We start from the raw sequence: 144179 nt of genomic DNA, 5'->3' as shown, positions 1-144179 counted from the left end.
GAAAAAAAAAGATTGGATTACAATAATTATAAAATAAAATAATTTAAATAAAATAAAATACCATTTATTTAAATAATGGAAATTTATTAAAATAAAGAACATTTATTAAATTAAAATAAAATAAATAAATGTAAATTAAATTAAATAAAAATTAAATTAATGCATTTGTGAGCATTCAGAGCTCCAGGATGAATTTCACTTTTCTCCACCAGTAGCACCTGTTTGACTGGAAAACTGGAAATATTTTCTCTCACATTGCAGAATGTATCACAGTGAAGGAGGAAGTGCTCTGTCTCTGTTTTAGATTTGATAACAAAGAGGTTTCCTGTTTTCCAGCTCATACTGCCTTCAATGTCCTAGTTTACTTTAGCTTCTACTTTCACTTTCCACTGACCCAAATATCTGTCTGCACTAGCTTTTACAATTTAGTTCATTCGATTTATTTATTTATTTTAGTTTGTTAGGCCAATCTGTACCTGGGTGCTCAGATGTTAGTGGGGTTGTGAGTTTTAAAGCCTGCTATTAATCAATATATAACATATAAATATATATATATTACATTTTACTAAATTATTGCCTGAGTGTATCTGATTGATCGATCTTTCCATAAAAATTATCTGCCAAAACAATAACAATCAACCAGTAAACACTACAATTTAGAAAAATAAATTTACCTAAGGTTTTTTTTTGAGAAACAGCAGATATTTGCAAATATTCAAGATAATGTATTTTTTGTGCATTTGTTTCATAAATGATTATAATCTATTTATGTTGAACATATTATACTGTAGATGTCGATGTACTTTAAATATTAACTTCCGCTTTCCTTCTTTATATTGTTTACAAAATCCCTTTTCACAGGATTCACTAATGCCAAAATAGTGTGCATGACATGTTTATTAAAAACAAGACACACACCTGACCAGAGGATTGGTATGTTCCACATTTAGTCCCCATTTGTTGTTATCAGAATCAGAATCAGAATCAGAATCAGAATCAGGTTTATTGGCCAAGTGTGTTGAAACACACAAGGAATTTGGTTCCAGCTGTTAGTGACTCTCAAAAGTACAGACACAAATAAAACTATACATTCAGCTTGGACTATACGAGACAAAACAGACAAGACAAGACAATGTGAGACAATATAGACAGTATGACTATTAAATAGTGCTATAGATTATATGACAGATCATATATTATCATATATTATTAAAAGCTCCACTCTTCTGGTAAGATGTTCCACTAGATTTGATGGAGATTTGTGATCATTCAGTGTGTGTGTGCAAAGTCAAGTTCTGATGTAGGTGAGGTGAGAAGGCCTGGGGTGCATTTGTGGTAACAGTTTTGGGGAAAGAACCACAAATGGTTGGGAAAGCCAGGTGTCCCAATACTTTTGACCACACCGTGTATATTCTCTATAAGAAAAAACTAATGAGAGCATCAGATAAATAGATCTCCACGAAGACTCGACTCCAAAGCGAAACGTTTCCTTGTGCCTCGATTCTTCTTCTTCTTCATCACGTCTTCCTTTCAGCCATGAACCTTGAAAATGCTTGGAGATATATTTCCTTTCTGCACATTGCTCGTCCCACCATCCTGAAATACAAGTTTATGTGTCACTGAGGTCTGATTGTTTTTATCTCCATCAGATCTTCCGATCTCACATTACGTTTGTTCTAGGTTACGGCTTTTTATTTGTGTAAGAGGAGCAGCATTTCCTCAAAACATTAAGAAAGAAGCCCACAAACACAAGTCATGTAGTGTCTGGTGATTCAACCCGGACCATAGAGATGTGAAAGGGCTGATGAAATAGTGACCGACCAGATAGTTTAAAAAAAAAAAAGCTATTCGACACATGATTACACATGAGGGAAGTTCTAGTCCTCCACACACAATTCACTGTCAGTGAAGTGTAATAGACAGCAGGGGTGTAACGGTGAAAAGTTTTGGCACAGGGCTTTAGCTTCGGCGCATATGTATACCCGACGCAATCTTTTTTTACGTGCGGGAAAAATCCAGCGATATGAATTCTTTTTCCTTGTGGCATCTTCTTCTTCTTTCGGCTGCTCCCATTAGGGGGCGCCACAGCGGATCATCCGTCTCCATACCCCCCCTGTCCTCTACATCTGCCTCTTTCACACTAACTTCTCTCACCACATCCATAAACCTCCTCTTTGGTCTTCCTCTTTTTCTCCTTCCTGGTGGCTCCATCCTCAGCATTCTCCTACCGATATACCCTATGTCCCTCCTCTGCACATGTCCAAACCATCTCAATCTCGCCTCCCTCAACTTGTCACCAAAACGTCCTTCATGTGCTGTCCCTCTAATAAACTCATTTCTAATCCTGTCCATCGTCGTCTCTCCCAACGAAAACCTCAACATCTTCAGCTCTGCTACCTCCAGCTCCACCTCCTGTCTTTTACTCAATGCCACTGTCTCTAAACCAGACAACATCTCAGGTCTCACCACAGTCCTATAAACTTCCCTTTCACTCTCACAGATACTCTTCTATCACAAATCACTCCTGCTATCACTCTTCTCCACCCACTCCACCCTGCCTGCACTCTTTTCTTCACTTCTCTAACACACTCTCCATTGTGGCTGATGAACACAAATATCCGTAAGCAGACTCCAAAATCTAGTGGAAAGTGGAAGAGAGCAAATTGCCACTAAATGTGGAATGCGATGCCCAAAAAGCACATACCATACTTATTAACAGGGGTCGGCAAACTTTTGGTAATAAAGTGTATGTAGTTCTGTAAAGCTCAATGAGTTCAATGAGTTCAATTGAAACATGTGAAAGGAAAATGGAAAAATCTGTCCTTTTTTTTTTTTTCAAACAAAACCCAAAGCAGTGCATCTTCTTTAAGACGTCGTTGTCAGCCCTGCTGTTTAGAGGTTACTTGGGATTTTCTTCAGGTGTTTCTGAAGCTCATAATTACCGTTATGAAGGTTTACTGATGTTGCCAGGCAACATTGCCATGGAGATCCCACTTGGATCTGGTTGCGCAATAAGTTGATCATTATTTACTCCTAGGTGGCTAATGCCAGGGTTAACACGGAGCGTTCGGCAAGCAGAGCCGTTTCTTTGGAGCAAATGGAGTGGAGCATTAGAGCACCTGTTAGTGCATGTATACCTCCATACTCTCTCTCTCTCTCTCTCTCTCTCTCTCTTTCTCTCTCTCTGTAATTAGGGCTTAAGCACTACAGCTTTAGTTTGAGCAGATGTGCAGGTGGAATAAGACCTTATTTTAACAAAAATAAAAGAGAGTAGATTTCCACACATCTATGTACATTTATATTGACAGTAAAACTAAATTACTTTCTAGAGGTTCAGAGGTTTTAATCAAATCAAATTATACAGTAGGAATTCTAAAGAATGGTGGACGTAGATTAATTTATGGATCTGAAGGCTGAGGTTCAAATCCTGGTAGCTCCATGGATAGGATGTTTGACTTCTCATCAGAAGGTCATTGGTTCAAAACCCCAGCACAACCAAGCCACCACTGCTTGAGCAGGTTCCTCAACCCTCACTTCCTCCCAGAAGAGTGGAGGTTACTATAACAGCAAAAAGGGACTGAATGTGGAATGGGATGTTAAAAAAAAGCACATCAATCTAATGGCTAATCTTTTGTCCATTATATTGTATAGCAGAATATGTGCATTATTGTAAATCTACAGCCTTACAGCGCACCTTAATGGCGCTCTTGTTTGAAATATTTTTCCCCTTTGTACACTTTTCAATATTTTCCGTGGAAAGCTGCAGTATTAGTGACTCACGGCTGCAGATCTGAACATCTGAACATCTGAAGGTCAGAATAGACAACAGTTGCTTTCTGCTTTGCAGTAAACAAGTACAATTGTGGGTGAGAGGGTGTGTGGTGTGTGTGTGTGTGTGTGTGTGTGTGTGTGTTTGTGTTTGACCTGATAGCATGTTATAGTATATACAGGCTGAAACCAATTCCCCAAATGATTTAGCTTTTTCAACGTAATATTCATAATCCTTCTTTGCTGAAAAAAAAAAGCATTTTTCTACAAAAGCTAATAAAATCTTGACCTAAAGGTCATCAATTCTTGTTCTGTAGACACCCAGACCACAGCCCGCAATAAAACCTGACTCCTTTCAGCTCTTCTCTGTTTTATTGACTGACTGAAATGAAACCTGTTCAGGACATGTAAACCAGCTCATGTTCCATCTTTGACCTTCACGTTCATGATTGTGTTTTCAGCCCAGAGGCTTTTTTCTGATGTCGCATGTGTCAGGCGTTTACCAGACTGCCTTAAGCTTCCTGGCTCATGAATGAACATTGCACAGTAAACCTGCAACACTCAATGAACTCCTGCAGTGCAAAATGTTCCTGCCTTAAAAGACGGGTAAACTCTAACAAGAAAATCTAATACTAATAGTATTGTGTTCACATTAGAACCTTTGCTTCGGTAAATAAATAAATAAATAAATAAATATTTAAAAGAAACTCCGATGAACTTTTATTATTTCGCACTTCCAGGAGATTTTCCTCCAAAAATCTCCCAGATTCCTCCCAGATTTAATGGCCCAATCACCCCGTATTTGCTAAGCAGGGGTTTCTAACACCCTCATCATAGGATCTTTGCAATCTCTCCTATCTTAAATGCAATACGTGCGCTGCTCTACTTAACAGTAGGAACATCTTTGTTAGCACGTTACCCTATATTCATGTATGCTCTCACAGTGAAGGTAATATTTTCATCCATTCAGGAGGGAAGTGCGGCTCTACAAGTCTATGAAGCACTGAGGATCGTCTGAGACTCACAGGCACTTTATGGTTCTTATCCCTGGCTGGTACGTACCTTCCTCACTAATACAGTGTAATGAAGTGAATTGAGGGATTTAAATGCGAGTGTGTGATTTTGCTCTGCCCTGATGAGTAAAGTGAGCTGTGGGTTTTCATCCAGGTGTCTCTGAGGTTCAGAGGAGCACATTTCCATCCTCGCCGAGCGCTGGCTTCTGACTGCTGCTCACTGCCTCCACAGAGTGAGAAAAAAAGAGCTTTAACCCTATATTGATCATTATATATACATGCAACATGACTACAAAGGTTTGTATCTCACACTGTTTATGGATGAAAAACAGAAACACTTCGCTCTCTAGTCATTTTATAGAAAAAAAAGAAAACGTTAAAGGAAAAAATAGCAAAATATATAAAACAAATGATCACTTCCAATAATTGTTCTATAAGTATGCACAGTTGTGCACTGATGTAGCAGTGTATGGACATATTAGGGATGGTAAGATTGGCATAAAAGTTAACAATGTAATGCCTCGTTTAAAAAAACATTTGTTTATAAATAATTATTAGTAGATGCACGATACATTTATTATTTCGAACGTGACTAATATTTGATGTGTACATCGATTTCTTGTGGTCTCGAGCACGCTCTCTCAGCACCACTGCTGCTACGTGAATATGACGTATCACATCACTACGGAGACCGAGGCGTGGCCTATGAGTCACATAGAATACAGATTAACATGGCAGAGGTAGAGCTGTATTTTTCTGGAGGCAGAACAGGAAAAGAACGTCTGGTTTTGTTTTTATTGATCTTTTTTCTTTTATGCGATACAAACGCGTGTTCGTGAAAAGGGGCCATGAGTTGAAAATCAGAAGACACTTAAGTGAATTAATGATTTGCTGTTTTGGTGAATTTAATATCTGCACCATATTAAATTGCAGAGCATATATATATATATTTTTTTATTGCACCGTATTGCATTGTATCGAATCAAAAATCGTACTGGGGGATTCGTATCACATTGGATTGGTAGATGCTTCATTAGCATCAGTTATGGACAATATATAATATATATAATAGTATTAATAAAAAGATAATACTATTTACTTTCTATTTTATAATTTTTTATTTTATTAAATATTACTTAATTTTTATTTTTAATACTTTTCTGTACATTTCTGCAAAAATAAAAAGTTATATATTATTAATATATTGAAACTGTATATTTGACCACCCACTGTGGCTAGCTTGTTTCCAAATATAGTAGCCAGTCAGCATCATCACCAGCCAAATGATTAATTAGAATCTTTTTAAATAAAAAAAAAAATAAAAAAATTATACATATTTATAAAGTAACCATCTTCCAATATCACACTGACACCACAAAGCTCCAGACAGCATGATGATTAAAAAGGTGGTTTGATTTGTTTTTATTTGACATGCTGGTGTCCATGCAGAGAGTTCCTGCATGGTGTGAAGGCCATAGTGGGAGAGTTTGACCAGAGAGTGGTGGATCGTGGGGGGCAGAGGTTTGGCGTGAAGAATGTGATGTTTCATGAGCAACCCTCCCCATTTATCTGGGCTTGGGATTGGCACTAAGAGTGCACTGGCTTGTGCAACCCTAATGGCTGGGTTTGGTTTCACAGCGGTTAGAGCGCCGCATCCTAACCACTAGACCACCAGGAAACCCTGACCGGTCAAGATTGAAAATTAAATATTGTTGAAAATAATATGTTTTAATTAATGGATAAAAAAAGGCAGTGTCAACTTTGCCACAAACAAAGATTTGTCGCATGATAATGGTCAAATATTTCAGGAATGCTTCAGTGTTGCGAAAAACCCAAAGAAACTTTCCTTCTCAGGTGACTTTGCTCAGCCTGTTTGTTTTCCTCTTCCTGGTGAGATCTTTCCAAACGAGGAACAGTTGCATTGTTGCTGGATGGAAACAAACAAAAGAGAGTAAGAATATAGAACCTTTTATCTTTTGACTTCAGTGGTAACTTTTTGACTATTTAACAATTTTGTCTATTTTCAGGAGGTCGGATGGCTTCGGTTTTTCATGAAGTGCAGTTGGACCTAGTGGATCTATCTGTCTGTGAACATATCCTACAGACCCTCAGACTAGGACTGCAAAACTTCACAGTGCTGTGTGCTGGTCCAGGGAGAGGAGGGAAAGATGCCTGCCGGGTACTAATTCAACCTTCGATCAAAGGTGTTAAAAAAATTCACTTATCCAAAATGTAGTCTATGTACTGTATATTTTTGTAAACTGTTTTCCAGCGAAGACCAGGAGACTTGGATATCTTTCAGCAGTAGTCTTTATTGCAGACGGCCCTACATGTCAGAGCGTACTGCTTCGGAGCTACGGTCATCAAGTCCAACTGTAGAAACTTAGCATTTTGGTTTTATACACATTCTGGAGGCAGTCCGTCCGAAGGAGAACAAAGCACTCAGGTGATAAAAAAAAATTTAACATGAAAACTCTTTCTCAGACCACTTCATTATCAGAGGAATACAGAAAGGTTCACACAACTTTGGCATTCCCTCAGAACAGTGGTTAAATCGTGAGCAAATGGTCACCAACACGGCAGGAGACGGAGATAAGGCGATACCTTGCCCCCTTGTTTCATACAAAGGAGCATTTGGAGCTGGCAAACCTCCATCCAGCACTTTGTTTTTACATCATCATGTAATTTAAGCTGTTACTTCATTTGTCTCCTAAAGATGTATAACATATATATATATATATATATATATATATAAGCATGTATAGTTCCCAATACAGAAGAATAAAATTAAACAACTATTCAAAAATGTACAATCCTGCAATATCAACCAAGATATTTCAAACTTTACTGCTTTTATTGAAAAAACATTTTCCATAAAAGCTACAAAGAACAACAAGTAGCTAATAGGGGCTTCCTCAAACCTGGCTTGGTGTGTTTGGGGACAAAGTAGGACTTGATTTTTTTTAGGATTTTATGTAGCCATAAAAAGTTTGCCAGTATAGTTCACTATATACTGTATATAGTATAGTATAGTTCAGCATCTTTGTCAGCGTCACATTGGATCCGAAGCCAGTTCTAGAAACACTGGGAAGTGGAAGGTCAGTTGTTAAGACGTTGGACTTTAGAACGGAAGATCATGAGTTCTAATCCCAGCACCACCCAGCAGTGACAGCTTGGTGGTGCTGGGATTAGAACTCTTGAGTAAGGCCCTTAACCCTCAACTGCTCAGGTGTACTTACTCATGAGTTCTAATCCCAGCACCACCAAGCTGTCACTGCTGGGCCCTTGAGTAAGGCCCTTAACCCTCAACTGCTCAGTTGTACTTTAAGTGACTCTAAGGGCATAATGCCATAAATGTAAATGAGTGAGTGGGGTATACTGCAGGGGTCCCCAAACTAGGGCCCTCAGGCTGAATACGAAAATTTTGGAAAATCTAATTTTAAATATATGTTTTACCTATATCAGGTGTGTATTGAATAATCATGGTTTGCTTTTAAACTAAAAATTCCCCTAGTTATTAACGTAGCCTACTTTCTTGTTAGATTCACCCACCAACCAACAGAATGGTGCATTCAACATAACGTTCCATCATGATCAAGCAGGTGCTCCTGCATGGGAGCCAGAGGAAAATGTAAAGAGAGAACAAAATGCTTAGGAAAGAGCTTCAGATTGCAGGATATTTAACTGAAAGTGATCGAATGATTGTTTTTTTTTGTTCACGGCAAAGAAAACAATCTGCGCAGACACTTTAAAACCTGCAACAGAGACGAGTATGCTAGCTTGCAAGGGCAATAATACTGGTTGTCACTCCTGCCCAGAGTTACAGATCCCAACCCACTCCTTATTAAAGAAAGAAAAAACTACCTGGCCCTCACAGAAAAAAGTTTGGGGACCCCTGGTGTACTATAACTGTCATGGATAGATCAGGTGTTGTAGTCAGGAGCATGGAAGCACAGGGAACAAGAGCGGTAAGGTAATCTACGGTAGTAAACTTTAGATCGGACCGTGAGTAAAGGGGAATAGGGACCTTATAAAGGGGACGGGAAAATGGAGGACAGGTGTAGGTGATTAGTAGGAGGAGGACAGCTGTAGGTGATTTGTAGGAGGGAGAGGCTGAGTGAGAGCATGAACATTGGAGGGAGGCATGACTGGTGGCTCCCTGACAATAACTATGCAAAAATAAGTATAACCATACAGATAAAAAAAACAGCTGAGATGGGTGGGCATCTGAACCTGGGTAACTTACTTTAAGACTGTCTTGAGACCCCCAAGGAGGCACTGGAAATTATATCTGCAATAACCTTCTAGTAGTATGCCATCCTGTCCTCACCAGAAGAAGTGGATAAAAATACATGACTTATGAACTAATGAAATTAATCTTTGGCACAGGGAGACTCGTGTGGTCCTTTGCTGTGTCCACGGGCTAATGGACAGATGGTGGTGGTCGGAATCACGTCTTGGGGCAAAATTTGTGGATGCAGCTGGATAAACAACAAGATAAAACCTCGGATTCCAAACATTCTTTAAGTGGCTGCTCCGGAAAGGTTTGCTTCATCTCCGCAATTAAATAGACACAGTTTGGCAACAGGGTTCAATGTATGTATACTTCTCTAGGTAGTTTCCCCATTTATAAGATGAGATCAGATAAGATAGGATGAGATAGAACTTTAATAATGCTGAAGGAAAGTCTTTTGACAGATTGCATGTATGATATTGCATGTGGCACTATATTAACATATATTGTAATGATTGTAAAATTGTGATAATTCATATGGCGCACTGACGCTGTCAGTGTTTACTGTCACAGCTCTGCTCTCTACTGAAAGAGGAGAAGTTCTAGAGTTTGATGGCCACTGAAAGAAAATACCTCCTGTGGAAAGAAAGCTAACGTGGTTTTGCTTCACTCAGAGAAAGTCATCTCGACAATGAGTGAGTCCAGAACGTTCACTGTATAAGAAGGTGTATAAAAAGACAATAAATTATTTTTGTTTTGTGGGCAGGGCATGCTCCTGGTCTATCACTATACCAGAGGGAAAAATAATTTTGATGGAATACCTGAGGTTTGACCTGGAGAACCACCCTGAATGCCAAAGTGACCATCTCCCAGTGTTTGCTGGTGAAGGCCTACCTATAGGTGAGGAAGATGTGGAAAAGAAAAGGGTTTCGTAAGGGTTTTTTGATTGGTTGACGGTGCCAGTGGAAACAGAAATCCAGGACCACTGTGAGTCAGAGTACAACCTGGATGAGATGGCAGGCCATCAAGCAGGTTTTTGGAAGGATTTAGGAAGCCAAATTAAACATGGGCAGAACAAAAGAAACTCCACGTTGACTGTAATGTGAGCAGTGTGGTCCAGCGTGCATTCCTATGTCATGCCAGTTAGTGCTTTACAAATAAGTAAAGTGTTAGTACAAATAAAACCTAACGATGAATCAACATACTGAAAGGTTTTGAAAGGTGGAGGAAACCGGAGCACGCAGAAAAAGTCATTTAGACTAAATAATTGTCTGACTCTCCACAGACAATTGGAGTATCTGAGCTGAGGATTATACAAAGAACCCTGGACTTATTTTACCAATTGAAAATCAGGAGGATGGTTTTATTTGACATGGTTACGTATTATAATTTTAGCCGCGTGCTCTGAATACATGTAACCAAATGTATTTTTACTCTATTTGTAGTCAGGTCAGATTTGTGGCAGCAATCCCCTTGCACCAATGCTTATACACTCCAACACCATCGAACTTCAGTTCATGTCTGATTTCAGTGTCTCAGGCTCAGGTTTCTCCATTCACGTCAGAGCTGTCAAAGATGAGTACACTTTGGGTGAGTTGGAAATCAGGTATCAAAACCAGTCAAGCCATGTCTGGTGGTGAGAGGAAACATGGCAGTGATGATTCGAGGTGATACCAGAATAAGTTGTGGGGGCTCATACTTGCATGCCTATTTGTGGTATTGCATTCAAATATTATGGATGTAAGTTGCCTTGGATGGGCTTTTGTTTCCCTTCGGTGGCATATACAACATTCTACAACAGTGGCATTGTTCTGCCTTAAACTGGGAAGGCATTTGACCAAGACAGCTTTTTTTCCCTATTGTATTTGTATATCACATTTAACAGTAAATATGGTCACAAATCATCTTTACAGGAATCCAGATATTGGTTTTGAACCCTAATGAACAATAGTAGAGTGGTGAAGGAAAACCCCAGAGAATACCCAAGTGCAAAATCTTAAGAGGATACAGGCTCAAAATGAAACCTGTCCTCTTCTGGGTGACACAAATAGTGATAGATAGTCATTAGGACTTTCAGTAAGACTGCGTTATACAGTATATACAAACCAAAATAAATGAGGGGTCCAGGGACAAGAGGTGCCCTCTGACAACATTGCTGGTTCCACTGTGGCCTCATTAAATGTGTAATTCAAAGTAGTAACAAAAAATCAACAAAACAGAAATTCAAAGTAATGTGTAGTCTAAAACTTTGGGGTGGGAAAAAGGGACTTCATTAGACTTTAAAAACCTAAATGCAAATTCTAATGGCAGTAATAATCTGTCGCCAAGAGACATTAGAGAATAACATTTGTCTAATTTCCTAACCAGCAAGTACCAAACCCTGGTCCTGGAGAACACCATGTCCTCTGTTTGATCAGACCACACAGGGCTAGCCTTCGCTCCCCACCTACATCACTGAGCCTCGGCCGCCCATGACCCTGTCGCAGGTTAAACACGGTTCCTTCCTTAGACCACTTTTCATAGATACTGCCCACTGCAGACCAGGAACATCCCACAAGAGCTGCAGTTTTGGAGATCACAATTTTGTCAAACTCCTTACATTTGCCCATTTTTCCTGCTTCTAACACATCAAATTTGAGGACAAAATGCAATTGACAGCAATTGACTTGCTGCCTAATACCCATTAACAGGTGCTATGATGAAGAGATAATGAGTGTTATTCACTTCACCGCTCATAATGTTAAAATGTTATGCCTTGTCAGTGTATATGCAACAAACTAGGTTATTTAACTTCATGAAGATCTGTTACAACCAATCTAATATATAAATGTACACAAGTTCCATTAGCCATTAGCCTCCATTAGCCGACAGTTCGTTTCTCCAAACATTCAGCTGAAATACTTTGCCACGCTTCTTGTAAAACTTGCCAGAGATGTTCTTCACAAGTTGGAGATTTCTTTCTTGCCATTCCATGATAGATATCACTCCAGGTGACTGTTTGCTCTCTAAATAACACTCACATGGATGCTTGGATGTACACGTCGGCTCATTGCCTTGTTGCATGGAAGTCGTTTCCAATGAGCCGCAGTCCAGACGGAATTGCATGGTGTGATGGTGAATAAGTCTCCATCCTTTCCTGCTCCAAAACAACCCAAACCATTAAGTTTTACTTTCATGTGTGACTGTGGGTGTGAGGCAGTTGGCTAACTTTTTTCTCTCCTGTTCTCAATCTTACACAAGATAAAAAATGTCAACATTTGGATTCCACAGAACTTTCTTCCACTCATTCACTATCCAATTCTTGTGTGTTTTAGCCTTATACCTGTTTTATTTTTTCATAGAAACCAAAGGAACATGCATGTGTCTGTAATAATATGATAGAAGACTAGATGTTTCCAAACCTTAGACATTTATTATATACAATGTCTAATTTTCTCATCTTAGTACCCACATATTTATGTCATTAGCCCTAGTCTTGAGTGCTAATTATTTATAATACTCTGTCTCGTTTGGTTCAATGTGTGCAGCTCACTACACGGGTGTGCGCTTGTCCCTAGAGACGGTTTTGTCCCTTGAGACCGCCATCGATGCACTTTTACTAAGGTGACACAGCACAGGTGGGTCCTGGGAGACCTTGTGCTGGTAGGGTCATGACCATAACGACAGCTGTGCTTGAGGACGCCACACAAACACACACACACACACACACACACACACACACACACACACACACACACATACTGTATCCCCTGAGAGTCAGGAATAGTGGATCAAAACAGCACTGGCATACTTTCTCTCTTCAGCACATGACCTCTGGTGGAAAGAAACATAACACCACACCATGTTTGTATAGCATGCAAACTGGCATTGTCTCCTGGGAGAGGTGTGTGTGTGTGTGTGTGTGTGTGTGTGTGTGTTTTGTGCTTGTTCATGCTTGGATCCACCAATACCTCCTCTTTTGTGTTTGTTCAGGACCAGTCTGTCCCCGGCGGTCCTACAGAGCCCTGACTACCCACGATCCTATAGCGACGATACCCACTGCCGCTGGGTAATCTATGTCCCCGAGGGTTATGTTGTCAAGGTAACACGGCCTGAGGATTATGTTGAGGGCAGTAGACTGGCACGGTCAACTCGTCTGTAGACATGAATGCATTCATTGGCTGTGTGAATATGCAGTGAGAGTGGAGACCTCGCGATCAGCTTTCCAGGCCAGAGAGAATGTGATACTTGTTTCCATTAGTGTAGGGCTGAGGGGTTTACCTTTTTAGGTAGATGCATACTGATTCACACTTGGGGGTGTGCTATAATAGGGAAATTATTAGCAATACGTATGCTAGGTAAGATACTAGTTGAATATTTTTCTGTTATGATTCATGCTGTATTGGTTTATTCCTCTTATACTACAGTAATCTGATGGCATTTTTATAAATGAAAGTTTAGCTGTTGAATGTTTTGTGGTAGGTTATCATTCAAAAATGAACAACAGTACAGTCTAAGACCAAAACGGTAAACGCAGCACTAAAGGAAATTGGAAAGACAAAAGCAAAACTCTGGTCAAAAAGTCAGAAATACAGAGGATTTATCAAAAAAAAATACACAAACCTTTACAACCTTGAAAGTGCATGTCCATGCACTTTATGTCGTGATGAAACAGGAAATAGAAATCGCAAACAAAGATGTTCAAAATTCAACTGAGGGTGCCCCCTAGCAGTCTGGTGTATCATTATGCTAGTTCCCAGAGAAACTACAAACTTTTTTGTGACATAATACTTATTTATAGCTTTATCTCTGATTGTTATAAAGCAACAAACCCTGGAGACTCTTGAAATAAATACTTAATAAACAGCTATTTACATGAAACTTGACCATATCTGCAATTGCCAGCAACAGGAAGTGACAGCTCATTGATTGAGTCATTGGCCTTTCAATGGGTAGGGTTGCAAGTATAAATTCCAGTACCATTGCTGGGCCCTTGAGCAAGATGTTTACCTCATCACCTGTAAAAATGAGACAAATGTAAGTCTGGACAAAATGTGCAGGGAAAGGGGAAATTTTGCAACCAGGCGTTGGCAACTAATTATTGGCGAGAGGTTCTAAATGAGGTCCCAAAACAATTACTGACGCCCCAGATTCACCAATTCCTAGTTCCTCAAATTTCTGTTTCCCATCCTGTACAATAAATTACACATTTACCGAACTGTCACCTTCTGACCAACCAGATTTGAGAACTGAACAGTGCTGTGTTACAAATGAGCCCATTCTTGTGAGAACACCATTACTGAATTAATAATTGTTTGTCATAGTTTTGTCATTACAGACATTGGATCTGTATCCACTCCTGTTTTGTGGGTCCATTAATAATTCACGGCTCTATTTGCAGTGTAATTGGTGTATAATGTACAGTGTAATGTTTCATAACTAAGACAGTGCTATCTGTCCAATAGATACGCATTGTCACAATGGTGGACTCTTTTCTTTCAGCTCGACTTCATTGACTTTGTTTTAGAGGAGTCTGAAAGGTGTCAGTATGACTCACTGTATGTATTCTGAGACTTTAAAGCCAGAGAACAAATCAGTAAGCTGACCAAAGCTGCTCTTCCTGAAATGTAAAGCTCCACAGCACACTTCAGAGATACTGTACGTATGCTAATTATCAACATGCTAGCTAATGTTAGATATACATTCAAATTTAAAGCTTAGATTTTTAATCAGATCATGAAATGACCCATAAACTCATTGTAGATTTAGTGATTAAATGACTTCCTTTGTTCAAATCCTCTAGAAATTTCCGCCATGGTATGAATTTAGCGTTATAGTTAAATCGCTCATCTTTGTTGTTCTTGTGTTTATGTGGGAAAGTGGTCTTGGGCGGTCACAGCATTCCTCCCCCCGGGTGATGGTTTTGCAGTTCATGACGGACGCCAGCGTGTCTGCCCGGGGCTTCAGTGCTAATCTCTCAGTCATCAGCAAAAATGGTGAGTGCATCAACAAACACAAACATGCAGAGCTGGGGCTCATCTTAGAGCCAACAAAACAACTCCCACTCCCACGCACATACTTTGTATACATTAGAAATACCATTGTAATGCTAGCTATATACAATAACAGGTTAATTCGTAGCAGATTGACACATAGACAAAAAACTAAAATCATCATAGGTTTAAAACACGTCAATATTTAAGCGCATCTTATTTTCTGTCAAATGTTGTACAGTATAACAGAAACGCAGATTACAATAAAAAGAATTACGAATATGAACACGCAATACAAGAGTTTTTCTACATGTAGTTCCCATTCCCTCTTATAATAAGCTCCACTCTTCTGGGACGATGTTCCACAAGATTTTGTGAAGATTTGTGCTCATCCAGCCATAAGGGTTTTAGTAAAGTCGGGTACTGATGTAGATGAGGTGAGGAAGCCTGGGGTGCAGTCAGTGTGAAAGTTGTTTAATTTGGAGTGGATCTTCCACTCCAACCCATGTATAGCACATCTTTACAGAGCTGGCTTTGTGCACAGGAGGCATCGTCATGCTGGAACAGGTTTAGATCTAGTAGTTCAAGTGAATGGAAAATTTTATGCTACCGTTTCCAAAGACGTCATATGTAAGTGTGTGCCTCCAACTTTGTGGTAACATTTTGAGGAAGAACCACATGATTGGTCAGTTGTCTCAATACTTTTGTCAATATAATAATGGCAAACGTTGACTCTAGAGTAGTCTTCATGATCGAACTATAAATCGGATTTCAATTAAATGAACATGAAATCGTTTCTTATGTGTATAAAATAGCACTTGATCCAGCACATCATATTAGTTTTGATATTTTGACACGCCATTTGAAAATCAACACCTAAACAAAAACCAGGGACACTAGGCAAAAAAAAAAAACAACAATAACCAAAACGTGCACGAAAGACCATGACAACGAGAAGAAAAACGGGCAACAAACAAGCTTTTGATAATGAGGTGGTGACAAACTAGAACTTATATAGAGGTGCTCATTAAGGACAAACAGGAAACAGGTGCTTGTGTTTGTGCCATGTAACAGTCATGTGATGTGCAGGTGATGATGGGTAATGTAGTATCTTGCCAAATGTATTGCTTAGATCAATCAAAGTCATAGAATCATGAAGTTGGAATGATAGGTTGGGTCTCATGGATTAATTCACTAAGGTGTTTCTTTATCCAGTGAATTGTTCCTTTATTTGCATTGCTTAGAGCTCACTTTAATTGTGTGGTTCATAGCCTCATAATATTCGCTCGAGACGAGCAACGCCTTTGATAAACATGATGCCTCCAATGATGTCTTCAACTTGCAAACAACTTAAGCACACCATTTAACCATTAATATTCTTCACATTCAAGATTCAACCCATGCAAGACACTAAAAGCCTGATAGAGCACTTGTGAAGGGAATTATTTAAAGGAGACACACTGACAGTCTTGAGGTCTTTTTTCTGGTTAAATATTGTACTTTCAAAGATGCAACCTCAAGGGTTCTCCCACACATCTGTTTTAAATAACCTGAAAGATTATCCTGTGTGGCAGTGTCCTCTTTACGCTCATTAATCTAAAATTCTTGTGCAGTGAGTTCTGTCATTCGATCTAATCTGCCCTTCCTGTCCACAGAACTCCATGATGACGACCAGGATGAGGAAAAACATCACGACAGCAATCTCCTCCTTCTATAATCCAATAGAGTTTTGTCCTCTTTATACATTTTGCATTAGATCAAATGTATGCCCAGTTGCCAGGTCTGTGTTTTTGTGGATTCTGTATTTATAGTACTGAACTATATGTGGTTCTCCTCCAAACTGTTACCACAAAGTAATGTCTCTGAAGGTGACTCAAGGAGACTCAAACCTGTTCCAGCATCATAATGCCCCTGTACACAAAGCCAGCTCCATGAACATGTGCTTGTGATGGGTTGGAGTGGAAGACCTTCTGCTATATTGAAATCTATTGAACACCATTGGGATGAATGTGAACCTTCTCACCTCATCTACATCAGTACCTGACTTTACTTACACCCTTGTAGCTGAATGAGTACATCTGAAATCTTCATAAAATCAAATGAACCATCAACTCAACTAAACAAGCCCTTTTGTATTTTGTCTTTTTAGAAATGTAGAGTAAAAGGAGGAGTTTTACTGGTACTGGCATCAGATTTATGCAGGAGATTAATATTTTGACTGGAGTACAAATATTGTTTCTTCGCTTCTCCTCATTAGTCAAGATTTACAATATTATTTCTAGCCATAAAAATCTTATTAATCTCATTTTAAGTGCAAGAAAAGATTGTGTATTATTATGATCAGTCTAAGATTATTTATCTTTTTACTTAGTTACCCTGCAAATTAAGCTTAATTACCATCAGAGACATCGTTTGAGGACTTGTATCTTTTAAGTACTTTATCTAAGCTGTAATAACTGGTTTTAAAGTTGCCCAGTAAAAGAAAAAGCTCAATAATCACACTTATTTATTAGTATTATTTATTTCCAATGCTTGCTTTATGTCAACACCAACACATTTATATGCAACCTGATAACAACCTATTAGACATACAGCAGTCTGAGGAATCTGTGCTGTGACTGCTACTGTGTGTGTGTGTGTGTGTGTGTGTGTGTGTGTGTGTGTGTGTGTGTGTGTTCCTCTCAGCGCCATGTGGAATTTGTCACGGCTTTGCTGCTCCTGAGCAGGACGACTTTAAGGCAGCAAAGACTCACAACATCTCTGTTTCTCTGTGTATATAAACGAGTCTGACACAATCATCACACACACACACACACACACACACACACACACACACACACACACACACACATGCACACGCTCAGTCATTTCATCTTCCCACTTCTAATTTGAACTCTTGTACATTTATTTAAAAGCTTCTTTCACTCCCCCTTTCATTTATTCACTCTTTCCTCTACTTGCTGCGTCACATTTTTTAATGTCATTCTATCATACACTTTTATCCATTGCTTTCTTTACTCATTTTCTCACCTTTTGCTCTCTCTCTCTCTCTCTCTCTCTTTCTTCTCTCTTTCTTTCTCTCAACCTCATATCAGACCCTTGACATCTCTCTCTCTCCACCTGTCCAAGGTTTTCATTTACTTTCTTGTCCCTATTTCTCCTCTTTGTCCTTTTCTTTCTTTTTTATGCCATCTCTTCACTTTTTTCCTCAATACTTTTCTTCTCTCTTTCCTTCCCCATATTGTTTTTGTCAGATTCTCAACCTTCCTCTGTTTAATCATCTCTCTCTCTCTCTCTCTCTCTCTCTCTCTCTCTCTCTCTCTCACACACATCCATCTTCTCTAATACTCTTTCTATTTTCAATATTTATTTCTCTCCTGCATTTTTTTCTTGTCCGACCCTTAACCTTCCTCTCATTGATTATTTTCTGTTCTCTCTCTTTCCTTTCCTTCACACCACATTGTCTCTCTTCTCTCTCTCTCTCTACCTGTCTATCTTTGAATTTCCTTTCTCCCCTTTATCTTTTTCTCCTCTTGTTCTGTTTTTCCATCTCTTCTCTTATTATATCTTCCCTCTCTCTCTCTCACTCTCTTTTTTATTATTTCTTCTTATCCTGTCAACAAAACACTAGTATACCTTCTGGTTAATAATCTCCTTCTCTTACACTCACCTTCCATACCAAACCTGTCTTTCTGCCTCTTGTTGGTCAAAGTGTCCTGCTTCCTGGAAGCTTCTGTGCTGTGGAAATGAAGGAGGACATGCTAATGCTCTGTTTACCCAACAGCCTCTGGGAGAAAACGTAATAGTGGAGAGTTATGCATGAAAGCCTGTTTGTGCAGTACCTGTGTGTGTGTGTGTGTGTGTGTGTGTGTGTGTGTGTGTGTGTGTGTGTGTGTGTTTGTGTGGGTGTGAGATGACTCGATGTGACATTTACAGTTACAACATGACAAACATCTTAGCTGACAGGAAACGGCTTAAACTTCCAGTTCACACACCCTTTCACACATTCAAGGGTTGTTGATCTTGTGCTTTATATGCACAAGATGTACATTGAAAAGATAAAGAGACGTGTGTGTGTGTGTGTGTGTGTGTGTGTGTGTGTGTGTGTGTGTGTGTGTGTGTAAAGGGTAGAAGTGTAGATCCTGGAAAACCATTCCAAGTTAAAAGTCACAAATTAGAAGAAAGTAGAAGAAAGTCGCTCACATCAGGATGCATAATAAAAGGGTAAGGAGGCAAAATAGAGGAAGAGGAAGAGGAAGAAGAGACCAGAGCCACATTTCAGATGAAATTAGAGCCACTATTGTGGACCATGTTGTCAATCATGGCCTCACAATGGCTGAGGGTACAGCCGAATATTGAAAGATCAACTGTGTCTTCAATAATTCAAACATTTTGTAGAGAGAACAGGAATGTAATTCACCAGTGTGGACTGTGCTGTTATAGTGTGTGTGTACATTCCGTAATACATTTAAGTATAAATGTATTGCATTAGTGCATTTTTTCCACACAGGACTGCAGAATTACCTCATAGGGGTGGCAGAGGACCCTTTTTTTTAAACCCCAACAAGAGGAGACTATTTGCACCATGGTCCGAGCAAACAATGGCATTAGGCTGAGGGAAAAACAAAAGACTGTTGTAGAAGACAATAATGTCTTTGAAAACCTTCAGTCTGTAAGCATCTCAACTATCGACAGGGTGTTGAAAAGACACCACATGAGCATGAAACAGCTGTACCGCATACCATTTGAAAGGAATGGTGACAAAGTGAAGGCACTACGATACCAGTATGTACAAGTAAAACATCTATAAGCATACAGTAACTAATTTACATAAACATCTTATAGTGATTTATATGTACTACAGCATGTGTGACCTGTGTACATTTGCTATAGCTTTAGGAAAAAAAACATGCAATATGTGTACATTTGATATGAAATGAAATGATAATGCATTATTAATTGGTTGTCTCCTGGGTTGTAGCTTATAATAGAATTGGCTGTGGCTGTGGATGAGGCTGGCTTCAGTCTGAACAAAAGCAGAAGATGTGGTTGAAATGTCATCAGCCACAGAGCTACTGTTGATTTACCAGGCCAGCGGGGAGGAAATATCACTATGTGTGCTGCTATGTCAGAGCAGGGTGTGCTATCTCATATTCCCTTTTAGGCCCATACAACACACAGCATCTCCTCACCTTCTTAGAGACCCTCTATAGGGCTCTCATCCCTGATGATGATAAGGGTCCATGTCGAGATGATTTACCAAAGAATGTGATACTTTGGAATAATGTGAGTTCCCATCACACCATCAGGAAATGGTTTCTGACCCATTACAGAATGCTGATGCAATTTCTCCCACCCTCTTCCCCATTCCTCAACCCAACTGAGGAGTTCTATTCAGCATGGAGGTGGAAGGTCTATGATTGCCAGCCACATACTCAGATGACTCTGCTGGCTGCCATGAATGCAGCATGTGAGGACATCACAGTGGAAGCCTGCAGAGGCTGGATAAGACATTCCAGAAGATGTTTTTCACACTGTATTGCAAGGGATGATATCTGTTGTGTTGTGGATGAGAATCTGTGGCCTGACAGACTGTGATGTCAGGGGGTTTCCGGGTCATCCGTCTCCATACCCGCCGTCCTATACATCTGCCTCTTTCAATCCAACTACCTGCATGTCTTCCCTCACCACATCCATAAACCTCCTCCTTGGTCTTCCTCTTTTCCTCCATCCTGGTGGCTCCATCCTCAGCAATCTCCTTCTGATATACCCCTCTCCACATGTCCAAACCATCTCAATCTCACTTCCCTCACCTTGTCTCCAAAAAGTCCTACAAAAGTCCCACTCTCTAATAAACTTATTTCTAATCCTGTCCATCGTCGTCACTTCCAACGAAAACCTCAACATCTTCAGCTCTGCTACCTCCAGCTCCACCTCCTGTCTTTTACTCAATGCCACTGTCTCTAAACCAGACAACATCTCAGGTCTTACCACAGTCTTAGAAACTTTCCCTTTCACTTTCACAGAGACTCTTCTATCACAATATCCCACAAACAGTAATGTGTAAATTTGTGCTGTTAAAATAGAAATTTTCTTAGAAGAAATTCAGCCTTGTGCATTTTCAGTAATTGTAAACCAAAACATAGTTTACATCAGAAATACTGGAATAAATATAAAAAAATGACTTAACATTTTAAAGATCTTGTTTGTAAACAATGACAAAATGACTTTCTGCTATTCTAAAAGCAATCACATGCTCATTGACACAAATACTTACTTTTAAGAGAAGAACTAAGGATTTTGAGCAAAATACAGGCTTTTGCAGGAAATCCAATGTATTGTGCTGCTTGTACAAATTGTTTTGAGAAATGCATTGAGTTTGCGAATCTTACGGATGATTCGAGAAATGCTCCAAAGCAACAGAGAAAAACAGTGATATTGTTCACATGTAGAGGGTTGAACGTTTCCTAGGAACGTGGAAGACTTTTTCTTGAGGTGGTATAAAGAGTACCATCATCCCATCTCCTGCTATGCATTGGGATAATCTCGCCTGAGTGTTACACACCGGAGTGAAGGTATTTATCCCAGATAAATCAAACGATTCATCATCATCATCAATCTTTGCTCAAGCACACAATACACAACAAAATAAAACAAAAGGTTTGTGTTTTATTTGCACAGTAAAGAAAGATAAAAGGTACAGTCAGATAAATTACTGGCACAGAATATCATTTGTGTTAAATTTGAGTAAATGTACTTCATTACTGTACTTAAGAAATTCTCTGTCTACTGTCTAGTCAATGATATTAAAGATAAAAGCAACTTTTTCTCTCCACTACATTTATGAGTTAATATATGCAGTATTAATCTATTTTACAGTTTTTCTCAGTTGCTTTGGAGAATTTCTTGAAATATTGGATCATTGTAATGGATATTCATATTCTTAGATAGTCACAATACCTCAGGTCTTGACTGGAAAGAGACTACATGTGTGTTGTAGCGCCACTATGTGGTGAGGATGGTGCTATTTGGGATGCATCACGTGATCTGTAAATTTTTATGCTTCACAGGATCTTCTAGTGAACACGACTGATTTGGGAGGACAAATGCAGCCCTAGTGTCTTCTAGTGTCCACATCTGTTTATGGTTTATGTTTATAGTGTCCACATCTGTTTATTTTTACATACTGTAGTTTTTCATCCTTTTTTTTTTATATTTACACACCTTCATTTCTTTTCCCCCCTTTTACTCTATTTTATCTATAGTCTTCTCTCTCTCTTTTACTCATCATTGCTCTCTCTCTCTCTCTCTCTTTCTCTCTCTCTCTCTCTCTCGCTCTCTCTTTCTCTCTCTCTCTCTCTATCTCTCTCTCTCTCGCGCTCTCTTCTCCGTTATTTTCTCCATTTTTCTTTGTTTTATTTCTCCTCTTACTCCTTACAAAGTTATACACAAAGAAAGCAAAACAGTAAAATAGGGTTTAAACTGTAAACTGGGCTTCTCCCATGTTCTTGCAATGCTTTTTAATTTTTTGTTCTTTAAAGTTAAATCAGATAAAGTCTTTCTTATATGTACAGAATCCTCAAATAATATGTTTCCACCTATAATTTGTTTTGTTAATTTATAATTTTTACCCAAATTTTATGCGTTTTTTTTTCTTGTGGCTTCTCTTGTCCACATTGGTCATGTGACCTGCCAATGCATTAACTGATAAAGCCAACCTACATCTATGTCATGATCAGACTGGTAAGTAGTCACATGACCAATGTGAACCCACATTAGGTGAAACAGACCTACAGTATATACGAGGTGGCATCAAAAAGTTTCGAAGCTAATGTTTCTAACTGGTGCCATTCTGACCACGTGTTACCACGTCTGCGATTTCATTATGGACAGCAAGATTGAACAAAGAGCAAACGTGAAATTTTCTTTGAAAAAGGGCAAAAATGCCATAGAGATGTTTGACATGACATACGTTTGACATACATTGATGCTGCAACGAGTCGTCCGAGGTGTTTCGAGTGGCATCAATAGCGGAAGAATATCACTGGAAGACCCTGAGAAATCAGGAAGCCCTTTCGACAAGCTCAACCTCCGAAAATGTTGACAACTTGTGCATGATGATCATCAGAGAACAATCCACATGATCTCACTTCCTCACTTACACTACATGCCAGATTTTGCTACTGCAGACTTCGTCCTTCTCCCGAAGATGAAGTCTCCATTTTGACACCATTAAGTAGATCTGGTGTAAATCGCAGTAGGTGCTTGACACGCTTCGAAAAGAAGAGTTTCAGGACACATTTCAGCAGTGGCAGGAACACTGGGAGTGCAGTATTGCTGTTTTAAAGGTGTACATGTAGATAAATAAAGTACTTTATTGTAAACAGAGCCCGTCTCGAAAAACTTTGATCCCACCACGTACTATAACCCTGCTGAGTGTCTCACATGCTTTCAACAATACTAAACAAGTAGGAGACCTGAATTAAAGAGCACCAGAGGGACATTTTTAACAAGTCTGATTGCTGTTAAGTAAAAATACGACGCCAGGGAAATGCACAGAGAGTCAGTATTACCTTTGATACAAAATCTGACATTTTTGTCAAATAATGACATGAAAATTGGGGGAAAAAAATCATAGAGACTAAAAATAATACAAATTGATTGGGTATTAAATCTTTAATTTTTATTTATTTATTTCTTTTGTTTTTTATTTTGTTATTTATTTACAATTAGCCCTAAAAAAGCACATACCCAATATTTCACCATAGGTTAATTTTAATTTACCCCTGCTTCACTGATGCATATTCTATTGTATTGAACTGTAATGCATATGGTATACTGTATATGATTCACCTGTTTTGTAGAGATTGATACAGTATTAAGCCACATCTGGTACAGCCACACACCTGCTTCATAGCTCAGAGAAACTGCTGCCAGGGTTTCATGCTTAATTTAGTTTTTTCCACCATTCCAGACTTGTGTGTCATGATAAATTACACACAATGCAACAAAGCTGTCTTGCAGATGGCACCGGGACACAGCAGGCACATCAGATACAACCCCTGGAAGGAGTTCATTTCCGTTCTGAACTGCCAGATGCACAGTGGGAAGAATCTGATAGCGAGAAAGAATTGTTTTAATGATTTTAAAAAGGAAAGATTTAGAGCAATAGAGAAACGGAACGTACATTTATGTAATTATTTGATATTTTTGTGTACTTTTATATATTATGCTTAATTTATATATTATATTTTCATATATATATATATTTTCATATATATATATATATATATATATATATATATATATATATATATATATATATATATATATATATTAATTTTAATGGCACTCATTTTATTAAATCATTATTAATGCAGCGTGCACGTTTGACCATTTGTATTACAAAAATAAAATAATAAAAGAGGCGAAATTGAAACCTTCAATGGAACACACGTTTAATCACGACGTCCTTTCTTTACTAAGCTCATAAAAAAAAAAAAACCCTGCCAAAAAAGTATTTTTATATTATGTTTTACTGATGCGCCAAAATCAAATCAGCACCAAAATCCGCCATGACGCACACATCCGGCAATTAAAACCGTCCGTGTGGAAACACAGCAAAAGTTATGTTTGGTGTCCTGTTGATTTACGCAAATTAAAACACTATAATTAAAACATTTAGAAGAATATTTTGTCTTCATGCTCTATATTGAGTTGGGTTTCACTAATAATAAACATACATTTAATTAAAGCATTAATATTTGCCCATGCGCATGTTGAATAGAGTATTAAAAACGGAAAAGTATTGTTGGAGCAGGGATTGTTGGAGACTTATTTTAGGTGAATGGAAAACTAAACCAACATGGCTACCATTCCATATTTCCAAACAGATGACTAGAGTGTTTCCCATCATGGAACGGCCTGCCTAGTCAACGCACCTAAATCCCATCGAACTGCTCTGGGATGAACTGAATCACAAGGTCAGAAAGAAATCTCCAACTAGTGAAGAACATCTTTGGTGAAGTTTCATGGCAAAATATTTCAGCTAAATGTTTGGAGAAATGAACTGTCCAGAGAGTGTGCAAAGATGATATTCATCCTAAGGGATGATTTTTCATTTTAAATAAATTGAAACATTTATATATTTTTTTGGTCAAAGTCCTTCATATCCTCATATGATACAAGACTGCTGCATCGAAACAAAAGGAACATGCAAATATCTCAAAAACTATAAAAGACAAGGGGTTTACGACCTTTTAACAGACCCTGCATTAAGATTGATTTCTCAGTACACTGTATTTTAGAATTATGGATGTTTTAATTTAAATAAGGTGAGAATTAGATTCATCGTTGATGCATGTAATTTGCATCCTACTTGTAATCTCTCAGTGTATTAGGAAGACATAGTTCAAGACTCTTCTCGGTTTTAGCACTGAGGTGGTGGAATAAACTTTCACTTGAACAGAGTCTCTAGCAGCCTTAAAACAAAGTCTAAAGACTTACTTCTTCTAGCAGTACTTTTCCTATAGAAAACAATACCTAATATAACTATTTTTCTCCCAACAGACTTTTAGACTGATATTTTTATTAGTCTCAATCCTAATATTATTGTTATTAGCTCTGGATAAGCCAGTAAAGCAATATGTTGTAGTAGATACATACAGTAGATGCAGATGTGTAAATAGTAATCAAATTTAAATGGCTGCTGTGGGAAAAAAAGGTAATTAGAGTATTGAGAGAAGTTTGAACTTAGAGTTCAGCATTAGTATGGCAAAGTGAATAAATTTTATAAATAACCCTGAAGTGATCTGGATTTTTCAAACTAAATATATAAACCTGACATGGTGATGTAGAAGCTAATGCTCCTCACAGCTCCAGGGCAATCCTGAGCTCAGGTTACTCTGTGCAGAGGCTCCCAGAATCAGTGTGGGCTTCATATCGGTTTTCTGGTTTCCTTCAATCTTCTAAAAAAAACTTGTCTGGATTTGAAGACTGAACATGTATGTATGCGAATGTCTGCAATGAAGCTCTTGGCGAAAAAGAATGATGTATAAACGAATCTAAAATTTTTTTGAACTCTTTTACAGATCCAAACATGAACAATTATCTGCTTTCCCATTGCTTTGACTCTAGAGAATAAGACCGTGGGGTGATCCCACACCATTCCCGTTTACACACTCAGACAATCAGCTGGCATTGGCTGGGGCAGGGAAGTGCCATGATTTTCTGTGTTGTGATTGGATAGAACTTGTTAGCCCCATCCATCTTACCTTTATTCCCCTTTTCAACAGGGCTTCAGTGCAAAGGTCAGAGTGATAGAGAGATAGAGCTGAAATAGAACTTCACTCACACAGTTTACAGATCGGACAGGACAACATGGAGCAACCGCTGGTAAGGCTACACTTTCATTACAACGGTTTCTCACATTCCTTTTCGCTATTCACTGATTTTCACGGCTTCACTCGAAAGTTATCACCCCTCTATTAGTCACTAACAGACTGCTGCAGATGAACAGTGTGATTCAGAAATAAGTGCCCTAGGATTTGTATGTATCTATGATTGTAAAAAAAATCATAATTTCCTACGGTATAGCTGCTGTATTATATCTATATTTCTGTTAATCCAGTAATGATTAATTAAGTAATAAATCAATATATTTAATTAAATAATTAAATGAGTAATTGCATATGCACTTAGTTACACTTGGGTGCTGGTTTTAAATGTGTGATTTCTTTCATTATTGATATGAAATATGAAATGAAATTAATATTATATTGAATTATAAAAGAATACAGCTAACATCAGAATTATGAGAAAAATGTCAGAAAATAAGCCAAAATTTTATTTAAATTTGATAAGTTTTTTTTTTTTTTTTTAATAAAAATTCATTTATATATATATATATATATATATATATATATATATATATATATATATATATATATATATATATATAAAAGGTTCATTTGTTCTGAAATTGTAACCCATTTCTTTACATTTAGAACTAATTTCAGAAAACCAGTGTGTAAGATTTATTCATATATAATTATTGCATTTTCACACCACTTGATTAATTAATTATTTGTTTGTTTGCTTATTATTATGTGTATTTTCTTTATTTTTGTTACATTTTCTTTTATATTCAATTAAATCTTAACACTTTCATTGTACAATGTTAAATGACGACCACCTAAAATCAACATCATCCTGTTTATGTTATAATTCACGGTCATTTTATCGAAGAATGATGTAATCTTGCTTAAAAAAATATTCAGCATAATATAAAAAAAAACCCAGACAAACAATGAAAATGTTCTCAGGCCTGAACAACATGCTTCAAATGAATAAATCCCACAAATTGTATTGATTTTAGATTCTGAACAAAAATATAAAATATATTGAAAAAAAATCTATATATTTTTTATTTTTTACCAATAAAGAGTGCATTATAATGTGTATTATATAATGATATAACTGAGTGTGTACTTGCACCTGTGCATTATAGATTTTTCCCGTGCTGATTGGATTCGTAGCCGTGTTAGTCACCATCTTCTTCATGGTCCTAAAACCAAGGAACTCTGAAAGTAGGAAAAAACTCAGCAAGCACCCAAAAACTCTGCAGGACCCCAGCATTAAATATCCGCTGCCCCTCATAGAGAAGGAGGTGAGTCAGGAATCCAAAAAAAACACTGACTCAAATTACCTAAACTGATCTCACTGCTCTGATTTTACAAAAGCTTGTTATAAATATCTACAGGAAATTACTCTACTATATAATTTTTGATTAGAACTGTAGCATTCAGTAAGCAGGATGAATAAAAAAACAGGAAAAAAAAGCAAAATGTTCAAAGTAGAGACATATTATGATGCAAAGGCAGGAAAAAGAATAAAAAAAATAAAAAGACACCTCGATTTCAAGTCACACACTGATGGTAAAGTAGTGCCTCGATATCCAAGCAACATACAATAGTAAAACATTAGCTAAAGCTAACAACTAATTAGCAACAGCGTTATTCCTGATCTCTCATGGAAGCTAGCATGTTAATAACTCTAGGATACAAGCTAGTTAAATGCTAAATATAAGTAGAATGGTTTCTGTTGCCTCTAATGCCTCATTCTCACTCTTATAATTGATAAACTAAGCTTTGAGATGCTTACAGAGCTTGGAAGTACGCTTTCCAGATGGAACTGCATGGTGTTGATGTATGGAATGGTAGCAATGTTGCTTTAGTTTTTCCTTCACCTGGAAAAAGTCTCTAACATTTCTTTCCCCTAAAATAACCCCAAACCATTAAGCTTTCACCCCCATGTTTCACTGTGTGGGGGTGAGGCCTGCTAACACCTTCTCCACTGTTCCTCTGTCTTACATGAGTTGAATATATATATATATATATATATATATATATATATATATATATATATATATATATATATATATATGCGCACTAATTTCTTCACCAATTATGTGAAACAATTGAACAATTACATTACCAATTCAATATTTGTCAAATGAAACATTCAGTTTTAACTAAAGTGCCCTTAATGGTGACAGGACATTACGCATGACACGAAAAGATTCCGCTTCGGGCTTCCCTCATCTCTTCATGTGCTCGGGCTTCCAGTCGGTATGAACCTTCACCTTGATCTCATGCTTATCTCGCACACGTATCTCACACACCGTATCTCACCTGTCGTCTACATTGATATCAATGCTTCTGTTTTCTCCTGCACTCTGAAAAAGGTCAGCACGTGTACCTGTCTGCTAAAGTCAATGGAAATCTGGTTATCCGAGCTTACACTCCCATCTCCAGTGATGAGGACCAAGGGCACGTTGATCTCATCATAAAGGTGGGAAATAAACCACAAGCCGCCTCGGATGTTAATAATATACTGTATATTTTTGGAATAAAAAAATGGGGTTATCCGTAGGGTTAGCATTTAATTTTAGGAAATTCCATTAAGGGATTAAATATGAAACAAATATAAATATAAAAACGTTTTGAACCTTTTTGATGTGTCTCCTTAATGATGTCTTTCATTACATTACAGTGAGCAGTGAAATAAATAAATAAAAACATATATTTTCTATTTCTCTGAGGTTGCATTTTGCTTCAGAAGAGAAACTTTTTTCTCTTCTGAAGCAACTCTTCTAACCCTAACCCTAACCCTAACCCTAACCCTAACCCTAGATTTATTTTGCTTAAAAGGAACTATATTAGTATCAAAAGAAGCAAATCAGGAAATCAATGTGAATATGCTTTAGGAATTGTAATGCTATGAGTTATACTAACATATAAAAAGTCCAGAAAAATTCAAAGGATATTTATTCTAAAAAAAAAAAAGTTTTTTTTTTTTTTTAAACATTTCTTTCGAATAATAAATTTAATTTTTTTATTTCAAAAAATTGACTTTATTTTATCATTTATTTATCTTCAATTGGAATCTGAATGTCTTTGATATTCATTTCCTGTTTCTTATCTACGCTCTTCAACCTAGGTATATCACAAAAACACACACCCAAACTACCCTGATGGAGGCAAAATGTCTCAGTACCTAAACAACATGAAGATCGGAGACACCATCGACTTCCGAGGGCCAAACGGCCTTCTGGTGTACAACGGCAGCGGTACGAAAGCTCAGAATCTAGATCTAGAATGATGTTAAGAAAAAGTCAATGGATTAAAAAATACCAAACACATAAGTTCTAACCAACAGAGGGCAGCATCAGGCAATGTGTCTGAAATAAGTTGCATTGAGAACATGAGAATATTTTGTGAGAATTTCCATTGATATACATATTCTTTTCTATTTAAGGTTTTTTTGCTATAAGACCTGATAAAAAGTCTGATGCCAAACTGCGGAAGTTTAAACACGTGGGAATGATCGCTGGTGGCACAGGTCAATACACGTGCACATCTCACGAAGCATAAAGGTTATTTTTGATTGTTATTCATGCTGCTGGTCATGTCTATTCAGGCATCACTCCAATGCTGCAGCTTATTCGCAGTATCACAGCAGATCCCACAGACAATACCAGGTGCTCCCTTATTTTTGCCAACCAGGTCAGTCATACTTATGACATCACTCATATCCACATACATTCATACATACTATATGACCAAGCTGTAAGGCTGTAGATTTATATTATATTAATGCACACATTGTACTATACACTATTGGGACAAAAGTTGGACACCTGGTCCAACTTTAAGTATGGTATTTGCTTTTAGTCCCCCATTCACACATTATCCCCCACTCTTCTGGGAAGATGTTCCACTAGATTTTGTGGAGATCATTCAGCCTCAAGGGTTTTAGTAAAGTCAGGTACTGATGGAGGGGAATTTTGGAGGCTCAGGGTGCAGTCAGCGTTTACATTCATCCCAAAGATCTATAGCAGGAGATCTTTCACTCCAACCCATGTAAACTATATATTTATGGTGCTGGCTTTGTGCACAGGGGCAATATCATGCTGGAACAGGTTTGGGTCTATTAGGCATGGAAAAGGAAAAATTGAATGCTGCTGCATCAAAAAAAAAACGCCCTATACAACCGTCTCCAATATTCTGTAGCCAAGGCTAGAAAAGTCAGGTGTCCAAAACTTTTGTCTATTTAGTGTGTGTATATTTTATATGCAATGCTTATATATGTATCTTCACTAAATCTGTGCACAGACTGAGAACGACATTTTGTTAAGGAAGGAACTGGAAGAAGTGGTGAAGAATCACCCTGAGAAAGTGCACGTATGGTACACACTAGACCGACCTCAGCAAGGTAAAAAAGCACAAACAACACAAGCAGATGCTGCAGCAGGCTATGGTTTATCAGGTCCATCTATGATGTTGGTGACCGATTACAAATAATATCCCTTCTGCTCATGTGGATAATGTATCCTTTTACCCTGTCCATTAGAGGAACACCACAGGATCACTATTAACCAGATATAAACTGTATGGACAGATGTTGTGGATGCCTCACCTTAATATCCAAATCTAGGACGTCCTTAGAATGGGAAAAAATCTGGAGGTTCTGAAAGCATAGCTGCGTGTATAGTCAGGAATCAAAACATGAATGGCATGTTTTTTATTTGTTTGTATTGAGGTAAGAAATGCATGACGCAATGACGTATGTTGGTGTTGATGTATGTCTGTTGATGCCTCAGGTTGGAAGTACAGCACAGGATTTGTAGATACGTCAATGATCAAAGCGCATCTTCCTCCTCCAGCCAGCGACGTGCTGATCGTGATGTGCGGACCGCCCCCGATGATCCAGAACGCATGCCTGCCGAGCCTCACCAAACTCGGCTACAATTCGCAAATCACCTTCACATACTGACACTGATTATAAAATAAACCTTCAACACATCGTCATTGTTTTGGACGTATTCATGAGCATCTTATACTGTACATATTGAAATAAATAATACATGAATAAATTGTATTTTGTGCCTGGATTTAAAGGATTCTTTGTAATTAATTGTAAAATGTCATGAATTTTATTAGAACGTCAACAACTCTTTTGGTAGTATAACTAAATTGAATTATTCATGAATTGATTCTAATTTCTATAGTAACAATTGGTACCATGTGTAATGGACGGGACAAATCCAAGACACGCCACATCGAAATAGCTGGGATTTTCTGGATTTTTCTTAAGTTTTTCTGAAATGATTTAATTTTTTACTGCAATTATGAATTTTTTTCTCAACTGCAACAGGTAAGAAAATTACTTTATATACTGTAACTGCTATAACACAAGTATTAACGCAAAAAAAGGCAAGTTGTTGTGGTAAAAGTTTGTGGTCACCTGACTATAAAGTTTGTGGTCCCCATAATCCTCAATCTGTTCCACTCAAGATCTTCCACTCTACGCCATGTTCCACTCAAAGCGTATCTTCACGGAGCTGGCTTTGTGCTCAGAGGCGTTGTCACGTGGGAACGGGTTTGAGTCTCCGAATTCAAGTGAAGGGGAAAATCTACATCCTATACAATGGAACAACTATGTGGTAACACTTTGGGGAAGAACAACATATGGCTGGAAAAGTCGATTGCACATCGTGTATCATGTCATGGTGGAATAATTCTGTATTTAATCCATAAACACCACTCTCATGTATTTAGACTGAGACACAGTGTTTTATTAGGTTACTGCATTTCACACAGAAAAAGAAATACACACCAATTGTATCCCATCTTTTCTATACTTCCTGAGAACACATTTTGTCAGGAACGTGATTGAAAGGACCCAGAATGCAGGATGCAAACGGAGTATAGTTAAACAGTCTTTAATAAATAGAGAAAAGAAAAAGGCATCTGAAATATAATGAGCACAGGCAAAAGGGAAAGGCAAGACAAAACAACTAAACAGTCCCTGGTCTGAAACACAGGCAAACTGAGACAAAACAAAATACACAAACAATCTGGAGTTTAATACCAGAAAACAGGGCAGAGACAAAACAGTTTTAAAGAACAGACCAAACATTAGACACCACCAAAAGACAGTCCAAAGGCTGAACCTTTACCAGGGTACCCAGGCAGAACAGGAATAAGAGACAGGGCAAGTGTTCAGGTAATAACTCAGGTAGAAAGGCGAGAATAATCTCTGGGACATGTGGAGCCGATCAGATGATCTGGCATCCAGTTAATGTCTTTGGTGCCCCTAAAAACACCTGGCAGCGGGGGAAACGAGAACATGGCCGCCGACCTGGAAGTGTGCCCTGCAAATCTGTCTACTGAACAAAGTCTGATGAAGAACTGGTGCTGGTGTGGGTTTGCTACAATTATACATACTGTAAAGCATCATCAGATACAAAACTTTCATGAAAATATCTCAAAATACGTAAAATAAGGACTGTGGATATTTCAGGAAAGTTCATTTTCTCAACCAATGTCCATTAGTTTAGCCAGGTGTAATCAACAAAAGCTGATGTGATAAATGTCATACATTAAGGTGAACTTCACAAGCATGGTGAGAGGATCATAATCCAACAAAACCCCTTGATAAACTCCTGTTCAGTTCTGCACTTCCCAAGAACCTGTCGCAGGTTGTTACTCAGCAGGCCTCGAATATTCAGAGGATCATTTCTATGTCCAAAGAAACGACAAAAAAACAAAGCAAATTCCAATTCCAGCGCAGATCTCCACCAGCCTCTCAGCTCTGGTCCCTTCTAATGACTCCACATCCATGTTATAATGTTCATCACAGATCCAGCTGGTGTTGGATCTGTGATGATCGCAAATGTTGAGCTATTTTATGAGTTGCTCAGTAGCTCCTGGTTCCACAATGTCACCTGAGACTGTAGAAAAGGACATGACTTATAATCACAGACTCCAGTGCTCATGTTCATTCTCGCTATCTGTTGTTTTGTATTGTTTTAAGATTTATAATCACACTCTTGATGTCACCCAAATGAGGATGGGTTCCCCTTTTGAGTCTGGTTCCTCTCCAGGTTTCTTCCTCATATCATCTAAAAGAAGTTTTTCCTTGCCACAGTCACCCCAGGCTGCTCATCAAGGATAAACACACAATCACTTTAATGTTTTGGTCTTACATTCTTTAAAGCAGCTTTGAGACAATGTCCATTGTGAAAAGCTCTATAGAAATAAACTTGAACTTGAACTTGGTTTGGTTTGGTCCTTGGTTTGGGTTGTCTCGGTCGATCCTGCGTCAGAGCGTTGTTTCTCTAATGCACTATGAAATTTGATGTAATTGTGTGTCAGGACCTTTTCAAATACGCTTTAAAAAATTATGTACATAATTTTTAAATGCTGTCAATAAGCCAAGTTATGCTTGTTTGGTGTTTGCTATCAGTGGTGTAAAGTATTTGAGTGAATGTACTTCATTACTGTACTTAAGAATTTTCTTTTGCTACGTTCTCATTTTACTGAGTATCAAACACAAGCAATTTTTAAGTAGTTTTTAATCCACTATATTTTAATTGACCAATTTATATGCTGTGGCTAATTCCAGCAGAAGGGGCGATATCGCCTTTGCCATTTTTGTGACTTAAAAGTTTGACATTTTTTTCCAACCCCAGCTACATCCATTGAAAAAAAAATCCAAAATCTTGGCTCATTGACAGCATGTTAACTCATAGTCCCAGTCACTTTAGCTAGAACACACACACACACACACACACACACACACACACACACACACACACACTGCAAGTTGTTTTGCATGTGTACTGGATATTGAGAAACAATCTAGTACTCACCAGTATTAGTCTTTCTTTAGTGTTTGAGGAAAAAGCAACTCTGTCCAATTCTGTCTTCTTTTCTCTGTAGTCCTATCAAAAGACTAGTTTCAGGCAAAATAATAAAAAAACCTCAAAGAAGCAAAGTTGTCCAATGAGTTTACTTTGGGCTGATCCTTTTAACATCCACATTAGGATTAATAATAAAAAACAAGGAATAAAAATAAAGGATTTTGTAACAAACAGGACAAACAACGGACTTTGCCCAACTTTACAAACCACTGTAAATTTTGGGGGTGCTTTTCAACATAAAAAAATGAATAGCGGATAGTTTGGGCAGAAGTTATAGATTTTTTTTTGCACATTTATCAGTTTATGAAACACGAAGTCTGTGTTGAACCAAATTTTCAGCAAGAGCTGTTGGATATTCAGCCGATATTATATACAGAAATGATTTCATAAATCTGTCAAAACCAAAACCAGTATCAGAGCGGCTACTGGGAAACTAGTCAACATCTTCTAAACAATCAAACTGATGAATTCAACAGTTACACAAAGCCAAACAATAAGCCAAAAGTGTCAGGATTTCAAGAGTTCCTCTGAGGCTTCTACCCCCCCCCCTCCCGCCCCCCTCCTGTTCTCTTACCTGCTGTTCTCCCTTTTATCCAGTAGATGTCGTCACTAGACGATATTTAGCTGCGTATCTAAATCTGAGTCTAATCACTAGTATGTGTTTCCCCTTGTTCAGTTTCTTTGCTTTATTGTTGAAGTTATGTTTACATTTATGGTATTTTGGCACTTGAGATGCCCTTATAAAGAGAGACTTTCAACAGTTTAGCAGTTTAGGGGTTAAGGGCCTTGCTCAAGGGCCCAGCAGTGGCAGCTTGGTGGTGCTTAGATTTGAACTTGTGATCAACCAGTGCATAGTCCAATGCCTTAACCATTGATGAACAAATAACAAAACAAGTGCTAATTTACTGTGGATTCCAGGGTTAGAGTAGCTGTATAATTTATATACAAATCTAAAAAAAGGATTCAGGGAACACTGGGATATTTTCTGTTTGAGTGCATGAAGCTGATTTTTAATGGTATAATTTGTTTGATGGAACAGTTTTTTTTAGTAAAGATTACTTTTAGCTACATGTATGTGCTAAAAGTGCAGTTCATAAAATGTTACAGAAAAGTATTGGATGTATTTTCGGAGTGTACTGAAGTATAGAAAACTAAATGAGGGATTTTTTTATCACATGGGATGCATCTAATCCAAAAATACATCATGCTTATGAAAATATACATATAAATATGCCTCAAAACTGTAGAACTTTGTGCTTAGCGTTGATTCTGAGGTGTACATTGTGCGATATATTATCATTGATCGTACAATTGATTACAAACGATTGTAAGGATGGCAATGTGACTGAAGCTCAGCACAGTGAGTGTGTGTTGAGTGTTAAGAAAGCTGCAATTAGCATACAGAGTGTTCAAGTGATACCGGATACAAAGTCTGTTCTCATAAGTGCTGTTTCTGGAAGTTTCCGCCCAGAGCGTGGATATGTTAGGCTGAGAAACGCGGTGAAGGCCGGGTCAGGGATCAGGGAGGTTGTGGGTTATCAGTGCTGAGGCTGGGGATCTGATGTAGGTCGGGGAGGTAGCGGTGTTAGCCGAGCAGCGAGCGGTCACACCATGGCCGTGTGGCTGCGTCTCATTCCTCTCAGAAGGACGTCCCGGCTGAGTAAGTGCTGGAAGCAAGAGGTAAAGTAACGGCTGGGGTTAGAGCACAAATACCCTTCCTTAAACAAGCCACACTTAGATCTTTAGTGTCTGTAATTCCTATTACTATATTATAGCTACACAACACTGAAGATGTGTAGGCTAATGCTTAGTAGACATTCAAATTCTGTCCAGATTGCATGTATGGAGGGCAGTGGTGCAGGGAAGGGATTGTAAGGGATTGTTTTTTTACATATTTGCATCAGTAAAACCCGGATTTCTTTATACATATTTTTTTGAGACCAATATTTAGCATGTAGATTGTTTTCTCTTCGCTAAAACCGTTTCTCGAGCGCGTTCTTTCTCTCAGCACCGCCGCCGCTACGTGATTACGACGTATCGCGACACTACTGAGAGCGAGGCGTGTCCTGAGAGTCACATAGAATACAGATTAACATGGCAGAGGTAGAGCTGTAACCTTCTGCAGACAGAACAGGGAAAAAACATCTGGTTTTATTTTATCTTGCTTCTTTTTGCACTACAAAGGCCTGTTTGTAAAAGGGCCAATCGAAAGGGCCAATAGAAAAACTTGGCGTTACACATTCAAAACACAAAGCCTTGAAATGAAAGACTCTTCTGTTGACAAGGTTTTGATGAGTGTGTGTATGAAGTGAAGGTTCTCTCACTGTGGGTGTAGAAAAAACCTCCTCCTTATAAAGGTGTGATGTGCAGTTAAATGGAGCACTGAACTGCATCCATTATTCACTCAGTTCTCATTAATCATCCTCTTCATAGTAAAGTTTGTTTAGAAGCTGGAACTTTTCTACGTTTACTGAAATAAAAATGTAAAAGGAGTCATTTTTAACAAGGAAGTTAGAACTTCTACTCAAGTACAAGAATGGTGTACTTCATCCACCATTGGTGGAGACCTGGGAAAATCATTACCACTATATTGTTCTTTAAACTTCAGATTTTCCTGACCTGAAATATGTTTCTACTAAGTTTTAGGTGTCCGTGAGCTCATGTATGTGGAAAATTGTGGAATTATGAAACTCTTTTTAATTTACCTTTAACTTTTAAAAAAAACATAACCTGAGGTAAAAGACAACTACGGTGTTTAAACACGAGTCTCATCGCCTTCTATTCACTCGACCGATTGATATTTGGTCCTAATTTCTCATTATGTCTTTCCACCATGTATGTGTTGATGAAGATGATGTGATCTGCAGTGACTCTTCCAGTAACTGATTACAAAGTAAATTGATCACTTTTACATCCATTCATTATGTTGATTTACAGTGTGGAGATGGTTTCTTTTAAACATTCTTTCATTGCAACATGAAGCTTCTTCCGAATCCTTATTTGTCACATACACTGATCAGACATAACTTTATGACCACCTGCCTAATATTGTATCAGTCCCTCTTTTGCTGACTAAACAGTCAATCAATCAATCAAACTTCTTCAGCAGGTTGAGCTACAGGATCTCGTCTGTTGGATCGGACCACACAGACCAGCCTTCGCTCCCCACATGCATCAATGAGCCTGAGCCGCCCACGACCCTGTCGCCGGTTCACCACTGTTCCTTCCTTGAAGCACTTTTGATAGCTACTGACCACTGCAGACCAGAACTTTGAGGACAAAATGTTTACTTGCTGCCTAATAAATATATCCACCCACTAACAGGTGCCATGATGAAGAGCTCATCAGTGTAATTCACTTCACGCAGGTTCAGCTACTGATCTGTACCCCTGCAAGAGGAGCATTAAGGGTCTAGCTTGGTGTTGCTTGGGCTTAAACCCCTCACCTTCTGATCACTAAACCAGAGACTTTACTATTGAGCAACCACTGCATGAGAGTTGACTCAAACACTTCCAGACATTTTGGTAAAATGTATTAAGCTTTTTTGTTTCCCCCAAAGTGTTTTGCTGGAAGAAATGCATTTTGGGCTGTGATTTAACTGGCAAAAAAAAAAAACAACAACCCTAAAAACAATCAGATATTAATCAGACTTTTATTTGGCCTTCAAACTGAGGAAAAAATCCTAACCGTGTTTAAAGCTTTGATAAATCAATTAAAGACAAAGGATTAGAACTTTTACGTAGTCATTTTGGATCACGCTGTATTTTATCATCAGAACAGCATGATTACATCAATGGCTTTATATCAGCTCTTGTGATTAAAATTTTTAGAGCACATTTTCTCTTCTAGCCTCCATGTTTCGAGAAGATCAACTGAGCAAACATGCAAAATTCCAAACACAAACCAGGACTCTATTATGGTGTTAATGATCCAGAGGCATAATTACTGCAGAGAACAGACGGATGAGAGAACACTCACTGTGAGGTGGTTAATGCTTTCCGATAACGCTTCAATCTGCATCGCTGCTCCTTTCGTTATCTGCATCTGAAACGTTGAGCCGTTCATCAAAACAACAACCAAGAAAACATTTAAAACCCACTTGAATTATGCAATTAATGAACATTTAAGCACAACCAATGGATGAAAGATAACTGAGGCTAAAAGGGACCATAAAAATTTGCACTTAACTTCTGTGTCTGAAAAATATATAGTATATTTACTGTATATATTCTCTTTAATTTTACATTACTACCAATTAATTACAGCTGCTGAGTCGCAGTGAGTGCAAACTAAGTTCAAGAGTCTGTGCTCCAGTGACACTGACCAGCCATATTTTTTGCTAAGTTTTGCTAAAAGTAATTTGTCTACATGAGAGGTGCCAAAACTTCTTCCTATAAAAAGGTCGCCTCGGCTATTACGCTATTACGCTGGATGCCCTTCCTAATGCAACCCTCCCCATTTATCCAGGCTTGGGACCGGCACTAAGAGTGCACTGGCTTGTGCAACCCTAATGGCTGGGGTTGGTTCCCTGACCGGGGATCGAACCCGGGCCGCAGCAGTAAGAGCGCCGCAGCCGAACCACTAGACCACCAGGAAACCCCAAAACTTCTTCCTATGAATTGCCAAAAATCAAACTTGATTGAGGGTCCAAAGTGCCTGGAAGTAAATGTTTTTGCTGCCGTTCTCTAATTACGTTAAATAAAAAAAAGTCTAAATCACTTACATTGTCTACATTTAATTTTAATTGACATTTTTTCGCAGCTTAGAAAATGAAGCTTTGCATCATATACAGCAGTGGTCCCCAACCTTTTTTGGACCACGGACCGGTTTCCACTGTGTTGATTTTTGTTCATTTTACTAGTTTGGGGTTTGAATTTAGCGGTAATGTATTATATGTTAGTGGCCGGAGCCCCTTTAAGAAGGTAGCGGATGGAGGTAAGACATGTGACCGAGGCATCATGACATGCATCAAGAGTGAGTCATAGACAGATGTGGCGGAGAAAATCCGGTCACTTTCCAACATAAAACATCGTTCAGAATCAGATTATAAATAAAACAGAAATAATGATATCTCCACAAAATCAAGTTGGATTGGGAGGTTCAAAAAGCACATATATGGTCAGGGGTCCAACAAACTTTTGTTGGCCAGAAAATGCAATGCATAGATTCCATTATTTGTTTTATTTGGAAGAAAGAGTATTTTATTGCAGGGTTGCCAGGTCTACTATTAAAAGGTGGTTAGTTAGGGGGTCAAACATGCAGGTCAGTGGGTCTCTAATGCACTTCATGAAGTCAGTAGTTGAATATAAAAAATAAATATATAAATACAAACAAACGGATAAACACATAGTGTCAACCCCCAAACACTATAAATTCAATTGGCCATTATTATATTTTTATTATATATAAATATATATATCAAAGAAAACACAGTATTACAGTGATGGATGAGTTTTATTAATCATTGGATTTCATAGATTTTCATACTTTTTTGTGTATTTATAAATATATACAAAGTGCTTTGTAATATAACGCACCATTTCCACTGTTTATAAAAATATCACCTTGAATTTTTTACGTACGAAAACGCACTCAAAGGCTATAAAAAGGATCGTCGGAAAAAACGAATTCCTTTAGAAATTCCTTACTTTAAAAAATTAAATACATGTACAAATATTGCACAAGGGTGTAAATCCTGTCTCCCCCTAAAAAAAACAAACAAAAAAAAAAAAACCAGCACGAAATAATAAAAATCTGGTATAAAAATGGAAGATGATGACGTGCGTCATGGAAAAAAAATCATACAATTAACAAAGTTCACAGTCAGTCTGAAGGCATCACTTGGTAACGTCATGGTGATCAGAGAGGGATGGTGAGGGATGATGGAGGGATTAGATAATGGCGCTGAAAGCGAGAGGGGTGTGCGGTTGGGTAGGGTTTGGCACAGGTAATCAGGGGAACCCTGAGTGGATGGAGGGGAGGTGGATGGTGAACTCAGGGGAGATGGGGTGGTTAGTTTAGCTTGAGCCCAGCACAGGCCCCACCTGTTCCCTCCTCTCAGTGTCCTGTACACTGGAGACGGGTCGCTGGGAATCGCTGAGCAGCGTCAGAGCCTTCGGGCACTCCAGAGGGCAGATGTAATCACTGGGGTCATCAGGGCGCTTCTTTCGGAGCTGGCTGAAGTTGGAGAAACCGATTTTCTTGGGCTGGAGGGAATGGAGGTGAGAGCAGCAGTGGTTATTAAGCTGACAAAACACACAGGTGTTCATGCAACCAAAAACATTTTTAATAAATATTTGTGTAAATTAATTAGAATGAATATAAATAGATGATATTTGTACTGCTGAGTCGTCCACATAGCAACAAGTTGAAAAGAAAAAGGAAGGCATGGAATGAAAAGCAAAGGAAAGGGTAGGTAAGGAAAAGAAAGAAAAGAAATGGAAAGGAAAGGATATAAAAGGAAAATAAAGAGGAAGGAAAGAGAAGAAAAATAATGGAAAGGAATATAAAGGGTATTAAAGGGTAGGAAAGAAAAGTTAATTAAATAATAGTGTAGGAAACTGAATGGTTGGAAACGAGGTGGTAAGAAAGGAAAGGAATGCAAAGCAAGTCTGTGTTTATATTTAAGTGAGAGGAGCGAGGAGAGAGGAAAGGAAATGGTAGGAGAGGAAAAGAAGGAAAGGGGGATACCGTAGGATAGGAATGGAATAGGAAAAGAAAGGAAAGGACAGGATAGTAGAGAATGGGATAAACTGTATAGGAATGGGATAGAAATGGGATAGGAAGGAGATAGGATTTGGATAGGAATGGTATAGGAATAGGATAGGAATGAGATACGAATAGGATAGGAATGGGATAGGAATGGGATTGGAATGGAATAGGAATGGGATAGGAATGGGATAGGAATGGGATAGGAATGAGATACGAATAGGATAGGAATGGGATAGGAATGGGATAGGAATGGGATTGGAATGGAATAGGAATGGGATAGGAATGGGATAGGATGTTCATTGCAAATTACTGGTAGTTAAAATGGTCACTAACCCTAACCCTGCTCTGGAAGAGTAGATGAAAGAAAGGTAAGAGAGAAAAAATTAAAAGGAAAGAGGAAAGGAAGAGAAAAAAGAATAGGAAAGGAAGATGACAGAGAAAAGGAAGACAAGAAAGAGAAGGAAGAGGAAAAAAGAGAAGAAAGGAAGAGGGAAGGTATTCTATGTGTATGTGTGAGTAAGAAAAGCAAAGGAAAGGAAAGAATGTTCACGGCAGATTACAGGTTACCCTGCTACTGAAGATCTACCTAAATTCAGCTCGAGCCCTGCACACCCAATTCACCCTGAAGTGTACAAATGATCTCCAGATGATGTTTTTGATCAGGGCACGAAGTAAACTAGAGTAAACTCAAGCCAGATACGGTACCCGGATTTTAGCTGTAGTGGAGAGCGGTGTGTAGTTCTGAGACTCCATGTATTCCTGTTTCTCCAGCTGAGCCTGACCTCCCACTAGAGAGTTGAAGTTGGTGTTGAGGTGTCTCCTCAGCAGGGTCTTCTGCGGTGGGATGTTCAGCAGCATCGCCAATGTGTCCGAGTTAAAGCGTGGCTCCAGGATCTGGATGTTCAGAAAAAAAAATCAGGCTGTGACAGATTAGCATTCCGTCAGGAGGCGGCACAAAGCCATAACTTCTGGTTACTGGATTAAAGCCATAGCATGTATGTGTGTGTGTGTATAAATGTTACTCACAATGAGACCCCCGTGTACACCGCTGCCCCTCAGGTTGGGAGCGTATTCAGCAAGATCTACTGAGCGAAGCCACTCCATCACACGGTGATTGGACCACTGAATCACCTCGGAGGGTGACGTCAGCATCTGTAGAAGTGGGAAAGTGGACACTTCAATACAGTTGGTTAAATTCCATTATGGCGTTTTACAGATTTTCTCAGTGGCTTCTTCTTCTTTTCTTTCTTTCTCTCGTCTTCCTTTCATATTTCCTCTTCCTTTCCTCTCCCTTCCTTCTCCCTATTTTCTTTTTGCTTTCGTATATCTTTTCTCTTTCTTTCCTCTCTCATCATCTTTCCTTTCCTCTTCTCTCTTCTTTTCTCTCTTCTTCCTTTTATCTTTCCTTATCCTTTCCCTTCTTTTATTTTATTTTGCTCTCCTCTCCCATCTTCTTTTTCTCTCCTCTTTGCTCTTCTTTTCCTCACTTGTCTTCCTTTCCTCTCCATTTCCCCTTACTTTCCTTTCCTCTTTCATCTTCCTTTTCTTTTCCCTTCATTCCTCTCTCTTCTTCCTTTTTACCCTCGTCCTCTTATTCTCTTTCTTTCTCTACTATGTTCTCTTTCACATATCCCTTCACTTCCCTTCCCTCCCCTTCCCTTCATCTTCTACCCTTTCACATATAAACAGAGGCAAATAAAAAAAACCCTGTTTTTCCTCACCTCATCCCCCGGCCTCCTCTTTAAGCAGAAAGGGTTGAACTTGTTCACATACAGCACATGGATGGCACTTTTAATGCTCAGGTGATGCAACTGGCTGCTCACTTTAAGGATCAGTAGGTCGTTCTGAAGAAAGTCAAACCGCATCAATATGACGCTGTTTGCAAAAACAAATAAATCTCATGAATAGTGCGAGTAAAAATTGAGGTGTTTACCACAGTGAGGTACTGCAGCATTCTCCCGTCCACACGACCTTCATGGAACTGGTCTTTATACTGCGGTAAACCGATATCATCCAGCCATCCTGCGGGATACAACAACAAAATCAAGGCAAATTTACTGTGGGGTTCAGGAATCTGAGTCGTCCAGCAACAACATTTTTAATTCACCAGAATTTCATTTGAATTTAATTCTGTGATTAGTATTATTACATCTATCCACGTGTTGCTGTGTGAAAATATCGAAATGTTCGGATGCTGCAGACACATTGCATTCATTTGAAATAAAAACAATAGAAAAAGTACCGTATTTTCCGGACTATAAGCCGCAATTATTTTCCCATGCTTTGAAACCCCGCGGCTTAAACAATGAAGCGGCTAATTTATGGGTTTTTCCCGGTTTCACAAGCTTTAAGCTAATTTTAAAATTTTTGGGTTCAGGTGAACCAATGAAACTCTTTATATTAAATCAGATGCGCTCCCACTGAATCAGGCTGCACCACATCATAAATATGGATGATGTTCCTCTGACGTTTGACCTGCCGCTCACTCGGACTGTCTACAGGAAATGTGAATCATTCGTCACGCTGAAAACAACCGGGCATGAAAACACACTTCACCTGTGTTCTGAGCTGCACGGCATCTGGAGAAAAGATTCACCGGTGGTGATTTTTAAACGCACGACGATGCCAAAAGATAAACTCCCGAGAGAAATTGTGAGAAAGGAAGGAGGAAGACAGTGAACAATGACTTTCTTGGTAGGTTACTGTTTAGATACAAGCCGTGTAACAGACACTGTCTTTTATTAAAGCCTGTGTAAAGTTCATTAGTTTCAGTGTAGACACCTGCTTATAGACAGGTGCGGCTTATTTATGTTCAAAATAAAAATCTTTGTCAAATTCAGTGGGTGCATCTTATATTTGTGTGCATTTAATAGTCCGGAAATTACAGTAATATTTTGAGAGAAATTGTTAATCTGGATCATGTTATTCAGTGGAATCACACTACTTACGAGCTATGAATTTTGACAAATTATCCAGAATTGTTCACAAGATAACATGAATTCACTCACGTGTAACCCAGATGTGGTCGAGCTCTGCTGATTTCTCGCTCTGCCGTGTGGTAAACGAGTGCAGGGCGAGCTGAAGCTTCTTTCTGTGCAGCGGGTGTTTTATCCCCAGCTCCTAAAACCAGAGTTATGAATCACTTCACTAGTTACAAATTACTGTAATTATTAATCATCATAATCCTCTACATATAACTATTGACATTTATATAGAACTCGATATTGCCAAAGAAATAAAACACAAAATAATGAATAATGGATGTTACAGTAGAAATGATGCAGAGGAGGGACATGGGGTATATAGATAGGAGAATGCTGAGGATGGAGCCACCAGGAACAAGGAAAAGAAGAAGATCAAGGAGTAGGTTTATGGATGTGGTGAGGGAAGACATGCAGGCAGTTGGGGGTTGATGGAGGCAGATGTAGAGGACATGGGGGTATGGAGACAGACGATCCAAGAAGAAGATTATATTACCACTGCATAACTCTGTTATAAATATTTATTTTATAACTAGAGTGTGACTTTTTTTTTGGAAAAAATGTAAAACAGAACTTGGCTCTGCTCTTAGTGAATAGTCTTCGGTGAGACAAGCGTTTCGAAACGTCACATGCCTGGTATTGCGTCATCTTGAGAGGGGGTGGGACCAGTGATGTCACATGATGTCACCACTTTACCCAGCATTCATCAACCCTCCCCGCTGAGCGTAGACATGTCACACGCCTGTGTGGCCGAAGTTTCTTGATTTCACGCATGTCATAGGTTCACGTCCACTTATTATAATACTAATAACAAAATTTTGTGTAATAAATAGTGACAAAAGAACATAATTAACATTTAATTAAATAATCCAGCTCTATTTGTTACTGTAATTCATTTTTTTTAAATTGTGATTTGAAAACTATAACTGTGTTTGACACAGCAGTTGGGGCAAATTAGCCCTCAAATGGCACCACTTGCAGGTAAATATAAAACTGAGCTAAAATGATGTGTGAAACTGCAGGAAAGACTGATGATGGTAAGGTTACGTGAGGAAAAGTGGATTACAGACAATGCATACTTGAACAAAAGGGAATGTGATTGTGTGTGTGTCAGTGCGGGACTATTTTTACGCCTACTACTGTTCCTGGTGATGTTATGACATAATCCTACACATTGACAAACATTCTTAACCAATCCTGCCCACCCTCATTTTAACCAAACCTGCTCACCCTCATTTTAACCAATCCTGCCCACTCTCTTTTTTAACCAATCTTGCCCATCAATCTTTTTGACCAATAATGAACATGTCTCCTTTTGACCAATAGTGCCCATGTCTCCCTTTTGACCAATCCTGCCCACACCTCATTTGACCAATCCTGCTTATGCCTCCTTTTGACCAATCCTGCCCATGTCTCCCTTAGACCAATTGTGCCCATCTTCCTTTTGACCAATCCTGCCCACACCACCTTTGACCAATCCTGCTTATGCCTCCTTTTGACCAATCCTGCCCATGTCTCCCTTAGACCAATTGTGCCCATCTTCCTTTTGACCAATCCTGCCCATGCCTCTTTTTGACCAATCCTGCCCACGACCCTTTGACCAATCCTGCCCATGTCTTCCTTAGACCAATTGTGCCCATCTTCCTTTTAACCAATCCTGCCCATGCCTCTTTTTGACCAATCCTGCCCACAACCCTTTGACCAATCCTGCCCATGTCTTCCTTAGACCAATTGTGCCCATCTTCCTTTTGACCAATCCTGCCCACGACTCTTTGACCAATCCTGCCCAAGTATCCCTTAGACGAATCGTGCCCAAGTATCCCTTAGACGAATCATGCCCATCTTCTTTTTGACCAATCTTGCCCATGCCTCTTTTTGACCAATCCTGCCGATGCCTTTTTTTGACTAATCCTGCCCATCCCTCTTTTTGACCAATCCTGTCCATGCCTTTTTTTGACCAACCCTGCCCCTACCAACAGAGACTCTCGAACAATACAGTCTGGTCCTAAAGAATTTCATGGGCAATACATTTCTACATCTACATACAAATACCCTTGAACAATACAATATAGTGTCTGAACTATTTTACCCATTTCTATAGATTCTCTTGAGCAATACCTTCCAATCCTACAAACTCTCTTAGGCAGTAACAGCCAGTTTTACAGACTCTTCTAAACAGAATAATGTCCAGTCCTAGTGACACTTTTGGATAGTACCATCTAGTCCTACAGATCCGAGCGGAACCACAGCTTCCGCTCGGATCTCAGCATGCTTGTCAGACATATCTTTATGGATGAGGGCTCACCAACTTAAACTCAACCCCAGCAAAACAGAACTGCTGGTCATCCCAAGTGATTCATCTCCAGGTCAAGATCTACAAATAACACTTCATGACTCTCTGCTCTCCCCTTCAGCCACTGCTCGTAACCTTGGGGTAACTATGGACAATGAACTGTCTTTTTTCCCACATATCGCTAATGTTGCTCGTTCTTGTCGATTTCTTCTCTATAACATCCGAAGGATTCGACCATTTCTGTCCATACAGGCTGCCCAGTTGCTTGTTCAGTCTCTTGTCATTTCAAGACTGGACTACTGCAACTCTCTGCTGGCAGGTCTTCCCCTGAACGCTATTCGTCCACTGCAAATGATCCAAAACGCAGCTGCACGACTTGTGTTCAATCAGCCCAAGTTTTCCCACACCACCCCACTGCTGCGCTCCTTCACTGGCTTCCAGTAGCTGCACGTATCAGATTCAAAACACTGATGCTTGCCTACAAGGCCAAAATGGACCAGCACCATCTTACCTCAGTGACCTCATCACATCTCGCACTGCACCACGCTGTCTGAGATCCTCCAGCACTGCTCAACTGGTACCACCTTCTCTCAGAATGAGAGGTAAGTACAATTCAAGGCTCTTCTCTGTTCTGGCACCAAAGTGGTGGAATGAACTTCCCCTAGATGTCCGTACAGCAGAGTCCCTGATTATCTTTAAGCGACGACTGAAGACCTACCTCTTCCTGAAATACCTAAATTAGCACTTTCCAAGTTTGTAGAATTCGAGTTATATTTATATTGAGTTTGTATTCTTGCATACCAGTGTAGATTTATTCACTACTAGAGATTTAAAGCACGTTTGTACGTCGCTCTGGATAAGGGCGTCTGCTAAATGCCGCAAATGTAATGTAAATGTAATCCTCTTGCACAATTCCATTCAATCCTATAGACTCCCTTGGGCTATACCACCCAGTCCTACAGACCCTCCTGGGCAATTCCATTCAGTCCTACAGACTCTCTTGGGTAATTCCAGTTTTACAGATGCTCCTGGGCAGTACCATTCAATGTTACAAATAGACTTTGACTCATCCTGGAAATTTCTGCAAAAACATGACCGATTTTGTCTATTCTTCCACCAAGTCCACCCATTCTTGCAAACACTCTTGAACAATCCTGCATAGTGAAGACACACTTGCTCTTGATCAATCTAGTCTACTAATCCAGACACTCAAGACCAATCCTGGCCACAGTTTAAAGACACTTTTGGCCACTCCTGTCCACACTCTTGCCCAATCCCACCATCCCCTCTAGACACTCATTAACGATTCTTTTTTTTTTTTTTTTTTTTTTTTTTGCCAGAAATCTATATTGCCTCTGAGAAAGTCTTGAGCATTTCCTTCTGTGTGTGCATCCATGTGTTTCTTTTTCTGAACTTGCCTTTTCGAAGTCATGCAAGGAGGCCGAGAGGAGAGTCTGTCCACTGCTAACCCACTGGCTGGCCATGGGGACATAGTGTCCCAGCCCATATTCCTCCAGCCACATACACACCTGGTCACATGACCACTTTGAAAAGGGAGTGTTGTTCAAGTCTCTAAAAAAAAAAAACAACAAATTGTTCCAATAAGTAATCAGGTAGTTGGTTTGAAAGATGCAGATGACCTACCACATAAATCACTTTTTGAGTTACACTGGACTACTGTGACCTGTATACCTGTATAAGCACTTTTGTACGTCGCTCTGGATAAGGGCGTCTGCTAAATGCCGCAAATCTAAATGTAAATGTACCTACATACTGACCAATGTGGATGATATACCTGATAAAACTGAATAATGATCAACAATTGCACTTTCAATGTCTGTAATTATTTGTTTAAGTATCAAAGTTAAAGTATCTGCCGTTAGCGTGGTAAAACGAACCTTCCCGAATCTCTGTTGCCCATGCCAGCCAGCCGAGGGCCTGCTGTGGAACGGACTCCTCCCCTCTTGAAATCGTTGCTGTCCACACCGTCTGCAGGCATTCCACCTGACTGGGTCCTTCTTATCCTGACACAACACACACAACAGACGTGCCCATATATTATCCTTTATCTACATTATCCTTGTACAGTAATTACAGGAAACTGTATATGACACCACAACACTCTTGAAGCTTGGATTTCTTGAATTTGACTGATTACAAGTGTGTGAGTACGAGTACGAGTTTTTCGAGGTACTAACGGTCACAAAATTTAAAGTTTAGGGATACGTAGTGTACAGGAGTGATAGTAAAAATTTGTTTTAACTCTTCCGCCGCTTATCGCCTTTACTATCGCTTAAACTCGTAGGTCAAGGTACCACTGTACAATGTAATTTACTAATAATTCCAAATGTGATGTTTGGCTCTAACAGAAGAACTTGTGACTGAGAATAGGGGAGAAGATGTTAGCAGGCTGCCTCACCCCCACAGTCAAATATTAAGGCTTAATTTTTCGGGGTTGTTTTGGAGCTTGGAAGATTTAAGATTTATTCTAGGTGAAAGGAATCAACATGGCTACCATTCCATACTTCAACGCCATGCAATTCCATCTGGACTGTGGTTTATTGGAACCCACTTCAGCATACAACAAGATGATGAGCTGAAGCATACGTCCAAACGTATGCTTCAGCATTTTTTAAGCGTTTTTTAAAGTGTTATCTATCGCGGAATGACCTGCCCGGTCAACGCACTTAAGTCCTATTAAACTGCTCTGGGATGAGTTGAATCATAAGGTCAGAATTAAATCTCTAATTAGTGAAGAACATTTTTGGCAAGTTTAAGAAAAAGAAACAACAAAGTGTTCCAGCTAAACGTTTGGAAAAATGAACTGTCCAGATTCCGAGAGTGTTTAAAGCTGTTCATCATGATAAGGAAGGATTTTTTTTTATGAAAATAAACTGGAACTTCTGGACATTTGAAGATTTTTGTTGGTCAAAGTCAATCTTCATACTATTGCATTACCTAATGTGTTGCATATAAACAAAAGGGACATGCATGTGTCTCTCAAAAAACATAAATTGACAGGTACTGCATATTATACAAATCAATGGAATCATTTAAAGAAATCTCAGTGGTCTGATTTATATCAGTGGCATAAAACCAAAAAAAATGTTCAAGTGATAAACACATAGAGACAAGTCATATCTATAACACGGGTAAAGTCAGAATATGACTTACTTTCCCCACAGCTTCCTGATGCCTTTCTGATTCTTCTTATTCTCAGGAGAAACAGGTGACTGCTGCCCCGAGTCCATGCCGGATGACATGGGCGACACATCTGACAATGTGGACTCGTCCGTCTTCTCCAACTTTGCTGAGAACACAGGAGGCGCTCATTTAAAATCCTAAAGATTTATTTCACTAAATCCAATGCCTGCAGTCTGATGTTTTTCCTGTTTTCAGTCTCATGAGATAAAGAGCTCTCAGAATCACCCATTAGCTAAACGATTTACGTCAAAGCAGGAAAAGACACCAAACTGTGATCAGCTCTGTGGTTTCACATTGCTTATCTCGACGTTCTGATGTTTACCCACCGGCTGTGAAAAGCTCGAGCTTTCAGCGTGGTGCTGAGGCACGCATGAGAGGATGGAGAGAAATACGATGTGTTATAGCACCAGGAATTAAAAACAAAAAATCCTTTGCAGTGTGAATGTTCGACATCTCAATTAGTCCTGAATAGCAATAGAAATTAAAATTGCTCAAAAATCCTCAATACAGTGAATTCATTTAAATATTTCATTTACGTAAGCCTTATCCAGAGTGACTTACAGTTATCTCATTTTAGAGTTTAAGGGTTAAGGGCCTTGCTCAAGGGCCCAGAAGTGGCAGCTAGGGATTTAAACTGGGATTTAAACGTATGACCTTTTGATCAGAAGTCCAACATCTTAACCACTGAGCTACCACTAATCATTTGCACTTATAGCATCTGGAACGCACCCTTATCCAAAGCAACTCTTATTTATACAACTGAGCAGTTGATGAGCAGTAAAGGGCCTCGCTCAAGGGCTCAGAAGTGGCAGTTTGGTTTCCAATTGGGTCCCCCCCCCTTCCTTCTCCAAAAGAACATACATTTGTATCAATCATACAACTGAGCAGTGGAGGGGTTCAGCACCTTACTAGGGGGCCCATTAGTGGGGCTTGGTGAGGCTGGGATTTGAACTTATGACCTCCTGATCCAAAGTCCAATGCTTTCACCACTGATCTACCACTTCCATGGCACCATGGCACCAATTAGACTTCCAATTTCCATGAATGCTCATATATGATCCTGTGCCATGAGTTCAATGAACATTACCCATTGTATTGTTGAAGAAATATAAAATTTTAAAACTGCACCAAGTGTTCAACATTTTCTCTTTGCAAAGGCTGATAGATGATATATAAGAGGACAAAGGCAATTATAAAGGTAGGCATGCACTTACAAGGCATTAGAGACTATTTAAAAGACATTTAGAAAAAGGAGGTGACGAAATTGGTTTTATATCAATCAGTATCTCAAACATGCATCAACTGTTAATTTTGTTTAGTAATTATGTCAAGTGATAATGAAGAAACTCATTAAAGTCTTATTTCCTTTGCCTGAGGGTGCATAAAGTTTTGCACGTTTGCACTTCTGCACCAAATTTCCAGTACAATTGAAGGGAATGGACAGAAAAGATGAAAATCTATGAAACAGTCAGTATTGACCATGTGACTTGTATTTGTAATTGGATTTGTATTGCATCGCAATATGAAAGAGAATATCATGTTTGTATATGTAAATTTAAAACAGGAAAGGGGTGGGGCTTGCTAAGATTTTGTCTAAATTGCATTTTAAGTGAAACATTCATGCAACCAATGTTATAACGCTGTTCAAATAAACAAAAAATATTGTCGTTTAAACTGTCGTTTTTCTGGTAAAAGTCATCAATAGAAATAGAGATTTTAAAGATTACTTAAGCGCGAAAGCATTTCAGATTTTTTGTCCCTTAGCCAGAGAAGAAATCCATGCCTTTTTCTTTTATATCATCCATACCTTTTATTTTCAGAATGTTTTTATTATGTCATGCTGAAACCGAGACAGAAGCGAAGGCGAGGGTACGGTACCTAACGCCGGGGCGCTGGCACTCCTGCAGCGATCTTCATACCGAAGTGCAAAGCGGCGAAGAGACGGAGTGAGGGATAAAAAAGGAAGAGCAGAAGACATGCAAACACTGCGGTGTTAGAAGCAGTAAGAGGAAAAGCGCTGTGATTGGAGCTGGTGGATTACAGTAGCATGCAAGTTTGATTTCATGTACACTATAAGGACAAAAGTCTAAAGAAACCTGACCATAAGATTGGCTTCTTTTTTTAACACACTGTACCAAATTGAGTCTTTATTTGAAGAACAAGCTCTACTCTCCAGGAGTTGCACTAGATTTTGGAGTGTGCTTGTAGATAATTGTGATCATGTAGCAATTAGTAAAGTCAGGAACTGATGTATGTGAGGTGAGGAGGCCTGAGGTGCCATTGTGAGGTCAGAGCTCTATAGCAGGAGATCTTTCACTCCAACCCATGTAAACAGATCTTCATGGAGTTGTCATAATGTTACGTCTGATCCATGTGTATATGTATATATATTTGTATATATTGCTATTTGCACTTTTGGTTAACTGCATTTCACTAGCCATGTACTTTTACCATGCACAGTGACAAAGTTGAATCTAATCTTATCTAAGAGCCAGTGTTTAGATGTCCACTTACTCAGGTTGATCTCGCTCTCCTCGCTCTCATCAGGCGACAGCTGGAATGGAGATGAACGTCGTTCCCTCTCTCCGTTTAGTGCGGGTCTGGAAAACTTCCCAGGAAGAGTTTGGTACTTACTGCTCTCCGATATGAGCCGACTCTGTTTGGGGTATAGGAGTGAAATTTACTGTCTATTTCTACATATCTATTACGAGCTTATATTTCACATCAGTCTTCTACGAAGGCCTTAATGCTTTAGCTCTGTGTGTGAGTGAGTGTGTGGGTGTGTTAAAGGGTTAATGTTTTTTGTTGGATACTAGTACCTCTAGAACTGGCTCTACAGTCTGTCCCATTGCATGCTTGGGTAAGCAAATAGAGAAAATATAGAGTAAAAAGAGAAAAAAGGACATACAACACACAGATATACACACACACACACACACACACACACATACATGCACATATGGTTAAAAGGAAAACTGTAACTAACCATTAATTCTATAAATTATTTTACATTAGTTATACCATGGCCACAGATCATGCTTGTTTTTGATTGGGCAGTTTTGATCAATTCTTGTCACAATGTGCCAGCGGCTGAGAAAGTCCACTGTTATTACAAGAGCGGCCTCTAGAGGCGAACCACTGACACCGCGTGGTGTTTGTTTTAACAAGTGAGACTGCGTGCTGCACGGAGAGCGCTATATTCTATTCATTACTTATGATTATTATAATTATTAACATTATTCATATTATTATGTTTATTAATATAATGAATATATTCATATCTATTTAAATTTGACATTTTCATGATTTAGTACTGTTGAAGTTCAGTACTATTTTACCTTAAGTGTTATGTATTATGATTTAAAATTTTTTAAATTCAGTATCTATTTTAATCGATTGATTAATCTTAAAAGTACAATCCAACCTAGCTATTGGTAAGTAAAATCTATCGCTCAACCTCTAGTCAGAAGCAAAGCTGTAACCATGATCTGCTCATTGCTACTATAAAATAAGTGACAACAGGAAAACGTAACATTAAATGTAGCGATGAACAGATAAATGGTAAGAAAGTGTTTCAATAAAACATTCTGCGTCAGAAAAGAAACCTTCATGGCCATGGTATAATTAAGGCAAAACCCACTGAAGTAACAGCCATAATGTGACCGTGCACACATGGATGTTTAGGTTGCTTCAGTCGGTTTTAGATTATAATTATGTAATAAATAACAAATGTAGATATTAATATGTTAAATAAAAGCCCTCTATGAGAGCCCCGGGTCAGTGGTGTTATCCAGGATGTGAGTGTTTTTCAGGAAATTCCATTTAAACAACTGTCTTTAATCCCATTCAGAAGGAAAGTCGAAAGTTATTGTTAGAATCAAGAGATGGATTTGGACTGGAATTAATATCAACAGTTCACTACAATGTCTCAGGACCACAGTTTGCATGAACAGTAATGCATTTTAGTGGCTATCAATGAACAGCAACCTCAACAATGATGGAGCTGTAATGAATGGACCTTCGGTGATGAGGATAAATCAATAACTTTTGAACAATCTGGATGTGAAAAAAACTGATCAGCCTTCTTTATCCAACATTCTGGCTTCGCTCCGCGACAGTAGAGGGACAGAAAATGGGAATCCCAATGGTTGTTTTAAATGAGACAAACCCTTTGTTTGGATCCACTCTGTAACTCCTCCAGACTGGAAGACAGCATCCTCAGTGTCGTCCTGCAGAGAAACAAACTCGACTTTCAGTCCATCATCACACATTTATTCCTCCTTGGCTCCTTACAGTTCATTAATACACGCTTGTAAAGAAGTACAGTGTAGAAATGAAGTCATTCAGTATCCAATTATCGGATTCAATTTCTATAACGAAGGTGCTTATTACTTGTAATGTGTACTTTGCAGAACATTGAAATTCTTTCTTTGCATATCCAGTGTGCACACACACACACACACACACACACACACACACACACACACACACACACACAAAAACACCCACATGTCCCAGTACTTGCCATTGTCTGCTGTGCAAGCTGTGGCAGTCCATGGGGGACTGCAGGCTGCGACAGCTGCGATACCGACACAAGAACAGAAAAAGAAAGAAAGATGACAAGAATGATGGATGAAGTGAAGGAATGAAGAAATGGAAAAGAAAAAATAGGAAAGAGAAAAAAAGAAACAGGAGGAAAAACAGTGTGATTGCAACCCAAAGTGTAGCTCAGATTTCAGCCCTCTAGACACACACTGCCACCTGTATGTGTGTGTATGTGTGTGTATGTGTGTATGAGAATGTGTGTGTGTGTGTGTGTGTGTGCATGTGTGTATTCCTTACCTAGAATCAAGCTCATTTTGTAGGCACATCGTGGGCAGTAGGAGTTGTGGCGTCCCTCGTGATGACGACATCTGAACAGAAAAAGAGAAAAAAAAAAAAATGAACCCAGAATATTGGAAGTGTATTCTTTCGTTCTTTTTTCCCGTTCTTTTTTTCCGGTTTTTGTTATTCTTTCTTTCTTTTCTCCCTTTTTGTTATTCTTTCTTTCTCTTCTCTGTTTGCCATTTTTTCTTTCTTCCATGCCTTTCCGCCGTTTCTGTTCTGTCTTTTGGTTTTTCTTCCTTTCCTTTCCTTTCCTTTCCTTTCCTTTCCTTTCCTTTCCTTTCCTTTCGAATCCTTCACTTATTTAACTTACTTACTTGACTTTAAAAGTAAGTAACCCAGCCTTTAGGGTTGCACAAGCCAGTGCACTCTTAGTGCCGGTCCCAAGCCAGGAAAAACTGGCGAGGGTTGCGTTAGGAAGGGCATCCATCGTAAAACATGTGCCAAATCAAATATGCGGATCAGGAGGTTTATGGATGTGGTGAGGGAAGACAGGTAGGTGGTTGGAATAAAAGAGACAGATGTAGAGGACAGGGGGTATGGAGAAGAATGATCCGCTGTGGTGACCCCTAATGGGAGAAGCCGAAAGAAGAAGAAAAGAAGCCTTAAATTTTAAAGTAAGTGATGTGTGTGAGACAGGGTTTAGAGACGAACCTGCAGGTCAGACATGACAATGTCTGAGTGAGCTTTATGGGGCAGAGCTCGCCTCCTCAGTGACCCACTCAGATCCTCCTCACTGCTGCCACACAGCAAACGATCACCACACACTGCATACAGATAGAGAGAGAGAGAGAGAGAGAGAGAGAGAGATAGAGAGACTCAGTCATTTGAAACAAGCCGCCCAGACAGAAGTGTCTGAGAAGAGAACAGTTCCTGCTACAAGGAAAAATTCACAGCACTTCACTTTTTCCACATATTGTTATGTTACAGTCTTAATCCAAAATTAATTTCATTCATTATTTTGGACTTCATGGTTTGGGTTTGTGCTCTGACATGCACTGTAACTATGGGACCTCATATAGACAGGTGTGTGCCTTACAAAATCACGTCCAATCAACTGAATTTACCACAGGTGGACTCCAATCAAGTTGTAGAAACATCTCAAGGATGTTTCTACAACATCTCAACCAGCAGAAACGGGATGCACCTGAGCTCAATTTTGCAATGCAAAAGCAATGAATAATTATGTACGTGTTTTTTTATTTTTTTTAATACATTTGCGAAGATTTCAAAACGAACTTCGTTCACGTTGTCATTGGTTGTAGAATTATGAGGAAAATAATGAATTTAAGCCTTTAACAGAACAATATGTGGAAAAAACTGAAGCGCTGTGAATGCAAAAGTTTGTGGACACCTGACCATAAGATTGTTATGTGTTATTTTTTTTAAACATCTCATTCCACATTTAGTCTCCATTGGCTGTTAAAATATACTCCACTAGATTCTGTGAAATATTTTGTGCTCATTTGGCCATAAGGGTTCTAGTAAAGTCAAATACTGATGTAGATGAGGTGAGGAGACGTCAGCAGACTGTAGTCTGGGGGTAAAATAAGTGCTCTGAGGTAGAAGGGTACTCCTCTATTTTTTGGCTTTATAGGCAAGCATGAGTGTTTTAAATCTGGGGGGACGTCATAGTAGGGTGTTGCTATTTATTCTATACGCACTTCACATCCAGTGGAATCTGATTGAATTGTAATGTGTTACCTTGAGAAAGCACCATCATGTCCTTGCATTTCCTGTACTGGCCGAGCAGCACTGTGAGCTCCTCAATATGACGATCCTGTGGAAAAAAGACCAAAACTAAACAAAACTGAAATGCAAATACAATATACAATACACACATACACACACACACACACACACACACACACACACACACACACACACACGAGCAATATGAAATCTATTCTGCCATTTTTATAGCAAGCTTTAACCTTTTCATCGTTCGCAGCTAAAAGTGACTCCATCCCGATTTTCAGCTTCTGCATTTCTAGATCTGGAAAACACACACACACACACACACACACACACACACACACGTTAAAACACCAATCTCTAAAAACCAGACTCTGTGTGGCTTCTTTCAGTTAAAATGCAACTTTGTAATATAAGAAATAAAACATGTACTATATAATATCCCAAAAATATTTGGGACACCTGATTTTTCCAGCCATATACGTTTCTACCTCAAACTGTTTCCACAAAGTTGAAGGCACTCAATTGGCATTTTTTACTCCATATTTTTATTTTTCCTTCCCTTTGGATGAATTTGGTGGCATGAAATCTTCCCTTCACTTGAACACAAAGACTCAAACCGATTCTCTAGGTTGCCTTTGTGCACAAAAACAGCTCCATGAAGGTATGTTTTGCAGGGGGTTGGAGTGGAAGATCTCCTGCTATGGAGCTCAAACTCTATTGAAGACCTTTGGCATACTACACCCCCAGGCCGCCTCCCCTTACCTACATCAAGTACCTGACTTTACTACGGCTGAATTAAATCTCAAAAATCTCAACCACAAATTCTAGTGAAACATCTTCCCAAAGATTAACCATATCTTCATGGGTTTGGGGGAGGAACCACATATGGCTAGAAATTCAGTATGGACATGCAGTCTTCAAACACACAATACAAAGACATACACAATAACAAACATAAAAACACATATAAACAGACACACAGCAGGCACAACTGCATGCTGGGAAATCAAGGCGTTCGGCAGTTAGGTGCAAAAGTGGAGACATTTTGTCACGCATTTGCTTACGTTTGCCTTTTAATTTCCTCCTGTACACCTCCTCTACATCACAGAGCAGAGGAAGAGAGACCACAAGAACAGAAAGATACGAGTTAACCTCGAGACAGCTCCGAGACAGAGCTAAACTGATGCGACATTGTTGATATTTAAGTGTCCATTTCCCAGACCACCGATAATTACACTAACATACACACTGTACAGATAGATATAGAATATATAAGTACAATATAAATTCATACACAACAAAAAAAATTACACGGTATGGACAAAAGTTTGTGGACACCTGACCATAAGATTGGTATGCCATTCCACATTTAGTCCCCATTTCCTCCCCCTAGTTTTACTCTTCTGGGTAGATTTTCTATTAGATTTTTTTGCTTATTCAGATAATGGGTGTTAGTAAAGTCAGTTACTGATGTAGGTGAGGTGAGGAGACCTGGATTGCCGTTCCAATTCATCCCAATAGGGTTAAGCTCAGGGCTCTATAGCAGGAGATCTTCAACACCAACCCAGCTAAAGCATATCTTCATGGAGCTGGCTTTGTGCACATGGTTATAGTCATGCTGGAACAGGTTTGGGTGTTTGAGTGTGGATGAAAATTTCCTGCTATCGAATCCAAGGACGTCCAATACAATTGAATGCCTCCAAATTTGTGGTTTGGGGAACAAACACATGTCTGGAAAAGGCAGGTGTCCCAATACTTTTGCCCGTCACGTGTGGGTATAAAAAAACTTAATAAAAAATGTATTAGTAATTATTACAGTATAGTGATTGACATTCAGCATCACACTATAAAATCTCACTTTATGCTCTACTATATGACTATACATGAACATATGATTCGAATAACTGCACTGAATTGTTATTTTCGTAAAACATAAAGACATTAAAAATATAAAAATATAGCCATGACAACTCAATTCAATCATCAAAGAAGAAGGCATGCGTGAACATGATTGAGATATGACATCATTCACTTTTCCACTTTGCCTCAGTACATTTAAAATGAGCTTTGGTCCAGTGAGAATGGTGGCAATTCTGGATCATGTTCACGCATGCCTTCTTCTTTACATGACAGAGACGCAACCTGCATTTGTGGTTGACATGGCAAACTGTGTTCACAGACAATGATTTCTGGAGGTGTTAATTAACCAATGCAGTAATATCCATTACAGAATCATGACTGTTGTAAATGCAGTGATGCCTGAAGGCCAGAAGAAGGCAAGAAGTTGTCCCTTGTGCACAGAGATTTCTCCAAAATCTTTGAATCTTTGTAACATTTTGCATCATTAGATGTTGAGGAAAATTATTCTTAAATTGTTTCGTAAACACGGCCTTTTACAGATATTTATACCCAATCATGCCATCAACCGACCTGCTGTCAGTTAACCTCATTAGTTGCTAAATGTTTCTCCAACTGTTTAATTTTAATAACGCTTACTTTTTCCAGACTTTGTTGCTCTGTCCCAATTTTTTGTGCTTCAGCCATCAAAATCAAAATTACCTTTTTTTTTTTTTTTAAAGGCACATTTTCTATGTTCAACTGTAAATAAAATAAAGGTTTATAAATTTAGCCAAATCAATGTTTTCTGTTTTTATCAACATTTTACACAGCGATCTTTTTTTGTATAAATACTGAAGTGTTACAGTTTTGAAAACCAAGAAGGAAGCTTTAAAATATAAGTAACGGCACTGGGATGGAATATTTAATCCTGAAAAAAGATCATGTAGGAAAAAAAAAATCCTAGACGCAGGACGTCATGTAGTCGATCTGTAACCCACACTAGAGGTCGAGCGATAGTGGATTTTACAGATAGATAGTTTGGATCGTACTTGTTGATAAACGATTAATCAACCGATTAGTTATTTTAATGGATCCTGGATAAAAAGCAAACAAACCTAATACTACATGTCAAAAAGTACTAAACTTTATTAAAAAAACAAAAAAGTACTGAAACATGAAAATGTGATCAAATAAATACATGAACTAATGAATATAACTATACAATCAAGTAATTCTGAATGATAAATATAATATAGCGCTCTCCGTGCGGCGCGCAGTCTCGCGCGTAAAAACAAACAGCATGTGGCGTAGGTGATTCGCCTCTAGAGAGCGCTCTCGTAATGACAGCAAACAGGAAGCCATATTTGTATGGATTTTGCCGACAGCTGATTCTGCAATCGACTGTCGCTGCTGATTAATTGCAAAACGAATGAATCGGTCGACCTCTAACACAATCCGCAGAGGAAACAACAGAGTCAGCTGCATGACACTTCCAGCAGACACGCCTCGCTCACCTCTGTCCACACCGTCACTGTTCACGTTCCCTCTGGACAACAGTTGAATTCGTAAACTCTCAATCTCTGCATCTTTGGAGGCCAAAATCTGCTGAAGCTCGCTGATCTCCGTCTGCAAAAATGGCAAGAAATCAATAAATATCCCATGTCGAATGCAGGATACACACCATGGTACATCGATCCCACATAAGAGGGTCAAACCAGAGGTGGTGGTGGGGTTGTGGTGTGAACACAGGACACATGAAAACTTTAATGGGGTGTAGGAGCCACATGTGCCATGTCCACAAGGAAAACAGAAGGTGAACAGTAACATCTGGAGACACTGGAGAAACAGATTGGATGATTAAAAGGTACAGAGAAGAAGGATCTACATGTTCTAGATTTTTTTTGAGAACCAATGTTTGAGGGCTGAGAACAAATTCTGGAGCGCTGTGAAATAAATAGGGGATAAGACTCCAAATTTTGGGGACCTGAGAAGAGATTTTTGAGAGCTGAGAACAAATTTTGAAAACCTGAGAAAGCTGAGAAGATATTTTTGGCATCTGATGCACCACAGTGTTGTTGTTTGATGCCCAGCAAAAACGCAGGCTAAAAGGAGAGCCATGGGGCTTAGGGTACCTAAGAATTGAGCTACAGACTGACAAATAAAACCAGAAGGAAGTATCTGACCTGGTCTCTTATTATTCTACTCGTCTGTGCTGCAGTGAGGTTTGAAATAAGCTGGTGGAGCACAAAACGCCTACCATTAGATCCTTTTCAGCAAAAAAGCACAAGCTAATTGTGCACTGTCTACTCTATTTCAGGAAACTGACCACCATGAAACCAGAAATCAACCCTTCTCTCACCTCTGAAGCTGACACTGGCACGAAAAGACCTTCGAACTTCACACATCACCAACAAATCACACATGAGGATAAGGATAAAACCAAAAGCACCGTACAATGTAGGCAGGGTGATAATACGCTGACAGTGCATGGAGATACAAGACACAGGAAAACAAGAGAAGCGCGATGGTGTAAAATAGAGAAGCACGATACTGAATAACAGAAGAGCATGATGTTGAAGAACAGAGGAGCACGATGGGTAAAGCATTAAAAGCATGATTATTGAAGATCAGAGAGGAGTGAGGTGGTGAAGAACAGAGGAGCATGATGTTAAAAAACAAAAGGAGCACCATGGGTAAAGTATGAAGAGCATGATGTTGAAGAACAGAGGGAGGAGCAAGGTGGAGGAGAAATGAAGAGCACGATGTTGAAGAACAGATGAGCACCATGGGTGAAGTATGAAGAGCATGATATTGAAGAACAGAGGGAGGAGCACGATACTGAAGAACAGAGGAGCACAATTGTGAAGAACAGAGGAGCACGATGGGTAAAGAATGCAGGAGCATGATGGTGAGGAACAGAAGAGCACCATGTGGAAAGAATGCAGGAGCATGATGTTGAAGAACAGAGGAGCATGATGTTGAAGTACAACTATGATGAAGTTTAGAGGGTGACGAGTAAGCACCTGAGCGGCCCGACAACGCTCCTCCCAGCGCTGCTTCTCAACCTGAGTGTGCTCGACTGTGAGCTTCAGGCTCGAGAGCTTGGTCATGAGCGACTGGTAACACACATGAAGAGAATAAGAGATAGACAGCTAGAGAGGGAGAGAAAGAGACGAAGAGGGAAGGAGTAAGGAGACAGTAAGAGGTGAGAAATGTAATATAAAGAAGGATAGAATACATGACAGAGCCAAAGAGAGGAAAGAGAGAAAGGAAATAGAGAAAAGTTTATGGCTTTTTATCGCTTTTTTGCTCGAACAAGAGCATCGACTCTAAACAGATGAGATACAAAGATCTAAAACATGAAGCAAAGAATAAAAATTGAGACTTATTTGTCCAATTGTTTGTCTTTCATTGTATTTTCATTCATCTCATTGTCTGTTTTAATATCTAGTCTCTGGCCCAATGAGCTGCCATGAATCTAAATGTGTGTGATCATATAAATGAGACTCACAGTTCTAGTAAATACAAACCTTTATGGTGGATTTGCTTCAGAATTGTTCAAGTACTCGGGTACTATCTAGATTGGAAAAATTAAACGAATGGGATTTTTTTAAACGATACATGTACTGTATTTAACAAAGTGGCCAGGCTTCAGTGGTAATTCAAACTAGGGCTGGGCGATATATCGGTATAATATAATATCGCGATAATTGCTCATCGATATACTTCTCGGATATATTATTGGTATGGTGATGTATTCTTCATGAACAAAGATTTGATGTGGTTTTTGAACATCTTCCACATTTAGTCTTGTTATAATAACCTCCATTTATCTGGGAAGATAACACTAGTTTTTCAAAGTGTTCTTGTAGAGATTTATGGAGATTCATTCAGCTACAAAAACAGTGTTGTAAAGTCAGGTACTGATGTAGGCAAAGTGAGGAGGCCTGGGGTGCAATTCATTGCAAAGGATTTTCATAGGGTTTATAGCTCTACAGCAGGAGATCTTCCACTCCAACCCATGTAAAGCAGATCTTCATGGAGCTGGCTTTGTGCACAGTTCAAGACGGGGAAATCTCATGCTACCGGAGCCAATCGTGTGTCCAAGTTTGTGGTAACAGTTTGAAAAAGAACTACAAATGGCTGCAAAAGTCAGGTATCTCAGTATGTTTGTCCATAATATTACAAATGAAGTGGTCCTGATTAAATAATGTTGATTTGATGGAATTTTTTGCACAAAAATCTTTATCTCCATAGACATTAAAAGTGTAATCAGACTCAGTGTAACTGTTTAGCAGACAGTTTCTTAGCTAAATGATATATCATGATGCACAGTCTACATTGTTGGAATGTCCTCAAGTATCGCAATATGATATTTCTGTCATATCATCCAGCCCTAATTTTTGCTTAATTACACCTCAGGCAGTCTCCTTTGGGAGAAAAAAAAACCTATCAAACTTGATGAAAAGAAAGTCAAGAAGTCAAGACTGAGAGCAGAAGAGGTCCAGAAGTGTTGAAGAATCAATCCAGAGAACTCTTTACTTAGCAGCATAACAAAGATGAAAACGGGTTGCCAAGTATAAAACGATCCACATACAAATGATTAAATCGAAATTCGCGTCACCTTTGTGGCTTTCAGCTTCCTCTCGTACTGCGATTTCTCGTTCTCCAAATCGTCCACTTTGGCCTTCAGAGCTCTCAGCTCATGCACCAGAGCCTGCTAATAACACACACACAAACAAACACACACACATAGACATGGCGTCAAGAATCAGTTCTACGGCTACAGTTTAAGGAGGTTACACCGTGTTAAGGGTTTCGGGTGATGATTCGGATTAATGCGTCGATCATCAGGAAACTGCCACCACCCGAAGAACGTTTCACCCATCTATTTCGTCTAAACTAACAAAATGAAAACGTTATTGTGAAAGGAAACCAATAATCCCGATCCAAAAAGATCGGAACGGAGAATCCCAGACAGATTCCAGAGTCCGAGAGCCCAAACCCATCTCACACCGTGCTGTTAAGGGAAGTCTGAGGGAAGTCTTTTCATTGATCAGTCTCTTAGTAGTACACATCTGAAATCCTGGCTCAGGTTCCTCCACCATTAATATACAACATGTAGTTTTATATATTTATATATTGAGAGTTGCTCATTTATTAGGTGCACATACAGTACCATGTGCAGTAGATCTGTTTACCTTCTAGACGGTTGTTTAGATATTGTTTAAAGTATGTGGGCACAGTAGATTTTGCGTATTTTTAATTTTGCATCAAATATTTCAAGGAGTTCATGGTTTTATACATTTCGGTTTTAAAAGATGTCTCAAATTAAAATATTTCTACGGAAATTGTATGAACTTTTCATAGACAATTGTATTAATTTCTTAATGATTAGTGTAATAATTATGTATGTAATATTGGCTCAAGCATATGAGTTTGACATACTGTGGTGACGATTTCATTGTTCTTAGCGATATTAGCATTTGTTAAATTCACCCCATGCACATCTTGACTATGTCTATTTTTGGAAAGCGGTAGCTCGGTTGTTAAGGTGTTGGACTTCGAAGACCTTGAGTGCAAATTTCAGTAACACCACGCTGTTAGACCAAGCAGCTGGGCCCCTGTAAAAGCTCCTTATCCCTCAACTTCTCAGTTGGATAAAAATGAGATAAATGGAGTCATGCTGATATTGCAGGGCCCCTGAGACAGCTCCTTATCCCTGAACTTCTCAGTTGGATAACAATGAGATAATTGGAAGCAAAGCTGATACTGCACTTACATCTGTCATCTACATGCTCAAAATGTTCCTATTAAATTCAACTCTGATACTTCCTTAGAGTTGTTTCCAATCTAGCTACATTTCACCAAATTATGATTATCTCATATATACTGTACACTTGAGCAGCTGAAGTCTTTGCACAAACCCTCAGAAGCAACAGCTTGGTGGTGCTGGGATTTAAACTCACAACCTTCTAATCCCAAGTCCAACATTTTAGCCACCGATTTACTGCTTCCCAATGTGTCATTTTGCTACTCCAATCCTGCTTCGGGCATGAACTCCCACTGGCTTAACCGTCAGAGGATTAGCCGTTCTTTGAAGCTCGCATTTGTCCATTTGTTAATGTTTAGTAGGACAAGTTCCACCCCAGTAGGTCCTGTTTTTGCAGGAGAGAATGTTTCAAAGGTTAAACCATTTCTGATTAGACCAACAGATACGGGGTTAAAGTTTTTAGCGGGATCCTGAGGTGGAAACCTTGGTGTGTGAACGTGTAGGTAGGAGTGCACTTAATAACATAGCAACTCAAAGTATACACATTTATGTACACTCTCAATGAGAAGAGACTAAAGTACTGTAGGTGGGGAAATGAATTTAGGGAAATAATAATAATTAAAAAAAAAAACAGTCCTGAAACCTGCTGAAGAACTTGATCATTGGATGAGCGGAAAAAGGTCAAACAACGAAACTGGAACCGCGAACCTGGAGCTAAAATGTAAAAGTTATAACGGAGGTCCATAGGGTCCAGTTGCATTTATGATACAAAAGAAGTATCTGTTCCTATGAGACCACCACAGCAGCAAGAAAAGAGTGATAGAATATACTAAAGAAATGTTAACCATCAACAAACCCAACTTTCTCTACAGAGACCGAAACTCTCAACACCCTCTGGATTAGTAAGAGGTCTAATCATGCAGGAATCCCAGACTCCAGACTCAAGCGATCAGTGGACACCAGGAACCATGAGAATCCCCACTGCAGCAGGGCTTGATAATGTTAGAGTGGAAATGAGTCTGTGATGGTAAGCAGGGACGTGCAGTGAGCTTCACGGCACAGCGAAAAAAAGCCCGCCTACGTTATCTCCTCCAGAACTACAGTGGTGTTTGGGGTCTTCGGCGTCAGAAGGGCACGCATCCGAATCGGAGCTGCGATTGTGGACGTCACGATCTGGGTTCTCCGGGTGGCCCTCGAGAGCCCGCTGCTCCCGGATGCGTGTAGTGATCTCCTGCTGAAATTTGCGCATCTGCGCCTGGAGCTCGCTGATCACATTAACCACACACTGATACAGACAGAAAAACAAGCCAAATAAAAGGAAATGTGAAGGTTGGCATGGAAACGAAAGGAAAAAGAAGACTAGGAATAGAAAAGAAAAGTATCCAATACTGATATTTTCTTGTTTAAAATGCTACTTTTATGAAAATACTTGTACAATGAAACATATACAATAAAGAAGGGATACAAATAATGGTTCATTGTTATTATTTTATATATATATATATATATATATATATATATATATATATATATATATATATATATTCTTCTGTCACATGACTCCCATAAACACAATGCTGTTGTATATATATATATATACATACATAAATTATTGGAACTACAGTGGAACCTCAGGATACGAACGTCCCCAAATACGTATAATTCAGCATACGAATCGTCATTTGGCAAGATTTTCTTATCAATTTACACATAAAAATTTAGGATACGAATCATTCGAAACTCGCGGTGGAGATTTCGAGGGGACGTCGGTTCATCCGTCACGCAACCGGCACGCTTTCCCTCCTCAGTAAAGTTTAGTTAGCGTCTTAAATTCGCTGTGATAGCACGCCTCAGCGCTGTTTATCTCTGTGTCTTTGTTTCATTAATCCCACAGTACAGTAGTCATTAATCCTATACACTATTATATCGTAGTGCATCTCGTGTATTACATCATAACAGTAATTATATATTATTGAGTGTTGAAATAGTGTTCATTAAATACATTTTAAAAATGTTGCTAAAGAAAAAGAAGCCTGTTATTAAAGGTGGAAGAAAAAAAGAATCCATCAGTGGAGATCATTAAGAAAAAAATAACATATAACAGTGATTCCGGTGACATCATAATGAAAGGACATTCTCCTTCCAAACAATAATTCTCCGAACATCATCTCTATCATGCCAGCATTTGCGCTTCTCGAAGGTAAAGTACCAAATTAAGATACTGTTTACCTCTTTTAGATGTTATGCACCCTTATTAAATGCTAAATACTAAATAATATTAGTCTTTATTAGTTGTATTTTTATATGAATATTTGGGGTCGTTTGGAACGCCTTATCCCAGGTACCACTATATAGTCTATATGACTGTATAGTCATAGTTTGTGTATGTAGACGTGTTGGGAATCTGCTTATTGAAAATTTTACATTTTATTTGATTTCTGATCAAAGGAACAACTTAATGACAACAAAATTTTTAATGAACAAGATTCAAAGAACCATGATACTAAAATGATCCGATTTTTTTCAATCACTAATCTTCCAATGCTATATATAAATAATAGCATTAATAAAATTGGAATTTGGTGTAAATTTGGTATAGACACCTGCGATAGAGTGACACTGTATTGCAACGTGAGAGAGAGAGAGAGAGAGAGAGAGAGAGAGAGAGATATCGTGGGTATGTAAATTATGTGCATTTGTGCGATGAAGCTGTTGGAGTTAACTCCTAGTGCCCTTTCTCATTACATTGTCATTTCTATATTTCTATATTACATTTTAACGCTTTCTTTTTCCAATTCCTCAAATTCATCTCGGTCCATTGATCAAAATTTACCCTATAAAAATCCTCCAATCAGCTCAAAAAGGTCTTTTTTTTTTTTACTGTAGCAGTTGCTCTGAATTGATCTTGAACTGTATGTTACTACGGTCACAAATATATAGGCAGTGGCTGTAACTCAGTGTGCAGTTGCACCTTCCAGCCAATCAGAATCCAGCATTTTGAAAGACGATGGTATAAATGATTTAAAAGCATGATGCGTATGAATAAATAACACATTGCACCGTATTGTTGATTTGTTTTCTCAATAAGAAAATTTTGTTTTTGTTTACTCTAGATACTGTATATATCAGTTTCCTGAATAAAAAAACAGGCATATTTTATTAACCAATAATTGATTCACTGATGTAAATATCGTAAAAATATACCAAATAAACTGATTCGTGTCAGGTGAACGAAGTTACCGAGCTAGCATCAAACATGTAGCCGCTACACTTACATTCTATTTACGAGGCACCGGAACATCTGAGCTTAGCGCTAAGATGCATTGCTCTCAGCGTGGTTCATGGAGAGGCATGTTTGGACTCCAAGATGGAGGGTGTTTCATACGATAGGACCAGTTGACGTTGAAGTTGATGATAAGATCCACGTTCCGTGCCTATATATAGCTGCTGTACACTTTGGGGAAAGTGTGTGTGTCTGTGGCATGTTCCAGGAGGATTTCTGTCATGCTGGGGTGCTGAAGTGAGTGTCTGCATCTGTCACAGCCTTAGAAAGTGTTTGTTGATGCAACAGATGGAAGGAGGCCCTCGCTTTAGCCCGGCGCCTATGCCGCATCGTGTAGACGAGAATGCCGTCATTTAGCAATTATTCCAAAGTTGACTATACAGGACTTTCATGATGGCTCGATTAGCTTTTTTGAGTCGACTACAAAATGGAAACATCTCAGCAAATCACGAAGAGAAATAAAACCCAACCAACAGCAAACTTGTGATTGTGAAAATTTAAATTACGTCTTAACTACTAGGAATGTGCATTTTGAGGCCGACACATAGCCAACAACACCATACATTAAAGATACATATGAATCTATCAGAGATGCGATGCGATATGATACCATTCAGCCCATTGCGATGCGGTGCTGTCCGATTTCGGCTTGGTTCAACACAATGTGATTCAGAAATATGGAAATATATGCTTCTATGCAATTCAATATGGTATAGTCCATATCTTTACCATATAGTTTGGTTCAGACAGTTCCTTCTGACTTCTAACGCATGACCGTTTCACAAACAGACCTTTGTAGTGCGAAAAGAAAAAATAATAAATAAACCCAGACATTCTTTTCCTGATCTGCCTCCAGGAAGATGCAGATCTACCTCTGCCATGTTAATCTGTATTCTATGAGACTCTCAGGACACGCCTTGAGGCTTTTTTTACCGATGCAAACCGATCCAAACGATGCGAATCGGTGAATCTCTCACACGCCTGTTAACTACTGCTTCAAATTCAAAACATGATGTAAATTCAATTCAATTCATCTGTAATATATGCAAACACATTGAGGTGCAAAATGTAAACGTGTGCGATATACTGTACAGTATATTCTTTTCCTGGGTTATTTATTACGACACATACATTGCCACAATTTCCAAACACTACCTCCCATTTCACTAAACTTTCTTTCGGCTTCTCCCATTAGGGGTCACAACAGCGGACCATCCGCATGTTTGATTTGGCACATGCCCTTCCTAACGCAACCCTCCCCATTTATCCGGGCTTGGGACCGGCACTAAGGCTTGTGCAACCCTAATGAATGGGGTTGGTTCCCTGACCGGGGATCAAACCCGGGCCGCATCCTAACCACTAGACCACCAGGGAACCACTACCTCCCATTTCACTAATATGTATTTAAGATTCTGAATACATTACCCTGACTGAACATTTGTGTACAAATGTTTCTTCTTTGCAATTGAAATAGTGCTGTACCTTATTGTTGATTCTGATTCACAGTTTTACATTTACGACTTTTTTACGTCAATTTTGTAGTATGTCCAAGAAATCAGTAAATTCCCCATGTGCCGCTTTGAGCATAGTAACTGAACAGTTATTTTATTATTTTCGACTATGATTATGGATTATATCGATTATATATCTCCAACAGAGACATCCTAACCTCTAGTGGGACATCTTCCCAAAAGAGTGAAGATTATTATAACAGCAATTCGGGACTAAAATGTGGGATGTGATATTTAAAAGGAGGCACAATCGTTCGCCCATTTATTGTATACAAATATAATTCAAGCTACATTATCATCCAAATTATTTCTAAGCTACAAAGAATAGGCCACACCCCCCTTCCTGAGTCTGATGTTCGGACTAACAAATTTTAATCCATGATCAATCGGGTCACGTGACGTATAATTAGCTTGCATTTGTAAAGCTGCTTGTGAAATTGACAGGAACCAGTGACCAAAGTACACAACATTCCTGGTTCCTCAGCAGGTTTCACATTAACCAAAACCTGTAGCAGGACCCAAGATAAGTGCATGGAGTTTGAGTTTATTCAGCTGTAACCTCCAACACGTGCGTGTGCATTTTCTGCGGTTTAGTAGGTGGTCTGCAGGCCTGAAACGCTCGAGACGCTCGTTTACGGGACAGCTGAGTCTGGCACAGGCGTCGTTAAGGAATTTTATGGAGCTCTTGTGATCTCTAGAAGTGTGTCAGGATGCCTGAAGCTCGACTCAGCAGGGGATCGACAGGAATGCGGACACTCCGGACCTACGCTGTCACTTCAGGCAGGTCACGTTTCAATTAGCGACTGACCCTCGCTCACGTTCTTCAGCACGGGAGAAGAGGCTATGCCTTTATCTTTCAGGAGAGTTTCAGCTCTAACCCTGTTTTTAGTGCTCACACGTCTCTGAGGATGAATTAAACCCATCAACAGGTAGTGCAAAATTCCAGGTGAAAAAAAAATATCAAGAAAATAGGCACATCTGGTGGTAAACCATATAAGACAAGCCTTAAATGGAGAAAGGGAGAGGGGAAAATAGGGGAGAGAGAGAGAGAGAGAGAGAGAGAGAGAGAGAGAGATTCAAACCTTACCCAAAAACCACCAGTGCACTTAAAAGCATGTCATCCAAAAGAGAGGGATAGACTGATAGACCAGAAAATGAGTGAGAGCTAGATAAAGTGATAAAGTGATAGACAGAGGTCGAAATGTGGCAGACTGGAAAGATGAATGACTAAACTGAAAGTGGTAGAGGGTAAAAAATAGATAGCAGGTAGAAGGATGGATATACTGTCATACAGCATTCAATGGATAAAATGAGAGAGGGATAAATGGATAAATAGAGCAAGATAGGAATAAACTGATAAAGTGATAGAGAAGTGCAAGACTGATAAACTAATACTGGTAGGAGGACAAACTGAAAGCGGAGAAGATAAAGCAAGAGAGGGATGTATAGATAACACGACAGAGTGATATAGGAATGAACTTAGAAAATATGATGGTGAAAGATGGATAGAGTAGATGGATGGGGGGGGGTTTAGTGGGCATATGGGGGGGGGTATTGATATCAAAATTAATAACCCTGTAGTAAAGAAGTAAACAGAAGGAAGGAGTTCATAAAGAGAGACAGAGTTAATAGAGCGATAGAGAGATGGACAGATTTGATGGTACCTCGGCTTTGTGCTGCTTGTCGTCTCGGTCCGTGTGGTTGTGATCCTCCTCCATACTGACCAGCTTCAGCTTCAGATACGAAACTTCATCTATCAAATCCAGCTTCTGGGTCTCCAACGAGGTGCGGTTCAGAAGCTCCTACGCCCACAAACACGCACATAAACATGAACCCGTGTAGACATACATACACAACCATACACATACACACACATGATCCGGGCAGCACAAGGCGACTTTCTGTTGCTCTACATGCAAGTTTCCCCAGAATTACATCCTGGGCCCCTGCCAAGCATCGCTAAATATACACACTGAACCAACGCTATTTTTACTTCCTCTGTGCCCCCCTAATGTGCGTTTCTCTGCATTCCTTTGTCGAACAGCTAATTCCAGAACAACCCCAAGACTCCAGAGCCGAGTCTCAGCTGAGAACAGAACTAATGTCCCATGATTCCCCTTTAGAGAAGAACGAGAAAACTGATGTATGATCGTTTTATGTCTTCTGCACTAAACAGGGTCTGATGACAGTCAATTGGTGCCTGAGTGACTGTGTGCTTCACACACACACACACACACACACACACACACACACACACACACACACACACACACACACTCTTAGTAATACACTGATAAAGTTTACACTACATAAAGATCATTGCTTTAAGTTAGTCATGTGAGAAAACGTTTGGTCCACACCTCGCATTTCACAACTGCTGCTTCCCACTACATGGAAAACGCTTCTGCTTTCAGTTAGTTAATTAAAATCTAATCTAAAAGATTTTAACTTTGTTACACTTAAAGCTGCAGTGTGTAAAGTTTCACGTTGCAATTTCTAAGGTTTAAAGCTGCAGAATGTTTATTATGTAATGTTGACTGTATATTATTTAAATTTACAGTCTGTAATGTTAAACGCTGGAGTTTGTAATGCTTCATGTTGCAGTGTGTAATGCTTTAAAGCTGCAGTATGTATTGTTCACCTCTGTAATGCAGTGTGTAATGTTTAAAGGTGCAGTGTGTAATGTTTAAAGGTGCAGTTTGTAATGTTTAAAGGTGCAGTGTGAAATGTTTGAAGTTGCAGTGTGAAATGTTTGAAGGTGCAGTGTATAATGTTAAATGCTGGAGTGTATAATGTTAAATGCTGGAGTGTGTAATGCTTGAAGGTGCAGTGTGTAATGCTTGAAGGTGCAGTGTGTAATGTTTGAAGGTTCAGTGTGTAATGTTTGAAGGTGCAGTGTGTAATGTTTAAAGGTGCAGTTTGTAATGTTTGAAGGTGCAGTGTGAAATTATTAAAGGTGCAGTGTGAAATGATTGAAGGTGCAGTGTGTAATGTTTGAAAGTGCAGTGTGTAATGTTAAATGCTGCAGTGTGTAATGATTGAAGGTGCAGTGTGTAATGTTTGAAGGTGCAGTGTAATGTTTGAAGGTGCAGTGTAATGTTTAAAGGTGCAGTGTGAAATGATTGAAAGTGCAGTGTGAAATGATTGAAGGTGCAGTGTGTAATGCTTGAAGGTGCAGTGTGTAATGTTTGAAGGTGCAGTGAAATGATTGGAAGTGCAGTGTGTAATGTTTGAAGGTGCAGTGTGTGATGTTTGAAGGTGCAGTGTGTAATGTTTGAAGGTGCAGTGTGTGATGTTTAAAGGTGCAGTTTGTAATGTTTGAAGGTGCAGTGTGTAATGATTAAAGGTGCAGTGTGTAATGTTTGAAGGTGCAGTGTAAAATGTTAAATGCTGCAGTGTGTAATGTTTGATGCTGCAGTGTAATGCTTGAAGGTGCAGTGTGTAATGTTTGAAGGTGCAGTGTGTAATGTTTGAAGGTGCAGTGTAATGTTTGAAGGTGCAGTGTGTAATGTTTAAAGGTGCAGTGTGAAATGATTGAAAGTGCAGTGTGAAATGATTGAAGGTGCAGTGTAATGTTTGAAGGTGCAGTGTGTAATGTTTGAAGGTGCAGTGTGTAATGTTTAAAGGTGCAGTGTGAAATGATTGAAAGTGCAGTGTGAAATGATTGAAGGTGCAGTGTGTAATGCTTGAAGGTGCAGTGTGTAATGTTTGAAGGTGCAGTGTGAAATGATTGGAAGTGCAGTGTGTAATGTTTGAAGGTGCAGTGTGTGATGTTTGAAGGTGCAGTGTGTAATGTTTGAAGGTGCAGTGTGTGATGTTTAAAGGTGCAGTTTGTAATGTTTGAAGGTGCAGTGTGTAATGATTAAAGGTGCAGTGTGTAATGTTTGAAGGTGCAGTGTAAAATGTTAAATGCTGCAGTGTGTAATGTTTGATGCTGCAGTGTGTAATGCTTGAAGGTGCAGTGTAATGTTTAAAGGTGCAGTGTAATGTTTGAAGGTGCAGTGTGTAATGTTTGTAGGTGCAGTGTGTAATGTTTGAAGGTGCAGTATGTAATGTTTAAACGTGCAGTGTGTAATGATTAAAGGTGCAGTGTGTAATGTTTGAAGGTGCAGTGTAAAATGTTAAATGCTGCAGTGTGTAATGTTTGAAGGTGCAGTGTGTAATGCTTGAAGGTGCAGTGTGTAATGTTAAAAGTGCAGTGTGTAATGTTTGAAGGTGCAGCGTGTAATGTTTGTAGGTGCAGTGTGTAATGTTTGAAGGTGCAGTGTGTAATGTTTGAAGGTGCAGTATGTAATGTTTGTAGGTGCAGTGTGTAATGTTTGAAGGTGCAGTGTGTAATGTTTGATACTGCAGTGTAAAATGTTAAATGCTGCAGTGTGTAATGTTTGAAGGTGCAGTGTGTAATGCTTGAAGGTGCAGTGTGTAATGTTAAAAGTGCAGTGTGTAATGTTTGAAGGTGCAGCGTGTAATGTTTGTAGGTGCAGTGTGTAATGTTTGAAGGTGCAGTGTGTAATGTTTGAAGGTGCAGTATGTAATGTTTGTAGGTGCAGTGTGTAATGTTTGAAGGTGCAGTGTGTAATGTTTGATACTGCAGTGTAAAATGTTAAATGCTGCAGTGTGTAATGTTTGATGCTGCAGTGTGTAATGCTTGAAGGTGCAGTGTGTAATGTTAAAAGTGCAGTGTGTAATGTTTGAAGGTGCAGCGTGTAATGTTTGTAGGTGCAGTGTGTAATGTTTGAAGGTGCAGTGTGTAATGTTTGAAGGTGCAGTATGTAATGTTTGTAGGTGCAGTGTGTAATGTTTGAAGGTGCAGTGTGTAATGTTTGATACTGCAGTGTGTAATGCTTGAAGGTGCAGTGTGTAATGTTTGAAGGTGCAGTGAGTAATGTTTGATACTGCAGTGTGTAATGTTTGAAGGTGCAGTGTGTCTTCCATTCTATTCAGACATGAGCAACATTACAGAGGTCTAACGGAGGACATATGGATGTATCATGACACACGTCTGCAATCAGACACTGATGTTGCTTCAAAGGACAACAACTAAAGCACTTTATCAGGAGGTGAATCATGGCGGCTTATCGGCTCGTGCAGAACACGTCCTGTGGCTGTGTAAACACACTCTTAGACGCTCCTTCCCGTACGATAAGCCGCAAACGTAGGGCTTGGCTGAGCCGATTTATGACTCTCCTGCTTACAAGCCAATTAAACAAACCACATAATCAGCATTGGTGAGACTCGGGTCTTGGATATTCAGCAAGGAGTATGTGTAGTGTTGGAAAACCAAAAAGCAGCAGAATGTCAGTTTCAGTAATCACTGTATGATTTAAAGCTGAAACCCAAACAAATACTTTGTTACTTTTGATATGCAGTCCAATGTCTTAACCACTGATCAACACCTTCCCTATTTACAGTACTGCTCTGAAATCATGTTTAAGTTCCAGAGCAAATGTACTATGATTGGCTCTCTGGTGGTCCTATTCTTTTCTAAACCTTTCAACGTGACACTGACATTCCCCTTAGTCCAGTCACTTGAATAAACAAACATCTGTATTTCAAAAATATCACTCAATTCAACTGGCACTCAAGTGAAAGAGGAAGACTGCATCACTTGAACCTGTCTAGGCAAGCAGAGGATGCCTCGAGGACACACTATTAATCTGTCGATCTCCGATTCTTGGCATTCCATCTATATCTGATTCTCATATAGTGTCTGTGACTGAAAATTCATATTTTCTTTTTAAACACCCATATACAGGCCGCCATTTACTTACGATGGAGATACGTTACGATGACCTCATCGTAAGTCAAAAATATCGTAAACTGAAGATGGTGCTATGACTGTGTCTTTCCTGCTTCATGCTGATTTATAATTTTTATTCTCTGCTCTAAACTGATGGCTTTCCTATTCTTTTTTTCACTACAAGCAGGAGACATACGTGGCACTTGGAAGACATGCTTTTATTACTAAAATTGCTGATTGAAACCGTTTGAAACAAAAACGAATAAACACTGAGACTTTACTCCGTCTACCGTTAGCAAGAATGGGGCATCTCACAGGGCGAGAAATACGCTCATCCAAATATATATACATACCGTAATTTCCGGACTATAAAGCGCACCCTTATATAAACTGAATTTGACAAATATTTTTATTTTTAACATAAATAAGCTGCACCTGTCTATAAGCCAGAAAGCAAAGATTGTGACGAAAATTGAGATAAGCAAAGAAGAAAAAGTAAAAATGTAAATTTTTAGGGATACGTAGTGTACAGGACTGATAGTAAAAAACGAGTTTTCCCTCCACCTCCGCTTATCGCCTCTACTCCCCCTCCACACACACACACAAACACACACACACACCCCACCGGCGTTTTTGTTAGCTCAAGGCATCTTATCTCCAAGGAAAATACACTGAATAAAACCTTATTATATCTTTACATACTCTTTCTATTATGTTTTTATACAAGATTTGTTATTTAGAAATTTTCAATTTAATAACATGAAACATAAAAAAGGGGGGTCATTTTGAGGGTTGGAACGGATTAATGCCATTTTAAGTATTTTCAATATGGAAAACTGATTTTATGTGCGAGCAAATTGAGATACGAGCTCGTCCACGGAACGAATTAAACTCGTAGGTCAAGGTACCACTGTATTTCTCTCGGGAGTTTATCTTTCGTCATCGTCGTGCGCCACCGGTGAAAGTTTTTTCTCCCGTGAGGTGCGTTTTTCCGTTTCCGTTCGGAAATTTCATTGATCTAATGTTACGTCGCTCAGTTTTTTGGCTTGAAGTTTGTGAAACAGGGAAAAACCCAGGAAAAATCCATAAATTAGCCGCCTAGTTGTTTAAGCCGCGAGGTTCAAAACGTGGGAAAAAAGTAGTGGCTTATAGTCTGAAAAATACGGTACATATATATACAGTGAGGAAAATAAGTATTTGAACACCCTGCTATTTTGCAAGTTCTCCCACTTAGAAATCATGGAGGGGTCTGAAATTGTCATCGTAGGTGCATGTCCACTGCGAGAGACATAATCTAAAAAAAAAATCCAGAAATCACAATATATGATTTTTAAACTATTTATTTGTATGATACAGCTGCAAATAAGTATTTGAACACCTGTCTATCAGCTAGAATTCTGAGCCTCAAAGACCTGTTAGTCTGCCTTTAAAATGTCCACCTCCACTACATTTATTATCCTAAATTAGATGCACCTGTTTGAGGTCGTTAGCTGCATAAAGACACCTGTCCACCCCATACAATTAGTAAGAATCCAACTACTAACATGGCCAAGACCAAAGAGCTGTCCAAAGACACTATAGACAAAATTGTACACCTCCACAAGGCTGGAAAGGGCTACGGGAAATTGCCAAGCAGCTTGGTGAAAAAGGTCCACTGTTGGAGCAATCATTAGAAAATGGAAGAAGCTAAACATGACTGTCCATCTCCCTCGGACTGGGGCTCCATGCAAGATCTCACCTCGTGGGGTCTCAATGATCCTAAGCAGGGTGAGAAATCAGCCCAGAACTACACGGGAGGAGCTGGTCAATGACCTGAAAAGAGCTGGGACCACCGTTTCCAAGGTTACTGTTGGTAATACACTAAGGCGTCATGGTTTGAAATCATGCATGGCACGGAAGGTTCCCCTGCTTAAACCAGCACATGTCCAGGCACGTCTTAAGTTTGCCAATGACCATTTGGATGATCCAGAGGAGTCATGGGAGAAAGGCATGTGGTCAGATGAGACCAAAATAGAACATTTTGGTCATAATTCCACTAAACGTGTTTGGAGGAAGAAGAATGATGAGTACCATCCAAGAACACCATCCCTACTGTGAAGCATGGGGTGGTAGCATCATGCTTTGGGGTGTTTTTCTGCACATGGGACAGGCGACTGCACTGTATTAAGGAGAGGATGACCGGGGCCATGTATTGCGAGATTTTGGGAACAACCTCCTTCCCTCAGTTAGAGCATTGAAGATGGGTCGAGGCTGGGTCTTCCAACATGACAATGACCCGAAGCACACAGCCAGGATAACCAAGGAGTGGCTCTGTAAGAAGCATATCAAGGTTCTGGCGTGGCCTAGCCAGTCTCAGACCTAAACCCAATAGAGAATCTTTGGAGGAGCTCAAACTCCGTGTTTCTCAGCGACAGGCCAGAAACCTGACTGATCTAGAGAAGATCTGTGTGGAGGTGGGCCAAAATCCCTCCTGCAGTGTGTGCAAACCTGGTGAAAAACTACAGGAAACATTTGACCTCTGTAATTGCAAACAAAGGCTACTGTACCAAATATTAACATTGACTTTCTCAGGTGTTCAAATACTTATTTGCAGCTGTATCATACAAATAAATAGTTTAAAAATCATATATTGTGATTTCTGGATTTTTTTTTTAGATTATGTCTCTCGCAGTGGACATGCACCTACGATGTCAATTTCAGACCCCTCCATGATTTCTAAGTGGGAGAACTTGCAAAATAGCAGGGTGTTCAAATACTTATTTTCCTCACTGTATGTATATATATATATATATATATATATATATATATATATATATATATATATATATATATATATAGAGAGAGAGAGAGAGAGAGAGAGAGAGAGAGAGAGAGAGAGAGAGAGACAGAGAGAGAGAGAGAGAGAGAGAGAGAAAGTGAGAGAGATGGCCCTAGAGTTACGATGGTTGGACTTACGATTTTTTTATCTTACGATGACGATAGCGTTTCAAATATTTCAAATTTTACATAACAGGCGGCATAGGATACGTTGCAGCTGGGATGTAATGTTATTTGTAATGTCTACTGTAAATCTAAATATAGTCGAGTAAAAAAGTACATATATTGAATCATAAATGTATTCGAGAGTAAAAGTTGCTTATATCTTTGATACTCAGTAAAACTAGAAAACGACAAGTTTAGTAAGGAAGTACATTTACACAAATACTTTACAACATCACAAAATAGAAAAAAAACACAGAACAGACGGATGACAGAATCATCCCAGGATCACAACAGTGTCTGTTTTACAAGTTTGGAAGAAAAGCACCCTTAACCCGGTTGAGCAATTATGAACTTAAAACACTTGATGAAACCTTGTGAAATTGAAGCATTGCTCAACCCTGACAGTTCATTCTCGAGCTAACGATGGATTAGACTTAACCCTGCCTAATCTTATAGTTACAGCAAAATCTGAAAACATTTTGATCCTAAAGTAGACGAGTAAATTTAGGGAGACTGCATTGCTATGTATTGGACTGGAGACAAAAAAAAAATCTCTATGAACCTGCCACCAGGCAAACATTAAACGCATACATACACAACAGCGTCAAAAGTTTGTTGACTCCTGGTCCTCATATCATACATATTCCATTTCATTCCAGTCCTGTTGTAAGAACCCCAACTCTTCAGGGAAGGTGAGAATTTGTGATCATTAGGGTACAGGAGCATTAGTGAGATCAGATACTGATGTTGGAGGAGGTCATGAGACTCCAGCTCCAGTTCATCCCAAAGGAGTTTAATGGGGTTTAGGAGGTCAGGGATCTGTAGAGGCCCATCACGTTCTGCTTTCTGAACATCTCACATCACCTATTTTCTGTCAAAATCCATCCAAATTGAGAACTGAGATCTCCAGCGTCATGTCTTCTGACTTCACCGTGTGGATAGAACGTGTGAGAGAAGCCTATCGCCTTTCTCAAAAGCAAAAAAAGAGCAAACTTCAACCACCAAACCTGTTCTGGCTGATCGACTGCATTTGCGATAAGGAGAAACGTGCACACATTCCTGTCGATGGTTCTATCACAGAAGATCACTCAAACAAGTGCTTCTGTTCGTGGCCAAGCTCTGAGCATGCTCCTACCTGCTGGAGCATTTCCTCGGTGGAGACAAGCTTGTGGTGATGTTCCTCCAGAGAGGCTTCCAGATCTCTGATCTTCTCCCCCTGAGCCTCCACCTGCTCCGTCAGAACGCTCACCTGGACACACACACACACACATTAGAGACATTAGGAATGGTCAGTGTAGTCAGGTAACATCTATGTAGGACGTTTTACACCAGGGATGGACGACAATATTAAATTACATTAAATGCAACTATAAATGGATAAAAAAAAGGTTCTTGGATAAAAATCTGGATATTCAGCTCATTTCCACCTTTCATGCGTGTCCACCTCATATGGACATATTAGACACAATTTCATATTTCAGTATGCAAGTGCAATTTTTAAATGCTGGAACACACACACACAAAATCACACACACACACACACACACACACACACACACACTCACCATCCAACTCATACACAGCATATATTCGACTCACATTGAAATCCTCCCACATACACACACACACAGCAATCTTACACACTCTGCTCCACCCATACAATAACCTTTACTCTCTCACACACACACACACACATAAACACACACAGACACACACAGGAAAATCCCTTACTCATGCTCCCATTCGATCAGCCGAATGTTGGCTCAACAAATTTTTAGCAGCTAAACAAAAACTAACCTGGTTTCACAAACTGTCAAACACTCGTTCGGTCGCTCTCACTTCTCTGTCACTCCCTCTTTCCCTTCACACTGCTTTAAGTTGTCATTTCCTTCACTCCTAGTTCCACACTACTCCAACAAACTCGAAAGCAGAAGCGAAACATCTTTGAGATCGCATACGTCAGCGTCCGTCTGCCTTCTCCGAATGCGGTATAAAGGCTGAGTTCGTTCACTTTGCTGCTTTTGTCTTGCCACAATCTAAAGCCAGCCCACCTGCTTTCAGACAGGTATGAGCAGGAGGAGGAGGAACACTTCCAGAGAAGGAAGTGGAAGCAATGTACGAGCCAGTATGGTTGAGCCGTGGCCCGTAGCACAAAACTTTCCACCAATCGACAGGAGATTCTGGAGAAACTTGAGGAATGTGGCAGAAGCGTGACTGCAGGCTTGCTGTGCGAGTGTGTGTTTGTGTGAGTGTGTTTGAGTGTAAACCTGCTCATTCAAGTTAATCTCCTGTAAATACAAAAGGTTATGAACTAAGCCGAGCTGTTTAGTTTGTAGTAAATAGACACAAGGGTCTGGTTCTCAGAAAGTAAAAGGACAGGTTTAAAGACTAGCGGATGATCAGCCTTGTGAAAAAAACTCTCCGGATCAGAGGCAGTATTTCTGTTTTGAAGGATTACCGACAGACACAATAAGGACACTTAATAATCCATATTCTTCTCTTCCTGTCACCCTCTTTTCTCTCTCTCTCTCTCTCTCTCTCTCTCTCTCTCTCTGTCTGTCTGTCTGTCTGTCTGTCTGTCTGTCTGTCTGTCTGTCTGTCAAGTTAAACATGCTCCTGAGGTTCCAGTGACTCTGTGCAGCTTGGGACATTTTCTCATCAACGCCTTGGGTGGTTCCATGAAATTCCGGAGTAAGAACGGGAGCTTTGAGGATGGGTTTGGACTGTGGTTGATGTCAACAGTCTGCTACATTGACTCAGGACTACTTTTCACTTCTGATCATCATCACTGCACCCCGCAACATTGTATATCTGGTACAAATGGACATTCGGTGCAACCCAGATGAGGATGGGTTCCCTCTTGAGTTTGGTTCCTCTAAAGGGTTATTCCTTATGCCATCTCGGGGAGTTTTTCCTTGCCACAGTTGCCACCGGCTCGTTCATCAGGGACAAACTTACTTATAAAGAACATATTCACTTTTAATCACCACATTATCTGTGTAAAGCTGCTTTGAGACAATGTTCATTGTTAAAAGTGCAACACAAATAAATATTAATTGAATTGAATTGAGACACGCGCTTTTTCCAAAAGCACCATAAAAACGGCAAAACCATTCAACACTACAGACTGAACAAAGGCCCAAGTTGTAGTGTTTTCAGTTGGATTACTAGCATCTCTTGATCAGCACAAGAAATTCAACCACATTGTCGTTTCTATAGCAACAGATAATCTGCATTGCTATGGTTTGATTACTTACATTATAATGGTTCTTTTTTAACATAACAAACATTGTTTTCTCAAGATCGGCGATGATGCTGCCTCTAGAACATGCTCTAATGCCAAATACACAGAAAAATTCATTACTTATCACAAGGAATGTTCTAGAGGCAGCATCATGGATAAATAACTTGACGATCCACAAACCACAAACGGTTATAGGAATCTATACATTTTTATGGATTTTTTTTTATATTTAAATGAAAGTTGGAATGTTCAAAAAATCAAACGTTCAAAAGAAAGTTTGAATGTTCAAAAGAAAGTTTGAATGTTCAAATAAAAGTTTGAATGTTCAAATGAAAATTTGAATGTTTAAATGAAAGTATGAATGTTCAAATGAAAGTTTGAATGTTCGAAAAGAAAGTTTGAATGTTCAAATGAAAGTTTGAATGTTTAAATGAAAGTATGAATGTTCAAAAGAAAGTTTGAATGTTCAAAAGAAAGTTTGAATGTTCAAATGAAAGTTTGAATGTTCAAAAGAAAGTTTGAATGTTCAAATGAAAGTTTGAATGTTCAAATGAAAGTTTGAATGTTCAAATGAAAGTTCGAATGATAGAAAATGTAATTAGGCTTCGAATCAACACAATAATTTATCCTGATCTCCGTTATTGTGAACTTTGCACTTGTCTTCTGTAATGGGATCTTATTTGTAAACATGGCAAATGTAGGTTACAAATCTTTGCCAATTTTGTCACTAAAGAACGTACAGTACTTAATTTTCTGTCCCTCAGACTGGCAAAGTAGTGTGTAAAATCGTTTCTATAAAGTGTCATTTACCTTTGAAAAGAGGGATAACGGCCAACTCGGGGCCTGACACACTCTATTGTGTGACGATAAAGAGCCGAGTGGGGAGAAGCGACTCACCTGAAGAACCAGAGATTCTTTGTCCCCCTCTAATCTCTCCAGGCGTTCTTGATACGTCTCATTGTTCGAACAGGGCTGGCGGTTAACCTGCGACACACACACACACACACACACACACACACACACACACACACACACAGGGGATTGAAACTGAGGTGAATGAACCATTCAAATAAAGGCTGGTGAATAACTGGCATGATGCCAAAGAGGATTTGAAAACCAATAAAGACAGCCTCAACTCAGGGCCATAAAGGTGTCAAATGACACAATGAAAAAGAAATTTTTGAATTACAAATTAGGGTGTACAATAGAAAAACTAGCTCATTAGAATAAGGCTTTTTTAGAGCACAAGAAGATTTACGCATCTGCATTCAATATGGTGAAATGCTGAAGTTTCTGAGGAACAGATCGAGATGGAAAGAATAATTAAATATTCTACTCAAGTAAAAGTACTGTTACCTAGATAAAAATTTACTTAAGTACAAGTACCGGTCGAAAAACCTCATTTAAAATTTACTCAGAGTTAAATTGACCAACTTTTGGCCAACAGCATGTGGTGGGGGATTCAGTATAGTTAAAAAAAGACAAGGGGATAAAAATCTCTAATTAGTTTTTTTTAATTGAAGGAACAACTTTACAAATGAAAGTGCAATGGCAATAATTAAAAATAATAATAAAAAACAAGTTACATACTTTAGCAGCAAAATAAAAAAATCTTCAGTTATAATTTTATTTACTGTATATTAATAAGAGAAATCACAAATGCAGATACAGAATTCAGAATTCAGCATGCAATGAACATAATTTGGCATCTCGCTGCAGCACTGGCGTTCGTTTCCATCTTTCTTTCTTGTGAGTTTAGAGCGTTTGTTCTCCCCATCAATCAATCAGTGCAGGAGTTTCTGGGTATGATATTTTTTCTTTTTTGGATCTGAATAAAAATGTACAAAACAAACTTCAAATTTCAGATTTACAGATTTTTTTTTACACAAAAAAACAATTAGAGTAACACAAGTAAATTCTTACTTTTCACCTCTGGAAACAGATGTATTGAAAGTAAACTCCTGACTGTGTCTTGCATGTTAGCAAGCTAGCATTACCTGTCAAGTCTTCCACACAGATGAGGCATAAAGATAAAAAGGCAAAGGGGCTTGTAGCAGCGGTGCGCGAGTGGAGGGCGGAGCTGGACGGAACAAGCGGTAAGAAACACCTGGGGCTGATGAAACTAATCAGTGTGCTCTGTTTCAGTCTGGCGACGCTAATAAAGAGGAGAGAGACGCCAACCTCGGAGAGAGAGACACCAAGCAGAGAGATGAGTGGAAGGGTCGCCTGAAGGTGATTAAGTGCGGGCGGGCGCCAGTGAAAGACGTGTCGGCCGGCGAGTGAACTCGGGTGGACGTGGGAAAAGGCGTGCCATGAGGAAACTCGGGCGGGCGCTAAAGAGAGAAAGTGTGTTGATCCGCGAGTGAGACGAGCAGAAGCCGAAGAAGTGCGTTCCAATTTGCGAGGGACTGCCGGCTAACATCAAGATGGCAAGTCGCCCCGAATCGCGAGTGTGTGGGTGAGCCCTGGCGTGAGTACTGGAAAGGAAAGCGACAAGGTGAAAACGAAAGTGAATAAAGAAAGCTTTGCTTGGTGCACTATGGCTTGTCTATCTTTCTTCCAGTGCGATGCCAGTGAATTTGTTACTGTGGTGCCGAAACCCCGTGCTGGAAGAGGGGTATGGTGCCAGGGAGACTACGCCATGGGGGGAGCAGAACCAGGTCAATGAGGAGTGCTGCAGCCGCTGCAGTGCCAACTGCGTCCTGTGCGACGATATGGGACTGGCCGCGAAAACAGGCACTTCATCATCTGCCATGCCTCTCCAGAGAAGTCCAGATGGCAGTGTACCCAGGGACAGGCAGTTTCTCTCTCTTGCTCGCTCTCTCATACCCTTTCTCCTTTCCCCACCCGCATGCCTGCCCACCCGTTCCTTGGAATCAGGGAGCACTCTCCACCACCTTCTGCGTCTCATGCCGTGGGGGGGTCAGCTCAGGCGGGTCGGTTCCCTGGCCTGAGTCGGGCGTTGGGGGTATGTACCAAATAAAGAAAGCTGCTTGGTGAACTTTTGCCTGTCTATCTTTCTTCCAGTGCGGTAACAGTGAATTTGTTGCAGGGCTGTTTACTCGTTACATGTACATTACAACACAGTGAAATGCTTGTTTTCACATATACAAGCGTTGAACCCCTTGAACACTGGGTTAAGGGCCTTGCTCAAGGGCCTAAGAGTGGTAGCGTGGCGATTCATTATCACCCATCCTTATCCAGAGCGACTTACATTTATCTCATTCATACAGTTAAACAGCTATGGGGTATGCCCAGGGGCCCAGGAATGGCAGCTTAGTGTGACTGGGATTTAAACACATGACCTTCTGATCCAAAGTCCGATGCCTGAATCAATAAGCTACCACCTCCTAAAGCAATACTGGGGCTTGAACCCCGAACACCCGATCAGTTACCCAGAACCTTAATCACTCGGCAAAACACTTCCTCTAGGCGCAGTGTTAGCATAATCGAGCCGAAAAGGTCAGAAAGGTTACAATTTTCCTCAGACGCGTCAATACAAAGCTCTTTGAAATAAAATGACACCACATTTACACCTCAATTACCTATTGAACCCCTACCATACCAGATGTAGCCACTTGAATATTCAACCCCAACACTACTTGGAAATTCTCTACTACTTTCTAAATAATTGAATAGAGTGGTAGTTATCACATAATCGGCCTATTTATATGGATTTTCCCACCAACATGCAGCTAAAAGAAACCCACCCCTGAAGAACCTCAATCTCTTTAGATCTCAGGCTTATCCCAGCTCTCCCCATGCCTTATTAGCAACTTTTTTTAATGTCAACAGTGACATCCATATCACGATGCTTATTAACTAAGCAAGTAAATACTGCTGCTGTCGTAGGAGATTAGTGAGCCGTCAGTGCCTGTCAGCGCTAAGCTAGCAGAGCAAGCCCCATGAGAGCAGAGCTAGCACTTGATTCATATATAATCTCTATGAAAATGCTGCTGAGTGAGGGGGCCTGTCAGCTGTCTTGAACAAAAGGTATATTTTTCATAATCGCCAGTAAAGGATGTGCGCACAGGGTATTTAAAACATATCCGAAGCACTTTTCAAGCTGACATCCTCCTTTCTGCTGTCATGATAGCATGAAGTAAAGTCAACCTCCTCTGCCAGATTAACATTCAGAGAGATTTTACCACGTTTTTACCACCGTGTTTTCTAATTATATATTAAATCATATGCTTTGGTGTTCAAATACAATCTTTTGCTAGCAGATGTACTCCCCGAAAAAGTTTTGTTAGCAAACTGATAGCGGTAATTCACAAGAACTAGCAATTTTTTTTTTTTTTCTGCTGCAATGGGATTTGGTAGAGCTCTCAATCTACAACTTTCAGGCCTCTATTCTTACAGAGAACCACTGAACAATCAGTCAATACAAATTAGAAAATGCAAAAGTGTTATGTGCACTATTAAGGATCTGGTGGTTAGCATTGGAGATCTAGTGTGACTGCAGTGAGTCATAGGTCATGTGACTGAGTCTGTACCAGAAGTCGACCTATTTATCAGCGTTGCCGATTAAATGGCACGACAGTCGATTGCTGGAACTATCAGCAAAAATCGGCACCGATAGTTTTTCCGGGTTGTGTCAGTTTCTGTTTCTGGAGTGGCTGAGAATGTCTGCTGTCATTATACAGTACAAAAGCGGCCTCTAGAGGTAAATCACTGACACCACACTGTTTGTGCTGTTTGTTTTAACCTGCAAGACCCTCATTTACGTTAGTTCATAGTACATTAACTAAAGTTCACAGATAAAAATAAAATGAACTGAAATTAAAAATGTATTAGTTAAATGTTAAAATTAACAAACAAACAATAACCAATAACTAAAACATTTATTCACTTTGGTTAATAATGTTACAAATGAAATGTTACTGTAAAGCGTTGACATTTCACATCAATCCAGTATGTATATATACGGTCATGCTTAAAATGACCATTTTTAAATGTCTTTACAAAGGCCAAATGTATTTTTATTTTACATGGGGGTTGTTCTTTTTTTTTTAAATACAGTATCCATTTTAAAAACTATATGTTGATCGGTTATTGATTTTACATTTATTTGTATGTTTTATTTCCGTAATAAATTTAGTATTATTTTGTGCTATTTTACATTTTTTTTTTTACTCGGTTATCGGCAAATAAAATCCAAACTAGCTATCGGTAAAATCCTCGGTTCAACCTCTACTCTGTACATCCACGTTTGACTAAGGATTTTGGAAAATGCCTCAGGATATTTATTCTTTTTCATGTAGTAAGTTTTGCGTACGTCATGCAGATTTGAGAACGATAAAACAGTGACCTTCGACCTAAGAAACCATTTCCTGTCACTTGCATGAAGTAGGAATTGGAGTTCGTATGTAGTTTATTGTCTACCAAGACAAGACAGAGCAACTGTGGTTATATGTGTGTGTGTGTGTGTGTGTGTGTGTGTGTGTGTGTGAAACAGAAATCACTCACACCCTGGATTTTCCCCCAAATACAGAGTTTATGATTTTCTATTATAGCACTGTACAAGAATGCATGACACAGCCGATGCTGTAACAAACCCCTCCCTGTTATGACAGCCATGCAGCTCCTTTACAAACTGCTCGCGCTCACACACACACACTCCGAAGCCTGCCGACTGTAATTAAACATAAAATCCTGATTATTATTACATTTCTGCAAGAAGGTAATGCTTAGGTGCTATGTGTCATGCTCATGTGGGTGTAACAGTGCACCCTGCTGCCAGATCTTATTATATCCCTCATTTCCTACGAACCACAAAACTGAAAATCAACACCCATGATGAAGAATGTGAAAGAATGAAAAGCAAATAATGTCTGAGTGTAAAACAATACGAATTGGTGTACTGGTAGTTTTGTTCCCAGCACCACCAAGCTGCCACCTTTGAGCAAGGCACTTAACCCTCACCTGCTGAATAATGTATAGAAGGTGCAGTAGGTAATAATATATGGTGTATATAGTAATACTAGAAGATAACATGCTCAAATGACATAATATGTAAATGTACAAGTATGAATGTATGTATTTATACAGTACATACACAAAAAGTGAATAGAGTATACACAGAAGTGCACAGAAAGTGACAATGCATCAGCTGTTCAGTACAGTAACAGCCACAGGAAAAATCTCTATATCTTTACTGTCAGCTAAACGCTGGAAAGCTGAAGGGTCCAGACAACCAGAATCACTTTTTTTGGTAATATTCCAAAGTCTAAAGGTGATAAAAGGTGATCATTAAAACCTTAGGCTGAATTTTTACTTACAATTTCCATTGTTTATACCACAGAGAAATTCTTTTCAATTATTTTAGATTGAAGTATAAACTAAACCAAACTATAATGAATTTATATCCTGTGTCCAGATAAAGATACGTCCCCTTTAGAGTCTGGTTCCTCTCAAGGTTTCTTGAGACTCAGGTTTTTCCCCCTCTCATTCCCATGATGTAGGGTTTATTCATTACAGATATAATAACAGGGATAAACATATGAATAAAATCTATATTCTATATACAATATATTGCCAAAAGTATTAGGTCACCTGACCTTTCTGGTATATGTGGATCTTTTCCAAACTGTTACCACAAAGCTGGAGGCACACAATCATACAGGATATCTTTAGATGAGCTCTAATAACATTCTGCATTCACTTGAACTTAGAAACCCAAACCTGCTCCAGCATGGCAATGCCCCTGTGCACACAGTGAGCTCCTTGAAGATCTGGTTTAAATGCTTTGGAGAGGAAGATCTTGAGTGGCCTGCTAGAGCTCTGATCTCAACCACTTCTGAACACCTTTGGGATGAATGTGAATGCTGACTGCACCCCAGGTCTCCTCACCTACATCAGTACCTGCCTCTTGTAACACCCTTAAGGCTGATGAACACAATATATATATATATTCTTTTAGAACTGGTTGGTTCAGCTGTTCATGGCTTGGACACTTGTTTTGGCAGCAACTCTGTTTCCTCTGACCCATAAAACTGTATAAAGTCAACACCCAAAACAAAAAAAACTGGTGAAAAAAAAAAAAAAGTTTTAGTTTTGCATGCTGAATCAAAATGTCGCTAACAAGTATTATTAAAAAAAAAGTCCTTAAACCACATCCAGTGATTCACTGATGTCACACATACATGCTGATGTAATCTGTAAAGAACAAAACTTTCACGTGAGCTGAACGCTCCTAACTTTGAAGAGTTAGACAACAGGAATACACTTCGAGGTGTGAAAAACCCAAAAAGCTGCGTTTTTACTTTCAACTTTTTTCACTTTTTCATTGGTAACACCACATAGCTCTTTTCTGATTGGCCAGGCTGTAGAGACTGAATAATTTTACCACAGAATGCTTACATTCTCAAATCTGATTGGCCAGAACAATGGTTTTGGCAGTAACATGCACATATTAATGGCATATAGTTTTTCTAAAGCAACAGTTTGTACACAGGAATTTGTTCAGCCTCACTTAATCTGATCCTCCCCATAAATGGATTGAAAAACCTTCGCTATGTTTGAGTTTCTGTTTGGTAGAAGTTTGTTCAACACTCATGAAAGTTTAGTCTTATTACCCATTGGAATGTCTTCAGAACTTTCTGGTTTCTTGGCAGACAAAACAATTGTTTGCTTATTTACTTCATGAGAGAGAAAAAAGAGAAAGAATATTGAAGTAACATTTTTTTAGCTGAGAACAGACTCACATTCCAGAACATTATACAACTATATACACCACTATAAAGAGATAAAATATCATTGATTAAAATTGTTGGCAAGTTGGTATAAAGAAAATAAACCCTTTATGTCGGAATAAAAACTGTATAAAGTAACATCCTTCATTTATTTCCTATAAAAGCAGGTCCCCAAGTGTTTGATTTTTCACAAAAGTCTGGGAAGCAATAGACAATGGTGTTTGAAGCATGTATTATAAACGATTAGCATGAGATAGATTTAGCTCTCATACAAAAATAATGACACCAGGCACTGGACATGAATGATTATATTTGAAAGAAGTGCTCATGAAAGCACACACACTCTGTGGTGTAATAAACCAGCGCTCCTCGTCCCCCACTCCTGGCTCTCTGGAGGCGACTCAACAGGAAATGTTCTCTCAGGTCAACGGTCCTGATGATTTACTCTGTCAGAACTGTTTACAGCAGAACAAGCAAGACCAGGTGACCTGAGCGCATAAAATGGGAACCATACAGCGTTTGCATGTCTCATTCAAATGGGTTTTGAAAGAGTTTTGAACCTTCTTCCCTGTGTGTGTAAACAAAAATAATGGCTCCTATTAAACGTTTTGGGTTTTTAATTTTATTAAAGTGATTTTAAACAGAACTATAACAGTCTGGATTTCACTGCTTTAGTTTAGCCCTGAAGGGATGAGGGTTGTTTTGGCAGCAAGTAAAGGAAGCTCAGCATTGTGCCAAATTAATACACGTATCAAGTTGTTCATCATCATAGTCAAACTTGGTTATGTGGAGTGACATTGCTATCGGGCAAAATCCTGGAAATGTAGTTCTCAATATACTAATTTATACTTTTTTTTCCCAGGTTGCTCCTGTTAGCAGACGCCACAGCAGATCATCCGTCTCTAAACTCCGTCCTCTACATTTGCCTCTTTCAAACAAACCACCTGTCTTCCCTCACCACATCCATAAACCTCCTCATTGGTCTTCTACTTTGTCTCCATCCTCAGGATCTCAATCAAACCTTTCTCAAATTGGTCTCCAAAACATACTACCTGTGCGGTCCCTCTAATAAACTCATTAATAGTCCTGTATTATGAAGAAGAAAATGAGAAACAAGAGACAAAAATGGAAATGAGCTGAAGGCCACTGTCAATGAGACCTGGTCTTCCATACCAGCTCAGCAGTGCCCCAGACTCATCCCCTCCATGCCACGCCCAATTGAGGCAGTAATTAAAGCCAAAGGAGCCCCGACCAAGTATTAAGTACATGTACAGTAAATGAACATACTTTCCAGAAGGCCAACAATTCACTACAAATGTTTTTTTTGATTGGTCTTATGAAGTATTCTCATTTTTTGAGAATTGTGGATTGGTGTATTTTGTGTTAAATGTGAGCCAAAATAATCACAATGAAAAGAAATATGAAATATGAAAAGTGTGATAAATCTTTATAATATACAAGTTATTTTTTGTATTGAATTACTAAAATAAATCAACTTTTTTTTGATATTCTAATTTATTGAGATGCACATATACACATACACATACATAACTGGCTATGGATAAGTTGTGCACTGCTCAGGTGTCCACATACTTTTGCTCATAGTGTGTGTGAGTGAACACCTCGTTCCTGTTATGATAAGCTCCACTCTTCTGTGAAGGCTTTCCACATGTTTTAGAGGGAGACTGTGGGGATTAGTGTTCATTAAACTACAAGAGCATGAGTTAGATCAGACAGTGATGCTGGAGTAGGTGACGCTTCAGTTCTTCCACTTTAACACCCTGGCTTTGTGCACAGCAGCATTGTCATGTTGGATCAGGTTTTGGTCTCTTAGTTAATTGCCCACACCAGGCACATGACGCAAACTCAGCATGTCAGTACAAATAGAAATACTGAATATTAATTATGAAGATTTTTTTCTTTTTCTTTAAGAAGCAAATATTGGACAGGTTTCACTTGCAATTTCTAATGCAATATTTTTACTGCGATATTTTTTTAATCTTATTTTATATTTAGAGTTCCTTTTATTTGATGCACAATGTTCCAAAGCAGCCAATCAGGTTTCTGATTGACTGCAAGTGGTATAAAAATCTTGAATCTTAACTGTGAGAATGAAATGTAATGTATATGTTTAGATAATCAGCAAAAAAAAAAAATATGAGATGAAATATTATGATAGAAAAAACTGCTCGGTTGTTTTATGGGTGACAATCAAATATACTGTACTAATCACTATAATTATGTTTCAGATGTTGCCTTTCATCGCAGCTGTTTGCTTGAGCTTTCAGGAAACAAGTCTGCTGTGCGATGACTTGACGCCAAGTGTTAATCCGGATCACGATGTCTAGAGCGACTAGAACTCGGAGGAGTTCCAAGCATGCAGTCATTATGATGATCGGAGGTTAATTATGTATAAATAGCACTGTGACAGCAACCAGTCTTACAATTTAGTATAAATGTTAGGGTTTACAGAGCGGACGCTTACCTTTTTAAGCCATGAGAAATGTTTGTAGTAGTCAATATCCTGCTCCATGCTGAAGGCCCATGTCTGCTCATTGGTGTGTATGTGCATGTGTGTGTATGGGAGAAAGAGGAGAATTAGCCGGCTGGGGTCTTAGGGCTTACTACAAGGCTGATGGTTGCATGCTTTATAAAGCTTTCCTCCCTCCCTCCTACTCTCCTTATCCTCCTCCTCCTCTTCCTTTCTTCCTACTCCTCCTCTTCATTCCAGCTGCTGAAGCCTAGAGCTTCTGATACGCTACAGCGACCGCTTTCTACCCCCAAAAGCCCCACATTTGCTGTTAACCCAGTCACGCAATACGGCAACGCGCGTGTGTGTGTGTGTGTGTGTGTGTGCATTTCACTGTTCCTGGTTTTAGCACACAAACACTTTCTTACAGCTGTAAAAACAGAGTTTACAGTTTCACACTCACACAGTTTTATTTTTCTGACTGCGCCTGGTTTTCCCCCTCGTCGTCACTAAATTGTTGCAACTCAAATTAAAACAAAACGCAACCCTGATGCGTTTATTCCAGGACAAGACGTGATAAAAACCCCACGCGTACACACACACACACACACACACACACACACACACACACACACACACACACACACACACACATGTAAACGCGTATAGTATGCACATTATCGCTGTCTCGACAGACTGGAAGTGATTATGGTGAATCTCTTGTTTCCTGCCGAAGACTCCCCGCTCTCGCAATCTCGGCATCAGCAAACAGAATCGACACCCGCCCGTGTTTCACACCCGAACCGCTCGATTACAAACAGTCCGGCTAAATAAATGCAATAAACACCAAACAAGGGAATGCACTTAGCATTAGAACACAGCTTGATTGAGGGGAAGAGATTATAGTTATATATATTATATATTATAGTTATATAAGTATAAAGGAAATGTTCCTGGGCACCTGGGAAGTGCAGATATAACAGAGCTTCTGATCAAGTTTCCCATTGCAGAATGGGAACAAAGAGAAGAGAAGAGAGAGAGAGAGAAGAGAGAGAGAGAGAGAGAGAAGAGAAGAGAGAGAAAAATAGAGAAGAAAAGACAAAAGAGTAGAGAGGAAGAACAAAGAGAAGAGAAGCGAAGAGAAGAAAAGAGAGGCGAAGAGAAGAGAAGAGAAAAGAGTAGAGAGGAAGAACAAAAGAAGAGAGAGAGAAGAAAAGACAAGACATGAGAAGAGAGAAAAAGTTAAGAAGAAAAGACAAAGAGAAAGAGAAGAGAAGAGAAGAGAGAGAAGAGAAGAGAGAAGAGAAAAAGTAGAGAAGAAAAGACAAAAACAGAAAGGAAGAAATGAAGAAAAGAGAAGAGAAGAGAAGAAGAGAAGAGAGAGAGAGAGAGAAGAAAAGACAAAAACAGAAAGGAAGAAAAGAAGAAAAGAGAAGAGAAGAGAAGAGAAGAGAAGAAGAGAAGAGAAGAGAAGAGAAGAGAAGAGAAGAGAAGAGAAGAGAAGAGAAGAGAAAAGAAGAGATGTGATCAGGTTGAGTGCCAGTCTGAGTCTAGTCTCTAGTCTTCCTTCTCTCTCTCATCTCCCCTGTTTGGGTCATTTCCTGTTTGGGTGAGGAAACACAGGGTGTGTGTGTGTGTGTGTGTGTGTGTGTGTGTGTGTGTGTGTGTGTGTGTGTGTGTGTGTAAATGCACAGTTGAGGCTGCTAGAATTGGACTGCTAGCATTAAAAGGACGGCTGTTCCTGCCTTTTACAGCAAGAGTCAGTCCAACTTCAAACTCCAGGAGGTGGATCTTAGGAAGCAGAATGATGCCAAACTGGGACAAAAGTGTTTCCTGTTGTCCAAGATGGCTGCTCTCTTACACTTAAACATTCAGAACTTTGTCCAGAACGGCATCATTGATGGATGGATAGATAGATGGATGGATGGATGGATGGATGGATGGATGGATAGATGAAATGATTGATAGATGGATGGATGAATGGATAGTTGAATGTTATACATTTCTGTTGTCCAAGATGGCTGCCCAAAACAGCATCAGTGATGAAATCAATGAATGGATGAAATCAATGGATAGATAGATAGATAGATAGATAGATAGATAGATAGATAGATAGATAGATAGATAGATAGATAGATAGATAGATAGATAGATAGATAGATAGATAGATAGATAGATGTGTTGATTTTCTGTAAATTTGCCATTTACTGAAGTCTGTGAATTTTTATTTTCAAACCTGAAATAATTTCTGAAGCTTTCTAATTGGTTCACTGGTTCTACTGGCAGGACCAATAGAATGTAAGCTCCACCCACTACAATGCAGCACAATCCAATGAAATCCGACATATAATTACTTTGGAAAAAGAGGCAAGCATCAGACATTTCATATGCCCTAATATCTGTATTACTGGTGTATATTTGGCAGGAATGCCATTTTTTGGCTGTCAGAATTGCAGATTTTTAATTGGTCTACTGGTTTATGTTAGCCCCGCCCACCAGCCTACTAACATAAACACAGCCAGCTGAGTTGAAATCTCCAAACCCCCAAACTTACGAAGAAACTCTTCTAATAATAAAAATTGAAAAGAAACAAACGACACTGTAGAAAACTGAGCCAAAATCTGTAATGCACAAACCCGAGTTGGGATGTCAGCCATGGACTTACCCCTGAGTCCCGGTAATCCTTCGAGATGTTGCCGAATGAGGACAAAGCGTGAGGGAACGCGACAGACAGAGAACCGAAAGAGTGAAAAAGAAGAAAAGGAGAAAGAGCAGAGAAGAAAGAAGGAGGCAGGAAGTTAAGCACAGCCTCAACCCGAATCTCGGAGGAGCATCCAAACTCTTTTAAAGACGTCCAGATTAAACACACGCGCAGCTGAAAAACAGGCTGCAATCCACAGAAGAACAAACACACGATCCTGTTCTCACATCTGAACACTTGCTCGACTTACACTGTTAAGAAACACATTCACACTGTTATAGAAACACCTAAAATGATTTCATGGAGCTCAAATAATAAAAGACACCCTTGCTGTAACGACGTGCATATGGACACGCAGGAAGCTCATTCGAGTGTCGTTCATCTGTGAAGGCTTTTTTTCACCAAACTCCTTCTACTTAAAAAAAATCTAGCGATGAAATACATGTACAAAAGTTTGTGGACATCTGACCATAAAATTCCTGCTTTTTGAGCAGCCCATCTCACATTTAGTCCCTATTATATATATATATATATATATATATATATATATATATATATATATATATATATATATATATATACTTTTTTTTTTTTACTTTTTTATATACTTAAAACATACACAACAATACCATTGGTATAAAAAAAGAACTAGAATTAGCACAGTGTCACCGTGTCCACTTACTCCGTACCGGAAACACGATTTGTTCAGCTTGAATTCTGAATCCAGAGCGCTAGTGTTAGCCGCTAGCGCATTTCTGGTTAGCGACAACGCTAGCGCTATTGATTCTTTTGAGTTTTATGTACAGCTTCAATCATTTCTCCCAAAAACAGAAAATCCTCACAATTCCACATATCGAGGGAGTAAATGAATGAAGGATGGAAGGAATGAAGACATTTGTCAAAGTAAGTCTGCTGAAAATAAGTAGAACAGTTAAGCAGAAGATATCTTGATAAAATTCAATATTGAATGTAAAACACACACACACACACACACACACACACACACACACACACACACACACACACACACTTACATACACATCTGTATTAACAAAAAGTGTATTATATATTATAAAAATATTATAACATTATTTTATATATTATTTAATTAATCTTTAAACCTATTTCTGGTCAAAATATTTCAGAAGTAGATTTCAAGCTTGATTGGTTTAATGATGGTATATTTGATTTACTGAAATCTTACAATAGAAAAAGTAAATATAATTGACATGATACTTACTAAATACTAGCATACTCGCTAAAATGCCAATTTGTTGCAGTGTGAACAGTGTTTTCTATATTAAATTACTATTATAGACATTATATGATTGAGTTATTAATGGAATTATTATACATTATAAAAAGGCAATAGCAGCCATTTTTAAGAATTGAACTAAGCACAAGAACAGCTCATTTCAGCGAACACTAAGCACGGAGACAGTAGTGATGTCCGGTTCGTGAACGAATCGTTCATTTGAACCGTTTCTTTCCGACACGTCCGACATACTACTGATATCAACGAATTGTTGATACTGAGCATGCGCGACCTACCGAGCAGTACGCGTGCTGTCTGACATTAATACACACACACACACACACACACACACACACACACACACACTTACACTTTTTGGACTCTGAATCAGATGCGTTCGACATACTGTAAAGGCTGATGCTGCGCTGCTGATATATGAGCACAGGTGAACTGAGGACTTAAATAAAAAGTACGTTTATTTACTAACAACTTAAAACGTCAACGTTTTGCACATCAGTGCCTGTATTGGGTGATTTAGTGCTAAACGTAAATGTAAGGAACATTTCTAAGATGATGATGATGATTTAATTTAAACAGATAAGCTACATGCCCTCATGCAATAGACATGACTTTATTTAAATGTGTTTAGTGTGTATGTTCATCCGCCGAGATGAGATTTGGATATGCATGACGTCATGGCGTAAGGACGTAAAAGAACTGGTGAACCGTTTTTGAACCGGTTCTTTAAAACGAACTGTCCGAAAGAACTGATTCACAAAAGAGAATTGGACTTCCCATCACTAGGAGACAGACGTTTCCTTCACTTTGATGACATGGCATCTCAAGTTATGGTACACCATTTCATGCCACCTTGTGGTTGTTTGTTATAACTACACCATCCTGAAACTGACATGTCCATGTTGCTATAAAAAAAAGAACTCCCCAATCACACCCAAACCCATAACGTATTCTTTAGTGCACTTTTTACTACTGAAAGGCCAAGCCCTTCATTGTACCTGCTGTTCTAGTTTTAACTTTGATCCCATCTTCAGGTTTTGTAATTGCAGTTTGCCTACTTGATCGTCGTTTTCGACCTGTTCAACATCCGTCTTGTGCACACATTGGGCCAACCGCAACCCAGCACTGAATCTGGCTGCTGTATCTGTGTTTCCTGATGTATGAAGCTGTGCCTGATGTGTACGCTTAGACATACCAGGCCAGTTTCCAGCCACTGGAAGAGGGTCTGAGCGGTGGAGGTGGGCAGCTGTGAGCGCAGAGTATCTCGACCTTCTCCACCATAAATCTCCAGAGCTAAACGCAGCTCCTCTGCTAACTGTAGCACCGGCAGTGAGTCCACGCTAACCGGAGAACCCAGATCCGGCAGCCCGTTAGTGAACTCCGCCATCACCTTAGAGCCTGCAAAAAGAGGCAGAGATGCGCCCTCCATTACTTTCATGTATATTAGACTTCATTTCTAATATTTATAAAAACAATACTCAAAGGAACTAGAAATTTTTCAAAATGGCCACCAATTTGGGGCGTGACGTGTCTCAGCCAAAGCCCTATTCAATTTATAAGTACAGTTAAAAAGGTGTCATTTAGCAAAAAAAGGTCAGTAAATGATAGTCACTGGATTGTTCACTGGAACATACAATATCCAGAAGCATTCACATGAAAATGGAAGCAAACTCTTTTAGACACAGTGCAACATTATTATCAAAAATAGAAATTAATATGAAGTGAAGTAAATGACTTTTCATCCATGGAGCATAGAAAAATGGCTGCCGTTCCCCAAACACCAGAGCAAATCACTACAATTGAAGCCTTGACGTGTGTTTGGCAACTGCTGAGCCACTCGAGGAGGTTCAAAATGACAGAAAACTGGACCAATTAGGAAAATGTTGTGTTGGATTTTCTGAATTATTTTCAGCGTTCTCTGTCTTTTTTTTTTCTTAGAGTAAGAATTGATTTTGACTAAGTAGCACAAAAAAGGACAAAGGACAAATGCATACTGAATGTTGTTATACTTTTTTATTATAGAAAGCGATTCACCAGTAGTCATTTAAAAGAAGACATGCTTGCTAATTCCTTAAAGTAGTTTTCTGTAAAAAAACAAAAAAACAAAAAAACACAATAAACTCCTGAAGTTGAAAAAGAAAAGATCCAGCAAAATAAAGCACATCAAGTCAAGAGGCTTCAAGTTCACATCAAAAACTGGAAAGAACATTGAACATTTTACAAATCTGGGACAAACCTCCAGTAAAAAAAGCACTGGGTGAAAAAAAAAAAAAAAACACCCAGTGAAAAGAAACCCAAAAATCAAACAGTGAAAAAAACCAACAGTGAAAAAACAACAAACAGAATATACCAAGTGAAAAAGGCAAAAATCCAGTGGAAAAATAAATAAATAAAATCACCTAGTGGAAAAAACTCCTAAAAATCTCCAGTGAAAAAAAAGCATCAGGTGAAAAAACAACAAAAATAGAACACCTGGTAAAAAAAAAAAAAAACATGCAGTAAAAAATTTGAAAAAAAATAAATAAAAAATACACCAAAAATGAAAATTTCCCGTGGAAAAAAAAAACCACCCAGTGAAATTATCTAACAAAAACACCCAGTGAAAAAAAACACCTGGAAAAACACCCAGTAAAAACAAACAACAACAACAAAAAAAAAAAAAACCCAGTGACAAATAAAACATCCAGTAAAAACATGCAGTAGAAAAAAACCCAGTAAAAAAACCCTAACACCATACACTCAATAAAAATCAAAACAAAAACACCAAGTGAAAAAGGCAAAAAATCTAGTGGAAAGTGAATAAAAAATATATAAATAAAAACACCCAGTGAAAAATCTAACAAAACACACCCCCAAAAAAAAAAAAAACAAGCAGTGGAAAAACTAAAAGAAAAAAAAAAAAGAAAAAAAAAACCTTGAGCTGACAGTAGTGAGTCCAAAATGAACTTCAAAATAAGCACTCTTTACAAACATGGCAAACAGGAAAACATCTCAAAAAGGGGGAGGGGCTACAACAACACACAACACACAAAATACCACATTGAGTTCCATTCCTGCCAGTCAACAAACAGGAATCTGAGGGAAAAGATCTCTTTATCAATATACCAGTTGGAAATTATTCACATTGAACAACTTTATTTAATTTGCAATAGTGAGAAGGATGAGCATTAACCAAAAGTCACAGAATTAAGGGAAAAGAGATTGAGAGAGAGAGAGAGAGAGAGAGAGAGAGAGAGAGAGAGAGAGAGATAGATCCTGGGGTTGTATTCTAGCCTTGTTTTCCTGGGACTGCCTCCAGATCCAATGGAATAGTTATTTATTTAAACAGATGTGCACATTTTTTTTGACCATCCCATAATATCTTTCAGTCAGTTTTATGTAGCAGTCTTAATTGGCGGATTAATTGTCCTCCTATAAAACAGGCAGGAAGGCAGTTTCACGTGCCAGATTTCCCATCACCCCATTAGCTCACCACATACGGCCACGTTTCAGCTCCAACACATTTTCCTCATCTCCAACCGTCTCCAGCTGGATCCTATAGAGTGAAGCTAGTGCAGCGCTTAAACATCTGGATGCTATAAAACCACAGTAACGCAGCACGGAGAAACACCGCGACTCAACTGTTCCTTTCGCAGGAGCCAGAGACAATCAGGTACAAACGCTCAGGGAGCTGGGAGGAGGCCACTACGATCTCCTCGCATCAGGAGCTACGCTGAATAGATTTCAGTTTATGTTAATGTAAACAGGAACACTGAGGCATTGTGGGAAAGGCGCTGATTAATGGGGTGGGGTGGGGTTTTTGCTAATTAGTAAAACTATGTAGACTAGAAGTGAAACAATGAAATAAAAATGTTTGGTAGAATTTTGTGATACATATTTACATTTAATTGTATAGTATTTGGGAAGTGTTTGTTTTATTGTGAATAGAATATGAATTGATGAATTTTGCAAATCATTGTTTTTATGTCATACATTTTTTGGAATTGGGATTGTAAGGGAAAAAATGCTATTTGGAAAAAAATGTTAAAAGATGAGAACCTGCTTCATGTCTCACATTAGAGGTCACTGTGAAGCTGTGTTAGGCAGTGAACTCTATTGTACAATGAATCAAATTGTTTTCGATTGTACTAAAAAAAACTACAACTTCAAAAATAAAACTACACTAGTTAGTAGTTACAAGCAAAAATATTTTTGCAGTTCACAATCAAGTTACATTTTCGGCCTTTCATAGCAAAAAGTTCGGGCACCTCCGTTTTCACTCATATTACACGCATTTATTAAGACAGCTTAGCGCGTTTGACTTGAACCAGAATGGTGTTAGTTCAAATCCCATCCCCACCAAGTTGCTGGACACTAATGCAAGATACTTAACCTCACCTGCTTAGTGTCTAATTGAGATAATTGTATGTTGGAGAGGGGTGTGTCCCAAAATTGCTGGGATTTTTCTTTAATTTATGATTTGATTTAAAACCAGAAGTACTTTTAGAGCAGTTAAAAAAATGACCACAATTTTCTTTAATCAGAATCAAGAAATCTACAAATGAATAAAAGTCAGATTTCAAAACTACCAGAATATTATAAATGTTCTGATTCTTTTAGACCTGGGTGTTTTAAATGTTCATAGCCAATTTGTTCGCATTTCTACACACAACGCTACAGCGTCTTAAAAAATCTATCATATTGCATATCATTTTGTTGCATTTTTGTCTATCACCAGTAGGTGGTGGTATTTAAAAAAAATCTCTCACAATTGCCTCAAGTCAACTATTATTAAAACATTTCCAGAACTTCAGATTTGTATCTTATCTGCCTTGTGACTAACACAAAGACTTGTGTCAATAATCACCTCAATGCCTTATAACTATACAGGATATTCAGTGTTGTAGAAGAAATTCTCTAAATCCCAAAAGATTTTCCAGCTCGAACCTCATGGTCTCAGAAAAGCTTTTGTTTAATTTTTGCTCATTTGCTGACCAATGATTTGCTGTTTACTCAAAGATTAGTTAAAGATTCGATGTTTTGATAGGAGGAGCCTGATTCGATCATCAATCTCACAGTTGAATCTTCTCAGACTCGTTATAAAACGAGGATCGTGCCATTTTGGTTATATGGGGTGCTCAGTGTCTGATTTCACATAGAACATATATGATATGCATAAAGCATATATGTAAATTTGACATTTGAAAATATGTCTCCGGCATTGTTCAGAGGGCCGTTCCAAAAACGGGCCAGGTGGTATTTGGCCCACGGGCTGCAGTTTGAGGACCCCTGGTTTAGACTATTAGAAGCTTCATATATTTTTACCCAGTAGTATATATGGGTATATACTGTATATGGGAATTAAGGTACAATTTATGGTCCTGCATGTGGGTTACATAGACGCTACGAAGATGCCGTGTTCCTGTCATAAGTCATGTGTCCGTCGGCAGCGTTGCCCTTCCACAGTCATGCCTTCTGACATTTAACAACAAGCAAACAGACACAGTCTTTTGTCATAGCGACAGCTGTATGGTGACCTTGAGTTGCGTAACTCGGGGCATGTGTTGTGTTTACGTGTGTATCTGACTTTTCATTGCAAACTTGCTGACACACACACACACACACACACACACACACACACACACACACACACACAAATCCGTCTCTCACTTGTCAACTGGCTTTATTAAACATTCGTCCTCTATTAGTTCAATCATGCTGACAACTGCTGAGTTTGCTAGAGGACACACACACACACACACACACACACACGCATGCCAATTAACCTCCTTTCCTTGGCATAAAAACCTCAAACCAAAACTTAAAAATGTAAAAGAAACGTGTATTATCGTACAAAATCTTAATTGAGGGACAAAACAAGCCACTGGGATTTCCCCCAATGCTAATTCACAGGCCATGTCCCTGCTGCCCAGGACAAACCTTCCAGCCAAACCCTTCAGCTCTCGCATTGAAGGTTAATCTAGCTAAATAGCTAATAGTATCCAAAAGCAAACAGAACGTACTTACTAACAAGTAATCGTTTTCTGAGGGTTATCAAAACAATTTTTATTATTGAACTTTAGTCTTCTAGGATTGGGTTGTCAAGGGTCTATGTATAAATATAAAATATATAAAATATATATATAAAATATATATATATATATATATATATATATATATATATATATATATATATATATATATTTTAAACTATGGTAATAAGAAATCACCTCAAATCACAAGATGTAAAGGCATGACTAGCTTTATAAAACTATATTTGAAAGCACTTGATGACCCTAATGAGCATGGGTTCCTCTCTTGGTTTCTTCCTCATACCTTCTTAGGGAGTTTTTTTTTTACCTCAGAACTGTCACCACTCATTAGAGATAAACTAATAGGGGTAATGACTTAAATATAGGTAATTAGGAACTTAAACTTGCTTGTACTCCACTGCTCATACCAAACCAGTTCTTGCATCAAGTCTGTAGGATATACAGTATCGCAAATTTACCTGCGATGATGTCATCCATTTGCTCCAAAGCAGCCTCCAACATGTGACTCGCATCAGACGCCATGTTGCCGCATGGGACGTGCTGTTCGGCTGAAGTCTGAGAACATAAAAGAGGAGAAAAGTTTAATGTGATGTGTGTGTGTGTGTGTGTGTATATATATTTAACAAAATTGAATACACAGTCATACAGTACAGCATATAGTCATTATTGTCTTCATAACTGGCAACAAAATTGAGTACACCCTAAGTGATAACAGCTGTACATCGTGTAACCATGACCACTGTATGTTTAACATGGCACCTCATGGTAAAGACTCTCTGAGGATTTAAGAATTAGAGTGTTTCTCTCCACAAAGATGAACGAGGCTAAAAGAAGATCAGTAACCTCCTGAAGCTAAGTCACAGTACAGTGGCCAGGGTTATACAGAGGTTTTCCCAGACGGGTTCCACTCGGAACAGACCTCACAAGGGTCCATTAAAGAAGTTGAGTCCTGGTGCAGAAGCTGCTTCAGAAAACAGATACACTGTACACCTCAACTAAGATGGTGAGGTGAGGAGTAGCAATAAAATTGTGTTTTGCCTACAGTCAAGCATGGTGGTGGTATGCAAGTGTGTGTTGTCTATTATGTACATCTGAAGAAACCCCTTATATTTTCAATCTTGAATAGCTTTCTTTCTTGCTTTGTCCTTTATCTCCATCCCTCCATCTCTCCCTTACTTTGCATATCTCTCAGCAGTGCAGGAACCTGAAATTAATTAGGCCTGTCAGGGTCGGGTTTCAAGCCTTTGTCATCCTGCCTCATGGCACATGGTCTCACACACACACACACACACACACACACACACAGACAAAACCACAAACGGAAACACTTTCTACAGCCAGTGTTTACTCCAAGGATGTGGTGACGGATATGTAGATAGATTTGCAGAGCAGGAGAACATAATGTTTAACAAATAAATGTTTAACCAATAAACTAGTGCAGATAAAATACACCGATACATCCAGAGCGGAATTCGACACGAAACACAAGTGTGGATGAAACTCTGATCTGCAATACTGATGAAAGAGGATTTTTTAACTTCTGCGATATACACTGACGCAGAATGAAATCTGGGGTCAGAGCGGTAGGGTCAGCCATGATACAGCAGCCCTGTAGCAGAGAAGGTTTGGGGCCTTGCTCAAGGGTTCAACAGTGTCAGCTTGGCAGGGCTGGGGCTTGAACCTCTGACCTTCCGATCAGTAACCCAGACCTTGTTGCTCTTAATAATCTGAATTAAACTCTGTCTCAGAGACTCCAATTCAAACTCAGTCATAGGCGTCTAGTGAAATGCCTTTAATGACATGTACATTTAAATCTACAACATTTCTCAGATGCCCTTATTCAAAAATGCTTTGATGTCTCTAACAAATGAAGCCATTCTAATTTCAAGCCATTAGGATGCAAAGTAAGAAAGCAATCCGTCTAAAACTTTGTTGGGAGCAAAACATGTGCTAATGTAAGTATTGCTGAAAGAGGAGGGTCTTTAGACATTGTTTGAAGATTGCTAGAGACTGTTCAGACATCAAGTGGAAGTTTATTCCTCCACCAAGGGTTCAGAACAAGAAGAGTCTTGAAGCATGTCTTACTTGTTTTTTGAGAGATAATGGAACCAGTCAACCAGTTATTAATCAGTTAATGCCTGGGGCATTAAATAGAATTCAAGTCACACACTTACTGACCAAAATTAATGGCACCCTAGACAAGAAAATGGCATGCTTCATTAGCACACTGTCCACATTAAAGAATATAAGGGTGTGTAGACAATGTGTCATGTTTTGATGAACAACAGAAAAAGTTAAAATGACAACTTTGGCATATTACACATAATGGTTTTAGCATCACGCTTTCATAAGAGCTGATTTAAAAAAATCTGATAACTTGCTCAAGATTGATCAGAAATACTGTATGATTTGAGTTACATATTATGGTCAAGTAAACCAAAATTACACTTCTCTGATGAACCACAAACTCATTACCATGTTTTTGCGGTTGACATATAGGCTCTAACAGACGGACTTGTGTATCGTCATCATAAGATCCAAAAATCTAAATTTAAACCATCAGGGATCATCTGTATATATGAATATATAGTAAATACAGTTTATCATATTATTCAGACCTAGTCTAAAAGTATTCTGACACATCACTGAAAATGGCTCAATGATGTTACACTTGTTCCCTAAAAGTTGCCCCCTACATGCTTGTTGAACTTTCCACTCCCTGTTTTCTGTTACAACAAACTCCATTGTTCAGGGATATCTTTCCATTTTGTTTTGGGGCGCGGCCGTGGGCATTTATGTTCATTCAGTTAGAGCATTAGGGAGATCAGGCATTAAGGTGAGTAGGTTCCTGTTCCAACGGTGTTCAACGTGGTTGAGGAGGACGAGTCTTTTTGCAAGACGCTTCAACCTTCATGGAGCTGGAACAATGTTTGAGTCTCTTAGTTCCTCCTAAAGTATAAAAAATGCATTCTATACAATTGTGTGCTTCTGGGAAAAAACACGTGTGTGATGGTCAGCAGTGGACATACGTTTAACCATATAGTGTAAAAATTGCTGTACATTAGTGATCAATAAGGTTCAGGTAAATCCATAGAGTGTACATATATCCGTACTTATATAAAAATTAATTCATTGTATTAGCTACTGCATTTTCTCATAGAGGGGTGCCAATAGTTATGCAATAGGACTAAATGTATTGTTTAATCTTTGAGCCAGTATTCCCATACAGCTTTCCCAAACAGCTAATTATAGTTTTATTGACTGCATTGTTCAATACTGTTAATTGCAGTCTTGGGAAGTCCTGACTGTTGATATAAAACTGAATTTGGACTTTTTTCTTACAAACGAATCATTCTGGACAGGATTGAACTCGTTGTCCTGACTGTCCTTTTTTTTTCTCATTTTTTTTCAAAGCGTGGGAAAGAGACGCGTCTCGTGTGTCTGTTCCCTTTCAGCGCTAACCGAACGAGTTTGTTCACCTTCTTTTTTAGCCTTATTTGTTTAATCGCCGCTCAGAAAACGAAAGAGAGATGAATCGCCTCAGAGCTGCACAGCAACTAAATAACAGACATCTTTACTGCTGTCAACTACAAAACAAGGCTCAGTCCAATAAACACTTCCTGCTACACTTCTTTTCCAAAAAAATAAATAAACACGTCCTATCTGACAGGAGTAAACACACTGGGAGTGTTTGAGCTCAACATAATATTTGCCTTGACAGTTAAACAGACCTCAGTCATCTTAATTTCATGGCTTTCCGGTTGGAAAAGAAAAAAAAGCTTTACACACCATTTTCTGCAAATCTTTTTGTGGGGTGGCTTAGATTTCGCTGTGGTGGAATATTTCCCCATTTGAGTACAGCATCGGTGTCTGCGTTTTTTTCTCTGCTTTAGCAAAAAATAAATGGAAAGCATATAAGCAGCGCAACGAAACAGACAATGCTGGCGAGAAACCTCAAAAGGTCTTTCACTGGTCCACCGTCTGGAGCGATTTAAATGTCAGCAGAATATAAAGGTAGCAAACTTCATCTTCTGAAAGGAGGCAGTCAAGAGGTGAAGTGGACCATGCACCGATATCTTCAGGACACAAATAGGAATGATCGAGTTGAAGCAAACGCTAAGCCTCTGTCCTCAAGATGTTAGGTTGAACAAACTTCAATCCCAAAACAATGCCTGAGCAAATAATGGCAACGCTGTGTGTATAACAAATGTCAGTTTTACAGACCGCATGATGTATCAAGTTAAATTTTGTGTCTGTAAAAAAGTTAATTAAAAAAATAATAATCAATATTTATTTGGAAATAAAGGACTTAAAAAATAATAATACAGACAGACAGACAGACAGACAAATATAATATAATAATCAATAAATAGTGGCAATAAAATCCTAATATTTAAAACATAATAAAATATTTATTTTAATTTTTCCATTATTCCTTTTTTTGATTATTTCTTCTTTTTATTCTTATTCTATACGTAAAGTAGGTATCTGCATATATTTTCTTTTCAATTTATTTTCTTCAGAAAAATCTATCATTTTTTTAAAGCAGTCTAATTTTTTACTTTTCATTCTTTTTGTATTTACAAAAACACTTATAATCTTTCTTTTCTCTCCACTTCCCTTTATGTTTACTCTTTTTACTTCAGAAACTGCTTTAAAACAGTTTCTCTTCCTACCCCCTTTCATTCTTTTCTTTTTTTCATCTCATAAATTGTTTTTTTCCACATTTTGCATAAGTTTTTTCTCTGATTAATTGGCAATTCCCTTCATTTTATTCTTTATATTACTTTCTTTTTGTAGTATATTTCCCTCAATTTGCTACTTTTAATTTTCTATTTTATTATTTTCATCTTCTGCTGTTTTTCCTTTTTTTTCTTACTTTCTTTTTTTTTTACATTTTTCTGTAATCCCTTATCTTCTGTTTTTATAGATTTTCTTTTTTGCTCCTCTCCTTAGAAATAAAAAATATGCTAAAACTATAACTTTTTTATATCGCCAACACAGTCCTACTATTCCCCAGAAAGCAGTGGAAGGAAGTGTTGTGTTAAAAATGTGATAGAATTGGCACTAATATCAAATCACTATAATTTCTGTACTTTAAACACTGCAGTGAAATTCACTTCATCATTTACTTCATACGCAATAAAACCAAGCATACAAATACACACATTTTGCTGCAGAAATAAATTCCAACATGCCTAGCCTAGTTTCATTACAGCATGCTGTGTTTCACTAAACAACATTCTTTGTGCATTATGAATTAATAGATAAGATCAGCAGGTCAAGTTGAGCTTTATGATCCCTATCCACAGACAGTATTTGACACCACGTGGATCCCTGAAGTAAACGCTTCAGTGAAATACTCGCTAAGACAAACTACACTAATCATCCTGCAGACTTCCATTACCAGAATGCCAACAGATACAGTTACAGATCGTTGTGGGGCAAGTCTAAGCAACTGAAAAGTTTACAAGAGAAGCCTGTCTACCACCCAGCAAACATGCTTCATGGAAGCCTATTTGAGACCACTGTGGCCAGCCCACTGTGGGCCATGGTATCAGTGTGAATGCAGAGCACATGTGGGACCCACACTACTGGGTTTAATTGAAGCCCTAGTAGGCTAGCCCAAAATAGAGGGTGGGCTGTGCATATTACATAGAGTGTGTATCAAAGTGGGTTTTGGACACAAAAGTCCCACAGAGGGTCTTGCATATGGTCACTCACATGGGGCCTATGCAAAATTTGTAGAGGTCGACCTATTAATCGGTTTTGCTGATTAATCAGCATCGATTGTTGATTGCTGAAACTATCAGCAAAAATCCATACCGATAGTTTTTCCAGGTAGCATCCAGTGATGAAGTAGCTGAGAAGGTCAGCTGTTATTACAAGATCAGCATTTAGAGGCGAATGACTAATGCTACGTACTGTTTGTTTTTAGGTATGAGACTATGTGCTGCACAAAGAGTGCTATATTTAGTAATTATATGTTTTTATTTATTAATTATATAATTATATACATTACTATACTAAACTAAAAACATTTATCAAAATAAAAATTAGATAATGATGTTTTTATTCAATTCATGAGTAAAACTGAATGATGAACCAAACAAAAAGTAAGATATAGAAATACTACTATTTTAATAATTAAATAAATTAGAATACATTTTTCAAAATGTAATTCATATTTTTTTTTACCAACATCTTGAAACACTTTCTGAGAGTAGTGTGTCTACAGCTTCTAGAATGCCAGTCAGACTGACTAGCTGTAGGTATCTTATATATTATATATGTTATAATGAGTGATAACAAACAATTAGCATTAAGTACAATGACAGAACAACATTCCAGGAAAAAGTTAATTGAAATTTAAGGCACAACAACATGACAAATGTGCATTCATTGAGTTAACATTAAGACCTCTGTACCTCAGGTCAGGCCTTTGTCACCTCAGTTTATTCAGTTACTGTCACAGTCGTCATTATTTCAGTACCATAGCTTTTGTTACCTCAGCTTATTCAATTAGCATCAAATTCATCATTACATTAATTAGTATAATAGCGTTTGTTACCTCAGCTTACACAGTTAGCATCATATCCTTTTTTAACCTCAGCTCATTCCTCATTATTGCCTTATTTACCTCATTAAATGAAGTTATTTTACAGCACTATAGCCTTTCCTAAATACAATAAACAAAACACAATGCAAACTGTAAAACATTAGTTTAGAATACTCCACAAAACTGACCCTCATGCTTTTAACCCCAACAAGCATGAGAACACTGCTGAAACTCAAACAGGTTTCCCAAAACAAAGCCTGGATAATCATTACTACACGAGGTATGGGTATTCATTAATGAGCTTCCCAATGAAGGAAGCCTGCACAACATGGGAAACCTGATCCTTTTGTCTTTTTAATCCTGTGTGAAGGTCCTTCACTGGGTCTGTCATCCAAAACGTCAGCTTCACTCAGGTGAACAGGAATGATGCTGCCAATGCTGATAACACGGCCTTCATGTACTCAAACAGCCATCATGCCGAAGGTGAATACAAGACACACAAAACAGATGCCTGATGTGTGTGATGTGCAAGAGATACTGTAGATATTTTTGTATTATTTAGCAATGAGAGGTGAGCAAAGACAACACTGGTGCATGTATATTGAAATTATTATACGTTTGTGTATTAGGTGTATTTTAATATATACAGACCCTGTCAAAGGTTTGGAAACACCAAGTATTTTATAGTTGCATGTTCTTTTAGTTTCTATGTAACAAATAAGAAAAAAGGCAAGAACACACACAACAGTGAATGAGTCTGTGGAGTCCAAATATGGCTCTACCTTTTTTTCTCTAACAGAAGAACTCTAAGATAAAGAAAAAGAGAGAAGATGTTAGCAGACTGGCTCAGCCCCACAGTCAAACATGGAGGTAAAACCTAATGGTTTGGGGTTGTTTTGGAGCAGTCCTATTCTGCAAATGCAGACTATGCAGACTTATTCTGGAAAGTGAGAGGAAAACTGAACCAACATGACTTTCAGTCCATACTTCAACACCATGAAATTTGGTCTGGACTACAGCTCATTGGAACCGACTTCACAATACAACAAGACAATGAGCAGAAGCATACGTCTGAGTTCTGTAAGTGTTATTTAGAGAGCAAACAGTCGCCTGGAGTGTAATCTAATATGGAATGACCTGCCCAGTCACCGCACCTAAATCCTATTGAACTGCTCTGGGATGAACTGGATCACAAGTAAGAAGCAAATCTCCAACTAGTAAAGTCATGGCTACTTATCAGGGATAAAAACACATTGTTCACCTTAGCTGTTAAATTCTGTAAAGCTGCTTTGAGACAATGTCCGTTTGAAAAGCGCAATAGAAATAAATTTGACTTGACTTGACTTAAAGAACAAATTCGTTCTTCCAAGTTTGACAAAAGAAACTGAATTAGCTGAATTTTTGGAGAAATTAACTGTCCAGATGCCGAGAGTGTGTAAAGCTCTTATGCTAGGGAAGCATTTTGAAAAATAAAGTGGAACATGTGGACATTTATATACAGTGAGGAAAATAAGTATTTGAACACCCTGCTATTTTGCAGGTTCTCCCACTTAGAAATCATGGAGAGGTCTGAAATTATCATCGTAGGTGCATGTCCACTGTGAGAGACATAATCTAAAAAAAAAAATCCAGAAATCACAATGTATGATTTTTAAACTATTTATTTGTATGATACAGCTGCTAATAGGTATTTGAACACCTGTCTATCAGCTAGAATTCTGACTCTCAAAGACCTGTTAGTCTGCCTTTAAAATGTCCACCTCCACTACATTTATTATCCTAAATTAGATGCACCTGTTTGAGGTCGTTAGCTGCATAAAGACACCTGTCCACCCCATACAATCAGTAAGAATCCAACTACTAACACGGCCAAGACCAAAGAGCTGTCCAAAGACACTAGAGACAAAATTGTACACCTCCACAAGGCTGAAAAGGGCTACGGGGAAATTGCCAAGCAGCTTGGTGAAAAAAGGTCCACTGTTGGCGCAATCATTAGAAAATGGAAGAAGCTAAACATGACTGTCAATCTCCCTCGGACTGGGGCTCCATGCAAGATCTCACCGTGGGGTCTCAATGATCCTAAGGAAGGTGAGAAATCAGCCCAGAACTACACGGGAGGAGCTGGTCAATGACCTGAAAAGAGCTGGGACCACCGTTTCCAAGGTTACTGTTGGTAATACACTAAGGCGTCATGGTTTGAAATCATGCATGGCACGGAAGGTTCCCCTGCTTAAACCAGCACATGTCCAGGCACGTCTTAAGTTTGCCAATGACCATTTGGATGATCCAGAGGAGTCATGGGAGAAAGTCATGTGGTCAGATGAGACCAAAATAGAACTTTTGGGTCATAATTCCACTAAGCGTGTTTGGAGGAAGAAGAATGATGAGTACCATCCCAAGAACACCATCCCTACTGTGAAGCATGGGGTGGTAGCATCATGCTTTGGGGTGTTTTTCTGCACATGGGACAGGCGACTGCACTGTATTAAGGAGAGGATGACGGGGCCATGTATTGCGAGATTTTGGGGAACAACCTCCTTCCCTCAGTTAGAGCATTGAAGATGGGTCGAGGCTGGGTCTTCCAACATGACAATGACCCAAAGCACACAGCCAGGATAACCAAGGAGTGGCTCTGTAAGAAGCATATCAAGGTTCTGGCGTGGCCTAGCCAGTCTCAGACCTAAACCCAATAGAGAATCTTTGGAGGAGCTCAAACTCCGTGTTTCTCAGCGACAGGCCAGAAACCTGACTGATCTAGAGAAGATCTGTGTGGAGGTGGGCCAAAATCCCTCCTGCAGTGTGTGCAAACCTGGTGAAAAACTACAGGAAACGTTTGACCTCTGTAATTGCAAACAAAGGCTACTGTACCAAATATTAACATTGACTTTCATTGACAGGTGTTCAAATACTTATTTGCAGCTGTATCATACAAATAAATAGTTACAAAATCATACATTGTGATTTCTGGATTTTTTTGTTTAGATTATGTCTCTCACAGTGGACATGCACCTACGATGACAATTTCAGACCCCTCCATGATTTCTAAGTGGGAGAACTTGCAAAATAGCAGGGTGTTCAAATACTTATTTTCCTCACTGTATTTGTTTGGTCAAAGTAATACAGTTAAATGACCTAGTTCACCAAGTAGAAACATAAGGAACTTGCATGCGTCTTTAAAAAACAATAAAAGACTAGGTGTCTTCACATATCGTGATATGATTAGTGTATAAATACACTGTTCATGTCTTAAAGATCTTACCAATTATATAAATAATCTGGTCTGTCTTAAAGGATACATTTGTAAATAATAATATATGCAGTAAATGGAGATTATTTAAAGAACACATTAATAAGCATTTTTAAGAGACCTGATTGCAGGTCTGAAGCTGAGCAAGAACAGAAAGAGCGCAGCGTGAGTTGTCAGCCAAAAAACGCCAGCATGTCATCACTGCTTAATATGGGGATCATCAAATGACAAGTTCCTTCCAAGCGGCTTAAAGCGTTCCGCCCAACACCGCATCATCCTGCAAAGTGTGTGTGTGTGTGTGTGTGTGTGTGTGTGTTCACAATGCCCGAGGAAAATCTGTATGGCATGTCGTTTTCTCGTCCTACGTTCCAGTCCTGTTTTAACCCTCCTGCATTAACCGGGCCTTATCATTTCTTCTTGGAAGTCCGTTCCAGTGCATCATGGGATAAAGTGAATGATCATTTTCTGAGTGTTGACATTAATAGCATGAAACAATTCTCTTTTACATTCAAATTGCACCAGTGTAAGATTTTAAATCAGCAATCGAATGCTTGGTAATTGTTTTGCTTACTAGTTCCTTCACTTTTTTAGTTTCTACCTCAAAATGTAAGAGTAATTGATATATTTATAATAGAAGCTCTAACAGTATTTGCAGCTGCAATGCAAAATACAGAGATTTCATAACGAACAGTTCCTCAAACATTATTGTTTCTATCGTTACCGTTAATTCTGAGGGACTTGTATGGTGTCTATTGCACAAAATCGAATAATCTAAAAAACATGCTATTAAGCACTTGATAGTTTCCAGTGTCAGAGCTTTGTTTAAGTTTTTCTCCACAGGAAAGTCTTTAGGACAGGCCTCACTTTGCTGAAAAATATATATTACAGAGAAACTAAAGCTTAAAACCTGACAATGAGGTCAACTATATTGTGTTTTGTGCCAGAGGGAAGACACACTTCCAAATCATGAAGGGAATTTGACAAGGGAGCGTAAAAGCAATCACCCTAGTGCAGAGTTGAGGTAAAGTGTTTTCTTCCTCATGATGGTAACAAGCCCATCACTGAGGAGAATAATGCAGGTTCATGCTTTTGCCTTGTGCATTTACAGGAATACATTGTCTAATCATTAGCTATGAGTCCTTTACATGTTACGACGTAGGTTTGATCCAAATTGACCTGCAATACCGTGAGCACTAGAGAGTAAAGTGTCCCTTCTGTCAGCCCCTTCACCTGAAAACCCAGTCAGCCATACAAAACCGAGCTCAAATGACATGAGGGTTGGGTTACAGTTACAGGATGGAAGCTGAGGCCTTATGACTCTGCTTGCGGGCACTGTACCGGGAAGTGTACTCCACTGTCAGAAAACCTACTTTCTAGTTTAGAGAAAAAACATGAAGCACACATCCTTACAGCTAGCATAAAATTTACAGAGAGTGAATAGGGTGACACTATAGGAGTTAGGAATTTCAAACTTGTCAGAATTATGAAAAATACCAATTGTATTATGTAAGCCACCTTAATCTAGTCATAGAGGTTTGATTTTTGTGTCTGTCCAAGTCATGTAGGAATGACCTCTGTGCTAGTCTGTCCCACTCAAGAAGGTCTGGCCTCTGTGCTTAGCAGTCTCAGTCAAGAAGGTATAGTCTCTGTGCCTGTCAGTCCTATTCATAGAGGTGTGGCCTATATGCATGTCAGTTCCAATAAAGAAGTTTTGGCTTTTGTACCTTGTTAAGTCTTAATAAAGAAAATGCAGCCTCTGTACATTTACGGCACACACCCTTATCCAGAGCGACTTTCAACTGAGCAGTTGAGGGTTAAGGTAAGGCAGCATGATGGTGCTGGGATTTGAACACATGCCTTTATGATTCAAAGTTCAATGTCTTCACCAATGAGCTACCACCTCTCACCTTTCAAAACCAATTAAAATGAAGTAGCCTCTATGACTGTCAGCCCAAGTTATTTAGATGTGAACTCTGTGCCTGTCAGTCCCAATGAACCTTCTCGGGCTCTGTAAATGGCATGACCTGTATTCAGTGCTAACAAAAGAAGTGCAGCCTTGGTATCTTTAGTCATAATAAAAAAAAGCATTGCCTTTGAACCTTCAGTTCTGCTGAAAGAAGGTGTAGGCTTTGTACTAGTATAAAAAATAAAAAAATTCAAAGTGCAGGAGGTGTGGCGTCTGTTTCTATCAGGCATTGTGAAGGAGGTGAGCTGTACACCACTACTACTGTGAGACATATTACATATCATAAAACAGGACACACAGCATTAGATTTTGCCCTACATCAACTACGATGCAAAAAGATCAGCAAAGGACGCTGAACTTAAGCTTTTGTTCGAAATACAACATAAATTTCCAACTTCAGCCGGCACAATATACAATTTATGAAATGCTATACCACGTTGACCTTTGATGCTGATACACTGCAGAAAGCAGCAAAATACAAGCTCTCTACATTTTCTCAGCAATCCCTAAATGTGTTATTGTGCATGTTAATGTCTGTGTGTGTGTGTGTGTGTGTGTGTGTGTGTGTGTGTGTGTGTGTGTGTGTGTGTGTGTTCATCCTGGATGATCCACAACACTCCAGAAGAGACTTGCTTTGTGTTTGGATGAATCACTTCATTCACATGACCCAACAAATGCAAATCATTTTGGTGCAGATAATGCAGGCAATGTGTTAAACGTGGGGTTTCTTTAAAACATCAGCACTGCATCACTTTAAGAATTTCACATCACACAAGTGAAACATTTTTATAAAATGCTGCGCAGTTCACAATAAAAAAATCCGGATCAATCTCATAAAAAATTCACTGCCAGGCAATGGCTGTATAAATGTCACAACAATGGCAGTCATGTATAGGCTAGGCCGCATGGTATTTCCTAAAACTAGTGCTAAAAGCAGGGTAAGACCACAAAAGGGTTCAAATGGGGGTCATCGATGGCTCCATCTAACCCATGCCCACGTGTTCTGGTAGCTACAGTAAGTCGAAGGTAGTGCTTGTCAAGACGGGAAAAGGAAATGTCAGTCCTGAGTAGGTATATTGGAGTGTGTGTGTATGTTCAAGTGTGTATGAATGAGAGAGAAAACCAAGGAAATGTCAGCAGCCTCATTTAACATAGAAAAGTTCTAGACCTCAGTGTTACTCACCATTTCATACTCCAATGGCAAAAACCCCCACACCATATAACCATGTAATTGTGCAAAGAGATGTATAAGCAAATGTATAAGAAATCTCATCTTTTTGTCATTCACTGTCAAATTCTTTGTGCTTTTTCCTATTTTGTTAAACAAAACAAAAGGAACATGCATATGTCTCAAAAACTATAAAAGACTAAGTGCTTTCCAAACTTCTGGCAGACACAATACCACGTACCGGCTTTAAACCCAAGCTTAGTAACCCAAACCCTATTAGATGAGCTTGAAGAAGCTAATAGTTTAGAAGTTGATCCTCGCACGTCTGGCTCAACTAACTAAAATCTCTGAGTGGTCTAGAAACTGTTTTACTCTGTGCTGAGTTTTAGAAACTACATCTGTAAGCACACTGTACTGAGCCTTTTTTGCCACAGGGTAAACAAGAGCGGGTTAAGAGCTTGTCAGTCAGGCTACACACACACACACACACACTTAAGTGGGACACACAGCCAAAGGGAAAATGTTATCTCAGATATAAAGCACCATGTTAGAAAGCTCTAGTTGAAGAGGGTTTGCGTGATGAGCAGTGACAGGCGGTGCTCATGTTACCATGTTACATTAAAACAATGCTCATTCCTCTTCTACTGCGCTTGACCGGAAATTCACTGAACTACTTTTACCGCCACTGTACCATTTCCTTCCTTGCTATACGCATTCGTATTTATTTCCACGTAACTACCAAATCATCAAAGCATCGTCCATTTTTTGAGTGGAGTCTTCCCATACAAGATCCCCATGCATTTTTGGTCTGCTTCAATATGGCCATCAAAAATTCATTTAACAAATGACATATCCTGCAAATAATATATTTACTGTGATACATTGGCTAAATGCTACAATTCTCATGAACAAGTTTAGCATTCAAGAGTCCATCAGTGAACAATTCACACCCTCAACAATGATGGAGCCATGTCACCGGTTCACCTCTGTTCCTTCAATGGACCACTTTTGATAGATACTGACCACTGCAGACCAGGAAAATCCCAAAAAGCTGAAGTTTTGGAGATGCTCTGACCCAGTCGTCTAGACGTCACAATTCGGTCCTTGTCAAACGCGCTCAAATCCTTACACTTGCCCATTTTTCCTGCTTTTAACACATCAACTTTGAGGACAAAATGTTCACTAGCTGCCTGATGTATCCCACCCACTCACAGGTGAAGATAAAAGATAATAAGAGATGATCAGTAATCTTATAATGTCGTAATGTTATACCTGATCGGTGTATAAGAATCAAACTTATAGTTAAACTTATACATTCTTTTATACAACTTTATCTCTATAAAGCTTCTTTGAGACAATGTCTATTGTTAAAAGCTCATTAAAAGCTCTACAAATGAAAATGAACTGAATAATTGGTTCCTCTAAGAGGTTTCCTCCTTTACCACCTCAGGGAGTTTTTTCCTCGTCACACTTGCCACTAGCTCTCTCATTAGGGATAAACTTAGAAGGGCTAAGCTTATACAGGCTAATTTATAAATGCAAAATGTAAATGTGTAATCTATTATTTTTTATAAAGCTGATTAAGGACAGTGTCTATTGTTAAAAGTGCAAAATACAATTTTATTAAATTTATTCTGAAGTAACTTATTTGGCTATATTTCTAAAACGCTGGATTAATGAGTCGTTTAAAGAGTGATGATCCTTCCCAGAAAAAATCACATGAATAGATGGATGTATCAGTATTTGGTTCACATGTGCTCTCACATGCCTTTTTTTTCCTTTTCAGCTTCGGATCCCAAACACATGACCGTCTGATGGCTTTTATTCAACAAATTCACTTCATTTCACAATATCGATCTGAAGTGGAAGCTCAATGGTTAAAAACTGAGATCTAAATCAAATATATTTTAATATCAAAGAATAGAATTTCAAAATCAGACAGTATCATGTATCAGATGTAACTCCGAGCTCGGATGTAGTTCAGTGAAATAATACACGTTATCGAATCTGGTACCACATCTGGCCTTGGAATCACTTGTGACTATTCAAGTTGAGACTTTTGAGAGTCTTGCTTCAGCTCCAGTTGGTAAAAGAGCACAGTGTGCTGTTGAATTTGGCTCGGCTTTCTGGGTGACATGTCAGGCCAGAGGCTCCGTCTCTTCTCCGGCACAAAGCACAGAGCAGGACGAATAAAAACGGCTTTATCCATTCAGCCGGGCGCATGATCATCAGAGCCGGCTTTGTCGCCACTGATTTAATCTCTGCTGTGTGTATCTGAGTATTAGAATCGTTCATTATCTAATCAGAATTGTTGGACATTAATTATTTTGTACAATTAAAAGCTATTCGCAAGAAGATACTTTTCTTTCAGTGATACATTTAAGTTTATGACAGACAACGTTATCCAAAGAAACGTACAATTATCTTACATTTATACAACTCCGCATCCTCACTATCATTTTTAATCGTTTCCCAAAAACGACTTATTCACACTGAAATGTCTGAAAACGCTTACGTAAAGGCGAAACCGTACGGCGCTTCTGCCCGCGTCGTTTCCACCTGCCTTTTATTTACTTTCCAGCTGTTTGAAACGTCGCACCAATGTCGACTAAAAATGCGTCATCGTTTTCGAAAGCCTCCGTTTTCACGATCTACATTACGACATGAAAACCGCGTTTTCAGATCGATCCGCTTTGGAGATCGTTTTCAAAAAGCAATTTTTCGTTTGAGTGAAAACGCCATCTCGGTGTGGACAGTTCCGGTCAAACCGGAGGGAAAAACACGCATTTTCAAATGAAAACGTATCAGTGTTGACACTGGTTTAGAGGCCCAGCATTTGGCAGTATGGTGGTTAGAAGTCCACAGAAGACGATATCGCTGCCTTCTAGAGTACGATTTGATCTATGAACATTATAAGTCATGCTGCATGTTATCGAAAAACCTTGTGTACACCGTATATGTAGACTGTATGACGATGACACCTATTGAATTGTAAGCTTTAATGCAAGAACAACAGCTACAGGACATGGCGTACAAGCAAGACCACAAGATGTTCCTCATTATTGAAATCCCACCTACTGGTATTCCTGTTAGCCCTTTACGCTTCTTGGTTTTAAGTTTTGGTATTTATTGAATTGACCAATGCATCATGTTGGGTTTTTCCTGACTAGTCAGTAGACATATGTAGCATGTAGCAGCAAATACATGGTGAGATGGTCATCCTAAATTTCACTGTCAGACCACCATTTAGAAACCAATGTAATCGCCACGACTGTTTCACGTTAATCATCTATTTTATCCGGGACAGCAAATAATCCTACAATGTACAGTATACCAGGTGTCCTCACCTACACTATCTATCACACAGTAACCATCACAAAAATCTAATTTGACATTGCAACCAACTACATTCTTAACTGGTCTCCCAATATGGGTGCCAAATAACCAATATTAACGAGGTCAGATCATGCTGAAACATCGAGCTGGTGATTACAGACTCCCTTTTGTTCCTCTCATGTCATCTATTGTAGTAATTAGAAATAGATAGAGGTAAAAATGTGCTTTACACTAATCACATGTACATTACAGCAAGGTGAAATTCTATAGGAAGCTGTGGTCAGAGCACAGGGTCCAACATGATACAGTACCCCTGCAGCACAGAGGGTTAAGGGCCTTTCTCAAGGGCCCAGGAGCAGCAGCTTGGTGATACCAGGGCTTGAACCCCTGACCTTCAGTTTACTATCCCAGAGCCTTAACCAATAAACTACAGTACCACTTGCCGAATCCGAATTTAAACACGTTTTAGGTGAAATGTATTTTTAAAAAATCGCTTACGCCACTTTAATTTCCAGCGAGTTTGAGTTAAAGGCTTTTAATCATCATATATGCAATATGGCAGTGAACATTGTTCTCCACAAATCTAACATTGTTGGGAATCGCACGGTCAACCGTGATACAGCACCCCTGGACCACAGAAAATTAAGGGCCTTGTTTAAGGGCCCAACATTTCAAACTATGTGGCTAACACCTGACCTTTCCAAACAGTAACCCAGACCCACAGATCTCCCAAAATCTGCATCTGTACATGTACATGACTGAACATTGCAGAACATACTGGTAGATGGTCTGGTCTGAAGCTCTTCAAGTTCCTGTTCATCTACAATGTTTAGCGTCTGACAGCTCAGTTTCTGCCTGGTTCTCCCTTTGATCAGGGTGTATTAGGTATTGGACATCACTTTAATAATGTAATGCTCTCTTTAAGAAGCCAGGCTTAGTCATGAGTTTTGAATGAATGAGGCTGGAAGACTGCTGCAAGTCCACAAATTGACTTCACACACCAAGAAGAGACATGCACATGATCTAGAGAAGATTTAAGATCTCTTTTTAGTGATCTCCAAACCAATAATGCACAGTATTAAAAAAAGCATTAATGGTGAGATACCTATAAATCAACTTTTCTTTATGCTTTTTAATTCTTCTTCTTGCAAATGAAGCAGATCAGAACTTAACCCCTAAAAGGTTTAAACTGCATCTTACCTGCAGTAACAGAGCTCCACTTTATCCACCTCTGGATTGAAATGTACACAGCTTGCCAGAGTTTCAGTTTGGGCTCTTGTGCTCTTGTTGTTATTGTACTTCCCTGCTGATGGATCGCATCTCTGCACCTCCCAGTGTTTAACCCGGGCTAAGCCACTGTGGAAAGCCATAAAGCTCACAAAGCACTAACATAGAACTTACCCTGAATGGTAATTCATTTATTTTTAGCAAACGCTAAAAATAAAATCCAAGTGCAGTCCATTTTGTTAACTCAGAGATGTTTAATATTGTGAAACGTTATGTTTAAAAAGTGATTACCCATTCAGTATTGTTTTCGATGACTTGTTTAGCCTACGATTATAACCTACGGTTCAAGAGGTGTTATTATCGTACAGTCTACTTACTTGTTGGACACAAGGTTATTAGATCTGTGCAGCAGAGTGTGAAATGCTATGGTATTTATCAGATTGCTCAAATCAGACTGCAGAAGTCAGGAATATTATCTTAGCCCTGGGCATGTGGTAGCTCAGTGGTTAAGATGTTGGTCTTCTGATCAAATGGTCATGAGTTCAAATCCCAACACTATTAAACTGCCACTGCTGTGCCCTTGAGTAAGTAAGTAAGAAAGAAAAAAAAAGCACAGTGAAATTCTTTCTCCGCATTTCCCAGCAATGTTAGGAAGCAGAATTCAGAGAGCAGGGTTAGCCATGTTACAGCACCACTGAAGCACAAAGGGTTAAGGGCCTTGCTCAAGGGCCCCCAGAGTGGCAGCTTGGCAATAAAGGCCTGTAACCCTCAGTTGGATGAATGAGATAAGTCTTAATCGCACTGGATAAGGGCATCTACGGTGGTATAAATTTACCAAGCTAATACGTCTGTATGTTGACGGATCGAAGTAAAATCTTGTACATACATGAATCAATTGTTAAAAGTGCTTTTTTTTTTTTTACTTCAGCTGCAGTGTTGCCACCATGTTGATTGGATGTCACCCCACGAACAGCCTAAAAACTCAGCAAGTGCATTATCAGCAATTTAGCACATCTAATTCTCCTTCTTGTACGCTTTGGGAGATGAGATCAAACCAGAGAACCTGAAAGAAACCAATACGGACATGGGAAAACATCTGAAAGCTCACAATCAGGTAGGGCATCAGGATGCAAAGCGTTTCCTCCTGCCGATCAACAGTCATGGATTGTTTCAGATAAACTTGAACATACCTCACTTTATAGTGCATTTCAGGTGTTGCTGCACTCTGAGAAGAGCTTCGTTTGCACAAATGATAGACCTTTTGGCCTCCCATGAGCACCTGTTGTGCTTCTTAAAGGGGCATTTTACTGAAAGTGTGTTGGAGACAGGTTTATTCTGTCTAGCCTGTTTTTTTTTGCACAGTGTTTGTTAACAGCAGTAGTTTGAGACGGCTCATTGGTTAAGTCATTGGACTTTGGATTGGAAGGTTAAAATCTTAGCACCACCAGGCTGCCAGTGCTGGGCCTTCGAGCAAAGCCTTTAACCCTCAACTGTCCAGTTTTAAGTCGCTCTGGATAAGGGTGTCTATGAAATGCCATAAATGCCACAACATGTATTAGATCTTCAGACTAAACCCTGTCAGTGTAGGAACAAACAGAACAGGAGTAATTAATAAAACCAGGGCATAAAAGATAAGAAAAACCTTAAAGCATTTCTATTCTTCATGCATTATTCAATATTAGCTATGAATGCATTATAAATGAGTTCAACTCAAGGCTAAATGTAAACCAGCCACTCTAGCGCCATCTGGCAGTTCATTAGTGTTAATGTCCCATGGAAGTAGCAGGTTAGAAATAATTTAAAAGGCCCCCCCCCCCGATGGACCTGATGAAATTCCAAAGTAAGAGGAGGAGCTTTGAGAATGGATTTGGACTGTAGTTAATCTCGACAGTCTGCTACACTGACTCAGGACTACAGTTTGCTTCTGATCACCATCACTGCACCCCGCAACATCGTATATCTGCAATAAATGGACATTCGGTGGACATTTGGTGGTCCAACCCAGATGAGGATGGGTTTCCTCTTGAGTCTGGTTCCTCTTAAGGTTTCTTCCTTATGCCGTCTCGAGGAGTTTCTCCTTTCCACACCGGCTCGCTCATCAGGGACAAACTTACGCTTATAAAGAACATCTTATTCATTCTTTTTCAGCACATTATCTGTGTAAAGCTGCTTTGAGACAATGTTCATTGTTAAAAGCGCAACACAAATTAAAATTAATTGAATTAAATTCGACCTGATGTATTCTTCCAATCACAGAGGCATCAGTTTTTCTACTACAATGCATTTTCTCATACTTCATCACATTTTCTTATGTAATGATGTCTATAGGGCTTTTCATCATATCTGCTGGACATAGCTATTATGTATATATGATATTTGTACCACTCAGTATGACCAAAGAAAATGACTAGTGAGGAGAGTGTGTTGGGAGGGATTTAGGGAGTATTTTGAGCAGCTGATGAGCGAGAAAAATGAGTTAGACAGAAGGTTGCTGGAGGTAGCAGAGCTGAAGATGTTGAGGTTTTCGTTGGGATTGACGACGATGGACAGGATTAGAAATGAGTTTATTGGAGTGACAGCGCATGTAGAACGTTTAGGAGACAAGGTGAGGGGGGTGTGATTGAGATGGTTTGGACATGTGTAGAGGAGGGACATGGGGTATATCAGTAGGAGAATGCTGAGGATGGAGCCACCAGGAAGGAGGAAAAGAGGAAGACCAAGGAGGAGGTTTATGGATGTGGTGAGGGAAGACCTGGAGGTAGTTGGGTTGAAAGAGGCAGATTTAGAGGACAGGGGGGGTATGGAGACGGATGATCTGCTGTGGCGACCCCATCATGTGCAAAATAGTTCGACCTGTATATTGAAAACAACAATTTCCTTTCCCTTCTCGGCGTTGTTAGTTTTATTCAAGTATGGGTTTAGTAATGAGAGAGAAGGCTATCAATAACCACAGAAGACAAGTGATCCTTTTTTTTTCCTTTTTAAAATTATTCGTACGATATGATCTGATGTCTCAATGTCATCAGACTTTCAGAAATAATACAAAATAAAACTGCATAGGTCAGAGTTGATATAAGATTTCCCCGTTTGTAATATCTGTGAATAACCAGGAGAGGGCAGTACAGGCTTTAAACAGAGGCTTGTTGAAGGCAAATGAACTTGTCATAATTTCCACTTCGTCTGGATCTAAATTCTCCCATTACCCAATCTTGTACACTTAATTTAGCAAATCAGTTTCTTCAGTAAACATTATGTATTATATCTTTTGTCAGCCAATTAATATAATTGTTTAAATGAAGTTTTTTAGCCCTGGTTTATCAATCTGATTGGACAAGTGGCATCCAATAGTGTTTTACTTAAGATTTCTAAGTTTCACTAAGTTTCACTGATTCCTGGATGTTTTACTGTATGTGTAATTACACCTCTAGCAGCAAATCCACTGAAATAGTTACTTCAGTAGTGTTAGCGACATAATAAGTGGCAAACTTTCCATAATTTTGACGTTAAATTTGAAAGACACAAATTATGTAAAGGGAATAAGAGAAGCCAGATTCTGTTTCACTTTTGACAGGAATGTTTGAAAGCTAGAGAACTAGCTGAAGGACTGGCTCTAAGATCTGTGAAGCAAAACCGTATATATACATATATCAGAGTTGAAGATGCTGAGATTTTCATTGGGAGTGACAAAGATAGACAGGATTAGAAACAAGTTTTTTAGAGGGACTGTGCATGAAGGATGTTTGGGGTATATCGGTAGAAGATCACCAGGAAGGAGGAAAAGAGGAAAACCAAGGAGGAGGTTTATGGGTGTGGTGAAGGAAGACATGCAGGTAGTTGGTTTGAAAGAGGCAGTTGTAGAGGATGGAATGGAGACGGATGATCTGCTGTGGCGACCCCTTATGGGAGAAGCCGAAAGAAAGAGAAGATATAAAAATATATATATAGATAGTGTCCAAAATGCCACTCAATCAATTTTAATTTCTTATTTATAAAACTGTTGTGTAAAATCAATACCACACTCATCATCATGCTCTTAAACTGAACATTGGCAAAGCTGTTATTACCTGCAAGCTCGTACTTATGACTGAATCACAACCTTGTTGATACCCAGGAATCCTGTACTTTTGTTGGTGCAATAATTTACGCAGTTCATTTACTGCAACAGTGCTGGAAAGATTCTGAGTTGAAATCCAAAACCTGTTACAGATTCACTGCCTGGGCACTGACCATGGTGCTTAAGCCTCATCTGCTCTGCTCAAATGTTTGGATTGTATTTTGTGTTTTATGCTAGCCACTTTGGGTAAAAGAGCCTGCCAAATTAGAAACCAAAACAAGAATCAAGCTTGGAGAAATACAGACAAAAACCTGCTCATATTAAATTCTCCACAGCAGTGTTCATACTGTTCCAATCCTTATTTAAAATCTGTTGGGTTTTCGAATGTGTTTAATAGACCATTAAGGGCCCCAACTTCGATTTTAACTCGATTCAGGGATGCAATCACACTTTTTATGCTCCGATGACCAAGATAGCGCCTATGACCTTATTGGGTTGACATTCTAAGGTGGAGCAAAATAGTAACCAACATTCATAAAAAAATCATAATGTGAATTAATCTTAAGCTCCAGGGAATTGAAAATGCTAACATTACAAAATGCTATATCAGTAGCTAAAGTTAGCTTATAAAAATCTGAACAAAAAAAAAAATCAATGTTATGCTTCCAAAGAATGGATATTGTTCATTTCACCAATTTTGCTTCACCTGTTTGTTTGTAGTGGTCAGAAATAATACACTTCTTTGTTAACTTCATGCCTTGTCTTAATGCATGACACTGCCAGTTGTTGCTTTGGGGCACTTTTCATATTCCCCACAAATTTTGAACTGGGAGTATTATATTTATTTCATCATCTGACATTATTAGTGATGGCGGGTGTCCTTGCTTCAAGATAGGGTCCTTGGACCTTAAAGGGATTAAAGAGAATGAAGAACAAAGAACTATTACTGTAGATAGTTCTCCAGGTCTTTAGTCCAATCAAACAGGAGCACACCAGATTGCACTTATTTAATCAATAGGTTTTGTTGTTGGCCCTGAATTCAGTGTCATTCTCCTGAGTTAGAACAATCATTGGAAACAGTGGCCCTTAGGATTGGACACCTCTGATTGTGATTGTGAGAACATTGTGATTTCTCAGATAACACTTGACACGTTTCATAAAGCCTTCATTACTTACATTTGGGTTTCTAGGAATAGTGCATCATATAGTCTGGTGAACCCCAGAATTTTTACATTGTGGCTAAGAGTTACAAAAGCAGGCTTGTTTCCAAATCTGGTCTTGGAAGTGTACAAGAGATTTTTTGTTCTTTTTCACAGCAAGCACAAAACACACAAGTGCAGTGGTTCTGAAACTTTCTTTGCTATTCCCCACTTAGGTTTTCAAGCCCCAGTTGTCCTCAATCATCCAAAAATGGTAATGAAATTCTTCAGGATTCAGTTTTAAAATGTCTAATTTATTGAAATATCAATTCTAAATCAATAACATCAAAAGCATCAAGTTAAAAAAGAGAGAACATAAAAGTGTAGTTGTGTTAGGTACCCTAACTGATTTTGTTTTAATTTACTTGCACTAATTACCTAATTGTTTGTTTGTGGGTGCTTTGAGTGTATGAACTTTATTTTAAATTGAAGAAAATCATTGAAGAACACACACAAATAAATTACTGTATATATAAATCCTGCCATCTATTTCACCCCACCTGCCATGCCTATATTCCCCACTAGAGGGATGTGCCCCACATTTTGAGAACCACTGCATTAGTGGTTAGTTGGAAAAGTGGAGAAACCAAAATAATTGGACTCCCTGGAGTCTTAAAAAACAAGCTGCTGATTGGAACCATTGGTGTCACTGGGATTTAACCTTCAAGGACGCATTTATTTTACCATTAGTATGTATATTTCAAAAGAAGGTAATGATGGAAGGTAAATTATGTTTATCTTGTGGAAGTTAATGTAATATTAATACAATAGTACATAACAATTACTTTCCCAGGTGAAAAGTAAATACTTAAGGTACACGTGATGCCTCCTTGATGGTATCATCATGTTTATTATAGTGTAATTTTTCTGAGCATGTGATGACCAAATGAAAACATTAAAATGAGATTAGGTAGAGTTAAGCAGGCTTAAGACTTGATCTGTGATCTGTTATTTCTTCTTCACATCCAACTGGTAGGTAGTTTGGAAGCCTTCGTCCCAGGCGTAGATCTGCTTGTCTTGCGGGTGATAGTGCATGCTCGAGTGGCTGGAGTAGCGCTTTGGGAAGTATATCACAGGCAATTCTTCAGTCCAGATGCTGTCATGGATATCGAACAGGCACTGGATGTTGGAGCGGCCTCCAGAGTGTGAGTTGTAGATGACATACATGGTGCCGCAGATCATGAAGGCACCTTCTGCATTGTAGCTCTTGCAGGTCGTATCCCATGTGTGCTCTACCGACAGACTTTTGGAGTCCAACTTGGTGATCACAAGATTTCCTCCAAAGTCCGGATCAGCATGGATGACCCATAGTCCCATCTCATCCACAGCAAAATCCAGGAAGGTGTAAGGAGTGAGTCCATAAACGGGGAGGCGTCCAGCGTTGGGCAGAATCATGCGGTCAACGATGGTGTGGTTGGAAAGGTCAACCTTGAGCACTTCATTTCGGGTATCAGCATTGTGATAGTAGACAAAACCATCATAGACTGCGTGGCCTGTTCCTTGCCATGGCCGAGGGAGCTGGATGACCTTGGGCTTGTTGGTGGAATTGGTCTCGGTGAAGGTCTTTATTGAACCAAACTGAAGCAGTGTTTTGTTCCTCGAGCCACTAAAGAAGTAGATCTTAGAGGAGCCTGTGGTTGGGTCTTTCAGCCATGAGCCTATTAAATCTCCTGCTTTCTTGAGGATTTTCTGCGATTTGACGCCAGAGAATTTGATGTTACACTCTGAATGAAAACAGAAAAGACATGAATTTTACATTCAAATTCAACTCTGAGATCAAGTTAAAAGCCAGGATAAGTCAGGAATTTCTGTTGTAGAAGAGTAACCAACAATGCAGTGTTACAAAGTATTGACATTGAAGACTCCTTCCATAAATGAAGCGGATTTGAATTGAGATACAAATAAACCTTTTTCTAAACAAATCTAACATTGCATCCACAAGCATCTCTCAGACATACATTACTCTTGGTTTATGGTGTTCTGAATGGTCTGTGTATTACATAAGCAAACTCTCATCGAATTTGCAAAAAGAGCTGAGAGCATCAACTCAGAGCAGGATATAAGTTTAAAGTCGTTTACCTTTTCCCTGTCTGATTACAGCTTTCCCTTTGCTTTGGGCTTCTTTAACTTGTTGATCCAGCAGAGAGTCTGAGATCTCTACACTGGATGTGTCGGGGAGCTTATTTTGCAGGTACTCGATGTCTCTTTCCACTCTGTCCACCCGTGTAGCCAGGCTGTCCACATAGCCCTGAATCTCTGTCTTCAGCGCTCTCACACTTTGAACCTGACCACGCATCTCTGCGGCCATATCATACATCCTCTGGTTGACCGTCTGGACGTTCTGATCGCATTGTATAAGACGTTCCTGTGCGAAGATAAAATGCAAAATAGAATTATAAGTGGAACAAAAGCACATTGGATACATATGGTGCCCCATGTTTGCTTTCATTGAGCAACAATACTAATGTAATAATATGCCATATTTTGAAATGATTCTTGCCTCAAATCTACTGTATTGTAAGCTGTTGAAATAGTTTTGGAAACAGTGTGACGGTAATGTATAAACATAAGCAAAATATATATATATATATATATATATATATATGAATACAACCCCAAAGAAAGATGGCATGGTTGAACATGATCAAGAAAAACTCACATCCATTTTTTCACTTTTTCACATTTTCCACTTTGCCTTGTACATTTTAAATGAGCTTTGGCCCAATGAGGTTGGCAGCGTTTCTGGATCATGTTCTCGCATGCCTTCTTTTTTGCATGAAAGAGATTTAACCTCTATTTGAAGATGACATGGCAAACTTTGTGCACAGACAATGATTTCTGTAGGTGCTAATGAACCCATGCAGTGATTTTTATTACAGAATCATAAATCCAGTGACGTCTGAAGGCCCGAAGATCATGGTCATCAATACTGATTTTCACCCTTGTCCTCTTTTACGTACAGAGATTTCTCCAGATTCTTTGAAAACTTTTGATGATATTATGTACAGATGTTCAACTGTTTTTCAATTGCATGTTGAGGAACATTATTTTGCAATTGTTCCACAATTTGTAGACACAGATTGGTGAAGCGCTGCCCAATTTTAGAGTCTCTGCATCTCTAAGATGCACAATTTACTCCCAATCATCTTACTGACCTGTTGTCAATTATCCTCATTAGTTGCAAACTGTTTTTACACGTTTTGGAGACAAGGTGAGGGAGGTGAGATTGAGATGGTTTGGACATGTGCAGAGGAGGGACATGGGGTATATCAGTAGGAGAATGCTGAGGATGGAGCCACCAGGAAGGAGGAAAAGAGGAAGACCAAGGAGGAGGTTTATGGATGTGGTGAAGGAAGACATGCAGGTAGTTGGGGTTAAAGAGGCAGATGTAGACCTGTTGCAGCCATCAAATTTAAAATGACCTTATTTTTTTTTATTGAAATGGTTTTATTTTTTAGTTTAAACATTTTATATGTTTATATTGTGTATAAAATGTGGGCTTATAAGATTTGCAAATTGTTTTTATTTACATTTTGCAAAGTGTCTCAACTTTTTAAAACAGGGTGGTATGCAGTATATTGTATATAATGTGGGCCTACATTACCTCAGAGAGAGAGAGAGAGAGAGAGAGAGAGAGAGAGAGAGAATATATGGACAAATGTTTGTGGACACCTTTGTGTCACAAATTTGCAGATTTTTATTTTAACATGTGTAAAGCAAACATGTACTTTATAAAGATAATGTATTTTAATGTAAAAGTTAAAATTATACTCTCTTAATTCTTGTTGAAATGTAGTTATATTGTAGCTCCTTTCCCTGACTGTGCTTTTTCATGAAACAAACACAATGAAACCATAATATGAAGGTTTTTAGCCTCAACCTAAATAGACTGCATTTTTGTTTAATCACATAAAAAAATGTTTTTCCAAAAGACTCTATTAGACTCTTACCTCCATCTCCATGATTCTCCTCTGAAAATATTCCATCATAAATGCATCCTGGGTTGATTGTTGAGATCTTACCACACTCAATGACAAGAATAGCATTGCTAAGAGTTTCAAAAACATCCTGCTATACTTTTACTCTAACAGTAAGAGCCAGTACGGGGGGAAAAGTTCTCCGCTGCCCAAATACAGTTGTCGTGTGAAAATGGCGCCTGGCTGAAATGTTTTCTGTTGGTTGTTATCCAGTGTGATTCTGGGATTCAGTCCTGAACAGTCTACAGGAAAGGCAGGTCCTTACAGGCTGTTAGTGTATTTGGAGGCTTAATAATCTCCAGATGTCCTGACACGTCCCCACACAGTAGTAGATTGAAAATCGTAAACACCATCAGGATCACACATCTGCTGTATTATAAAACCCGAATATTTTGTGGTTTTTCAGCGCACATTTTAAAAGGAGAATCGCTTCAATCTCACATACACCCTCATTTCATTCTTACTCTGAATATCATTGATGTGGTTGGTATTTTAACATTTGCTTTTTGCTCTTTTTTTGGACTGCAGTTATGAAGCTAAGATGAAGTGTAAGCATATATACTGGTCGCAGTCTGTCTTGGGAAAACTGCTAAAGGGCATTAGATGAACACTCACACAAATGCAAACATACACCCTCTTAAATGTATGCACACAGGCAGTTCAGCATCCATCCATGTTTTTGGGGAGCAGAAAGAAAACCAGGAGAAAACTTAAATGAAAAGAACATGCAAAATATCCACACAGACAATAACCTGAGTTCAAGATCAAACTGAGGACTCCAGAGCTTTGAGGCAGTGTACATTTCCCCAAATCTTCCTATATTTACTTTAAATTACTTTTATCTATTTTGGTTCTTTTATATATAGAAATACCATGTAAAGTTCTTCCTTGAAACTTTAGGAGGTGAAATTGTGATGAATTGAAATCATTTTTGGTTACACAAGATACCTGGCACAATCATTTACAGTGTCCTAATCTATATCGTGAATGTTTAGAGGTGAATGACATTTTACAGAGAGGAAGCTGGACTTGTTTATCAAGTGGGGGGAAAAAAGCTCAATTTGGTGTGAGTGTAAAACGGGCTTCATTGGATTTTTTTTATTTTTTTTCCCTGAATGACTCCTTTTACACATGAAGAAAGGAAGTCAAAGGAATTCTGTCTGGCAATGAGCACAGACACAGACGCTTCCTGAGACAGACGCAGCCCAACTGCAGTTACTAAGTAGTAGTTACACGCTTATAGCTTTTAAGTTTGTACATTAGATACAGATCAAATACACCTTGAGATATTTTATTTAAAGCTATATATTTCAGGTCTGAATTCATTCTAATTCTTCCTACAGGATGTGTATTCTGTGTACAGGTGAATCTGTGAATGTGTGAATATTTCTTTTAGACATTCTCATCCGTAGAGGGCAGCACATTGCAAAAACAACACCTTGGAGTATAATCCATGTATGCTCTGAACTAAAACCCAATGATGGATGCATTCTGTTGTGAACATCAGTATGGGTATATCTAGCATACGAATCAAAGCAAATTCATCTGTAAAAAAGAAGACAAAAAAAAGACAAAGAAGTTTAATGGAAATATAGAAATCCCTGGTACTAATATAAAATCTTTAAATGTATTTCTAATAAGTAAGATATATGTACTTGGGACAATGAGAAAAAAAATGACATTTACTTAATCCAGAGTCACTAATAATGATGTAACGCCTACAAGGGGCAGCTTGAGGGTTCTGGGATTTGATCTCACAACATTCCAATCACAGGGTAAAATCTTAACTACTGAGCTATGTAGGAACTGCACTCTCATTGAAGTAAAGGAAAGAGATGAAAACTGTCATCAGTGTGACACTGGATATTATGTAATGTTTTAAAATGCCATTGTGAATATGTACAGTACGTATATCTCTTCTCCACCACTCCACCCTGTCTGCACTCTTTTCTTCACTTCTCTAACAATCTCCCCATTACTTTGCACTGTTGACCCCTGGTACTTAAACTCCACCACCTTCTTCACCTCTTCTCCCTGCAACCGCACCCCTCCACTGCCCTCCCTCTCATTCACACACATGTACTCTGTCTTACTCCTACTGACTTTCATTCCCCTTCTCTTCAGCACATACCTCCACCTCTCCAGGCTCTTCTCAACCTGCTCTACTCTCACCACAAATAACAATATCATCCACAAACATCATAGTCCACGGAGACTCCTGTCTGACCTCGTCCGTCAACCTGTCCATCACGACTGCAAACAGAAAAGGGCTCAGAGCCAATCCTTGATGCAATTCAACCTCCACCTTAAACCAGTCTGTCATTCCTACTGTACACTTCACTGCTGTCACACTGTCTTCATACATGTCCTGCACCACCCTCACATACTTTTCTGACATACCTGATTTCCTCATACAATACCACAACTAATCTCTTGGCACTCTGTCATACGCTTTCACTAAATCCACAAACACACAATGCAACTCCTTTATACTTCTTCATCAACATCCTCAAAGCAAATAAGGCATCTGTGGTGCTCTTCCTCGGCATGAAACCATACTGTTGCTCACAGATGGTCACCTCTTCTCTCAGCCTGGCTTCCACTACTCTTTCCCATAACTTCATGGTGTGACTGATCAACTTTATTTCCCTGGAGTTACTGCAGATCTGTACCAGCACATTCCTTCTCCATTCCTCAGGCATCCTCTCACCTTCCAAAATCTTGTTAAACAATCTGGTTAAAAACTCCACTGCATCTCTCCTAAACATCTCCATGCTTCTACTGGTATGTTATAAAATACTTATAATAGTAATAATAATAATAATAATAATAATAATAATAATAATAATAATAATAATAGCTGACACCTGCTGGGGCTTGGTGTTGTGGTTCATCTTTTTTCCACACTTATCTAAAAACTTTTAGTTCATGCTTTTTTTGGATAAAAAGAAGCCAAAGAAAAATCCTTAATTTTTAAAGACTCATCTCATGATGTAGAATAGCTTGTTAGTTTATGTAAATAACACCTGCCTCTTTACACTAATTATTCTGGATCTACTCTATGTATGTGATTTAATTTATATAGTTTTTTCACTGCAGTGCACCACTGTCATACCGTCCCACCTCTAAATTGAGGTTTGTGGTAATTGTGTGACAGCAGGTCTGGATAAAACCGTGGATTTCCTGCACTATTAACAGCTGAGCTGTCACTTCCTGTCAGTACTGTACTGTGCATGTGTAGAGTGAGCTGTAGAAACTCCTCATCAACTCACTCAGGCTGGAGCGTGAAGCTCTTCATTATTATGCAGCATTTTGGATGTTGTCTTTAGAGAAGTGAAGAAAAAAGTGCAGGCAGGGTGGAGTGGGTGGAGAAGAGTGATGGCAGGAGTGATTTGTGATAGAAGGGGATCTGCAGGAGTGAAAGGGAAAGTTTATAGGACTGTGGTGAGACCTGAGATGTTGTATGGATTAGAGACAGTGGCATTGAGTAAAAGACAGGAGGTGGAGCAGGAGGTAGCAGAGCTGAAGATGCTGAGGTTTTCGTTGGTAGTGACGACGATGGACAGGATTAGAAATGAGTTTATTAGAGAGACAGTGCATGTAGGACGTTTTGGAGATAAGGCCCAATTAAGCATGTGCAGAGGAGGGACATGGGGTATATCGGTAGGAAAATGCTGAGGATGGAGCTGCCAGGAAGGAGGAAAAGAGGAAGGCCAAGGAGGAGGTTTATGGATGTGGTGAGTGAAGACATGAAGGTAGTTAATTTAAAAGAGGCAGATGTAGAGGACAGGTTAATATGGAGATAGATGATACTCTGTAGTGACCCCTAATGGTAAGAATATAGAAGAAAAATAAATCAATAAAATACTACTAATACTACTAATAACAATAATACTAATAATAACTCACAATTAAAATAGAGATTGGAGTGTCAGTGGTGATGGGTGAAGAGTCGTGTTATTAAACTAAGTTTATAACTAGATTGCATGCATAGATAAAGCGGCCATACACAACAATGTTGAAAATTACATAAGCTGCGAATTTATGCAATTCACTAACTTCACTAATTCACTAAATTCACTAATGAATTTATTTTATAACGCTCAATTTGGCTGACTAGAAAACCTTTGCCATAATTTCCAATGTTCGTGTTTAAAATAAAAAAATATATTATAGCTGCTACTAAAAGATTTATGCTAATTGGTGATATATTTAAATACTGTATGTTTGTGGGTATCAATGCAGCTTTCAAAGTTGAAATGTAAAATATATATATATATAGTACAGACCAAAAGTTTGGACACACCTTCTCATTCAAAGAGTTTTCTTTATTTTCATGACTATGAAAATTGTAGATTCACACTGAAGGCATCAAAACTATGAATTAACACATATGGAATTATATACATAACAAAAAAGTGTGAAACAACTGAAAAATGTCATATTCTAGGTTCTTAAAAGTAGCCACCTTTTGCTTTGATTACTGCTTTGCACACTCTTGGCATTCTCTTGATGAGCTTCAAGAGGTAGTCACCTGAAATGGTCTTCCAACAGTCTTGAAGGAGTTCCCCGAGAGATGCTTGGCACTTGTTGGCCAAACATGTGGCCCCTAAACCATCTCGATTGGGTTCAGGTCCGGTGACTGTGGAGGCCAGGTCATCTGGTGCAGCACCCCATCACTCTCCTTCTTGGTCAAATAGCCCTTGATGCCTTCAGTGTGACTCTACAATAAAGAAAGAAAACTCTTTGAATGAGAAGGTGTGTCCAAACTTTTGGTCTGTACTATATATATATATATATATATATATATATATATATATATATATATATATATATATATATATATATATATATATATATATATAATGGAGCAGGTTGGGAATGGTGAAGGAGCAGGTTGAGGATGGTGAATAAGCAAGTTGAGGAGGGAAGAAGAGATTTTTCTATGGTAATTGTTACTTTAATTAAATTCTTTTGGGGAGTTTTTTGGTCAGATTTCAGCTGAAACGTTTAAACTTGACATGTACATACATTGCCAACATAAATATTAGCATCATAAATTGGTTTATCCTGAACAAGCGAGCCAGTCGTGACTGTGATGAGGGAAAAATCTCCCTTAGATGGAATGAGGAAGAAACCTTGAGAGGAAAAGAGAACCATTCTCATTTGGGTGACAACAAATATCTATTCTTTATAGTTCCATCATTGTTGAGTTAGCAGTTGTTGAATGCAACCTTTTTTTTTTTAAGTTTAAACATTTTAGCTGAAATCTGACAAAAAAACTCCCCAAAGTATTTAATTAAAGTAACTTTTACCATAAAAAAAATCTCTTTAATTAAACTAGAATCTTAATATTAAAATAGTTTTCATATCTGAATATTTAGCAATTTTGTAACAATTGTTTGGAGATTGGAAAAATAAAAACGTAACAGGACATGATGATTTAGTTGACATTCCAAATGTATTGCTTTGATAAATTAGGGTTAATGATGTCCTATAGCAGCATGTCCCAACATGTTTTATTCCATTTATACTTCAGCAAATTCCAATAATTATGATTTAAATAAATAGCATGCTGTGTTTTATACTCATTTACAGTACTGCTGTGAAACATCTGTGGAACAATTCATTCCTGTGATTATTAGAGCTGAGATATAGCAGCTATAAACCGTTGTTTCTCTCAAGATTTTTTTTTTGTTGAAAAGTAAATTAAATTTAAAAAAAGCCGTTTATTTTTCAGGATTATGAACAGAAACTTGAAGATGCATCAGCAACAGTTCAATACCTGATCCCTGAATTGAGTTGATGTCAAGCCATGACTGTCTGTGCCTGATTAATGTTCAATTGCACTTAAATTACAGCATTTAACATACGCCCATACAGAGTGACCTTCAATTGCCTGAGCAGCTGAGGGTTAGGGGCCTCGCTTAAGGGCCAAACAGTGGCAGAGTAGTGTTGCTGAGATTCGAACTCATAACCTTCTGAGCGTAAGTTCAACATTTCAAACACTGACCTTCCACTTTCCACCTTGCATCTTACATTTATCTCTCATGGTTGTTATTGATTTTCACAGTCCTAATATTAATAATCAGGTTATAATTTTTGTCCACATTTTTTCTTTTGTCATATTTGAACTTTTAAACTCTTACAATCATATTTTCTGCATTTGCCACTTGGAAACGTGACATTTATGCTACTGAGAACCGACATTGTCTTCTATACTGAAGAATGTCCTGTGTTGAAATTACAGTTAAAATTCAGACATAAAAAAAAGCACAATGTGCAAAAATCTGACCTTAGGGGAAAGAAAAACATTGTGATTCTTTAGAGTATCACATTAAATATGGTTGTGGCATTTTCAGGAACCATTAAAAAAATCTTGCTCTGAATACTAAAAGGGCACATATGCCAGTTTGTTGTGCTCCTTAATCAATAAGTTATTTTCTGTATAAATACTTTTATATTTTTCAGGATTTTTTTTTGTTTTCTTATAAAAATCTACACTGTTTGGACAAAAATTTATTGACACCTGACCATTAAATTGTATGTGCTCCCATTCCACATTTATTCCTAATTCACTGTTATAGCGACCTCCACTCTTCTGGGAAGATGTCCCACTAGATTTTGGAGTGTGTTTGTGCTTGAGGTTTGTGTTCATTCAGCTACAAGGGTGTTAGTAAATTCAGGTACTGATGTAGGTGATCTGTGGAGGTTCATTCCAATGGTGTTCAATAGGGTTAATAACTCTATATCAGAAGATCTTCCACTCCAACCCATGTAAAGCATATCTACATGGAGCTGGATTTGTGCACAGGGGCACTGTCATGCTGGAACAGGTTTGGGTCTATTATTTTAACTAAAGGGAAAATGCAATTTTATCACATCAAATAATATCCTATATAATTGTGAGTCTCCAACTTTGTGGTAACAGTTTGGGGAAGAACCAGTTATGGCTGAAAAAGTATACTTGTCCATATGGTGTATGGTCTAAAATTATATATAGTATGGTCTAAAATTATAATAAAAAATAAATAAGTAAGAAAATGAATCGATTAACTCAATCAGCCAATGACGTGAATCTCTTCAAAAATCTTTTTAATCTGACAGAAAGCAATAATGAGACGATCAAATCCCTCCCTTTGATCTCACAGTGAATTTAACCAGAGCTACTTAATCACACTTCCTGTATTGTACCTCAGGTCTGGTAGGAAGGCAAGCGCTCCACTTTCTCCCTTCTGAATATTCATGATGTGTACCAAGATAAAAATACACTTCTAGGATTTTTTTGCAAATGATACCCGAAATTCTCCCTGAAAAGCCTGAAATAACTTCAGGCTGTCTAGATGTTCTGCTGCTGTTATTATGGCAATATGACTGTGTGAATCTACTTCTAGATATTTGAAAGTGAAACACAACAACATGCCAGACATCCTTACAGATCACACACTTCAGGCAATTGTATATGATTGAAAGTGCGTATGTTACAGGTCTTTCTTGCAAAAGAGATCTTTGACCTCAATGGGAATTCCTGGTAAAATAAAGCTCAACATTTTTTTTTAAGTGTTGAAGATCATTTAAACCTTTTTGCTTTATGAATGTGGACGTTTCTTCCCTACAGTGCATGTAAGTGTTATTAATGACTTGGGAGAGTTAATGGGGCACCTCATGGCTGTGCTGAATCTGAGCTCTAAAGCCTGAATCCACTAGCATTTTATTTCACCATTCGTCAAAAACTAATACTAAACCTTGCTTTGCTTTTTAGTACATTATTAATGAACTGAAATATTTTTTTATCTTTATTTAAAAAAAAAAAGCTTTTCATCCTCTGAGTACAATTTAGCCATTTTACCCCATTATTCATTATTAGTCTCATAATGACTAACATAATATTTGCTCCTCTGCGCATCCTACATACATTATGTATATTATTTACAATAATATAGACACGTTGTGGATTAAAGAATGGTAAAGTATTGTTTGAGAAATTATCTGAGTGACTCTGGAGTCTGAAGATATTTTCAAAAAATTCAGAAAGAATTAAGAATAAACTGAAATGTATTAACTACATATTAATGTAATAGGAATATTCTGGTAAAGCATCTTACACTCCCCACCCCAGGCTGCAAATACAGTAAACATCTGTTTGAACCTAAAAACAAAACATCTGTTGGTTTTTTTCTAATTTGTACTTCTGTTTTTTTGCATTTATTAATTTCTTCCCAAAGCACATTTTGGAGAGGGAAGAAAAAAACTGACAGCTAATTTACAATGCATAACTTGATGATAAAATACTGTATACTAGTCATTAATATTCACTTCGTTTGACATCCTTGTCTAGACATCGCATTTATACAGGCGAGCAGGTAAAGGTTAAATGCTTTGCTAAAGGGCCCAGGAGTGGCAGCTTCTTGGTGCTTAATGCTGCGATTTTAACCAACCTACCAACCCAAAGTCCAACCTTTTAACCATCGAGCAACCTCCAAGGTGCACACTGTGTGGTTTTGGCCATGATTTTTCGGAGACAGATTTTAAAAATCTTAAAAGATTCCTTTTATCCCAGTCTAAAATCTGTAATCTGATTAAAGGTTTAACATGTTCGATTAATGGCCACTAAATAATATTTTTCCTCAGATGAAATTCTGGGAGTGTCAGAAGATTTCAGACTCTTTCCTGCGCTATGACTTCTCCTATGACGACTGTCGAACCAAGAGCTAATAGGAGTGCCGAACCTGAAGGCGTAATTAATGCGACAACTTCAAACCACCTCAGGTAAAATGTCGAAACGATTCAGGTGGCCAGTACAGAAAGAGGAAAAACATATTGAGTTACGGAGGCAAAAGGAGTGTTTGTATGAGTTTTTTATTATCAAGGCATGTCATGAACAAAATGAACACTTCAGACTGTTTGCCACCATTAGCGAGAGAACGTGGGACTGAATGAGTCACAGATTGATGATGTCTTTTGCTTGTGTGCGTCAGTTTTTGATTGTTGTACAGTCTGACATTATGACAGCTGAGATCTTACAGTGGGACGTGTAGATCATGTACAGTTTCACAAGCAACAATTGCAATTCACACCGTGTCACACTAATAAAGCGGGCTGAAGAAGCTTGTTGTGCTTGTTATGGCTGATGAGACTCGGTCCTCTGTATGAATTCATACCGTTCTGTGTGTCAGGTATTTCTTTTCAGATCTGAATCAATTGAAAAATAATCTACTGTAAAGCATTAGTTAACCCCAGACAATAGAAACGATTTCAAAACTGGGACCTTCAATGTTCATCGTCTATACAAAGTGGCAGCGTGGGATCTGAACGCATCGCTGTACATACTTTACTTTTATTAACCGGAAACTTTCACATGCACCTAAATTCTTTTTAGTCATTGTGGATTGCTTTGGTAATCTGAAAGCCAAATTGCGTTTGGGTTTCCTTTAGCACGTCTTACTTGCGTTGTGAATTGGACTTCAGTGAAGACTTTAATCACTATACTTTATCACGCCTGAGTGCTTCACTGACAGGTTTACACTTCCGTGACTACTTACTCCATGTACTCACTTTTATGAAGTACTAAGGTGCTGCTGAGGGACATCACCCCTGGGACACCCATTACCTTAATGCGGCCCTGAAGCCACTTTAAGTCTCAATCTTTACAATTGGGATACATAAGTATCTGACACTGTTACAGCTTACTACAATTCATTACGGTGCCATTCCACCATTCTGGGACTTCAAGAGTCATTTTTCAACCTTTTCATTTAAGTTTGATGAAGGGAAAAAAGAAATTTCCTGTCAGAAATTCGGTGAATTAGATTTATTGGCACCAACAAAAGACAGTTCACAGAGAACACGAAGAATGATGCGAAAATGGTAAAAGAGTGATTCCCAACCCTACAGTATGTTTATGTTGCTTGTAGTTCATTTCTTGTCGGCTTCATTGCTGCAGTTGTCGCTTGTTGTGCGTACCGTCCATCCATCTTGAATAAGCAACATTCATTCCCAAACACACACAATATACTGCAATGTATTTATTTGTGTTTCAAATTGATTTCAAATACATTTCAATCCAATCTAATACATTTTTAATAAAGTCCAAAAATCAGTCATTTTGTCGTGTCACACTCCATCATGGACACAAATATACAGGAACCGCTGTAGCCATCCAATATGGCTGACCCAGTGGACAACACACACACACACACACACACACACACACACACACACACACACACACACACACACACACACACATTTTAGCGTTCCCTGATTACTGATTGAGCACCGGTTGTCAGGATCTAGGGGGTTTCAGGCTAGATTTCTGTTTTTTCCACACCAAATGTTACCAGAGTGTTTGCAAATTCCTTGTTAGCTCCTATTCTTTTTATCTGAGTCTTGTTAGCATGTTGCGTATTTTCGGCCATGTTCACACTAATACATTTTCGTTTGAATACGTATATTTTTCTCTACATTTTGTCCTTCCATCCACACTGAGATGGCGTATTCAGTCAACAAAAATGTAGCCTAATAAAAACACTCTAAAGTGGATAATTTTAAGTGTGGACTGTGAAAAGGGAAGCTTTTGAAAACTGTGATGCATTTTTAGTCGTTGACGTGACATTTCTAGAGTCAGAAAGTAAATTACGCAAGGCAGTATTGACGCAAGTCGACGCGTCTTTTTTCCTGTAAGCATTTTCGGATGTTTATGTAGCAACTTTTGGGAAACGATAGTTTAGCTGAGTGATAATAGTTTCTCCTGCATTTTTCTCGAGTTCCCACACAGTGTAAGTCCTGTTTTTGTGAGTTTGTTTTTGTTTTTCAAAACTTTTGGGATTTTCTTTTTTAAATTGTGTGACTTTGTTTTAAAAAAAAATTTTGGGATTTTTGGGACCAGTGTTTTGCGGTTTTTAGACATAATATGGATATAGATTTGGAAAAATATGGATCTTTTCTGAGTCTGCATATGGGTTCACCCATCGCCGTGTTTCACTGCTAGCGCTCCAGTGCAGTAAACCCCTGGTTCGACCCCTGACACTGGTGGGCTTAATTATCACCCACATGCTCACCATATACAGTACATAGATAGAGACTCTCTCACAAAACAAATTTCTTGAAATATCTTAAAAGTATTTGTAGTAATTGTGCTCTTTTGAAGCACTTAGCTATTTTCTCTGGTTTGGTTGTTACTATGTCGCCGTCTTCAAATTTGTCATTCTGGTTTTACTGTTTGGATACAGTTCACACATCGACTGAACCTTGCCTGATTTCCGACTCTGCTTTCTGTCTCCTGATTTGGATTGTTTTACTGAGACTGTTATTAAACGCCTTTCATCTGCACCTGCATCCACCTGCATGAGTGCACGTTACACAACACTTTTGATGTGTGTTAGACGACAGGCGTATTCCTTCTAATTATTAGCAGCACAGGCTAATTGCACTCGTTATAAACAGACACTTATCATTTTTATTGCTTCCTTTAAAAGCATTATGTTTCTTTATACTGTTAATATTAGGGGGGGGGTCGATCCTAAAGTATTGATACTTTCGCTACCAGTGTTTTATGGAGCGGCTCGATTATCACGTTAAAATAGCAATTGTTTTGTAATTCCGGGATTTTAATATTTAATTCATATGAATAGGAAAAAAAATTATCCATTGTGCCTCTGTTCTTTGGACAAACAAGTCAGCATTCTATTACTTCGCCATATATTTTGAGATCGCTGCATCGTCTGTGCGTTTTGAGAGAATTTATTTCCAAAAGCAGGAGAGTCGATCAAGTCAGAGCAGAAACAGGCTCAAGGGGAAAAATACCAACATCCTTTTGTTCTTTTACAAAAACAAATTAAGGGGAAGGAATGCAGAAACATGATGTGAATATTGTTTGTGTGACAGATTATATTTTGCTAAAAATGAAGTTTTTGAATAAATGTAATAAAAAGGTCCAGTCCAATGCACAATATGTGGACAAAAGTATTGTGACGCCTGACTTTTTCAGCCATATGTGGATCTTTTTTCAAACTGTAACCACAAAGTCAAAGAAGCGTATAGGATTTGTCTTGTAGTCACGTGTCCACAAACTTTTTTCAATATATTGTAGACTATTTAATATAAATAATGCTGTCTTTTATAAATACTGGTGTCAATCACAAAACGTTTTGTAGGTTTTTAAAATACTTGGTATCAAATCGAAAAGTAGTATTGCCCGTCTATAGTGTTTATTTATATATTTATTTAAGATGCTCATTTAGATTTTTAGATGATTTTTATTCCTCGTAATCTAGCACATACTGTAGGAACCTGAAGCAGGTAGGAAGGAAAGCTGTTAGAAGGGAATAAGTAACGTCGATTGAGTCATTTGATTCAATAATTTGAATTTGTTGCTTTATAGCATTGTACCTAATTTACTTAAAGTCGAGAGAATTGGCTCCACAATCGGCTTTGCGTAGAATTTTAAATAGCTCTTTACATAGAATTGAGCATACATAGAAGTTTATTCACCGGTCACCCACTAGTGTGAATGTATGTTAAGGGTTGCATGCATGAAATATTCCACTAATGCAGTTTAACCACTGCAGCGCTTCAGCTACTATCAGGGATGGGAATAATACACAGATGCTACACTCAGGAAGATGTACAGCTAATCATGTTCAGAAAGACTCTGGGAAAAGTTGAAGTACTAACTACACCATTACTACTACCTGTTTTAGTGTCACACTGGTAACTGGACCTCAAATCATATTAATATATTAATACAAAATAATTTTTAATTTTGTTACCTAATGAATGTTTCCAGGCTGAAAAACCACCAAATAGAAAAAAAGCAGAGAAAAGATGATGATGATCAGGTGATCAGGAATGTCTCTGGTTTGAGTCATGTTTACACCACAGGCTCCCTCTGTCTCATCCATGTTAACCCCAGACTTCTGCTCATTGTATGTCTGTGGTGTGTGAGAACAGTACATTAATGAAGAATTTGTGTACTGAAGAAGTATACTTCAATAGAGTGTTATTACATTTATCCTAAATTAACAGGTAGACTTTATTTACAGAATTGCCTTTGTATTGCTAATTTGAAGCACAAAATGTAAAAATTTGTGTCATTAAAATAAATAAATGATTGTAATCATGATAGAAAATTGCTGTCTCATAGAAGTCATTGAAGTCTTTTCTTTCAGGTTATTAAACCCAGCTGGATCTTGTTCCTGAACACCAAATTTCCTGTGTAAATACTTTTGTGAATAATGCTGTACTGTAAATCCTGTAATGTTTCCAGTTTGAAAAAGCTTGCTTGTTTGCTCAGCTTGAAGACGTGGACTTGATGGATCTGTGGATGAAATGACCGGACAGGTGCTGATATAACAAACACTGATGATTAAATAATCACAGCTAACAGAATTAGGACTCTATTGAAAACAAATCATTCGAGTCATACAGTGAAGCTGGTTCCCAGATTCCAGATACATTCATCACATCATAACCTCTGTGCGTTTTCTCCAGATCTTTCTCCACCCATTGAATTGAATACGTTTGACATACTGGAAAAGTAATAACTCACAGAACAAACATGTACAGTAATGATATTCATGAAATATTGTGGTGTTTTTTTTAAGTGATGTTAATACTGTGTGCGGCCTCATTTTTTTGTAGGGCTCAGGATAAGCAAATGTACTGTACTTTATGTGTGGTTTAACACTGAAGGGCACACTGAATCTCAGATCTTGCTATTTAGGCAGAAAAATACTCTATCACCAGTGGATATCTTTAAAATAACCATTAATAATGCATTTCAGTGTCTTTTTTATTGAATTATACACCTGCCATCAATGTTACCTTTTTTGTTTACATTTTACTTCATCGGTCTTTTTTGTAATGAATAGATATTCTTTGGGATCCAGACAAGGATGGGTTTCCTCTTCAGGTTTCTTCCTTATACCATTTCAGGGAGTTTTTCCTTTCTACCATTGCCATTGGCTCACTCATTAGGGATAAACCTATAGACACTGATGTAAAAAAATCAAAATTAATAACTTTATCTCTGTAAAGCACTTTTTGGGTGATGTCCATTGTTAGAAGCACAATTTAAATAACATTTTATTGAATTCATTCGTTTTTTTTTTTTCAATTAACTTTTATTGAATAAAAAAACATAATATAACAAATAACAACTAATTTTGTTCAAATAAATAAATATCAATTAATAATTGACATTTATGGAATCAATTGTCAATATGCATAAATGCAAAAACTACAAGATATTACCGCATTGTATTTATACATTTAATTGACCAAACTATAAAAACATTTTGCAATTTAAATACTTATATAAATACTCAAATGCATATTTGAGTATGGACATTTTTTTTATATTTTCTTTGTAAAAAGAAACATTTTGTTCATGGAAAAATAATACAACTAGATATTGTGACCCATTATTTTATGTAGATTTTTATTTTCTCAAATTATTTTACCCTCTATTATATTAGTAAGAAAGTTAACTGCTTTATTATTTTTTCATTTTGGAGGTTAATTTACAACATTTCCAAATCAACCTGATGTTGTTGGGTGAGGATTGTGTGGGAAAACTGCTAGCTAAGCTAACCAGGTTTTCATTAGTGAAAAACATTTCATATGTCGATGTATTTACATCTCCTCTGGTTGACTTCATTTCCTGCTTTGTACAATTCCCCAATGGAAACATTTTTGCTATGATTATGGTAGTTCTGATTAGGCTAAAGGTTATGCTAGCTTGAATAGGGACAAGCTAATATTTGAGTTAGGTCTCGTTTGTGTGTGTGTGTGTGTGTGTGTGTGTGTGTGTGTGTGTGTGTGTGTCTGTGTGTGTGTGTGTATGTGTGTGTGTGTGTACAGCACGAGGATGGACCCCTGATTGTTTGTATATGAGCGCTGCATTTAGCCACTAATGGCTGTTATTGGCTAACCCTGGGCTCCCTGATGGTTAAGTTGGATTAGTGCACAGCTGTCTGACTAAGTGATGCATGCTAATGGCAAAGGTCCATTTTCCCAGAATCCCTTCTGTGTTATAAATCAGAAACTCATAGACATAAGCGTTCTAAAACCGCTAGGCTATTCATGCTGCACTTAAGGGTGAGAGAGGACACAGTGGCACATTTTACTTCTTAAGTTGTAATGAGCTGAGAGCCTGGTGCAGAGATGACCGGCCATTAAAAACACGATGAGAGAGAGAGAGAGAGAGAGAGAGAGAGAGAGAGAGAGAGAGAGAAAGCCACAGAGGCACCAAAAGTGCTACATGAAGGGTTTCTGTGAGAAATTGGATTTGTTAAACACACCATTTTTGTACCTTTTAAGAGGGTAAGAGACAAGTGGGTGTGTGTACCAACTAGATGGCCGATACATGAGATAGATAGATAGATAGATAGATAGATAGATAGATAGATAGATAGATAGATAGATAGATAGATAGATAGATAGATAGATAGATAGATAGATAGATAGATAGATAGATAGAACACTTGTCCTATTCAATTCATGTCACAATTCAGCTATCAAAAATGATATTAATAATGATCATTGTTTATATTTCTACTATTATCTGTTTAGATCACTATCTGTTCTCAGAAACACTTCTTTTTTTTCCTTTTCTTTTTTATATTTTACCTCCCTAAATAGATCTTTCTAATCATGCCTAACATTTTCTTCCTCAGGAATGTAATAATCATTTGCCAATTAGGCAAAAGCTCACAGTCGAATTTCTTCTGCTTTAATTAGATAATTCCTTCGCATAGACCGCTTTAATTTGAATTTGTAAAAGCAGAAATATAAAAGCCATTACACCGAACACCCGGGGAACTGGTATTTGAAAGTTATCACCAGCAGAACACACACGTGCTTTTACAGTCGAAGGAAGCCTTAGTAGCATTTTCTATGAAGCACTTATACATAAAAACCAGTATAATTCTGCTTACAATTTTGTATAAGCATGTGCCACTATTTATTTTAGTGCCATGTTCTGTACTACATAATAATTATGAATTTATGATATGCATAAATATGCATATAAATATGCATAAATTAAAACATGTACTGTTTCTAATGATAAACTGATTATAACCATGTACCCTGTCATCAATGTTTAAATCAATTATAGCGGACATGGAAGAAGCTGGAAGAAAGTTTATAGCGGACATGTTTTTTGTTAATAAGTCTTAGACATGACTGCTTTATAAACATGTACTAAAAAAACCACATACAGAGCGTGTTAGAACTTTGGAAACACCTAGTCTTTGATAGTTTTCTTTATTTCAACAAACAACAAGGCAAAAACATATGCATAGTGAAGAAAGTGGAGCCCAAATTTGACATTTTTGGCTCTAACCAAAGAACTTACCTAAGACAATGAACAAAAGAGAAGATGTTAACAGACTCCCTCACACCCTCACAGTCAAACATGGAGGTGGAAGTTTAATGATTTGTGTTGTTTTGGAGCAGGGAAGTTTGGAGACTTATTCTGGATGAAAGGAGAACTGAACCACCAATTCCGCAATTCTGTCTGGACTGCAGCTCATTGGAACATTTGGACATTTATATATTAATTTGGTTAAACTAAATCTTCAAACCATCACATCACCAAGTTTGTTGGATATAAACAACAGGAACATGCATGTGTCTCAAAAACCAAGAGTGTTTCTAAACTTTTACCAGGCTCTGTATACAAAACAAATTTGGGAAATAATGAATTTGAGATTAATTGCACAGAAATGTGGGTGTTTTTTTTTGTTGTTGGTCAATTTTATGTTCTTATTTTCAGCTCATTTAAGTTTTCAAACTGCAAAAATGTTTCTGTCTTTTTTTTTAGTAGTTAATCTGGAATTATATTTTTCAGTATAATATTAATAGTTATTAACTG

General features: G+C 38.6%; 3 protein-coding genes and 3 long non-coding RNA genes across 23 annotated transcripts in view; 4 read left to right on the top strand and 2 right to left on the bottom strand.

Moving 5' to 3' along the window:
• The window catches only part of LOC124385917, a 6985-nt gene extending 1997 nt beyond the window's left edge, over nt 1-4988 (top strand). The window contains exons 1-3 of one of the 2 annotated variants that reach the window (XR_006925822.1): nt 4233-4374; nt 4739-4822; nt 4936-4988. This is a non-coding gene — a long non-coding RNA (uncharacterized LOC124385917). Of the gene's footprint in view, nt 1-4232; nt 4375-4738; nt 4823-4935 lie in introns of those variants that run through there. The other variant, XR_006925821.1, reaches the window with a different exon arrangement.
• A 1829-nt stretch (nt 4989-6817) lies between these two features.
• Nucleotides 6818-13100, top strand: LOC124385916. The gene is made up of 5 exons (XR_006925820.1): nt 6818-6985; nt 9171-9325; nt 9589-9710; nt 9782-9915; nt 12988-13100. It is a non-coding gene; the product is annotated as an uncharacterized LOC124385916 (long non-coding RNA).
• Nucleotides 13101-14471: 1371 nt separating this feature from the next.
• Nucleotides 14472-16908, top strand: LOC124385915. Its single transcript, XR_006925819.1, has 3 exons — nt 14472-14652; nt 14875-14990; nt 16643-16908. It is a non-coding gene; the product is annotated as an uncharacterized LOC124385915 (long non-coding RNA).
• A 9397-nt stretch (nt 16909-26305) lies between these two features.
• Nucleotides 26306-31440, top strand: LOC124386132 (NADH-cytochrome b5 reductase 2). The gene is made up of 9 exons (XM_046849781.1): nt 26306-26381; nt 27496-27654; nt 28543-28615; nt 28732-28838; nt 29487-29616; nt 29805-29888; nt 29967-30052; nt 30662-30761; nt 31150-31440. Exons 1-9 carry the CDS (start codon nt 26367-26369, stop codon nt 31320-31322), a joined length of 927 nt encoding a protein of 308 aa, XP_046705737.1. The 5' UTR covers nt 26306-26366; the 3' UTR covers nt 31323-31440.
• An 815-nt stretch (nt 31441-32255) lies between these two features.
• Nucleotides 32256-118168, bottom strand: ppfibp2b (PPFIA binding protein 2b). Of its 17 annotated transcripts, none has more exons than XM_046849941.1 (31): nt 118044-118168; nt 101026-101122; nt 95731-95933; nt 81295-81381; nt 78289-78402; nt 70096-70233; nt 64719-64922; nt 62489-62584; nt 59379-59490; nt 57090-57122; nt 56262-56323; nt 56032-56107; nt 54982-55094; nt 54286-54356; nt 53969-54022; nt 53612-53672; nt 52263-52298; nt 51958-52099; nt 51322-51354; nt 49414-49549; nt 48138-48263; nt 47658-47811; nt 43974-44085; nt 42899-42987; nt 42687-42809; nt 41992-42117; nt 41671-41859; nt 40299-40460; nt 38233-38298; nt 34204-34286; nt 32256-33677 (listed from the first exon to the last, which is right to left on the bottom strand). In XM_046849941.1, the coding sequence occupies exons 2-30, from the start codon at nt 101087-101089 to the stop codon at nt 34209-34211; spliced, it is 3060 nt and encodes a 1019-aa protein (XP_046705897.1). In that variant the 5' UTR covers nt 101090-101122; nt 118044-118168; the 3' UTR covers nt 32256-33677; nt 34204-34208. The 17 variants fall into 17 exon arrangements, with proteins under 17 accessions (XP_046705897.1, XP_046705895.1, XP_046705896.1 ...); XM_046849939.1 differs by having other exon boundaries at nt 34204-34275; XM_046849940.1 differs by having other exon boundaries at nt 34204-34275; nt 62489-62581.
• Nucleotides 118169-124143: 5975 nt separating this feature from the next.
• Nucleotides 124144-127539, bottom strand: olfml1 (olfactomedin-like 1). Its single transcript, XM_046849793.1, has 3 exons — nt 127274-127539; nt 125403-125688; nt 124144-125047 (listed from the first exon to the last, which is right to left on the bottom strand). Exons 1-3 carry the CDS (start codon nt 127388-127390, stop codon nt 124272-124274), a joined length of 1179 nt encoding a protein of 392 aa, XP_046705749.1. The 5' UTR covers nt 127391-127539; the 3' UTR covers nt 124144-124271.
• Between the last annotated feature and the right edge of the window lie 16640 nt (nt 127540-144179).

The sequence above is a fragment of the Silurus meridionalis genome, chromosome 5 (genome assembly GCF_014805685.1).
Source record: "Silurus meridionalis isolate SWU-2019-XX chromosome 5, ASM1480568v1, whole genome shotgun sequence".
NCBI lineage: Eukaryota > Metazoa > Chordata > Actinopteri > Siluriformes > Siluridae > Silurus > Silurus meridionalis.
The sequence above is the reverse complement of the archived record's forward strand: the minus strand, read 5'-3'. Positions and strand labels throughout refer to the sequence as shown.

Excerpts from the sequence above, each read along its gene's own strand:
- LOC124386132 (XM_046849781.1), top strand. Across the intron at positions 29,889-29,966 it reads AATGATCGCTGGTGGCACAG|GCATCACTCCAATGCTGCAG; the intron begins GTCAATACACGT and ends ATGTCTATTCAG. Across the intron at positions 30,053-30,661 it reads CCCTTATTTTTGCCAACCAG|ACTGAGAACGACATTTTGTT; the intron begins GTCAGTCATACT and ends ATCTGTGCACAG.
- ppfibp2b (XM_046849939.1), bottom strand. The coding sequence starts at position 101,089 with ATGGCGTCTGATGCGAGTCACATGTTGGAGGCTGCTTTGGAGCAAATG. Across the intron at positions 70,234-78,288 it reads CCGAGGAAATGCTCCAGCAG|GAGCTTCTGAACCGCACCTC; the intron begins GTAGGAGCATGC and ends TTGTGGGCGTAG. Across the intron at positions 54,023-54,285 it reads CAAAATGAGCTTGATTCTAG|CTGTCGCAGCCTGCAGTCCC; the intron begins GTAAGGAATACA and ends TCGGTATCGCAG.
- olfml1 (XM_046849793.1), bottom strand. The coding sequence starts at position 127,390 with ATGTTTTTGAAACTCTTAGCAATGCTATTCTTGTCATTGAGTGTGGTA. Across the intron at positions 125,689-127,273 it reads GGAGAATCATGGAGATGGAG|GAACGTCTTATACAATGCGA; the intron begins GTAAGAGTCTAA and ends ATCTTCGCACAG. Across the intron at positions 125,048-125,402 it reads TGTAATCAGACAGGGAAAAG|AGTGTAACATCAAATTCTCT; the intron begins GTAAACGACTTT and ends GTTTTCATTCAG.